The sequence below is a fragment of the Delphinapterus leucas genome, chromosome 20 (genome assembly GCF_059928025.1).
Source record: "Delphinapterus leucas isolate spDelLeu-1000000601 "Yukka" chromosome 20, BTC_Dleu_Yukka2, whole genome shotgun sequence".
Classification (NCBI taxonomy): domain Eukaryota; kingdom Metazoa; phylum Chordata; class Mammalia; order Artiodactyla; family Monodontidae; genus Delphinapterus; species Delphinapterus leucas.
Window position 1 is genome coordinate 16,244,253 of NC_143148.1, and position 128,248 is coordinate 16,372,500.

Sequence of the window (128,248 nt, forward strand, 5' to 3'; positions counted from 1 at the left end):
TACCTTCAACTTTGTTCTTCGTTCTCAAGTTTGGCTATTTGGGGTCTTTGATGGTTTTATACAAATTTTAGGATTATTTGTTCTAGTTCTGTGAAAAATGCCATTGACATTTGATAGAGATTGTATTGAACATGTAGTTTGCTTTGGGTAGTAAGAACATTTTAATGATGTTGATTCTTCCGATCCATGATCATGGTATATCTTTCCTTTTATTTGTGTCATCTTCAATTTCTTTCCTCAGTGTCTTACAGTTTTTAGAATACAGTTATTTTTACCTCCTTGGTTAAATTTATTCCTAGGTATTTTATACTTTCTGATGCCTTTGTAAATAGGATTTTTTTCTTCATTTCTCTTTTTGATAGTTCATTATTAGTATATAGAAATGCAACAGATTTCTGGATCATATAGTAGTTCTATTTTTAGTTTTTTAAGGAACTTCCATGCTGTTCTCCATAGTGGCTGCACTAATTTACATTTCCACCAACAGTGTATGAGGGTTCCCTTTTCTCCATATCCTCTCCAGCATTTGTTATTTGTAGACTTCCTGATGATAGCCATTCATACAGATGTGAGGTGATACCTCACTATGGTTTCGATTTGCATTTCTCTAATAATTAGTGATGCTGAGCGTGTTTTCATGTGCCTGTTAGCCATCTGTATGTCTTCTTTGGAAAAATGTCTATTTAGGTCTTCTGCCTACTCTTTGGTTGGATTGTTTGGGTTTTGTGTTTTTTTGTTTGTTTTTTTGATATTGAGTTGTATGAGCTGTTTGTATATTTTGGATATTAACACCTTGTCAGTTTATCATTTCCAAATATTTTCTCCCATTCCATAGGTTGTCTTTTTGTTTTGTTGATGGTTTCCTTTGCTGTGCAAAAGTTTTTAGGTTTAATTAGGTCCATTTGTTTATTTTTGCTTTTATTTCTTTTGCATTAGGAGATTGATCCAAGAAAATATTGTTATGATTTATGTCAAAGGGTGTTCCACCTATGTTCTCTTCTAGGAGTTTTATGGTTTCAGGTCTTACATTTAGGTCTTTAAACCATTTTGAGTTTATTTTTGTATCTGTTGTGAGGGAATGTTCTAATCTCATTGTTTTACATGTGGCCATCCAGCTTTCCTAGGACTGCTTGTTGAAGAGACTGTCCTTTTTCCATTGTATATTCTATTAATTGACCATAGGTGTGTGGGTTTATTTCTGGGCTCTCTATTCTGTTCCACTGATCTATGTGTCTATTTTTTTATGCCAATACTATGCTGTTTTGATTACTGTAGCTTTGTAATATAGTCTGAAGTCTGGGAGGGTTACACTGCCAGCTCTGTTCTTTTTTCTTGGGATTGCTTTGGCAACTTGGGGTCTTTTGTGGTTGCATATAAAGTTTAAGATTATTTCTGTGAAAGACATCATAGGTTTTTTGATACAGATTGCATTAAATCTGTAGATTGCTTTGGGTAGTATGGCTATTTTAATATTAATTCTTCCAGTCCAAGAGCATGGGATATCTTTCTATTTCTTTGAATCATCTTCAGTTTCATCAGTGTTTTATAGTTTTCAGAGTATGGGTCTTTCACCACCTTGGTTAAGTTTATTCTTAGGTATTTTATTTTATTTTTTGATGTGATTTTAAATGGGATTTTTTTTTTTTTACTTTGAGTCTCTCTTTAACTTTTGCCATTTTAATTATAATATGTCTTGGTGTGGATCTCTTTGGGTTCATCTTGTTTGGGACTATGATTCCTGGACTTGGATGTCTGTTTTCTTCTGCAGGTTAAGATCAATTTTGGCTCTTATTTCTTCAAATTAGTTTTCCATCCCTTTCTCTCTCTCTCATCCTTCTGGGACCCCCATAATGTGAATGTTAATAAGCTTGATATTGTCCCAGAGGTCCTGTAAAACCTCCTCATTAAAACATTTTTTTTTCTTTTTGCTATATGATTGGGTGATTTCCACTATTCTGTCTTCCAGATCACTTATCTGTTCTGTATCATCTGATCTGCTGCTGATTCCCTCTAGTGTATTTTTTATTTCAGTTATTGTATCTTTCAGCTCTGATTGGTTCTTTCTTACATTTTCTAACTCTTGTTGAAGTTCACACTGAGTTCATCCATTCTTCTCCTGAGTTCAGTAAGCATTGTTATGACCATTGCTTTTAAGTCTTTATTGGATAAATTATTTATCTCCATTTAATTAGGTTTATTTCCCCTGGGGTTTTTTTTTTTTTTCCCCTGGGGTTTTATCTTGTTCTTTTTTGGAGAACATATCCCTCTCTCTCCTCATTTTGTTTGACTTTCTATGTTTGTTTCTATGAGTTAGATGAACCAGCTACCTCTCTCAGTCTGGAAGGAATGGCATTGTGAGGGAGCATCCCCCATGTAGACTGCCTGTTCCAGGCGGCTTTGGCAGGCTTGCTGGAGGAGAAGTGGGCATGGGCTGGGGTTAGTCTCAGGGCACTCTGTGCTGGTGTCCTTGGCAGCTAGCTGGAGGCTAGCATGGGTCAGAGGAAACACTGGAGCATGTTGTGCCAGGGCCTCCTTGGTGGACAGCTGGAGCTGGAGCACATGTGGGCTGGGCAGTCTTGGGGTGCGCCATGCTGTAGGAGCCTTGGCAGGACAGCTGGACCTGGAACAGGCACAGGCTGGGGGATCAAACAATGGCACTTGCTGGCACCTTCAATCCTGGAGAGAGTTCCAGCAGTTCCCTACCCATTTGGCAGGTACTCTAAGGTTAGTAGTTGGATTTCTTTCCTGCATAGTCTAAGTGCCCTTTAAACTGCTGGGTTTTTTTTTTTTCCTGTGTCCCAGGATGGGTGAGTCTGCACTCAGGCCCTTCAGTCATATCCCTCCCTACTGCAGGTTACCATGTCGGGGGTGGGGTTCCCATGGGTTCCCAGAGAACCCATGGGGTTCTCTGTCTTTGCTATCCATTTCTATGTGGTCCCTCTATGTGCAGAAGCTAGTCAATTAGCCCTCAGGTCTTCTTTAGGAGGAATTTCTCTATATGTAGGTGTAGATTCGGTGTGTCCAAGGGAGGAGGTGGGTTCAGAGTCTTCCTATGCTGCCATCTTGGACCCCTCCCCTTCGTCCTTAGGTTTTAACTTAGATGTGCCCTCCCATGCTAGCCTACTCTAAGCCCGGCCCCCTGGCTGGTTGGATACCCTCCTCCGGACTGTCACATGTAAGCCTCTTTTTGATGACAAATGTCTGAAAACTCAAAGGAGTAGTGCCCCCAAACAAGAAATATCTTGGTTCACATGATTTTAAAGTGTGTATTGGTTCATACTGATTTAGGTGAGGTGTGATCCAGCAGCTCAAACACTGGAAGGCAGTTATTATAAGCAAAGGCTCTGCAGTGTGACTGACTGGGTTTGAATCCTGACTCCACCACCTACAGACTGGGTGATCTTGGGCAAGTCTCTCAATCTTCCTGGCCTCAGTTTCCTCATTTATGAATTTGGTACAATAATAATACCTACTTTTCAGTGTTGTCATGGGGTTTAAATAAGATAATATGCATAACCTCCCTGAACCGTGATTGACACAGTTGACTGCCCAGTGGATATGATGACGATGATGATCCTGATGTGGAGGATCCAGTTTCCTGCTCCTCCACTTCCTAGTACTTGCTTCTTCCTTGGCTCCTCCTTCATCCTGGCAGCCCCAGGCTCTTTCATGTGGTTGTAGAATGGTTTCCCCTGCCCTTGTGAGGTGAGACAGAAAGATGTAGTTTTAGAGACTAACATGGAAGAGATAGCCTGCTTCCATAAGCTCCGTAAACCATTTATTTAAGTCTTAGTGGCTCAGGCAGGGTCACATGCCCACTGCTGAACCAATCTCTGAGCCAGAATATGATTCCCCAAACTTATAATGGCTGCTACACTGTACCTCCCAGACTTGTTTCTCACCTCCTTCTCCAGCTCAGACAAGGGCAGCTCTGTCCTTCCAGCTCCTGAGGTCCAAAATCCCTCTTTTTCTCTTATGCGCATATTACGCTTCAGTAATTCCTGTTTACTGTACCTTTAAAATTCATCAAGACTTTTCCTTTTCCACTTCCCCTACTCTGGCCTGATATTCCATCACCTTCCATCTGGACTTTCACAGTAGTCTCCCTGCTGTAACTTTTGTCCTACAGTCTGCTCCCCTCCGGAGTCATAGAGAACCAGTAACACCTGAGTCAGCTCATGTCACTCATCTGTTCAAAGTCTGTTCATGTCACTCGGGGCAAAGTAAGCTCTCTTCTGTCTTACTTTCCATTATCTCCCTGATTTCATCTCCAACCATTCCCTGCCTTGCTCACTGCACTTCAGCTACAGTGTCCTTACTATATCTCAGAAATATCAGACATGCTCCTCCCTCCAGGCCTTTGAACTAGCAGTTCTGTCTGCCTGGGACACTCTTCACCTAGATATCTGTGCCTAGTTTCCTCACTTAAGTCCTACAAGACTTAGATCAAAAGTCAGCATTACCTGCCTCCTTATTTAAAACTAAAGCCCCTCACTCATCTCCAATACTTCCAGTCATCCTTACTCTGCTTTATTTCTTCCCACAGGACTCTCAATATTTTACTACTTACTATGTTTATTACCTTTCACACCCCACCAGTATGTGAGATCCATAAGGTTGGATTTTTTGGTTTGCTTTGTTCAGTAATATGTCCCCTGTGCCTGGCACAACAATAGATGCACAATAAAAACTTGCTGAATGAAAGAATAAATAAAAGAACAACTCACAGGCCTGTCTGGTGGTGAGTTGGCCTTTCCCACTGGACTGTGGATTTCCGGAGGGCAGGGATGGGGTCTGTCTTGGTCACTGCTGTGTGTCCAGCATCACCCAACACAGAACCAGGCATGGAGGGGATTGGGAGTTCCTACAGGTGGGCAGCTGTATGTCTGTAAAATATTCCTGTGAGCAGATCTGTGAGAACCAGTGTTGAGTTTCCTCTTCAGGAGAGGTGGAAATGGGGGACATCTTTGAGACTTTCATAAGCACCTACGAGGATTCTTACCAGGAGAAAGAGAGAACCCCACCTATTTTGGAGAGTGGGAGCTGTGTGACATTACTTACTGTCACATTGGCCTCCTTTTTGTTCCTTGAATTGCCAAGGTCATTCCAGCTTATGGACCTTTGCACTTGCTAGTCCCACTCTGTGGGAACTCTGTTCTCACAGTTCTTGGAACAGCTCTCACACTTTGGCTTCTGTGTCTCAGCTCAAGGAAGATCTTAGAAAGGTGTCCATTGGCTGCCCAGTCTAGGACTACATTTCCCAGAGGCCCCTGTGTTCAGTTGAGGCCATAAGATTAGTTCTGTCCAGTGGACTGAGAGCAAACCTGATAGTTGGTAGTTTAGGGCCAAAACTTGATTAAAAAAATTTTTTTTTTACCATGCTTTATTGAGGTACAATTGACAAAAAATTGTAATGTATTTTAAAGTGTACAACGTGGTGATTTGATATATGTATCATTGTGAAGTTATTACCACAGTCAAGTTAAATAACATCACCTCACCTTTGTTTTTGTCTTTGTTTTTGGTGAGAATGCTTAAGATCTACTCTCAGCAAATTTTAAGTGTACAATACAGTATCGTTAATATAGTCACCATGTTATACACTAGATCCTCAGACCTTATTCATCTTATAACTGAAGGTTTTTACCCTTTTACCAGCCTGTCCCTATTTCCCCCACCCCCAGTTCCTGGCAACCACCATTCTACTTTCTGTTCTTATGAGTTTGGCTGTTTTAGATTCTACATATAAGTGATATCATACAGTATTTGTTTTTCTCAGCCTTATTTCACTTAGCATAATGCCATCGAGTTTCATTCATATTGTTGCAAATGGCAGGATTTCATGTTTCTCATGGCTTAATAATATTCCTTTATACATAGATACCAAATCCTCTGTATCCCTTAATCTGTTGATGGGCACTTAGGATGTTTCCATATCTTGGCTGTTATGAATAATGCTGCATTGAATGTGGGAGTCCAGATACCTCTTTTAGACAGTAATTTTATTTCCTTTGGATATACACCCAGAAGTGAGATTGCTGATTCCTGTGGTAGTTCTATTTTTAAATTTTTGAGGAGCTTCCATCCTGTTTTCCATAGTGGCTCTACAAATTTACATTCCACCAACAGTGCACAAGGGTTCGCTTTCTTTTTTTATTTTTTGGGCTGTATTGGGTCTTAGTTGTGGCTCAGGTCTTAGTTGCAGCACACGGGGCCTTCGTTGAGGTGCGCGGGCTTCTCTCTAGTTGTGGTGCATGGGCTCCAGGGCACATGGGCTCTGGAGTTGTGGCACATGGGGTCCAGGGCACGTAGGCTCTGTAGTTTGCGGCACGTGGGCTCTCTCACTGAGGCACGCGAGCTCAGTAGTTGTGGCCTGCAGGTTTAGTTGCCCTGAGGCATGTAGGATATTAGTTCCCCAGCCAGGGATTGAACCTGCGTCCCTTGCACTGGAAGGCAGATTCTTTACCACTGGACAACCAGGGAAGTCCCAAGGGTTCACTTTCAAGTCAAGGCTGTTAAGAAACATGTGGAGGTTTTCCATTCTCATCTTCTGCCTGGACTCAAAGAATTCTGAGTCCTTAAGAGATGGTGGAATCACCACGTGGAAGGAGCCTGGATCCCTTGCCCCTTGGCAGGTTCTATGAGTGAGAAAACTTCTATTTTGTGAACTACTAAATAGTAGGGTTTATTTGTTACAGCCGCTAGCATGACCCTAAACAATATACCTTCTAGACTTTTGCTGTCTAGCCCAGTGCATCTCAAACTATTTGTGGTTGTGTAGTAGGACCTGTTTTTTGATATACCCTGTTCAACAAGACAAGTCTATTTCAAATACTTGAATGTCATAACAATGTCAAACTGCTGTAAGTTTTAAAGCACCTACTGGCAATTTCTGCCTTTATCTTGTTGCAGACTATTGTTAGCGGTAGACCAGTACTGGCACTGCTGTAGCTTATTACCCTGCTTTAGTTTTCTTCATAACATTCATCATTCCCTGTTATTACTTATTTACATAATAGAGGTCTATTTGTTTATGGTTTTCTTCCCCACTAGAATGTGGGGAAGCTTACAAGATGTAAACTCTATGAAAAAGGGATCTTATTTATGTTGCTCTGTTGCGATTCTAGTTCCTAGTACACTGCCTGGTACATCATAAGTGCTCAGAAAATATTTCTTGAATGATGAATAAATCTTGAACTTGGTGGGTAGAGGGGAGAGGAGGCAATCCGTATCTATTATAGAAGCTCTCTACAATCAAAATTCCAAATTCCAACTAGTTCACTGACAGTTGCTGGCTCCCTAGTTTTCTGGTAGACCATAATACCCCAGATTGGGCCTGGCCTCTTACAACCTACCTCCCTAGGTTTCCCCCATTAGAGATCGGACCACTCTATTCTGTCATCGCCTGGTGATATGTCTGTCTTTCACCCTGGTTTATAAGTTTGCAGGGGGTAGGAGTGGTACTTAAGTGGTGACTGCTATGTCCCCTGAGTCAGGCAGCACATTCAAGGCCCTTGGTCAACATAAATAGATTTATGGCATGAATACATGAATGTGGGCAGAGGGGAGGCTGCCCTGGGGAATCATTGCCCTACCCTGTCTCCCATGGTCAACATCTTGACAGGGTCCCAGGGTTGGTCTTGAGCTCTGGTCCATGGCTTTCCTGAGCTACCACTTCCTTCCCCCATCAACCACCTCAGGGTGCTGGCTCGGGCTGGCAACACTTGGCACACCAGACATTGAGGGACAGGTGTCTCATTTGGCCCAAATGGATACTTAGAGCCAAGGTAAGTAACAGTTTTGGATATATTTGGTGTTTTACATGAGCTGGAGAGGAGGTTACCGAGAAAATAAGTCCATCATGCAGAAAAGCAAGAAGATGAGTTTGATGGTGCTTCCCATAACAATCCCCAGGACTGCAATGTAGAAGACTTGGTGGGAGGTCTCGGCTGCCATGGCTCGGTCATTCCATTTGTTGCTGTGTCTTGTCTGATTTGAGGGGAGAGGCAGAACAGGAATAGATGGGCTTAAAAAGGTTATTGTACAGGGTGGGGTGGTGGTGAGCCATAGGACTGTACGAACACAGGGTGGGGACCTAAACCCATAGGCGGGAAACAAGGAAGAATTTGAGTCAGCATTAGGGGCAGGATGGAGAGTGAGGGTAGGTAAGTATTGGCATGACTCAGACCCCCACCTGGATAGAGAAGATCAGTGCTACAATGCCTATGGGAAAACACAGGATGAAGGCCAAAATGGACAGGTACATATGGTCTTTGGGGGCTTGGCACGTAAAATTTCAAACTCCTGGGAGTAGGAAGTGGGTTATGGCTCAGTATGGCTTCTGGATTCTAACATCCCCTCTGACCTCTTCCCTTTCACCTTCCTTGTCTCCTGTAGAATCTTCACTGACACCTTTAAAAGTCTCACAGACTCCCACCACGTTCCCTCTAACCTCTCCCTATTCCCTTTAATACCTCTCTGTCCTCTAGAACTCCCGGCCCCCACTCTGCCACTAGCCCTATAAGCCCTCTCAGTTCTTTGCAACCCTTTCCCCATCTCCTGTAAACTCCTCCCCGTCTTCTATAACTGCCTTTCAGATCCCTAAGCACATCTCACTTGGCCCCTTCCACTGTCCCCACAGAATCGTTTACTGACTCTGATGACTCTCACTTGGCCTCCCTGAAAACTCAGCTGATCCACTATCGCACTTTGTTCCTATAAAACCCTCATCGTCCCCCGAGCAACCTTCTCTTTGTCCCTATTAACCACGCTACTAAGAAGTCCCTCACTCAACACTTTAACACGCTAACTTTTCATGTGTAAAACCTTCATTGTGCCTGTGTAAAATTCTCAACTTATAAAAATTTCTAATGACCTTAGTGGCTCTCTTCTTGTCCCATTTATAATATTCCTCACTTTGTCCCTATGAATCTTTCATGGTTCTGCTATGACCCTTATTGTTCACCCATAAACTCCTCCCCACCCCCATAATCTCTCACTTGTCTCCTCTAAGACCTTCTTTGAGCAACTATGAACTCCAAGTCCTCTCCTTGTCCACTCATAGCCTCTTCTCTGTCCCCTAATAAAGACTCCCCCGTTCCTCCTAACACCTTCTCTCTACCCCTGAAATCAGCTTCATGACCCTGCGAACTCCCTGTACACTTAAGACAGCAGCCTTCCTGTTCTCCTAGACCCGTGCTCCCTTTAAATACTTAACACCCTGTCATCCCCTTATGAAACACTCTTTGTCCCCTCATTCCCCTCAACCCATGCTAGCTCTCTTCCTCCCACCCTGTCCCCTCGTAAATTTCCTCACTGCCCCCTCAAACACCCCCATTAGGGCATCTGGATCTGGCTACATGGAGCCTCTCCTTCACTCCAAACCGCCAGGGATTGCCATGGTGACCACGCAGGCCCCGCCTCTTATCCTGTATCTTCTCCTATTGGCTGATTGGAAGTTGCATGTTGGGGTGGGGAAGCCAATACGAGCCTGGCGGCTGATTGGTCTAATGCAGTGAGGGTCTTTCCTAATCTCTCAGGTGATTGATCAATTCTGGGAGTTATTTTTACTGCAGTTTAGTTTTGAGGGTTATTTTTGTGTATCCGATACAAGCCCTTAGTCAGATATGTAATTTGCAATTGTTATGTTTGGGTCTTTAATTTATCTTTTTATTTTCTGTCATTGGCAGAGCAAAAGTTTTTAATATTGTTAGAGTATTATTTTTTTTTTCTTTTAGGGACGTGCTTTTGGTATTATGTTTAAGAACTCTTTGCCTAACCCGGTGTCAGAAATATTTTCTCCTGTTTTCTTCTAAATGTTTGATAGATTTACATTATATATTTGATTGTTAATTTGTGACATGTCTTATTTTCTAATATAAGCATCTGAGGTGGTATGTTTCCTTCTAAGCAGTGCTTTAGCTGCATCCACATTTTTTTTTTTTTTTTTTTTGCGGTACGCGGGCCTCTCACTGTTGTGGCCTCTCCTGTTGCGGAGCACAGGCTCCGGACGCGCAGGCTCAGCGGCCATGGCTCAGGGGCCTAGCTGCTCCGCGGCATGTGGGATCTTCTCGGACCGGGGCACGAACCTGTGTCCCCTGCATCGGCAGGCAGACTCTCAACCACTGCGCCACGAGGGAAGCCCTGCATCCACATATTTTGATATGTTCTATACTTCATTTTTGATCAGTTAAAATCATTTTCTAATTTCCCTGGTTTCATGAATTATTTTGACTTGCATGATTTATTTACCAAATGTTTGGAGATTTTCCTGTTATCTTTTTGTCATTTATTTCTAGATTACTTTTATTATGGTCAGCACATTAGTTTTCTATTTCTGTGTGACAAATACACATATACTTAGTGGCTTAAAACAACAGCCATATATTGGTTCACAGTTCCGAGGGTGAGAAATCCAGGAACAGTGTGCCCGAGTTCCCTGCACAGGTTCTCACAAGGCTGAAATCAATGTGTTTGCTGAAATGTGTTCTCATCTGGAGCTCTGGATACTCTTCCAAGCTCACGTGGCAGAATTCAATTCCATGTGGTTTGGGGAGTGAGGCCATTCTCCTTTCCTTGCTGGCTAGCTGCCAGGATCTATTCTCAGTTTCTAGAGTACACCCGCATTCCTTGCCCTGTGGTCCTGTGCATCTTCAAAGCCGTGGACAGAGAATCTCCCTCAAAATCACTCCCATACTTTGTGTCTGACTTCCTCTGTCTCTGACCTCTAGACCTTGTTTATTTTTTTTTAATATTTATTTATTTATTTTTGGTTGCACCGGGTCTTAGTTGCAGTACACAGGATCTTTGTTGCAGCATGTAGAATCTTTTAGTTACGGCATGTGAACTCTTAGTTGTGGCATGCATGTGGGATCTAGTTCCCCAACCAGGGATCAAACCCGGGCCCCTGCATTGGGAGCGCAGAGTCTTACCCACTGGACCACCAGGGAAGTCCCTAGACCCACGTTTAAATGCCTCATCATGTGTTTAGTTTAAGCCCACCCAGATAATCTTCCTTTCTTAAGGTCAGCTGCACCATATAATCACAGGAGTGATATCCCATCATATTCATAATCTTAGAGATTATATAGGATTGTACACCAGGGGCAGGATTTTTTTTGTGTTTGGGTGGTGGGCACATTAGAGTTCTGCGTACCAGAGTCAGATAATATGATTCGCTTTATATGATTTAAATTCTTTGAATTTGTTAAAGTTAGTTTTATGATCAAGGTTATGGTCTGTCTTTCTAAAAATTTAAAATAGATTTTAAAACAATTTTAAAGCCTACTTTCCAGTTACAGTTATTACAAAATATTGGGTATATTCCCTGTGTTGTACAATACATCCTTGAGCCTATCTTACACCCAATAGTTTGTACCTGCCCTCATGACCTAAGCACTTCTCAAAGGCTCTACATCTAAGTTCCATTACATCGGGGATTATGCTTCAAACATGTGAATTTTGGAAAGACACAAACATTCAATCCATAGCAAACCATCTCAAATTAATGATGTCAGCTTCCACTTTGAGTATCTGGAAAAAGAAGAGCAAATTACAATAAAACTAAGCAGAAGAGTCTTTTCAACAAATGGTGCTGGGAAAACTGGATATCCACATGCAGAAGAATAAAGTTGGATTCTTATCTTACACCATACACCAGAGTTAACTCAAACTGGATCAAAGCCCTAAAAATAAGATCTAAAACCATAAAATTCTTAGAGGGAAACATCGGGAAAAGCTTCATGGCATTGGATTTGGCAATGATTTTTTGGATATGACAACAAAAACATAGGCAACAAAAGTAAAAATACATAAAATGGACTACATCAAAATTAAAAACTTCTGTGCATCATAGGACATAACAGTGAAAAGGCAACCTATGATGGAATGGGAGAAAATGGTTGCCAATCATATATCTGATAAGGGGCTAATATCCAGAATATATAAAAACTCTACTACTCATAAAAACAAAATAATCTGATTAAAAAATGGGCAAAGGACTAGATATTTCTTCAAAGAAGATATGCAAAAGGCCAATAAGCATATGAAAATGTGCTCAACATCATCATGTCATTCCCTAATGCAAAATCAAAACCACAATGAGATATCACCTCACACCCATCAGGATGACTAGTATCAAAAGCCCCCAGAAAATAACAAGTGAAGACAAGGTAGTGCAGAAATTGGACCCCCTGCGCACTGTTGGTAGGGAATGCAAAATGGTGCAGTTGCTATGGAAAACAGTATGGCAGTTCCTCAAAAATAAAAAGTTGAAAATTGAATTACCATATGATCCAACAGTTTCACTTCTGGTTATATATCCAAAAGAATTGAAAACACCCATGGCTTTTTTTTTGACTCTCATTTTTTATTTTTTTAAAAAAGACAGATTTAGGAATTTGTAAGAAATTACTAAGTTAGGTTTTTTAAAAAAATCTGTCAAGTACTACAGTAATGAAATAAATAAGATTTTTAAAATTATTTTATTTTATTTATTTTTGGCTGCATTGGGTCTTTGTTGCTGCGCGTGGGCTCTTCTCTAGTTGTGGCGACTGGGGGTTACTCTTCGTTGTGGTGCGCGGGCTTATTGCTGTGGCTTCTCTTGTGGAGAACGGGCTCTAGGCACACGGGCTTAAGTAGCTGTGGCATGCAGGCTCAGTAGTTGTGGCTCGCGGGCTCTAGAGCTCAGGCTTAGTAGTTGTGGCCCAGGGGCTTAGTTGCTCTGTGGCATGTGGGATCTTCCCAGACCAGGGCTCGAACCCGTGTCTCCTGCATTGGCAGGCGGATTCTTAACCACTGCGCCATCAGGGAAGCCCCCTCACAGTGGTTTTAACTTGCATTTCCCTAATGTCAAATGAGGTTGAATATCGTTTCCTGTGTTCGTATGCCTTCCTCATATTCTCTTTGGTGAAGTGTGTGTTCAAGTTTTTTTGCCCATTTCCCCCCAGCTTTATTGAGATATAATTGACATATAACACTGTGTAAGTTTAAAGTGTACAACCTGTTGATTTGATCACTTATATTTTGCAAAATGATTACCACTGGAGCATCAGCAAACACCTCCATCATGCTGCATAATTACCATTTCTTTTTTGTGCTGAGAACATTTAGATCTAATTTCAGAGCAATTTTCAGGTATATAACAGATATATATATATATATATATATATATATATATATATAAAACATATTATATTATAATAAAATAATAACATGTAATATAAATATAATATGTAATCTCCAGAGCTCATTCACCCTGTACCTGGAAGTCTATACCCTTTGAAGGCTCAGCTCGTCAGTAAATCTGCTGACGGAGGAGGGAGGAGGTGTGAAGCCTGGTGGTGCTAGCTGCCTCATTAGGTTTCACTGCTGTGGTTGGGGGTGGCAGCACAACTTGCTGCTAGACCCAGTTGACCCTCCTCTGGTTGGAGCACCTCCTGCTTCCACCGGACAGGGATGAAAGATCAGCTCTGCCAACACGACCCTGGTGGGAGGAGAATCAGAGCATTGCCTGGTTCTCCTGGGTTGGGGGTACAATAGCATCTCCCTGCTTGGTCCCACTGATGCGACCCTCCTGGGGGAAAAGATGTGTGTCCTAGTCAGCTCAGGCCACCATAACTAAATACCATAGACTGGGTGGCTTAAATGACAGAAATTTATTTTCTCACAGATCTGGAGACGGGAAGTCTGTCTTCATACTGCCAGCACAGTTGGGTTCTGGTGGGAGCTCTCTTCTTGGCTTGCAGACGGCCGCCTTCTCTCTCTGTCCTCATGTGGTAGAGAGAAAGGGAGCAAGCTCTCACTGTCTCTTCTTATAAGAGCACTAATCCCACCAGGATTACCCCACCCTCATGACCTCATCTAATCCTAATTACCTCCTAAAAGTCCTATCTCCAAATATAATCATACTAGGGGTTAGGGTTTCAACATATCAATTTTGTGGGGACACAATTCAGTCCATAGCAATGCTCAAACTCCCTACTCATCAGACAAATGCAAATTAAAGCAATAAGGAGCTACTGTATAATTTCTCACCCATCAAATTGGCAAAAATTCATAGGATTGATGATATTGCATGCTGACAAGAAGACAAAGAATGATCCTTTCAAACCCTGGGATTGGAAGTGCGACTTGGTGAGGCCTTTGCAGAAGTCATCATGGTATGATGACCACAAAGTCCTAATACTTCAACCCTGCAATCTTACTTCTTGGACTCTATTCTAGAGTAGTACTTGCTTACTTGCACAGAGAAGCACGTTCGTGGATGTTCTTGGCAGCATTGTTTGCGGCAGCCAAAAGATAGAAATCATCTTAATAACCAACTGGAGGGTCCTAGTAGTAAATTTTGTAATCCCTGACATGACCCACGAGGCAGTTATTAAAAAGAGGCAGTGAAAATCAGGGTATAGGTTATCTTTCGTGGAGAAGTAACTGGAAGAGGGCACGGGGGTCTTCTGGTCTGGGCCTTGTTTCAGGTGCAGGTTACAGGAGAATGCTGTTTGTGAAAGTTCATTGGTCTACACATATGATTGGGGCACTCTTAGGCACTTCCATAAAAATATTTTTAAAATAGGAGACTCAGTGTTCTCTTGGTTTAAATGAGACTCAGATTCTCAAACTCTTCGTTTAAATAAGAAATCTAGGTCTATCGTGGGTCCTTAGGGGGTATTTCTTGGGTGGGAGGAGTACTGGTTTTCTCTTTTCAAGAGCCATGCCTACAGTTTCCTTCTGACTCAAAGAAAATTCAAAAGCAGATCTCTTGTCCAGGAAATAAGGATGTCAGTTCAAGTATTGCTAAGTCACTTGAAATAAGTATTATTAAGATACTTGAAATAAGTTCGATGTCTCATCAAAACTGTAGACTGTATGAAGTTAAAAATCTCAATCACAGGACATGGTAATAATGTTGCAGTCTGAGTGTCTTAAAGCTTGCTAAGTTTTCTGGGGTTAGATGTAAATTTGCAAGACCAGTTCATGGTGTGGAACACAATCTGCTTTTCTGCAGCTACTTATTCTTTTGAGATTGTCCCTCTTATCCTGCTAAGAGTTCTTTCACCAGAGGGAAGAAGGGCCCACAGGTTCATGCCAGTCTGGAATCACACCCTCTTTTCCTCTAAAACCACAAGCCAAGGGTAGTATCAGCTAAAACCCAGTGGTATTAGCATCCATTGATGCTAATTACCTGAGCCAGTAATTACTATGGCTGTTAGTTTTCTAATGATGCATAACAAATTCCCACAAACTTAGTTATTAACTCAGAGTTCTGTAGGTCAGAATGGCTGGGCTCTCTGCTCACGATCTCACAAGGTTAAAATCAAGGTGTTGGCCTGCATTCTCATTTGGAGCTAGGACCCTCTTCCAAATGAATATGGTTATGGCAGAATTCAGATCCTTACTGCTGTAGAACTAAAGTCCCCATTTCCCTGCTGGCTTTCAGCTGGGAGCCACTCTCAGCTAGACGCTGCCTGCATTCCTTGCTATGTGGCCCTCTCCTACTTAGAGCCAGCCATGGAGAATCTCCCTTGCCTCTAATCTGCCTCATGCCTGGAATCTTCTTTGCCAGTAAAATCCAGTTCCTTTTAGGAGCTCACCTGATCAGGTTAGACCCTCTGAAGATATTCTCCCTATTTTAACATTAACTGACTGGGGACCTTAACTACATCTGCAAAATCCCTTCATGGCAGCCCACTGATTAGTACTTGAATGAGTAACTGGGAGCAGGTGTATGTACACCAGTGAGCAGGAATCTTGGGGCCATCTTAGATTCTGCCTACCACACTGGGGATTTCTCATTTCCATCATTCCATTGACATTTATTAAATGGCATTCTACTCTAAGAAAGACCTTCCCCATTTTCACTTTGTTTCTCTCTTATTTTTCTTTCTTTCTGTCAGTATGGACTAGAATTCTTTTTTAATTTAATATTTTATAATCTATTACTATTTTTCATTTCCCCTCCCTTTTGTTTGTAGGCCCCCTAGTTTTCTTACTAGTCTTGTCTAACTCCTTGTTCCCATAGCTCTTGGGAGGGGTCCCCGGTACTCGCTCCTGCCCTGTCTGCAGATAGGGGTCTGCAGGAAGGAGGAGGAGCCAGAATCCAACCTCATGGCTTGCAACCAATTCCTATCAGGGTGGACAGAGTCAATGTCCTGATAGAGGGTGGAGCACCCTCTGAGTCCTGGAGGAGCATTGTACAGTGGGACCACGCCCCCTCACACCGGCAACCAATCAGGACTTGCGCTGGTTTCTCCTCTGTGAAGTACTGGACTTCCACGGTTTGGGTCTTGGGATTCCAGATAGAACAAGGGGAGGTGTAGTGGGTTTGGCTCTCTGTTTTCAAGATACTTGGAGTCTTTTGGAGTGGAAAAGTTATGCCTCCGAAACCCGCTGCAGGCGCCCCACCCGCTCCAGGGGCCCCACTGGCTCCAGGTGCCCCACCTGATGAAGCTAAGCCACAAGGGTCTGTCCAGACACCAGAAGAACTGGCATTTCATGCCCCAGATTACTTGTGTATGACCATCATAGGCATACTTCTTTTCCCTCCCCTGGGACTACCAGCAGCCTTCTTCTGTCACAAGGTAACCCAGTGCCTAAACCTTGGCCCATCCTGTCCTCTACCTGCCCCCTTGCATCTGCTCCTGTCCTGGGATGTGGGTAGAGATTTTCCTTCAGTAACCGAAGGTCTCCAGCCATTACCCAAGGGTGTCACAAGGCTGGACTCAGAAACCCAAATCTAAAGCTCCCATTCCTACAGACCAAGGAGGCCAACAAGAACAGCGATTGGGAAGAGGCTTATATCAACTCAGGCCGAACTGGTTGGCTGGATGTATTTGCTATACTCATCGGTTTAGGCATCATTTATTACTATGCCCTATTTGTGTGAAGACCAGGCCCTGTAGCCAATGGGTTCACCCATCCCAACAGAACCCACCCACCAAGACACTAACCAGCCAAATCAGCCACCATGCAAGAAACCAACAGCTGAGACATCCCATAGCCAGGAAACCTACCAGCCAAGGAACTCAACATCCAAGCAACCCACTAGCCCAGGAACACCATATTACTTCATCCTCTTGGCCTCCAAATCTGTCATCATCCACCATGGGGATCCTCACTTTCATGCTCTAGATGCCCTAAGCTCCTTGATACTGGGCTGCTCTTTCAGAAAAGTATTTATTTAAACCAATAAAATTGAAGGGAATGTTCCAGCTTCTCCTGTGTGTGCGTGTGTGTGTTTCTGAGTCAGTGTCTGTGTTTCTCTAGGGCTATGTGTTTCCCAGATCATGTGAAAATCCGAATGACCTAATGGTAAAGCACAGAGACATAGAAATCAGACAGATGTAGGCTTACATCCCACCTCTGACACTTAGAAATTGTATATCCTTGAACAAGATAATTTTCTTGAACCTGCTTCCTTTGTAAAATGGACATAATTGCCAATGTGGAATGATATTTAGAAATTTGAATTAATGTTCTCTAGGTTCATTCAAGCTGGAATTCCAGGCTTCTAGTGTCTCAGAGCAGGGATAGGAAAACAGAAACCTCTTCCAGCTTTTGAGATTAAAAGTCAAACTCTTGGGGCTTCCCTGGTGGCACAGGGGTTGAGAGTCCGCCTGCCGATGCAGGGGACACGGGTTCGTGCCCCGGTCTGGGAAGATCCCACATGCCGCAGAGCGGCTGGGCCCACGAGCCATGGCCGCTGAGCCTGCGCGTCCGGAGCCTGTGCTCCGCAACAGTGAGAGGCCCGCGTACCGCAAAAAAAAAAAAAAAAAAAAAGTCAAACTCTTAAAGAAAGAAGGAAAGACCTCAAGAAATGAATAGTAGATTTGGCAGAAGAGCTGATCAAGACCACCTTTCCCCTAGTCCTGAAAGGGAAATGGCCCCCTATTCATGGAATAGGGGAAGTAGAGGAAGACTAGATGCCAGTATATCCATCAGAAGGCCCCTAATAGCCTGCATCTCAGGAAGGGGCAGGGTGTCAAAGACCCCAGATAACACCTGTATTCCTACTTCACATATAAACCCTAGAGAGGCTTTAAGATCTCAAAGAAAATATGCTGTATGGTGTGGAGGTTTAGGGAGAAATGGCATGACAGCCAAGTAGGATATCTCATGACCCAGCTTGGTGAGAAGGAGGTGAAGGCTATAGGAATGCCAAGTGCCAGAGTGACAAGGACTATCAGAGGGGAACTGGAGATAACACAGGAGCCATCCAGAATGAATGAAAACAGAGACAGGCTGATCCCATAGACAACACTCAGGGGTTCCTTCTGGGGCCCTAGCTTCACGGACAACCCCAACTTCAGCCCCAGAAACCTTAGACTTAGCAGGATTAAGTTTCTACAATCAAGAGGAATGGAAATTGTCAGTAGAAATTAAGTTGAATAGCTGTGGGAAAGACTGCTGACTCTTTCCCAATGTTCATCTCCTTTTCTTCCTGGGAGCACTACTCAGCCACATTTCCTAGGTTCTCCTGTGTGGCCATGAGACTGTCTTTGGCTTCACGGAATGTCATCACAAGCGATGTGTGCCACAAACAACCCTGGCCTTAACCCACCTCCCACAGGCGTTCCCCCATTTTCCTCCTACCCTAGTTGATTGGGCAAGTGATACCCACGGTGATTTGAAAGTCACATGTTGTAGAATGGAAGAGCTCCCATCAGCCTCGGTCCCTGAATCATTCTTAGGAGCAGTCACCCTTTCCCCCACTGCCTCCCACGATTGAGTGGAAAATAAACCATTAGGTTGTACCATGTCATGTATGGCCTGCCTATTTCTACAACTTAATCCACCCTAGCCAGTGCAGACGCAGGAAAATAGAGTTACATTTCTTAGACATCTGGGGTTACAGCTTTAAATTCATACCCAACAAGAGACCCATCTTGGAAGGTTTACAGAAAGTAATGAGTGAAAGGAAAGAACAAAAGTGCTAGTCTATGGTTAACCTTAACCTTAGCTGTTACAAAGCTGTTTCTATTACCTCCATGGCCCTGGGTATCTGCAGAGATTATACTTGTTCGTGGGATAATGCTCCGTGTTATGGGTGTGCCTGGAAAGGGGATTATATCTGCTTGTCTGCTGAGTTAGTGGGTCTGGAGGGTCAGCCAACCCTGTTGCTCCCCAGACCGGCCCAAGCTGGGCCTGTCACATTCGGCTGCAAAGCCATGTCAAGTCAGGATGGCCCACATCAGCATGAACAGCCAAATTCAAAAAAGTCACATTGTGCTCTAAGATTTAGAAAGCCAACCAGTCTTCTCTGCTTCAGCTCCCTGACTTCCCCCAACCTGTATTCCACTCTCAGGCATTCATCTGGTATTTACCACCATGTAAATATGAAACAAACCAAAAACTTATATTCTGATATCTTGAGATGTCATCAGTTGAATTACTATAATGTAACATGCAGATTTAACACCTACCCATTCTTCTCTCTCTCCCCTACTTCCCATAGAATGAGACTACAATTTTTAATTCAGCTTATAGGGCTTACATTTCATTATGCCTGTGTAAGTATGCTCCATTACTGGGCCTGGTGGTTTATGGTGATTACATACTCTGAACTAATTTTTGAGCTCAACAGCCGAGCAACACATCTCCCTGTACTCCTTCCAATTTTTCTCTTCCTTTTTTTCTTCCTCCTCCTTCTCCTCCAGTTTTTGCCCCTCCTCTCCCTCCTCTTCCTGCTTCTCCTCATCTTCCTCCTCCTCCGTCCTCTGTTCTATCTGCTCAGTTATCTATGTTCCCCGTCACAAACTGTTCCCAAACTCTCTCCAGAAGAACTCTGTAACTGCTCTCAACAGAATTCACCATGATCAAATAGGCCAGGTAATTTTTTATTCTCTTTTTACCTTGGACTGTTAAACCTGTTTATTTCCTAGTGGTTTTTTGGTTTTTGTTTTTGTTTTTTGGCTGTGTCACCCGGCAGTGCCTTGACATGCGGGATCTTAGTTCCCTGACCAGGGATGGAACCTGCACCCTCCTCCCCTGCATTGAGAGCACGGAGTGTTAACCTCTGGCCTGCCGAGGAAGTACCATGGGATTTTTTTTTTTATTTGCACAACTTTCACACAAATATATTCTCACAAAAAAATCAAGTAATAAAAAGAGTCTGAAGGAGAAGAGAAGTTCACTTTTATGGCTGGTCCTGGTATTAATTTCCCCCTCTCAAAGGTAATGGCTGATAATACTTCATTGTAACTCTTTCCAGTTACCTTTATATGCATTTCCATGTGCATACATATACAAACACATTGGTGCCACACGTCTTTTCTGCTTACCTCTAGGTCTTGAAAATACTTTCGTGTTAAAACTGAAGATTTTCAACACCAAATGCCCTGTATTCTACTTGTCAGTAATCCTCTTCTGGTCCATAGGATAAAAGGCCAGGTTCTCAGACCTGCCTTTTCTCCCTCAAGGATAGCTCATGGGATTCCAGCACTGGCATGAACCTGTGGGCCCTTCTTCCCTCTGGTGAAAGAACTCTTAGCAGGATAAGAGGGACAATCTCAAAAGAATAAGTAGCTGCAGAAAAGCAGATTGTGTTCCACACCATGAACTGGTCTTGCAAATTTACATCTAACCCCAGAAAACTTAGCAAGCTTTAAGACACTCAGACTGCAACATTATTACCATGTCCTGTGATTGAGATTTTTAACTTCATACAGTCTACAGTTTTGATGAGACATCGAACTTATTTCAAGTATCTTAATAATACTTATTTCAAGTGACTTAGCAATACTTGAACTGACATCCTTATTTCCTGGACAAGAGATCTGCTTTTGAATTTTCTTTGAGTCAGAAGGAAACTGTAGGCATGGCTCCTCTTTTCTCACGGATGTGTGAATTGAAAAGAGAAAACCAGTACTCCTCCCACCCAAGAAATACCCCCTAAGGACCCACGATAGACCTAGATTTCTTATTTAAACGAAGAGTTTGAGAATCTGAGTCTCATTTAAACCAAGAGAACACTGAGTCTCCTATTTTAAAAATATTTTTATGGAAGTGCCTAAGAGTGCCCCAATCATATGTGTAGACCAATGAACTTTCACAAACAGCATTCTCCTGTAACCTGCACCTGAAACAAGGCCCAGACCAGAAGACCCCCGTGCCCTCTTCCAGTTACTTCTCCACGAAAGATAACCTATACCCTGATTTTCACTGCCTCTTTTTAATAACTGCCTCGTGGGTCATGTCAGGGATTACAAAATTTACTACTAGGACCCTCCAGTTGGTTATTAAGATGATTTCTATCTTTTGGCTGCCGCAAACAATGCTGCCAAGAACATCCACGAACGTGCTTCTCTGTGCAAGTAAGCAAGTACTACTCTAGAATAGAGTCCAAGAAGTAAGATTACAAGCCCAGGCACAAGTAGGTAGCAAATAAATTCATATGGGATGAATTGGTAAATCCCACTCTTCACACTCAAGGAACCCACCTGCAGGTCAGACTGGGAAATAGCAGCCAGTTACAAAGGCCCACCCATTTTATATTTTGTGAACAATCTGTGGTCCAATTTGCTAAAAGAAAAGCAAGTATCTGAATTCTTCAAGCCAATCAGGAGATGGGGGAACACCCAGGAAATAGCCTCTGTATTCATTGAGCCAGTCAGAAACCCAGGCTAAAAGAAAAACCTTGAAACTCCTCTCCCCCATATGCTGAAGGGAATCACAATCACAGTGCTGAAAGGAAAGCAGACTCAGAGGCAGAGTGGATGATGGGAGAGGCCATGCCTTGGTGACATCATTCCCCCGTGGGTGGTTGGACCTGAAATGAGTTGGTTGGCTGACCAGGGACTGTGGGGATGTTAAAGGGGGTGAAAGAGGATTCCAGCAGGATAGGATGAGGCTTATGAGGGCACAAAGACAGGCGCTTAGGACCAGGGAGAATTACGGGGCATGAGGAGACAGGTGGGGGATGGCCAGGGGGTTGTGGGGCGACTGGGGTCTTGTTATGTAGACTAGATGGGGGTAAGGGGATGGGAGAAAGTTACCAGGAAAGGGAGGGGGTATGGGAACAGGGAGTTAAGGGCCACAGGGAATGTTAGGATGAGATGAGGAGGAGGTTATGGTGGACAGGGTGGGGATTTGTGGGTCAGAGAGAGGGTGATGTGTGGACAGGGACAGGGTTATGAGGTGGGGATTTGGGGGCCACACGGAGAGGATTATGGGATATGGAAGGGGGTATGTAGTACACAAAGATTATTGGCAGCTGCAAGGGGCCTAGAGGAAGGCAAGTAGGACATTATAGATGATTAGGGAGAGAGTTAAACGGTACAGGAGGGAGGTGATGGGACAGCAAGTGTTTTATGGATCCTGTGGTGCATCATCGCTGGGGCCCATGTGCCCCTTGCTGGTGAGCCAGGGTCAACTTCCCTCCTGACTGGTGGGGTCAGGTCAGCCCTCCCCATTCCTCAGGGTCTCGGCTGTCCCCCCTTGCTGTCTGCAGACCTTATGTGTGCTGGTCTCTCCCTTGCTGGCCTGAAGTGTAAGCTGCAGCTCCTTGAGCTCTGTAGGCCTCAGTAGGCCGTCTGGTGATGTCTGTGGACCATCCTGTGGAGACCTCCTGCCTGCGTCCATCGTGTCCCTCCTCTGCTGTTTCCCTTTCGGGATTCCAGCCCTCATTTTCTCTGTCAGAGTGAGGCAAAACCCCTTATCTCCCATCCCAGGGTTATCCCTCTCTCTCCTAACCCATTTCTCCCCCTTCCCCCTGTTCTCCCCAGAGCCCTACCTTCTCCCCATCCCTCTCCAGCCTCTCAGAGGGACAGCTCCCGATTTGTTCTCCCTTTTCTCCAGGAGCCTACCCTGCCCCTCTCACATTCCACCACTCTGCTTCTTCCCAGAACGCTGTTTTTATTTCACTGTGTCCTTTGTCTCCTTTCCCTCTTCCTGTTCCCCCTTCTCCTTGGGTCCTGTCCTGACTCTCCTCCCTACCCTGGCTCCGGTTTCTTCCTAAGGAAGCCCCCTCTGGCCTCCCTCAGCCCCACCCCAACCAAGAACCCCTCTCTTCCCTGGATCAACTCCCCCTACTACACCCAACTTCTGAGGCCACTCATCAGCCAGCCTCCCCCTCCCCCACAGAGCCAGGATGCCAACAGCTAGAGAGACAGAGTTAGGGCAGAGAGGAATTCTAACATGGGCTTGGCCACGGGCATCATGATTGTCATCCTGGGATGGCTGTTCATGTTCTTCACTTTCTCTACTCACTTTGCCTGGTGACAGATGTCTCCACAATCCAGGAGACCCTGAGGATGCCCTGGTCCCCTCTCCCTCAGTGTGCCAGCGACAGAGGGCCCTCCTTGCTCCTTGAAGACCCTTTGGACTCAGATGTCCATGTCCTAACTCTGTCCCTTGGACAAAGTCTCGAGGATAATAAATCATATAAGGAGATTTCTGCCTTCTGAGTGGTCCTTCTTTTTCTGTGTGTGTGAGTTCCCTCAGGGTTCATTCGATCATTCAGTAAACATCTACCAAGTACCTAGTGTGTGACAGGTACTCCTTTGGGACCAGGAATACTGCATTGAACAAGACAGGAAAGATTCCTGCCTCGCAGAATTGACATTATCCTGCAGAATACAAGGAAATAAACAAGACATAAGTAAATGAGATCATTTCCGGTATTGGTAAGCACTACAAAGGAAACAGAGTGATGTAACAGTAATCAGTGGTACTACTTAAGATCGGGATATGCTAAGATTTGTAGGATGGAAAGAAGCCTCCACATTGAAGATCTAGAGAAAGGAGTCCCAGCTAATGGAACAGCAAGTACAAAGGCTGTGAGGAGTTTAGCAGCAAGAGAGTGTCAGAAGGTGAGTTTGCAGAGAGGGCAGTAACCAGATGTTGCAGCATCTTGTAGACCATAGAAAGGTGTTTGAATTTTAAGTGTGAAGGAAAGGCATTGGAGGATTTAAACAAGGGAGTGACATCCTGTGGTCTGTATTTTTTTAAAGTCCACTCTAGCTGCTGAGTGGAAGGTGGATTGGGGCAGGGGTGCGGAGAGCGCAGAGTTGAAGCAAAGAGACAGCTGAGCAGCTGTCACAATTGTTCAGGGCTGGCTCAAGCCTGGAGTGGCTGTTAGCAGCAGGGAAAGGTTTGGAATAGGTCTTAAGGTTGGAAGTTTAGTAACGACCTCTAGGTCAACATTGCAGATTAAAAGCGTGCTAACTTTTCCTGCCTTCACTGTATCCCCCGGAAATGGAAGCAAATTTAGGTCGATCCTCCATATTACTTGGCTATTGGGTTTGTTTTTTTTTTTTACTGCCTTTTAATCTCCCCCTTTTTTCTCTTTTAATCTGCTGGGAGGGTTCCTCTATCTGACTTTCCAACTCAGCTGTATCCATCCTGCTTTTTATCCCATCTGTTTTGTTCTATATTCCAATTCTATTTTCATAGTTGTGTATTAACACTTGGTTTTCTAAGGATTTCTTATTTTTTTTCATTCTTGACCAAAACTTTAATTTACAACTTAATATACAATATGATGTCTGTAACTTCTTGAAATTCTCACCTGGCTCTTGGAAAGAGTTGAGTCTACACTTTCAGTCTTCATCATCAGGAAGGATACCTAATTCTTCATCCGTCCACTGGGAAGGATCTGGATATGGAAAGTGGCCCAGCGCGGCATCTGAGTCATGCCCAAAGCGCCAGAGAATCCAGAACCACATGGTTGCACTGAAGAACTCTGCCTTGATCACCTGGGATCTGGTCAGCTGGGGAAACTGTCTGTACTGGGGCTCGATATGCACACCTCCACCAGCATGACGGACTCCAGCGCCTCCAGCCGCCCGCGCGCGGCGGCCCCTGAAGAAGTGGCCTCCAACGCGCGCTAAAGGCTCTAGACGCATCAAAGCCGACATGCCAGCCCACGTTCGCTTAGCAATCCCCAGGCCGCACGGCCGCTTCCCGTCACTTCCTTTGGCGCCCCTCCCAGTGACGTCAGTCAGGATTTCTTATTTTTGATTCATGTTGCTAAGATATTCTTTTATCCTCTTAAGTGAACTGGCCAAGATTATTTCAAATTCCTAGTCCACTTTGTTCCAATAATTTGTCTTTGGGGATATATGTGTTAAGTTCTAAACTTTGGGAGTATTAGCTGGGTTTTCTAGTTGTGCCAGTAGAGGTGAATTTTAGGAGCCAGGAGATGGCTGAGCCCCAAGTGAGAGCCCTAGGCATGTTGACTCTTAGTTGCTGTCCCTCCACACAGCAGGCAGTCTCTCTAAATTGTAATTACAGCAAGTCCCCTACGTACGAACCTTCAAGTTGCGAACTTTGAAAGATGTGAACGTGTCCAGAGAAAAGACGAAGAGGGACAAGAGGAAGCAATAACTGAAGAACCGAAGAGATTCACGACTCAGGAAATGGCAAGGGGATTTTCTTTATTTGAGGAGGCACTGTTAGTTTTTGAGGCACAGGACCCAAACGTACAACAGTGCACGAAGGTTGCAGCAGCCGTTCAGAATGCAATCCAGTGCTACCATGTGTCATTTATGATGAGAAAAAAAGAGCTACTATCCAGACATCACTGGACCATTTTTTCAAGAGGATAGATAGAATTGAATCCAGCAAAGAACCAGAACCTCTGCCATCAAAGTCAGGCATGAGTGAAACTGCAGCTTGCCCTCCACCTCCTATAGCTGACGATCCTTCAGCTCTACCATCTCCCACGTCCTCTCCCTCCTCCAGTCAGTCACTCTTCTTGCCTGTTCACTCGATGCCAGCCCCTGCATGCCAGCTGTTGTACTGGACTACTGTACTTTTCAAGGTACTGGACTGGAAGACTAAAACTGTTTTCCTTATTTTTTATGTATTATTTGTGTGAAAAGTATTATAAACCTATTACAATACAGTACTATATAGCTGGTTGTGTTAGTTGGGTACCTAAGCTAACTTTGTTGGACTTACGAACAAATTGGACTTATGAATGCGCTCTCAGAACAGAACTCGTTCGTATGTGAGGGACTTACTCTACTCAGTTCTGGAAGTTTGAAGGCAGTAGAATGGAGGATTGGGTGAATGTCCGAAGGCAACTGCTTACTCCCTAACTCTTTCTTGGACACCAGCATCCTGGGATTGTTCCTGCTGATTTCTGTGGTGAAGGGACAGCCAATGATTTTCTCAAGGCAACTATAGAAAAGTCAAGAGCAGGATCCGAAATGCATTCTTCCAATAACCCAGCCATTCCATCCATAGATCTATACCCACAGAAATGCATACATATATTCACCAAAAGATGTGCTAGAATATTCACAGCGGCTTTATTCGTAAGAGCCCCCAACAGGCAACTACCCAAATGCCCATCAATGGTAGAAGGCCAAAATAAAGTGGGTGTACTCTCCAGCAACGAGGATGATTGCTTCACAACTACACACGGCAACGTGGATGAATTTCACAGACTTCAAGTTGAGCGAAAGGAGCTTCCTACAGACTCATGCTGTAGAAAGTATAAAAGCAGGCTAAATTTGTGTCTAATGGGTACCCTGGGGAGCAGTGACTGGAAGTAGGCGCCAGGGGTAGGAGGTTGAATGCTGGTTACACATATATGTTCAGTTTGAGAAGATCTGAGCTGTACCTTTCTGACATGCGCACTTATCAGTATGCATATTATACTTCAATAAACTCCTTTTAAAAGTCAAATATTACCTTCAGGAAACAAGAATCATACACACACACACACCCCCCACACAGGCACATGTGCTCACCTTTCCTTCAATTTATCAAGTCTTGGCCACTCCAGTCACCTTCTGCCCCGCACCACCTGTAGCCACCTGTGCACCTTATACAGACCCCACGCCAGCTCAAGGCAGCCTTCAGTCACCCCAGGGTGTCACACTCTTTCTTGTCACTGTTAATTCCTAGAATCCATGTTTTTTCTCTCCCTTTTTGTCTTGGGGGAGAAGCAACAGAGAATACACCTCTCTGATTAAAAAAATACTAGTACATCTCACACATCTCTAGTCCCACTATCAACATGAACCCATTTGGCTTTGAATATCTATACACACAAACACACCTTGCTTGCCACTGTTCTCTCTCCCTTCTGTCTTCTATTTTCAGATGTCTCAATTTTTGTTGGGTTAGAATAATTCCAGTACTTTCTATGGATACAATACATCAGTGGTAAACTTCTTAAGTCACAGATGAAATGAAAAGATTTTGTAATCAGAACACATGAACGATCTTACCGGGGATAATATTTTTGTGTCACTCTTTCTCTCAATGGTACGTAGCCGTTTTCCCATGTCCAGGTTCAGTGATGGCAATGAGAAGTCTGGTGCCAGCCTAATTCTCTCTCCTTTTTAAAAATTTTATTTTCTTATTTAAAAAAATTTTTTGGCCACACCACATGGCATGCAGGATCTTAGTTCCCTGACCAGGGATTGAACCCATGGCCCCTGCAGTAGAAGCACAGAGTCCTAACCACTGGACCGCCAGGGAACTTCCTGTCTCTCTTTTAAAGTAACTTGTTCTGTCTAGAACTTTCTGGGATTGTTGTCTTACTCTTAGAATTCAGGAACTTCACCAGAACAAGCCTGGGAGTGTGTGTCTGTGCGTGCACACAGTGCCGCCAGAAACTTTGCAAATTCTTTCCATGGGCAGTATTTTGTCCAGCTTGGGAAAATTATCTCTTATTATTACCTTATTACTTACTCTCTTTTTCTGAAAATTCCTACATATTATATATTAGATCTCCTGGACCCTTTAAATAATTTTTTTCTTGTGTGGTTGTTTTCTTATTGTTTTTCTCTGAAGTTTGAGATACTCCTTCCACTTAATTATCCAGACCAACAAATTGGTTGTTTATTTCAATTACTCTATTTCAAGTCTACATTTGTTGAATATTTAAAAATTACTGATATACATAAATTAAATAATTAAAAAATCATTTAATTTAATAAAATTTGTAGCATAGTGGTATCAGAGATCTCTCTCTTTAATAAAGAATTCTTTTCTCTTCCACAAACTCAATGGAAGCCCCTAATCTAATTAGATGGGCAATTAGAGAACTTCTGAGTTCTCTTGGGAGAGTCACAATGTTCTTTCTTTCTTTCTTTCTCTCTCTCTCTCTTTCTTTCTTTTTGGCTGCATTGGGTCTTCGTTGCTGCATGAGGGCTTTCTCTAGTTGCGGCGAGTGGGGGCTACTTTGTTGCAGTGCGTGGGCTTCTCATTGTGGTGGCTTCTCTTGTTGGGGAGCATGGGCTCTAGGCGCACGGGCTTCAGTAGTTGTAGCACGTGGGCTCAGTAGTTGTGGCTCGTGGGCTCTAGAGCGCAGGCTCAGTAGTTGTGGCACACAGGCTTAGTTGCTCCATGGCATGTGGGATCTTCTCAGACCAGGGCTCGAACCCATGTCCCCTGCATTGGCAGGCGGATTCTTAACCACTGCACCACCATGGAAGTCCCGAGTCACAATGTTCTTTTGCAGGATGCTGGTGGCAGGTTCCCTGCTCAGGCTAGACAGGAGGGTCTTGGGAACAGCAGGCAGTGAAAAGCCCACAAATTTTTGCTCCAGAGGACCTATGATGAAGAGAAAAGCAAATGTTTCCTTCTGTTTTGGACACAGTGCCAGGAGTCTATGGATTTTCTAAGGGCATAGAAAAAGGTTTGAGCCACAAACACACACACATACAAATTGGCTTCACAACTTTTGACTGAATATTTGGAATTAATAAAATTCAAATAAATCTAATAGTAACCTAACCAATTCCATCACTAGGTCAACTGTTAAATTTAGTATCTGTGAAAATGCAGTCTCCATTGAAAAACAACTTGGAGGTCAGACTTCCCCCATTCCGTGAATTCTCTAGCATGCAAAATTGTTGCCAACGAATCTTAATCAATAGTAAATTAAAAGTTATTCATAGTCAAACAGTTTTAATTCTTTTTTTTCTATTAAAAAAGCAGTTGAAGATGGGATCTTGGTGGATTTAATCCGTTGCTCTGCTGGTGAGGGGTGTAGAAAAGCTTCCCTGTCCATGGTTCTCCCTAGGCTCAATCTCAGGGATTGGGAGCCCTGCTTCTTTTGCTTCTTCCCCAGGCAACCTGTTGAAAGAGGTGGCTACCCTAGGGTATCTCAAACTGTGGTCCCAGGACCAGCAGCATGACACCTAGGAGTTCGTTAGATATGCAAATTCATTGGCCCCACCTCAGACCCACTAAATCAATCTCTGGGGATGTAGCTCAGAAAATTGTTTTAAGAAGCCCTCCAGGAGATTCTGATGAAGCTTCTTCAGTTCTACTGCCCGATCAGCTGGCTGTCTGACCTTTTCCTGGCCTCCCTCACCTCCCCTGCCTCTTAGAGCAAAGCCTGGGAGGTTCTTCTAATGGCTAATGGCTGCGCGCTTTTTCCTGAAGCACCACCCCCTTCCTCAAGGACATTGGCTACTCGTCTCTAAGTACCCCTTATACCTCTTCTCCTGCCACTCCCTCTATGATTCCTGCTCCCTCCATTGCTTTCACTTGACCACCCCTCACCCCCTGCTGTGTGATCTAGGCAAAGTGGAGGGGGTGTATTCAAGACCCATCCCCTAGAGTCTACAGCCAATCACCAATAGGAAATATGCTGAGGGAGCCCTGCCAAGAAATATCAACGAGCTGATTAAGAATTAAAATTCAAGAAAAGGGCTGGACGTTGCTCCGCATTTAAAAGAAGAGAATTTGAGAGTTCTCGTGAAGTTCAGTAAATCAAGACTTTCTGAGAGAGTTGTGGAGAGTCCAAACCCTGCATCTCTCTCAAGATTGGTCATCGCCTGAGACCTTGCCCCCCCCCAGTACACCCCAAATCCACACCCCAGATCCCTTTCCTGAAGTCCCCACTCCCTGCATTGTCTTCTGTCCTAATCTTAGGGATTCGGGGGTGGGGTTGTTGTCCCTACTGTGGTCTTCAAGGATCCCAACCACTTCCTACCACCCCTCATTTGACCTCATAAAATCACACATCACTCTCTCATCACCACTGACTGACCAAAAAATAACAGGAAGAATAACTGGGCTAGAACTGAACGTTTTTTCTATCTGAGCCAGTTGGCTGAGAATATATGGAATCTGGAGAGCATGCCTCATCATCACGTATATTTGTTTCATCTTTTTCTGCTGATCTGGCAAAGCCGAGGGGAACATCAGACAGAGACCCTCCAAACAAGAAACTTTATGGACAAGGAACACCTCAGGCAATGGACCCACCAGGCAAAGGACTCTTCAATGAAGAGACCATCCAGGCAAGATTCCCACCAGCCAATAGATTGTTGAGCCGGTCGTATTCACTGCTCACCCAAAGGGGATCACCACAAAATAGTGGGTTTAACTGCTTTTATTCCCTCTAAACTCCTTTCAATGGGGATTTTATTGTGGAGGAAATCTCGAAAACTTTAGAACCAAGAAATCCTAAGAGGGACCTGTTGGTTTGTGGAGTATGTGTGTGTAATAGAGAGAGAAATACATGTGCTTTTCACGTAGGTGAGTTCATGACTGTATTTGGCTTTGATTGTACATTTGCAAGACTGCACGTGGGCTCAGTTTTGATGGCACGTGACATTGTTTGGAAGTGTGAAGGCAAGGAGGCATGAGGTCACTCTGATTCCTGACACTGCCCTACTCAGCCCCCACCTCCAGTGCCCACCGTACCAGGCAACAAGGGTCAATGACTTCCCAGGAGGCACAGGGAGCCCATCAACCTATCACACACGCACACACACACGCACACACACACACACACACACAATTTCATAGTCAAACATGGCTTGTTCTCACCTGACATTCCTGGGGCCTTCTTCCTCTGTTTCAGAACTGTCTCTGACATGCCCAGAGCCCACACAGTCTGGGCTTTGTTTCTTTCTCTTTCCAGGCACAAGGTCTCCAGACTCTGTGCCCATAAGAAGAGCAGGAACCTGCTGCATCTCACTCTCCATTCTGCTCAGGGCAGCCAAAGAAGCTCAGAAATGTTTATCAGATCATAACCTTCCCCAGCTTATAACTTCTGACAGGTTCCCATAGTACTTGGAATAAAATCTTGTTTTTTCAGTCCACAAGCTTGTAAAATTCTATTCTTGTCCTTGGAATAGAGGATTTGGATGACAATATGTCTAGATTTATGTATGCATGTCTATAAGTGATTCCTCATAAGTACTTTTAGTTTGATTTGAAAACTCAATGCCTTTCTTTGGGTTAGGTGAAACTATTATATTATCCTTTCCCACTGTTCATGGACATAAAACCCCATGCAGAGCCCAGCTGAGGAGGCTGTGTACTTCCAGAACCCAAGGAACCTCTTAAAGACAAAGCCCAGAGGTCCAAGTGAAGCTCTCATAGGATCCTTGGCACTTGCACCCTTTCTCATTCATTCCTCTAGTTTGGTGCTTCTCAAACTTTAGTTTGCATCAAAATTACCTGGAGGGCCTATTAAAACACAGATTTCAGGCACCACCAGGGTTTCATACTCAGGGAGTCTGGGGGTGGGTAAGAATTTGCTTTTTAAAGAGATTTCCAAGTGATGTTGACACTGCTGGTCAGAGGACCACACTTTGAAAACTGCTGTTCAGGTCTGATTCTTCCCCTGGAGGTCCCATCTCCTGGTTTTCTCCATCAAGGCTGGTCATTCTCTGAGCCCCTGCCAATCTCCTGTGTCATGCTGTACCAAAAGCCCCCACCCTCTGCATCTCTTCCATCCTATGATGTTATGGGCTGTCACTGGAAGGTTGTTATCTCTCAGCCATGGCTTTGGTCCCATCCCCAGGGATCTCCCAGAGCAAACGTCATGAAGGTACATCTCCCTTCCATCTCCACAGACCAGGAGAGCTAACAAGAACAAGTGGATCACTGATGAGAACTTTCCATATGGGTCACTGTCCTGAGTATGTCTGGAATCATGAGTGTTCTCCCCATCATCTTACATGTTTTCCACCTTTTTCTGATGGCCTGGAAAAGCCAAGGGGAACACTCAACCACAGAATCTACAAGCCAAGGAACCAGCAGCAGAGACATCCTTCGGCCATTCAGTCTAGCTCTCCAAGGGAATGAGCACAGACACCTCATTCACTTGCTTTGGGTCCTCTCCAGTGCCACACACAGGGCTATTAATTCAAAGGAAAAGTTGAAAGCCGTCAAAGTGAAAAATTCTAAGGAGGAATTGCTGGCTTGCTGACTGTGTATGAGTTTGAATATGTGCAACTGTATATACTGTTTATGCATCTTGATCTATCACTGAGTCCCGCTACATGACCCTTGTTTCTGTTCCTATTCTTACCAACCTCCTTCCCACCCCAGGGCCTTTGTACTTGCTGTTCCCCCTGCCTGGAACTCTTTTCTCCAAATCGTCTAGTGACTGGCTCCTCTTGTACTTCAGATCTCAGCCTAGATGTTCCTTCTCAGAGGGGCCTTTCCTGCCCGTTCAACCCCACCCCTCAGTCCCGTGTGGCCCCCGGGGGCCCCTCTCCTTATTCCTCATAGGTGTTGGTCCTCCATTGAATCGTTTCATTTATTTATTTGTGTGTTTTCCCCCCTTCTCTCCCAGCGGTTGTGAATTCCAGGAAAGCCCTGGTCTTGTTTGCCTTAGTTACTACACGGCCCTCAGGGCCCAGCCTAGGCCTAGTGTTCAGCAGGCTCCTCATAGGAATATCAGTCTGCCCACTGCACTCAGATTCAATCTGGAAGTGAGCCCCACACACTATATGTTGAACCAATCAAGATTCAAACTGGGAACAATAACGTAAAGGGCAAATAACTGTAACCCAGTGCCCTTATTCACCGAATCAATTAAGAGAGCAGGAAGAAAGGGGATTGGCTAGGTAACACCCCTTACATACAATGAGCCAATCAGAAGCCAGGTCTGGGCACTCGAGGCACACCTATACGGGAGCAGCCAATCATAATGAAGTGGTGGTCAGTAGGGAAACCACGCCCAGTGACTCAAATCCCCAAGACAGCCTCCGGACTGAGAGGCGAAGGGAAGTCCTAGGGACGTTAAAACTAGGTTTGTGATGGGTTATTAGAAAAGCGTGGGGTTGTTTAAGTGTGTATACATGGAGTGTGTGGGGTGAGTTTAGCGCAGGAAAGCAGTTAGAGGGATACATGGAGGGGATAAGGGGGCAGTGGGGGAAGGGTAGACAGAGGAGTTACTAGAGGATAGAGGAGGGTTGAATTGTGTTATAGGGCCATCATGGCTGTTATATAGGAACATACGTGCTGTGGTGGGTTCTGGCTTGGGGTACTGTCCCCTGGTTTGGAGCAGTGTCTGTTTTCAGTGCCTTTCTAGGTAAAGGGGTTGGTTTGGGGGGGGTCCTCATTTCTTGGGAGCTCATTTCTTGTCCCCTCTCTGGGCCCCATTTTCCCATGTCTGCAGATTCCACCTGCCCAGCATCTCCTCCTCAGGCCAAGGTCCATGGCTACTGGGACTGACCCCAGGGACCTAGAGTCCAAGGTTACTCCAATGCAGCAGGTTATCCCGATGCAGAAGGTCTACCCAATGCAGCCAGTCATCCTGATGTCCTTGAATTCCCCAGAAAATGATGATTTGTTTCTCTCCATCATTTCCTTCTTCTTCTTCATTCTGCTGGCAATATGGGCCCTCGTGTTCTCCCTCAAGGTGGGCACCACCCAGCTATCACCAACTCCCATTTTCCCCAGATCTGCCTCCTCTGTCCCATCCCACCTCCCTGCTCCTCCCTAGTGATCCCTTCTTTTTCCTCTTGGGAGATTTAGTCCCTCCCTCTTCACCATCTCTGTCCTCCTTCCTTTCCAGGAGCCCCCTCTCTGCTCCTCCTCCTCCGGTGTTCTGCCCAGACCTGCACCCTCATCCTGGCTCCCTTCTTTCTTCCTTTTCCACTGAGGGGCTGAAACCTGCCCTTTCCTTCCCCACACCACCATTCCTGGTCTTTCACGCCCCACCTCTCCCCAGGGATGCCCCTCCCTCATCTCCCTCCTCCTTGGAAACACCCCCACCAGCTTGCCTTCATCCCCTCAGACCTGTGAAGCCAACTTCCTTGGGGATCAGAGGAAAGCACTGATCAATTCCAGACTGGCCTTGGGCTTCAGTGTCTCAAGCGTCCTGGTAGGTTCCACTCTGATTATTTGCTCCATTGTAGTCAGAGCCTTGAAGCAGCGAGTATGAGATCATCTTGAAAGCTCACCTCGCTCAGAGCGTCGTGAACTGTACCTCCTGGGTCCTCTTGGAGCCTTTGAAGTACCTGTAACCTACCTGTACTGGGGGCAGTTCCCCTCCATCAAAGTTTTGAGAGCAATGAAGCTTACAAGGAAGTTTCTGCTTTCCATTCATCTCCTGTATGTATGTGTATGTGCACACATGTTCACGTGCCCCTGTGTGTCCACTTCCAAGTTCCACGGGGCTTATTCACATATTAAATGGCACTGTCTTAGGCCTTAGTAACTCAGTGCTGATTCAGAGAGATGAGGCATTTGCCTCCATAAAACTTGCTCTATATTGAGAGGACACAGAAAAAAGAGTAAAATGTAAAGCAACCAGATAGTTCTGGGTCAGCGCTGTCTAATAGAACATTCGGCAATGATAGATATGCTCTGTAATCCGCTCTGTCTAATGTGGTGCCCACTAGTCACATGCGGCTGTCGAGCACTTGAAATGTGGCTGGTGCAACTAAAGAGCTCGATGTTTAACGTAACTTAATTATAATTAATTTAAATTAAATTGGCCACACGTGGTCCTGGGCAGCGCAGTTCTAGGTTGTGTCTAAGCAGAACAGCAAGTGCAAAGTCCCTGAGGCAGGAAGAAGCCTGGCTTGTCCAGGGAAGAAAAAGACTAGTGGGGTTGGTGTGTAGCAATGGGAGTGCTACAAAATAAGTTCAGAGGGTGGGAAGGAGGCAGATCACAGAGAGGCTGGAAGGTGACAGGAAGAAGGTTGGATTTTAGATGTGGAATGAAGCCATCGGAGGTATTAAACAGGGAGAACACAGGCTCTGGTTTCTGTTTTAAAAAGATTGAGTTCCACGTCTAAATCGAATGCAAAAGGTCTCTGAATAGGTTCTGGTGCCAACTCCAATTTTGGAGGGGTGGCCCCCACACCAACAAGCAACTCTTGGACACCAGATGGATGTCCTACAGTTCAACTCAATTGTGACACTGCCTGGTGCTAGCATTAGATTCCACGGGGCAAGGGCTCAGTCCTACAAGACAGCTCCCACCCTCCCCAACCACTCCAGATGCCAGTTGCAAGACTTAGTTGTTACCTGTACTTCTGACCACCCAGCTACAGATTCGAGTTTCCTACAACCTCTTCTTAAACTTCAGACACCAGTCACAAGTCTGGGTTGTTACTTGTACTTCCGACTGACTGGCTGTAAATCAGAGGTTCTCACGACCCTCCCCTCGGGATTGATTGATTTGCTAGAGTGGCTCACAGAATTCAGAGAAACCATTTACTTACTAGGTTACCAGTTTATTATAAAAGGATATAAGTCAGGAACAGCCAGATGAAAGAGAATAGAGCAAGGTCTGGGGAAAGGGCCCAGAGCTTCCGTGTCCTCTTCAGGTGCAACACTCTCTTATCACCCCCACGTGTTCACCAGCCCGGAAGCTTTCTGAACCCATCCTTTTGGGTTTTTATAGAGACTTCTGTCAACTTAAAGAAAAATGCACAATGTAAGAGTTGTGAGCTTAGGTTTTATTCAGAGAACTTACTGAGGACTATAGCCCAGGAAACAGTCTCTCAGTAGATCTGAGGGGACTGTTGTGAAGAAGAAGGGGAAGAAGCTGGTGTGTGTGTGTGTGTATATATATATAGTGTATATATATTTGGCTAGGGCATACCTGCAGTCAAGCATACATCTTGGTAAAAGATTACTGCTAGTCACAGAGAACAGATAACTCAAGTTAATGATTTTAGTGCTTTTCTATGTGTGGGAAGATGCAAGAATCTGGGGTCATGAAAATTCTTCCTAAGATATACATCTAACTATCCAAGGGCCCTATTTTTCCAAAGCACAGGGTGCCTCATCCTGTTTTTCATCCTGAGTTCCTCTCAGGGTGCACTCTCAGTGAGAACTGGGTGATGAGTGATGCTCTTTCTGTTTCTTTGTTTTACACTTCATTACATAGTCATAATTGATTAAATTACTGGCCATTGGCAATTGATTCAACCTCCAGCCCCTCTCTCCTCCCCAGAGTTTGGGGGGAGGGAGAAGATGGGTATAGAAAGTTCCAACCCTCTAATCACTTGGTTGGTTCCCCTGGCAACCATCCTTCATCCTTAGGTTACCCAAGGGCTTTCCGAAAGTCACCATTGATATAACAAAAGACATCTTATTGCTCTTATCACAGGAAATTTCAAGGGTTTGGAGAGTTCTGGGCTAGGACCGGGGATGAAGACCAAATATATATATATTTAGTGCAATTTAGTCACCACAGGGGTGACTTATAAAGATATACTGATAGTAAACAAAAAGGAAAAAAAATTACAGCATTTTATGTTTTTTAAATGGCACCCATTAAAGACTGAAATAGTCAAAATTTGAGACACTTTTACACACTCAGTACTTCAAAAGTTCACAGACAACAATGAATTAAAAATCACTTAAAAAAATCTAGGTTTTCACTTCTGCTTAGGAAAAAACTTCATGGTGGCAGTTTCTAAAACCCATCCTTGTTGCTCAGGAACAATTAGTGTTGGCACCAGAGGATCCTATTTGCAAATAGTGGGTGAAAGAGTCAGTCCACAGAACATAATTTGGCCAGGGCTGACTTGCCCTCTTGCTCTCCAGACTTCTGTGGCTAAATGGCAGTAAGTCAGATAGGAACAGGCTTTGGACCACAAGCTCTGGCTTATCAGGAGGCAGTCTAGATGAGACATCTCATGGTTTGGAATACAGCAGTCCGTTCAGCTTCATATGAAAAGGAAAGTGTCAAAGAGTGGTGTTACCCAGTGAATGGCTTGGTAGCTATCATTTCACTTTACCCCTATAGTTTTTAACAAGAGCATCCTGTGTGTGGATATGGGGAAAGCTGGGCTTGAGGGACATGCTAAAAAGGGAATAGTATCTGTGACTGTTGACAGCAAGCTTACAAGTTTGACACTGGTCAAACCAAGTCAGCCTGCAGAGGTGCTGACCTATTGGCCTTCCTACCTACTCAGGTGCTTCAGGTTCCCATCCCTGCCACCTACCCCACCCCGCCAGTGAGACTTCTGATCGGAAGTCGGTAGACGGGAGAATTCAATGTTGGCACATGGATGAAAGGATGAGGCAAAGGACCTACGGGTTATCTAGTAAACAATAAAAGACTACCTACCCACAACGATTTTCCCAGGCCAACATCACAGGAAAAGAACCAAGTCATCACTAGCTTCTGCTGGCCCAGTATGTGTGGACACTCCCTGAGTGGCTGGAAAGGTGGGGAGCCACCAGTATGAGGACCAGGCAGGTGCCCAGCTCCTTATCACCTTGGTCCACCTATCTGCACACCCCGTGCTTCTACCTCCCAGAGCCCTTGAAATAAGACCCAGGGAAGGATCCTTGGGCTTCGCATTAAAACCACCTTGCTGCCAGTGGAGGTTTGATGGGATCCAGTAGTTGTTACTAAGAAAAAAGTGCTTTTGCAAAAGGGGCAGGTTAGATGCGGGAGGTGATAGGAATACTCTTTAGAAAAAACTCAAGTCCCTCTGCTTGTCAATACCCAAAAGGCTGAGGCCACGTAGGGCACAACCTGCAGTTTGGTCCACGGGAATACTGAGTGGAGGAGGCGCCCTCACTGCCTGACTCATGGAGCAATTAGCCATCCTTTTTGGCTGGGGGAGCATCAAAGAGCCGGATGCCTTCTTGCACAGCAGAGAGAACCCGTAGATCTGGGGAGCGATGAGGAAGGCATCGGCCACACTGCAGTAGAAAGGAATGTGGACGGCACTTGGAGCAGGCTCAGTCCCTGCTGCTGCCGTAGGACCAGTACATGAAGGGGAAAAGGAGGATCCGACATAAGAAGAAGTGGTCAGCGTGCGGATTCCGTTCACCTTGTACAGCAGCGTGTGCTGCTGCTTTGGCTCAATCAGAACTCTGCCCAGCGACACAAACGGAGTACTCAGTTCTGCCGTGAAGATGCAGCCAGCAGAGAAGTCCCCAAGCTCTCCCCTAAGCCTCTGTGCAACCGGCACAAGGACAAACAGAATAACTGCATGGTGTGTGATCATGAGGCGGTTTTTACTGAGGAAGTTTCGAAAAATGGTGAGGGAATGTCTGCTGCTCTGGTCCCCGGTTCGGTACCATTCACAGAGGTACATGGCGTAGGAGTCATAGATCATGTATGGAATCAAAACCCAGACATATTCTCAGGCAAGCCAGTGCCTGCCGGTGATCACGTGGCTCCAGGAGCGAAAGATGATGATCCCAGACCCGGTGGCCAACCCAGCCTGCACTGAAGGAGCCAGCCTGGTGCTGATCATCACGCAGTCGTTGTGGGTCCAGGCGGGCCGCGCGCGCCGCAGCCCCCAGGTGCAGAGCCCGAAGAGCCCCGAGAAGAAGAGCGAGCCCCAGGCCAGCGGCAGCAGCTTGGGTGCTCGGGATCGGCCGCCTCGCTCGGCGCCCTCGGCGTGGCTCGGTCGGCTCCGCGCGCGCGGCTGCGGCACTGGCGCGGCCCGCCCGCCCCTATTTCTACCTTCCGCCCTCCGCCCTCCGCCCTCCGCCCTCCGCCCTCCGCCCTCCGCCCTCCGCCCTCCGCCCTCCGCCCCCGCCCCCGGCCCCGGCCAGCCGCGACTCCGGCCGCCGGCGGGCGCTGCTGTATTTATTTTTATAAATTGCAATATCACAGTCCCCCTCCATAACAGCTAGGGGAAAAAAGGGAGAAACTAAGAAATTTATATTTTTTAAACATGGCGAAGGGCTTTGGATGCAAATAAGTCTAAAAGAATTAAATTCCAGAGAATAAGGAGCCCTTCCTGCTTAAGTGGACATTGGTGGTCACTCCCTGGGGCACTTGTTGAGTCTGGGCAAGGGGACGTGGAAGAGTGGGCTTACCACGAGCTGACGGACTCTGTTTGGTAAAGAAAAACCAGTGGAGCTTTAATGGCTATTTAGGGAGACATGAGAGATTAGAAACTAAAGGAGCTGAATGTGTGCAATTGGGTTTTCCTGCCTGCCAGTCTTCCCCATAAGATTTTTCTGAATTCTTGCCAAAATGAGTAGCTGGGGTTGGATTAGAAAGTTTGCTCATTGGAAGGAGAAGCAATAAACATGATGAGCATGTTTATAGAACATGACAATTTGATTCTAAAGCGGATGGCAGGGGTAGGGATAAGTTGGAAGATTGGGATTGACATATACACACTACTATATATAAAACAGATAACTAATAAGGACCTACTGTATAGCACAGGGAACTCTACTCAATATTCTGTAATGGCCTATATGGGAAAAGAGTCTAAAAAAGAGTGGATATACATATAACTAACTCACTTTACTGTACACCTGAAACTAACAACATTGTAAATCAACTATACTCCAATAAAAATAAAAAATAAAATAAAATGTATGGGGAAAATCAAAGCCTCTAGAAGAGCTACAACAATCTTGAAGAAGAACATGGTTGGGGATTTACACTATATAACTTTCAATGCTTACTGTAAGACCTACAGTATGACGGTGTGATATTGGTATAAATATAGACAAAGAGACCAGTGAAGCAAAACAACGAGTGCAGACATAGACTAACATGTACACAGGCACTTGTTTTAAGACAAAGGTGCCAGTTCAATACAATGGGGTCAGGAAAGTCTTGTCAATTAATGCTAATGAAACTGTGTATCAATATAGTGAGAAAATGAATCTTGAATCCTTCCTTACTTCATACCACATCATTTTTTGCATAATGTCAACCTACAACTGTGCTGTCCAGGGTGCTAGCTATGAAATTAATTCAGGATGGATCACAGACCTAGATATGAAAGCTAAAACTATAAAACTTCTATGAGAAAACACAGGAGAGTATTTTTTATAACCTTTGGATAGGTAGACAAAGATTTACTAAAGAAGACTCAAAAAAACCTAAGCATAATATTTAAAATAATTGGACTTTATTAAAATTTAACACTTCTTGTGAAGACACCACTAAGAATGTGAAAAGTCGTCACAAATTGAAAGAAAATATTTGCAAAAAGAAAAAAGCAAGCAGTTCAACATTTTTAATGAACAAAAACATGAACATGCATTTCACAAAATATAATTTCTACATGGCCACAGCATGTGCAGGGTGATTAACATCCTTCGTCATTAGGGAAATTCAAATTAAAACCAAAATTAAAAGGACTGTTTTCAACAAATTTTAGCAAGAATGTAGGAATCCATGTGTATTCATTGGTTGCAAGAAGAAAACCAATTCTTTTACAGAACAAGAAGCACAGAGTAGCACTGAGCTGAAAGAAATAGACTGCCAGATATTTCTCCAGCAAAGATAGGTTTATTTGGGATCAGCAGAGAATTGCAGTTGGGGTCTGCCACCATGGTGAGCCATGTGCAAGTCCCCGAAATGCAAGGGAAGGGGGACACTTTTAAGTGGGTAAAAGGAAGTTGGGAAGGCTATAGTAAACAAAGAGCTGAGGGCTTTTCATTGACTGAATCCTTGTCAGGAAAGAAGAGGCATCTTTCTTCTTCCTGTTGGGCTCTGCTATTGATTCAGGGCACAGGAGCGCCCCCTTCTGGTCTTCTAGCTCTACTCGATTAAGATTTATTTTTACTAATTTTTACAGTAGGCAGGCTCCAGGCACAAGTACCTAGCTCTGTTTTCAGCTTTTCTCCTAGTCCTGCCCTTATACCTGGTTTTGTGGACAAAGCACACTCTAGATTGTGTAATCTAAGGGAACTTCAGAAGTTGGGTGAGTCCCTGGGGGGAGCATGAGGCGGCACAGCCCTTGAAGTTCACTCTTGCTTGCTGACACGCCACCAAGCAATGGCTCTGGGCAGTGCTGCACAGTAAACCCTTAGTGGTTAGAGGGAGCGATGGGTCTCCCTGGGATGTAGCCCACTGGCCAAGAGACACATGACCACCAGCCATGGGATCCACCAGGCAAGAAATACACCAGCCAAGGAACTCTCAGCCATGGAAGGGGGTTCTCATTCTTATTGGCCTGTGTTGGTGATTTCTCTGGTATGAGATAAGGAGCACCGTAGGGCAGTATGATTTCTGCCTACACGACCCCTACACCTTCCAGCTTCCATGATTGCAGAGACTGAGGAGGTTGACTGCCTAAGATGTGAAGGGCATCGCTGAGTCCATCATCTTAGGAGATCGACACACACATGCACAGACAGATACAGACACACTCAGGTCCCATGTGGCTTGTTCCTGGCTGAGGTTTCCTGGCGCCTTCTCTCTGCCGAATGCTCTCCCTTTCCATATCCAAATCCCACCATGTCCAAGAGACCCAGGGGTCAGGGCACTGCCTCATTCTCTGTAAGAATGAAACTGCCAGGCTCTGTCCTCAGGCAAAACAGAAACCTTCTGCCTTCCACTCTCCATTCTGCTCAGGGCAGCCGGAGCAACCCCACAACTTAAATCAGATTCTCTCCCTCCTTGGCTTAAACCCTCCATGTTCCCATGGCTCTTGGGATCAAACCCAAATCCCTCACCCAGGTGTTCAGGCTCTGCCTTGGTCTGTTCCTCTCCTCTTGCTTCCACACTCTAACCACACTGCCTTTGTTTCTGTTTCTGGATCACACAACTCTCTTTCCCACCTCAGGACCTTTGCACTTGCCATTCCCCCTGCCTGGAACTCTTTCACCCTGATCTTCTCATGGCTAGCCCCTCATCCAGGCTTGGATGTCCTCTCCCCAGACAGGTCTTCCTTGACCTCCTCACTCCCCATTTCACCTCGTGTCACCCTCCTGGGTCCCTATCCCTTATGTCTTAGTTATTCCCCATAGCCCTTGGTCCTCTCTGAAATCATTTAGTTTATTTATTCAGGTTTTTCCTGTACATCTCCCCATCTACCCCATGGACTGCGAACTCTGGGAGGGCTGTGGCTTTGTCTCTCTTGGTTGCCACTTGGCCTTCAAGAGCAGAGCACTGCCTGGTGCACTGTAGGCTTCCAATACTTCCATGTTAAAAAAAATTACATCCTGCCCTTTGCCTATCAAAGAATCAACCCAGAATGTACTAGCCAGTACTTGAGGTCCACCCACTTCATTCACTGAGTCAATCAGGAGTTCAAATTGGGAACAACAACAAAAGCAAATAGTTGAGGACTTTCCTGGTGGCGCAGTGGTTAAAAATCTATCTGCCAATGCAGGGAACATGGGTTCGAGCCCTGGTCCGGGAGGATCCCACGTGCCACGGAGTAACTAAACCCATGCGCTTCAACTACTGAGCCTGCACTCTAGAGCCCGCGAGTCGCAACTACTGAAGCCCCCGCGCCTAGAGCCCGTGCTCCGCAACAAGAGAAGCCACCGCGATAAGTCCGCCACTGCAACGAAGAGTTGCCCCCCGCTCTCTGCAACTAGAGAAAGCCCACGCGCAGCAACAAAGACCCAACACAGCTAAAAATAAGTAACTAAATTAATTTTTTAAAAAAGGCAAATAGTTGAAACCCCACATCTTTGTTCATTGAATCAATCAAGAGGACAGGCAGAGAACAGGGGTGGGGGGCGTGCCTAAGTAATGCTTCCTTAGTACACTGAACCAACCAGAATCTGGGTCTAAATGCTTGAGGCACCGCCCTCCCAGCATCCTCTGTATCAGGGCAGCCAATCACAATAAAGTGGTAACCAAAAGAGGCCGCGCCGCTGTGACTCAACTCGCCAGGGCAGCCCCAGGACGAGGATGAGTGAGCGGACAGCCGCGGCATTAACTGTGGATGCTGATCGGGAAATAGTGGGGAGTTTAAGGGAACAGGGAGGGAGTCAGGAGAGGACAGCCAGAGCTAATATGGGATAGACAGGGGGATGATGGGTGTCTGAGTGTCCAGGAGGGAACTGTAGGGTCACAGGAAAGTTTTTTGGGAAAAGGAAGGGATTTGTGTGGGAAGGAGGCTGGAGGTTAGAAAAGAATGGGAAAAGGTTATGGGAGACAAAGAGAAGATTATAGGGGTCCAGGAGAGGGTTACATGGGATAAGGAGGTTCTTGTGGGACAGGGAGAGGGTTAGGAAAGGACCAAGGGGAGGTTATGGAGTCTCAAGAAGGGGTTCTGGGGGAGACAGGAAGGGATTTATATGAAAAAATGGAAGGGTGTATAGAGGCAGGGGAGTGTAGGACAGTGAAGTCACAGGAGGGGGTTATGGGGAACAGGGAATTATGGGGGACAGGGAGGTTCTGGGAGAATGCATGGGTTATGGGAGGTGTTATGACGGACAGGAAGAGAGTTATAGGATCAGGGAGAGGAGTGAAGCAGGACTAGGGCAGAGTTACAGGATGGGGAATATGAGCTATGTTGCCAAATCTTGGCCCCCTATACACTGATGCCGAATAAAAATACGGAGACAGAGATTTGGAAGATAAGAAGTAGAGAGGCTTTTTATTTTCTTTGCCAGGCAAAGGGAAGACACAGTAGACTAGCACCTCAAGAACTGTCCCGCCCATCCTGGGGAATTACAGAGGGTCTTACAGGTGGAACTCGCAGTCCAGGGTAAGCGATAAGAATCAAAGTGGTGAAGGTCTTGCATTCTTCTTCTCCTTGCAATATTTTAAAACAGTCACTGCTGGCATCAGGCAGCCTGGTAATTGGGTCCGTTCATCCCTGGGTTACTGGCCTGTGACCTCCTTTCTGAAATGTAAACAGGTACAAGGGGTGATTTGCTACAAGAGAATGCAGCGAGAGTAAATGCTGGGTGCAGGGCACAATTCTTATGGAATCAGAGAGTAATTAGCTTTGTTTAGCTTTGTGAAGGCCAAGTCTAGCTACAAGTGTGTGTTAGTAGTAACAGCTAAAGAATAACCAAGATGACTTAACTCTTTCAGGCCTGTTTATGCTGTTTCCCCAGCCTGTTCATTGTTGCTTATTTTCCTTGTTTATCAGAAAAGTCTCATTTCTGCTGCAACAGGTACAGACAAAGGATTACAGAAGTGACGAGAGGGTTAGAGGGGTGCAGAGAGTAAGTAATCATCTAAAGCAGTGGTTCTCAAAGCCTGGTCCCTAGCCTGCAGTAGCAGCCTCACCTGGGAACTTGTTAGAAATGCACATTCTTGAACCCTGCCCCAGAGCTAAGGAATCAGCAACTCTGGGGATGGGGCTCAGCTTTCTGTTTCAATAAGTCCTCCAGGTGACTCAGTTGTATGCTCAAGTTTTAGCATCCCTGGGCTAAAGTGACCATTTAATTTAACCTCCAAACTGAGCACTTTTTAGACTAAAAGGGGAGCGCTCAATAATTTGGTAGGACCAGGCTTAACTAACTGGACAGCACCCTCAAACCAGGATGGAGCACGTTATTGGAGAGCAGGAATGGGTTTAGGCAGACAGAAGAAACATTCAGGGTTTCTAAGTTACTTGGAGGGTGTTATAGGGCCAGTGGGAGTATTATATAGAGTCATTGTGGTGTCACAGGGTCTGTTTTCCCATAGTGGTGGCCAGGGTCATTGTGGGGCAAGTATTTCCAGCACCCTCCTGTTGGTGGGATTGATCCTGCGAGTCCCCGTTACTCAGCATCTTCTGACCTTTCTTGGTCCCTCTGTACACCCCACCCCCTCTGCTGGAGTCCATGGCTGCTGTGGCTGACGTCCGGGCCACAGAGTTCAAGGTCACTGTGATGCAGCCGGTCTACAAGACAGCCTTCAACATTCCTGTGAAGGACTACACGCTGCTGTCCATTTTTTCAGTTTTCTACTTCTTCCCACTGGGGATACCTGCCAGGGTTCTCCTGCTTGGTGGGTGGGGATGAGCCATAGTTCTGCCTCTGCAGAACACCCCCAAGCCTGCCCCCTTTCCCCTTCCACGGGTGCCACAGGAGCTGGCCCCTGCCCAGCTCCCCCTCCTGTCTAGTACTAGCCCCAGCCCCTTCTCCATCCCACCCTCCCTGCTACCCTGGGATTTGTCCCGACCCTGTTCACCATCCTGCTGACCCTGCTTCTTCCCTCAGATCCCCGTGTGCCCCTTCCTGCCTGGTCCTGCCCAGGCCCCCTGCACCGTCTCACTCCATTGCTTCCTCCTCTCCTCCGCCTCATCCTTCCTCCCCTGATCCTGATCATGGGCTCCAGGTTCTCTCCAGGGGACCCTTCCTTTATTTTGCCCCTTTTTAGAAAAACATCAGGCTGTCTTCACCTCCACAGACATGGAAAGCAAACAGTTTGGAAAACAAAGTCAGAGCAAAGAAAAATTCGAAGTTGGCCTTGGGCTTCAGCAACGTGGCCGTCATTCTAGGCCAAGTTAGTGCTCCTGTTCATCTTTATGCCACAAGACAACTCAGAACACCTAGCGGAACCATGAGCCGGGAGACCTTTTTGGCATATGCCCCGTGCCCCTCATAGTACCAGGCCTTCTTGCTCCCCTGGGAACTTCTGGACTTGGATTTGGACAGTAGTACCCTGTCCCTGCCCCATGGAGGAAGTCTTCCCTCTGCCACCTCTTCTGGCAGCAGTCCACGTGATGCCTTCTGCGTGATTGTGTATGTGTATTTGTGTGGTTGGTATATGCCTTTACACGACCCCATGTACTAACAGCTCCTATTAGTATCCTGGAGGCTTCATCCTTCATTCATTCAACAGGTTATTGCACACTTCCTGTGTGCTAGGCATAGGGCTAGGGCCACAGGAGTCAGTGCTGAACAGGACAGATAGGCCATGGCTTCAGAAAATATATGTTATCTTGAGGGAAGTTAGAACACAAATAAGGAAACGCAACTTAACGAGGTTACTTTGGACCATCATAAATATAAAGGAGGCTGGAGGATGGGAGGGAGACACATATGATAACGCGTTCAGGAAAACCTCTCTTTTGGCGGGGGGTTGTGAAAGTTTATTGAAGTATAGTTGATTCACAATGTTGTGTTAGTTTCTGGTGTACAGCAAGGTGACTCAGTTATACAGATATATACATATATATGTATAAGTATATATACTTTTCATATTCTTTTCCATTATGGTTTATCACAGGATATTGACTATATTTCCCTGTGCTCTCCAGTAGGACCTTGTCATTTATCCATATAATAGTTCACATCTGCCATTCCTAAACTCCCACTCCGTAACTCCCCAACCCCTTGCCAATCACAAGTCTGTTCTCTATGTCTGTGAGTCTGTTTCTGTTTCATAGATAAGTTCATTTGTGCCATATTTTCGATTCCACATATAAGTGATAGCATACGGTATTTGTCTTTCTCTTTCTGATTTACTTCACTTAGTATGATAATCTCTAGGTCCATCCATGTAGCTGCAATGGCATTATTTCATGACTTTTTATGGCTGAATAGTATTCCATTGTGTGTGTGTGTGTGTATATATATATATATATATATATATATATATATATATACCACATCTTTTTTATCCATTCGTCTGTGGATGGACATTTAGGTTGTTTCCATGTCTTGGCTATTGTAAATAGTTCTGCTATGAACACAGGGGTGCATGTATCTAGGAAAAGCCTCTCTTAAGAGGTGACACTTGAGCTGCAGCCTGCCTGAAGCATGAGAAGGAGAGGGCTATAGAATTACCAGGAGAAGAGAGAATCAAGCAGACAGAACATCAAGTGTAATCTTCCCGAGGTAAGAAAGAGTAGGAAAAGGGGAAAAGCCAGCAAGCCTGGAGGATAGCCACGGGAATATGTTAAGAAGTCAGTGTGGAATGGTGAGCAGGGAACATATCACCCAGAGCCATGATGTCATGGTAGCCATGTTCATGGTGTGGAGTTTGGATCTGAAGTGTGAAGGGAAGCCATTGGAGATATTAACCAGGAAAGCAGAAGATCTGACTCCTCTCTTAAAATGTCCAAATTCCATGCCTGGAGGATGTAGAAGGTCACGGCAGAACGTTTTCCTCCCTAACAATTATGAATAAAAGAATAACTAAAAATTCATATTTTAAAGTCATCGAAGAACTATGGAATGTCAAGGGTAAAATCTCAAGAAGCTAAATTCCAGTGAATGAAGGATCCATCTTAAGTAAACAGAAATCAGACAGTTTTTCTCCTTTCTGGGGATTTTTGCCAAATGTTGGCATAGGTGGATAAAGGGTTGGGCCTGTGACAGAGGGACTGTTCTGGGGAAAGAGAAATGAGAAAAGCTTTTTAAAGTCAAACGGGCTGGTGTGGCAGGTTGAAGGCTGGAGTGCACAGCCAAATGCACAGCTGAAAAATACAGTATCGGAAATTAAGTATTATTTTGCTGGGCTTAACAACATCCTGGATGCAGTAGAAAAGATCAATATATTCAAACCAATTTAATAGAAATTATCCAAACTGAAGCACAGAGAGGAAAAGGAAGCAAAAGGATCACACTGTCTGAGTGCTATCAGACACTATCTAGTTGTCTTAATATAGTTGTAATTGGAGTCCTATATGTAGCGGAGCTCTGGTACAGAACAGATTCAATATGTGAAAAGAAAACGGCTGAAAATTTTCTCTAAATCGTGGGAAAATGTTAATCCAGAGATTCCAGAAGCTCAGAAAGGTCCGGAGAGAAAATCTTTAAAGCAGCTGTATCCATCAGGATTCTCCAGAGAACAGAATAGAGATGAGATAGAAAGATAGAGAGATAGAGAGAGAGAGAGAGGGAGGGTGAGGGCGAGAATGAGATTTATTTTAAGAAATTGGCTTATGTGATTGTGCGGGCTGGCAAATCTGAAATTTTAGAGTATACTGGCAGCCCGGAAATTCAAATAAGAGTTGACGTTGTCATCTTTACTCCGAAATGCATAGGGCAGGCCAGCAGCGTGGAAACTCAGGCAGGACTTCTGTGTTACAGTCTTGAGGCAGAATTCCAGGAAACCTCAGTTGTCCCTCTTAGGGCTTTAACAGATTGGAAGAGCCCCACCCACATTATGAATGGTAATCTGTTTTACTTAACGTCAACTGATTGTAAATGTTAACCACAGATATGAACTACTGTCACAGTAACATCAAACAACTGGGCACCATAGCCTAGCCAAGCTGATACATAAAATTAACTAACCATCACAGCGGCCACAGAGAAAGGACACCCTGAACTTCAAGGGAACAAAAAAACCCCCTAAAACTATCTTCTTTATTTTTCTGGTTTTATTGAGGTATAATTGACAAAAGTGTAAGGTATTTAAAGCGTACAACGTGATGATTTGATATACATATGCATTGTGAAAGGATTCCCCCATCCATCACCTCACATATTTATTTACCTTTGTGTGTGTGTGAGAGGACATTTATATTTGACCCTCTTACCAAATTTCAGTTATACAATATAGTGTTATCAACTAAGGATTATCTTCTAATCAGAAATAATTGAAACCAGGAGACATTAGAATGACATTTTCAAAGTACTGAAAGAAAAAAACAAAGCTGTTCCTCCGCTCTCATTCCTGATTGGCTGGAAAGACAAGAAGGAATACATAGCCTAGGAATTCATATCAGCCAGCTGCTCGTCCAGCCCTATCATCACTTTGTCCTCCTTTCATGATTGGCTGACATGCACAGGGGGTGTGTCCTGGACAGATCCGCTGTCCTGATTATGCTGGCCCTGCCCACCCCTCTGTTCTTTTTTACCAACTGGCTGACAGTTGGTATGGACTGGCTTACTTTCCTGATTAGGCTGATCCAGTCTCTCCTTTTTTTTTTTAAAGATTTATTATTTATTTATTTATTTACGGCTGCCTGGTGTCTTAGTTGCGGCACATGGGATCTTTGTGCGCTAGTTGTGGCATCTGAGTTTTCTCTCCGTAGTTGTGGTGAGGTTCCAGGGTGCGTGGGCTCTGTAGTTTGCGGCAAGCAGGCTCTCCAGTTGAGGCGCTGGAGCTCAGTAGTTGTGGCACGCGTGTTTAGTTGCCCCGAGGCATGTGGGATCTTAGTTTCCTGACCAGGGATCGAACCCGCATCCCCTGCATTGGAAGGCGAATTCTTTACCACTGGACCGCCAGGGAAGTCCCCAGTCCCACTTGTTGATTCTCCTCTTCTGATTGACTGGAAGTTGGAGGAAGCCTTATCAAAGATGTTGCATCTCCTTACCACCCCCTTCCGGAATTTTAGCTCCCAGTTTAGACAGTTAGATCAAGAGACCTGTATCCCTCATTTTGGCTTCTGAACCCCATTCTGAACTTTGCATACTTCTCTATCCAAGAATACCTTTTCTAACTCTATTTTCTCAACTTCCCTGTCAGGCATGGGGAGTGGGGAGTCGGCCTGCCCTAATCATAAAATGCAGCCTTGAGTTCTCACGGTTTCTATCAAACATCTGTGAGTTTTGCCTTTGACTCCTCCAGCCATGCCTTCATTCAGCAAATAGTGAACCACCTGCTGTGTGCCAGGTTCTGTGTTGGGTCCTGGGGGCTCTCAAAAACGCAAGACATTGCTGAACCCACCCTCCTTCATGAGGCTCCCTTATCCTTTGTCTCCTGAGCACCTACCCTCGCCCCTTTCCTGGTTCTCACAGCTCTCAGACTGTGCTTTCATCTTCTTTAATAGTGTGCTTCCCAGAGCTGTGTCCTGGCCCTGCCCTCCCCTCCTTGCCCCCCAACGGCCCCCCACCCCAGAATACAAGGACCACGGGCAGGCAGGACCGTGACTGTTTTGTTCACTGCAAATCTCAGTGCTCAACAAAAAGTTTGGCATGTAGTAAGGTGCTCGGTAAACATTCCATAAATCATTGAATGGAGGTTGGTTTTCATGTGAGGCCTTTTTATCAAATGGTGTCTGGTGTGATTCTGTGTATCCGCAAGTCTGTGAGGACTCTCCAGCCAGGCTACCTGTGTTCAAATCCTGGCTCTGCCACTTACTAGCTGTGTGACCCTGGCCAAGTCATTTAACTTCTCTGTACCTCAGTTTCTTCATAGTGAAATAGGAATGAAAACAGTACTTTCCTGATGAGGTTATTGTGAGGATGAAACGAGCTCACACGTATAGTCACTGAAGACAGGGCTGAGTGCGATACGTTCTCAGTGAGTGTCAGCTGTTATCCTGGGTTTCCGGACACTGTGTCTGTGTGTGTCTGTCCCGCTGTTTTACGTTGGGGACGTGTGTCTTTGATGGACAAGGAACATTATCCCAAGGCAGGACCACGTGTCCATGTCAGTATTTGTGACTATGATGGCTGCTGCATACTGCTGAGTGTCCCAGGGACCCGAGATTTATTCATTCAACCAAAGTTTGTTGTGTGCCCACTATTTGCTATTCTAGGCACTAGGGATACATTAGTCAAAAAAACCAACCAAACAAACAAACAAACAAAAATAGGCATGAGGTGAGCCTGCCCTCATGGAGCTCACATTCTATCAGGAGGATTCAAAAAATACAGAAGAACCCAGACAAATAAGAAAAATTACATAGGTTAGAAGGTGATAAATGCTATTGGTGGGGGACAGTGGAGAAGGTGATGGAGATGGAGAGGGCAGGAGGGAGACCACGGGTTACAATTTTAATTAGGTTAGTCAAGGAGTCTCACTGGGAAGACAACAGTTGTGTAAAGACCCGATGGAGGGAGAGAGGGGGCTGTGCAGAATCTGGGGGAAGAGCATTCCAGGAAGAGGAAACAGCAAATACAAAGGCCAGGAGGCAGGATGCTGTTCACTGTGTCTGAGGCACAGCAGGGAGGCCAGTGTGGCTGGTGTGGACCTGGGGGTGGGGGAGGGTGGGAGGAGGTGAGGTCAGGGAGGAAACAGGGCAGCTCACCAGGACCTCGGGTCCCAATGTGAGGACTTGGCTTTCAGCTGGAGTGAGGTGGAGCCCCAGGAGGGCTCTGAGCCAGGAGGGCCCTGGTCTGACTCAGGGGTTCACAGGCTCCTTCTGGCCTCATGTGGGGAGCAGACTGTAGGGGCGGGATGGGAGCAGGGAGACCAGGGAGGAGGCTGCTGTGAGAGCCCAGGCAGGAAGGGATGGAATTTGAACCAGAGTGGGAGCAGAGAAGGGAGAGATGGTTGGATTCAGGATGTGATTTTAAGATCCCAGATAAGGAAGCCTGGCAACTTCCTGAGGACAGTTGACCTTTGCACTTCTGGACAAAGGTGGGAAAGGAGCAGAACACAGGAGACCTGGCTGCCAGCTTAGCCAGGCTGGGGTGACCTTGCCCCTCACTCCTTGACCCACTGCCTGCTCCCCTGCCAGCTGGAAGAAGAAGGGGAAGCAAGGTGCCTGCCTACTGGACCCCTAGCATCAATCTTCCCAGGGTCTGGAGTGGGGGTGCAGGTGGGGGAAGGGTGACCTGCCCAGGAGGCGAAGGGCATTGCTGAGCCCACTATCTTATCAGAGACCAAACACAGACAGAAAATCAAGGTCACAATGAGTTCTTTCACTCAGCAAAGGCCAGCCTGGGCCGACTCTGGGCTGGGTGGTGCAGCCACAGAGTGGTGACTGAGGCATCCTGGATCCCATCCTCCAAGTCCAGCGGGGAGGTGAAATGTCACCAAATAGCGACAGCCCAGACTGGTCAGGCTTGTGAAGGAGGAATTAAGGGTCAGAGTGGTCAGGGCTGGGAAAGGGAAGCCTAGGGGTCTGTGGGAGCCCACGGTGGGTACCTGACCCAGCCTGGCGGGTTGTCCCAGATTTCCTGGAGGAAGGGACATCTGTGCTGGAGCAGGAAAGACAAGAGGTAGTTGAACGTGGGGGGGACACAGGGCGAGTGTTTCAGTCAGAGGAAACTGCACGTGCCAAAGTCTTGAAATTATTACTATTATTTTTTGGCCTCGCTGCGCGGCTTGTGGGATCTTAGTTCCCTGAGAAGGGATCGAACCCGCGCCCTCGGCAATGAGAGCGAGGAGTCCTAACCACTGGACCGCCAGGGAGTTCCCTTGAAATGATCGTTTTGACAAGCGGACATCCTAAACCATGGAGGGGAAGTGGCACAGGGGAAGAAGGAGGGACAGCCAGGGGTCTGATTCCAGCAGGCCTTGTAGGACGCTGAGCCCCTAAGAGTGTTTGTGGTCACGATTCTAGGAAACTCTTGTTCAAATTCCCCTGAAAACCGACCCAAATGTTTGCCATCCATTTAATAGTCTGTCCTCTAACAGTCAGGAAAATTTTTTTCAATTCTGACCATTAATTGTTCTCAAAAAATTCTCCATGATCCGTGTGCCCCAGGCTCAGAGAAATCTTGCTCTGCCGTGCTGAATGGATCGTGTCACGCTTGCGAGATTCTCGTGAGAAGTCTTTGCCCCCGAATGGTGCCGGGAGTTGCCCGTCCCCTCTCCACATGGCACAGTCCGCCCCGGCGCCGCTTCAAGTGCCAACGTTGGCGCACCTCCTGCTTTATCCAGATCCTGCCTGTGGGCAACCGCCTGTGTCCACTCCTGAGACAGGGTTAGGGTTGCTTGGACACGCAATGAAGGAATAAATGCACAAGCAAAGATCCTCCAAAGACACAGAACTTGAAAGCTGTGTGCCATCTGAAGGCTGTGTAATCAGGGGGGCTGAAAAATAAAAATTTAACTGGGCACTGACCAGTCAGAATGGATGAGGCCCTGAGGCTAGAGCAGGGTCAGGCTGGGCCGGGTGTGGAAGGTCTGGGGGCTCAGGCAGAGGCTGTGTTTCCACTGTTTGAATCACCAGTCCAGCTGAGTGCCATCTGTGACTGTGTCAGTGTTTTTTGTTTTTTTTTTTTGCGGTACACGGGCCTCTCACTGTTGTGTCCTCTCCCGTTGCAGAGCACAGGCTCCGGACGCGCAGGCTCAGCAGCCATGGCTCACGGGCCCAGCCGCTCCGCGGCATGTGGGATCTTCCCGGACCGGGACACGAACCCGTGTCCCCTGCATCGGCAGGCAGACTCCCAACCACTGCACCACCAGGGAAGCCCTGTGTCAGTGTTTTGAATAGAAAATAAAGAGATCATAGAACAGCCCTCTGGTCATGACCTAAGCCTCTTGATATCCCCCAAATGTCCACCCCGTTCCAAACTGCTTGAAGGCTCAAAAATAAAGCCCTCCCTGACATGATGCAGGACACACATCTCGGCTGTGCTTCTGCCAATCATGAGGAACCATAGGCAAACCAAACCGAGGGATATTATACAAAATAACGGAGATAGCTTCCAAAATGTCAAGGTCATGAAAGGCAAGGAAAGACTGGGGAAATGTCACAGGTTGGAGGAGACTAAGGAGCCAGGACGACTAAATGCAAAATGTGGTCCTGGATTGGATCCTGGACCAAGAAAATGACAGGAGAGGAAAAAATGGGGAAATTCAAATAAATTCTCTAAGTTAGTTCATAATGTCATATCCATGTTAATTTCTTGAATTTGATCATTGGACTGTGGTTATGTAAGAGAGTGTCCTTATTCATAGAAGACACATGCCTAAGTATTTATGGATAAACAAGCATCCTGTCTCTAACTTACTCTCAAATGATTCATTCAAAATCTATCTATCTATCTATCTATCTATCATCTATATAGTACAGATGTGGTCAAGTTGTTAAATTTAGGTGAAGGGTAGGCAGGAGTTTATTTTACCATCCCTGTAACTTGTAGGTCTAAAATATTTAATATAAAGCATTGAAAATTAACATAACAAAACTAAGAAATGAGAAAAACAAATGAGACAGGGACCAGAGAAGGAGAGTCTCTGAGTTTTGACAGAGGTCTGCACAGTATCACAGGTCAGCCCTCTGCCTCCAGTTATGTTGCCTCGGTCTCTCCATCTGTGACTTAGGTTGTGGGCTTCCCTAGTCTGTGCAGGCATGACTGCATATCTGCCCCAGTCCCTGGACACAGCGAGGGGCACCAGATGAGTTCCCAATGACTGAGACTTCCTGAGGGCCTGGCCGGTGCTCCAAGTTTGCTAGTGAATGTTCCCAACCACTCAAAGAGATAAATCCTGTTTCAATCCAACAGTGACTATTGAGCATCTATTGTGTGTCTGAGAGCACTGTTCTGGGTGCTGTGTATACAGCAGCAAACACAACCAAGTCCTGGTCTTCCCGCTCATGGGACAAGACTGACACCAAACAAATGAGATACAATGTCAGGTTGGGATAAAGGGTGTGTGTAAACAGAGTGAGGGGATGGAGCCTGATGGGGATGCAGTATTATAACTGAGGACTCTCTGAAGAGGTGACATATGACCTGAGACTTGGAGGTGAGAAAAAGCCATGCCGACATCTAAGGAAGACGGTACCAGGCAGAAGGAACTGCAGGTGCAAAGGCCCTGGGGCAGGAATGACCTTGGCCTGTACAAAGCACAGCAAGGCCAGTGCCAATGGCTTGGCAGTAGAGACAGCTGGGGCAGGTGAGCTGGGGCCAGAGCTTGCAGGAATGATTTTGGAGTTTATTCTGAGTGAGAAGGGAAGCCCTTGGAGGGTTGTAAGCAGAGAAGTAACACAAGCTGTTTTACACATGTGACTCAGAGAGAGAAGCCCCCAGTGAACGAGCAGACTCATTGGAAGGGCAGTGAGTGTGACTTCAGCCCTGCCTCCTCTCTTGGGGTTTCCTGCAGCTGGGTGGCGGTGGGGAGAGGCTCCGGCTGCTCCCAGGTGACCTGCGCCAGAAGAGAAGGACATTGCCAAAGCAATGATCTTATCAGATCTACCCACACTTGCCCCTGGAGACACGTCCACCCTGTGAGGCCCAAGCATGAGAATATCAAGGACCTGCCATTCCACCAGGCCAGCCCCTCACGTCTGCCCATGGAGATCCCTGACTGGAGGGGTTTCGAGGGGGTTCCCAGACCTCAAACCTGGCACTAAGCACCAAGTTCAAAAAGTCCTTTCCCTACTTTGCACCGTGGCTTCCCCACCTGGGCAGGTTGGGGTGGGGACAGGGGAATGATTGAGGGCTGTGATGGCTGTAGCCAGAGTGTGGCATGCCTCTGGGGTCCTCTGAGCCTCAGTTTCCCCCTCTGCACAATGGGAATAATAGTGCTGCCTTCACAGGGGTTTCTTGCAAGGACCCATGAGAACACATATGTGTAGTACCTGGCACGTTTGGCAGTGCTGCTGTGAGGTGTGAGTGTTTTCACTGATGGTACCATATGAGAGCCAGGCTCCGGGGTCAAACCTGGGCTGGAATCCTGCCCCTGATACTTAGTCATCGCAACCTTAGGCAAAGTCCTTGACCTCTCTGTGCCTCAGTTTCCCCATCTGTACAATGGGGGCTAATAAGAGAACGTAACTTTGCAGGGCTGCTGTGAGGAGCTAAGGAAGCATTCAAGCAAAGCACACAGGGCAGACCCAGCACTGAGCAAGTGCTCCCTGAACTGACAGCTATTACAGCGTCTGCTGTGAGCACCCTCCCCCCCACCCCTCCTCCAGGTGTCTGGCGCCTGCTATTCGGCTTAGAAGAGGACACTCTGCAGCCAATCTGCTTGGTTCTGAGTCCTGCCTCCCACGTCCTAGCTTGGGGACATGGGCAAGTGACTTCACCCCCCCGTGCCTCAGTCTCCCCATCTGTAAGGGGAGTGGGTAAGAAGGCACTCACCTCAAAGGGTAGTTGTGAGGTTAAATAAATTAATATGTGAAAGCCCTTAGCACAGTGCCAGGCACATAATGAGCACCGTATGTTTGCTAGTCCTCTTGTTAGTACAGCTATTCGCAGTGGCTCCCTGATCTCAGTGACAGGTTGCGATGGGGTCCGGGCAGGTAGAGCAGCCCAGTAGAGAATGCCCAAGCTGCCCGGGCCTGGAGGTCACCCCAAGGAGCCCCGTGATCAGCTGTAATCAGGTCCGCCCTGCTCCACCTCCTCTCTCCCCGGCTATATCAGGGCTGGTCCAGGTCCCAGGTTCCGTCTCCGGCAAAGGAGGGCGGCTGCACCGGGCACCATGGGGAAGGCAGTGAGTAGGGTCAGGGGTCGGGGGGTGGAGGTTGGAGGCAGGGGTTCCAGAGGGACCTGATGCCTTCCCCGTCTCCCAACCCCCAGGACAATTACGAGCTGTACCAGGTAGAGCTGGGTCCTGGTCCCAGTGGGGACGTGGCAGCCAAGATGAGCAAGAAGAAGGCGGGCAGTGGAGGGGGCAAGAGGAAGGAGAAGCTGGAGAACATGAAGAAGGAGATGGAGATTGTGAGCAGAGGCCCCAGGGGGCCTGGTGGGGTGGGGGGCTGGGCGGGGCTGGGCAAGGGCAGGGGTGGGGACCCTCGAGACAGTGAGTGTTGTGCCTCCTCCATGCAGAATGACCACCAGCTGTCAGTGCCCGAGCTGGAACAGAAATACCGGACCAGTGCGACCAAGGTGAGCTGGGGCAGAGGGAGGGGTGGGTATAGGGAAGAGGAGCCGGGGGTGGGGGGCGCGGGGGTGGGGGGGAGAGAGGGAGGGAGGGGGGGAGAGAGAGAGAGAGAGAGAGGGAGGGAGAGAGGGAGGGGGAGAGAGACAGGGAGGGGGAGAGAGAGAGTGGGGGGAGTGGGGGGAGAGAGAGAGAGAGAGGGAGGGAGGGAGGGAGAGAGAGAGAGGGAGAGAGAGAGGGAGGGAGGGAGGGAGGGAGAGAGAGAGAGACAGAGAGAGACAGAGAGAGAGAGAAACACATTAGAAAGGGCCAAACAGACCAAACAGAGAGAGAAGGTAAGAGAAGCAGATAAAAAGAGACAGAAGAGAGACAGAAACAGCAGGAAGAAAGACACTGAGAGAAAGGTGGGAGAGAAGAGAGAGACACAAAGAAGGGATGGGGAGAGGGGCGGCAACAAAGACGGAGAAAGAAAGGAAGAGGCGCAAGGCAAGGGGTGGCAGGGAGAGGGAGGCAGGGAAGGAGAGCTCTCACTGATGAGAAGAGAGTCCTTAGTGACCACCAAGACCCCACTCCTCCCGCCCCCAGGGCCTGTCTGCCAGCCTGGCCGCCGAGCTGCTGCTGCGGGACGGGCCCAACGCCCTGAGGCCGCCGCGGGGCACCCCCGAGTATGTCAAGTTCGCCCGGCAGCTGGCGGGCGGTCTGCAGTGCCTCATGTGGGTGGCCGCTGCCATCTGCCTCATTGCCTTTGCCATCCAGGCCAGCGAGGGCGACCTTACCACAGATGACAATGTGAGTGGCGGGTGCTGGGGCCAGACATGGGACACAGGGACCTGGGGGACAGAGGACATTGAGCATGGGACTCAGAACACGAATGACATATGTTGGGGATATAGAGAGATGGAAAACATCTCTAAGACATGGGTCATGGGGGCCAAAGGACATTGGGATATGATACAGACCCAAGGACATAGGTCACAGGGGTCGCAGGGGAGACTGTGTCACAGAGATAGAGGACATAGGCAGGGATACAAAGACATAGACATGCAACACTTAAGATGTGGGACTTGGGAAACAGAGGGCATGGGACAGGCCAAGGACAGAGGGCACAGGGGACACTGGGACTCACACATGGGGACACAAGGGCATGGGGACACAAGAGACACTAGACTCAGGACACAGTGCATGGAGAGACATAAGATATTAGACATGGGAGCACAGAGAAATAGAGAATAGTGAGATGTAGGACAAGAGGACATTGGATATATGACCGGGGTCAGGACAAGGGACATGGGGATGTAGGGACATGTGACATTGGACAGAGGCTTGAAAAGTCTTAGGACATGTGACACAGAATGGGGACTCAAGAGTACATAGACATGGGGAGACATCAGACATAGGCGCCTGGAATTTGAGACATGGGACGCTGGTCACGGAAGACACAGAAAACGAAGCATGAGATCTGCAGCACACGTGGAAATGGGGATGTGAGGGCACAGGAACTGCTGGGATAGGGGACACAGAGGATGGCACACAGATGATGAAAACATAGCATATGAACCTGGAACACAGGGAATTTAGGAATCGGGAACATGGGGCAGAGGACTGTGGGGAACGCAAGACTTGGGGGGCACAGGAAAATGGAACACATACCACCGAGGTGCATGGTGACATGGGGCACAAGTCACAGGGTATGGGGCCACAGAACCAGAGGAAATGGGATGTATGGACACAGGGACATAAGACACAGAGAATACAGGGCAGTTGAATGTGGGATATGAAGAACATGGGGACAGGGACACAGGTCACAGGAAATAGTGCCTGAGGCTTCCTAGTAGAGTGGGGGAAAACCACAGAGGTGACCTTGGAGGAAAACTACCAGGGCACCAGAGAGCAGGCAGGTGGCCTCAGGCAGGGAGTTTCCAGCCCCGAGTCATAACCCAGCCCCTCTCCACCTCCGCCAGCTGTACCTGGCCCTGGCCCTCATTGCTGTGGTTGTGGTCACTGGCTGCTTCGGCTACTATCAGGAGTTTAAGAGCACCAACATCATCGCCAGCTTCAAGAACCTCGTGCCCCAGGTGGGTCTCCAGCCCCCGGCCAATTGAGGTTCCCAGTCTCCACAGGGGCACTGGCAGTCTCCTGGCATCTCTCTGTGGCCCCTCCCATCAGGCCCAGCCCGCCCTTCATCCCTGGCCTCCATCTCTCCCCACAGGTCCTCACCTCTCCCCACTTTTCACCTCCCCGCCTCCCCACCGCATGCAGCAACTTCTACCCCCATTCCCTACCCCGCTCAACTCTGGTGCTCTTGTCCCACAGCAAGCAACGGTGATCCGAGACGGGGACAAGTTCCAGATCAACGCAGATCAGCTGGTGGTGGGCGACCTGGTGGAGATGAAAGGCGGGGATCGAGTGCCAGCCGACATCCGCATCCTGCAGGCCCAGGGCTGCAAGGTGGACAACTCCTCGCTGACTGGAGAGTCTGAGCCGCAGACCCGCTCGCCCGAGTGCACGCACGAGAGCCCCCTGGAGACCCGCAACATCGCCTTCTTCTCCACCATGTGCCTTGAGGGTGCGTGAGGTCCCCACCCACCCGCCCAGCTGACCACACTGCCTCCACTGCCCCCTTCTGCTTCCTTCTGAGACACACTGCCTCTCTATGTCGCGTGACTGCCAACTCTTCGGGTCACACCGCCTCTCTAGCTCCCACTATTGCCACCGCTTCCCAGGTCACGCTGCCCCCGCTGCCTTCCATGACTGCCCCTCCTTTGGTTCACGCCGCTGTGCGCGCCCCCAGTGCTGCCCACCCGGCGCTGAGTCACCCTCTTGGCCCCACTGCAGGCACCGCGCAGGGCCTGGTGGTGAGCACCGGCGACCGCACCATCATCGGGCGCATCGCATCACTGGCCTCGGGAGTAGAAAATGAGAAGACACCCATCGCTATCGAAATTGAACATTTTGTGGACATCATCGCAGGCCTGGCCATCCTCTTCGGTGCCACATTTTTCATAGTGGCCATGTGCATTGGCTACACCTTCCTGCGGGCCATGGTCTTCTTCATGGCCATTGTGGTAGCCTATGTGCCTGAGGGGCTGCTGGCCACTGTCACGGTGAGTTGGGGAAGCAGAAGAGCGGTGCAGTGAGCTGAGAGGCCTGTCCATCTGTCTGTTCGTTCATCCGGGCTTCCCTCCATCCTCTCCCTATCTGTCCATCTATCCATTTTGCTCCCATCCACCCACCCACCTTCCCGTCATCCATCCTCCCCCCAATCCATCCCCCCCATCCCCATCTCTCCACTTATCCCATCCATTCAGGAAATACCCACCGGGGCTACTCTGGGCCATGTCCTGTGCCACATGCTGAGGACTCAGAGATGAACGGGCAGGGGCTTTGACAGGAGGAGGCTGAGGTCCAGTGTTGAAGGCTGTGGGTAGCCTTCAAGAGTCAGCACTCAGTCCAGGGCCAGCCCAAGGGGAGGCTCAGGAAATGTTAGTTTTCTCATTTTGATTGTGCTGTAAGAGAAATTATAGAATCTCAGCTAGGGCAGCTTAGAGCAGGGCCTGGCTACGTATATCTGGTGGACAGATTGGGGAGGCATCCCAAGTGGAAAGCACAGGCTGGACGAAAGCTTGGAGGCAAGAAAAAGCCTACTTTTTGCAGGGGGATGCTGCATAGGCAGTACTGTGGCTAGGGTAAAGGATCCCCGGTGCCGGGAGAGGAGGGAAGTGGCACTGGGAGCAAGGCCTGGTCCCCAAGCCTGCATTTCTCACCCTTCCCCCAGGTCTGCCTGTCCCTGACAGCCAAGCGGCTGGCCAGCAAGAACTGTGTAGTCAAGAACTTGGAAGCAGTGGAGACACTGGGCTCCACGTCAGTGATCTGCTCTGACAAGACGGGGACCCTCACTCAGAACCGCATGACTGTGTCTCATCTGTGGTTCGACAACCACATCCACTCGGCTGACACTACAGAAGACCAGTCAGGTGTGGCGGTGGGAGGAGACAGCAGCTGGGCAGGATCTGGTAGATGGTGGAGACCTAGGGGGGAGCTCTGCGGTTACTGAAGGGAGCCTGGGGAGGGCTTTGCATTAATGGATCTGATCAGGCGAAGGGCTGTGTCCTGGGTCTAGGGAGGGGGCTAAGCTGCAAGTCTGTGAAGGGTCTTGGTACTTATTGGGTCTCATGGGAGACGATACTGAGTCTGGAGAGAAAGCTCCGTCCTGGGGTATGAGGAGTTGTTTGGGTCCCACCCAGGTCTGGGGCGGGGATCCAGTCCTGATTCCGGGGGGCGGGGCTCGGTTCTGGTATGGGAGAGCTCCTTCGTGGCCCCAGCCTGGATGCCTGACCTCCAGGGCAGACGTTTGACCAGTCCTCGGAGACGTGGCGGGCGTTGTGCCGCGTGCTCACCCTGTGTAATCGTGCTGCCTTCAAGTCGGGCCAGGACGCAGTGCCCGTGCCCAAGGTGAGAGACGGGGCGCTCGGGGGAGGGGATCCCGGGAGCCTCCTGGTGCAGCCGGGAGCGCTCCTGACACCGGCCTGCGTTCCCAGCGCATCGTGATCGGGGACGCGTCGGAGACTGCGCTGCTCAAGTTCTCGGAGCTGACGCTGGGCAATGCCATGGGCTACCGCGAGCGCTTCCCCAAAGTCTGCGAGATCCCCTTCAACTCCACCAACAAGTTCCAGGTGTGCACCAGCCGCGGCCGGCCCCGCCCACGGTCCAGTCCCGCCCACAACAAGCCCTGCCCACTGCAGGCCCCACCCACATTCACGACTGGCCTGCGGCTGGACTTCACTCTCAGTCCCCTCCCTCTCCACAGGCAAACCCCACCCACATCTCCCGTCCCGCCCACAGCCAAACCCCACCGAGGTCCCGGGCGCTCCGCCCGCTCTCAGCTGTCAGGCCCTCGGTGGGGAGAAGCTCCTAATCCAAATCCCGCTCCAGTCCAACTCCGACCCAAATTCTGCGCGTTCCCCACGCCCAGTCCCCTAACTAGGCCCCTAGGTCCGCCCCAACCCTCAGCCTCTACCAAGGACCTGCCCACCAAGCAAGCCCCTCACCCTCGGTCCCAGGCTGACCTTCCCAGGGCTATTCTGGCAGCGCTTGGGCTCCGTCAGCCCCGCCGTTCCCCAAGCCCCGCCCCTCCCTCTTGACCTCGCCCACAACACCGCCTCCTCCTCCGCCCACAGTTGTCCATCCACACCCTGGAGGACCCGCGCGACCCGAGGCACGTGCTTGTAATGAAGGGGGCCCCAGAGCGCGTGCTGGAGCGCTGTAGCTCCATCCTCATCAAGGGCCAGGAGCTGCCGCTGGACGAGCAATGGCGCGAGGCCTTCCAGACTGCCTACCTCAGCCTGGGAGGCCTGGGCGAACGCGTCCTGGGTGAGACTCCCAAGCCAGGGTAGAGGTTAAACCCGCGTGTGAGGAGGCGCTAGCACGGAGCCTGCCCGACCTTCCCGGCCCAGCCCTGACGCTGACCTTTCCCATCATTGCTTGACAGTTGACCTGCCCCAGTCTACACGCTCAAATTTGACTTTCCCTATCTCAGTCCTGAACCCTGTCCTCAATGCCTACCTTGACCCAACCTCTCCCAACCTGTTCTCATGTATCCTGACCCAACCTGTGATCCCTTGATTTTCCCCAGCTCTTGCCCCAGCTGATGACCTGCCCTTGCTTTCTTTCACCTCTGCCTTTCAGCGTCCTCCTCTTGACCCTTTGACCTCCCCCCCCCGACCCCCGCCAATTTTTGTCTCGACTCCTTAAACTTCCCTAACCCTTGCCTCAACTCCGGAAGACACAAAGCTGTGGTCCACTTTCTGGATCTTCCACTTTACTTGGTGTGTGACCTCTGGCAAGAAACGTCCCTTCTCTAAACCTGTTTCATCATTCGCAAGATGAGGGTGCTAGCAGCCTCACAGAGCGGTTGTGGGGATGGGTTCAGATACAGTTGTCCCTCAGTATCTATGGGGATTCGTTCCAGGACACCCACCACACTCCCCCACACGCTTACCCGACAGATACCAAAATCTGTAGATGTGCAAATCCCTTATGTAAAATGGTGGAGTATTTGCATATAACCTATGCACTTCCTTCCATATACTTAAAATCGTCTCTAGATCACTTATAATGGCTAATACAATGTAAATGCTATGTAAGTAGCTGTCAGTGTGTGGCAAATTCAAGTTTTACTTTTTGGAATATTCTGGAATTTTTTCCAGAATATTTTTGATCCACAGTTGGTTAAGTCTGCGGATGTGGAACCTGTGGATACAGAGGGTTAACTGTAATGTGAATGAAGGATTCAGCACAGGGTCAGGCATCCATAGGTGCTTGGTGCAAGGCACCTGGTGATTTTACTCATCACCTGGCCTTGCTATGAAAGGGTTCACCCAGGACTCCTCTCTGACTTCCCTGTTTTCTGGTCAGGCTTCTGCCAGCTCTACCTGAGTGAGAAGGACTACCCGCATGGCTATGCCTTCGACGTGGAGGACATGAACTTTCCAACCAGTGGCCTGTGCTTTGCGGGACTCGTATCCATGATAGACCCACCCCGGGCCACCGTTCCTGATGCTGTGCTCAAGTGCCGCACAGCAGGCATCCGGGTATGCCCCTGGGGAGAGGACCAGGCAGGGGTGAGAACAGAGGATGGCAGTATTTGGGGATGAGGGGCCCTGTGACAGAAACCCACCCGAAAATGGCTTGAACCACAAAGGAATATATTGGTTCAAGAACTGAAAAGTTCTGGGGAATGAAGCTTCAGGTGTAGCTGGATCCAGGAATTCAATGTCTTTAGGAACTTGCCTTTCTCCACGTCTCAGCTCTGCTTTTCTCTCTGCTGGCTTTATTCTCAAGCAGTTCTCCATTGTGGTGGACAGAGATGACCACCCTCCAGCAGCTCCAACTAACGTCCCACCTGTCTAGCCACCCCATCGAAAAAAGAATGCCTCTCTGACAGTTGCACCAGATTGGGTCACATGTTCATCTCTGAACCAATCACTATGGCTGGGGCTGGGGGATGTCCACTGGGGAGGACAGGGAGAGTGAGTTAATCTGAAGGGGTCAAGGGTCTGCTGGTTCCCCTTACAGGTGATCATGGTGACAGGTGACCACCCCATCACAGCCAAGGCCATTGCAGCTAGTGTGGGCATCATCTCAGAAGGCAGTGAGACAGTGGAGGACATCGCTTCCCGCCTCCGTGTGCCCGTGGAGCAGGTTAACCGGAAGTAAGCCCCCTTCAGCCTTCCTTGTGGTTCTTCCCACACCCCACACAGACTGAGGCCCCAGCGACGCCCTCCCACTTCCCTCTCTAGGGATGCCCGCGCCTGTGTGATCAATGGCATGCAGCTGAAGGACATGGACCCATCAGAGCTGGTCGAGGCACTGCGTACCCACCCTGAGATGGTGTTTGCTCGTACCAGCCCCCAGCAGAAGCTGGTGATTGTGGAGAGCTGCCAGCGACTGGTGCGACCCTGCTGATGAAGGCAGGCAGGTGGGCTTGGCTGGCCCTGGGCTGCCCTCTCACTGACCAACCTCCCACCTGTACCCACTGCCTGCAGGGTGCAATCGTGGCTGTGACGGGGGATGGTGTGAATGACTCCCCAGCCCTGAAGAAGGCAGACATTGGCGTGGCCATGGGCATTGCCGGCTCGGATGCTGCTAAAAATGCAGCCGACATGATCCTGCTGGATGACAACTTTGCCTCCATTGTGACAGGCGTGGAGCAGGGTCCGGGCTGGGTCAGAGATGGGGGCAGGCGGTGTGGGCACAGGAGGAAATGGGCTCTGAGGAGACTGAGGCGCCTGCTGTACTCCCACAGGCCGACTGATCTTTGACAACCTGAAAAAGTCCATCGCCTACACACTGACCAAGAACATCCCTGAACTGACGCCGTACCTTATTTACATCACCGTCAGCGTGCCCCTGCCCCTCGGGTGCATCACCATCCTCTTCATAGAACTCTGTACCGACATCGTGAGTCTACATGATGCCCCAGTGCCCCCCACCCACACAGTGCCCAGAGACATATGCCCACAGACAGGTGTGAGGGACAAGAGACCACCACGGAAAGTCTTGAACTCAGAGTGATACAGATGTGTGTATACCAGACAGCCAGATGTGGACACACAGGCAGGCAGGAAGGTAGCCACGGACAGAATTACAGACGGGGACACATAGGTGGACACTCAGATAGGCATGGACAGATTCATGGACACACATGGACTCGGATATGGACACTCAGACAAACAGAGATTTTACAGACACGGATATCTGGCCAAACTTGGATCACAGACAGACATCCCTCAACAGACATGGACAGATAAACAGCATCAGATAGACTCCAAGGCAGAGAGACAGAAAAGATCCTCAGGTCCAGCCACAAATGCAGCCAGGTGCATGGCCATGTCACGTCTTTATTCAACAGCACTTACATAATGTCTGCTCTGGGCCAGGCACACATTAATTACTTAATTTTGTCCTCATAGCTACTCTATGAGATGAGCTTTATTTCTTTATCATACCCATTTTACTGATGAGCTAACTGAGGCTTAGACAGCTTGAGCGGCTTGCCCCAGGTCACACAGCTAATAAGTGGCACAGCAGGGATTCAAGCCCAGGTATTCAGGTACCCCAGGACCTCTGCCCTCAGTCAGTGCACTGTGCTACCACTCTGTGTCCACGAACAGGTGGGGTGGGGGACAGGGAGGAGGACACATGTACACCGAGAGACAGAAGAGATTCAGAGCTAGAGAGACAAAGAGAGATATGGAGACAGGAACACAGAGACAAAAAAGCAGAGGCACAGTCACAGAGAAAGAGACTGGAGATGGGGACAAAGAAATGAAGAAAGTAAGGGACAGAAAGAGAGAAAGAGCGCGCAACAGGGAAACAGGCCAAGACCAGAGGACCCCAGAGAAGAAACAGACAGAGAGGAGGACGGAGAGGAGGGGGGCCAAGAAAGGCAGAGACAGAGAACACCCAATAGCAGAGGTAATGCAGATGCTTCGATGGAAACGGACACCAAGGCAGACGGGCACACACATGTGGACTGGATATGCTGACATTCCTGACAAGGGCCAGCTGGACCCAGGCTGTCCAGGCAGGTGTGGCTGTGTGGTCACCGTGGGTCCTGCCTCCTAACCTCACTTCTGTCCCTGCCCACTGCAGCGGGGAGGGAGGCTCCAGAGAGTCAGGGACAGGGGCCCAGGCGAGCCATCAACCCCAGTTCCTTCCACTCCTGGCCAGTTCCCCTCTGTGTCCCTGGCGTACGAGAAGGCCGAGAGTGACATCATGCACCTGCGTCCACGGAACCCGAAGCGTGACCGATTGGTCAACGAGCCCCTGGCTGCCTACTCCTACTTCCAGATCGGTGTGTGCCCCGGGGTGGGGCGCGGGCTCCTCTGCAGGGCTGCTCGCCTGCCGTGGAGTCTCTAACGGGGGCTCTGCCTTGTTCTGGATCTTGGTGTCTGCATTTGACCCTGGGTCTCTGTCATTCTCTGAGTCTGTGTCTGCACACAATGGTCTCTATGGTCCCCAGTGTCCCTTCTCTGTCCCAGGCCTCATTCTCCATGACCCTGTCTCTGGGTCACTGCCTCCTGTCTCTTTTGGGTTCTCTGGGTGTGTCTCTGTTCCTGCCTCTCTCTGTGTCCTGTCTCTTGTGTCCCTGTCAATCTCTCTTGGAGTCCTTGTCTCTGTGTCTGTCTCTCCATGTCTGTCACTGTGTTCTTGTCTGTCTCCAGGCCACTGTTTCTGTGTTCCTGTCTCTGTGTGTGTGTCCCTGACCCTGTCTCTCTGTGTCTCCATCTGTGTCTCCCTGTGCCTCCTTGCCTCTCTCCCAGGTGCCATCCAGTCATTTGCTGGCTTCACTGACTACTTCACGGCCATGGCCCAGGAGGGCTGGTTCCCTTTGCTGTGTGTGGGGCTCCGGCCATACTGGGAGAACCACCACCTACAAGATCTGCAGGACAGCTATGGCCAGGAGTGGGTGAGCCCCTGCCCCATCCCATGAGTCCCGTGACTCATGGGATGCCACCTACCTTGAGTGTGGCCCACACTCATTCCTCCACGTGAGACTGAGCTCAGCCAGAGCCTCCCAGACACCCAGGCTCTCTGCCAGTTCTGGGGTGAGTGGCCTTTCCCACCACTGTCCTGAGCTCCGAACTCCTGCTTCTGATGACCCCAGCTGCAGATGGGTCCTCTCTGCCCTGACAGCAACACATCATCTCAGGTGTGGAGCCAGTACCACCCCCCCACCCCACCCCCAACCCCCATTCTGTTATTGTCCCCGCAGCATCACTTACACAGAGCATTTGCATGTGTGGCTGACTTGAGTGAAAGTCTGGAGCAGAGAGGCTAGATCTGGCTAGCGGGTGTGTTTAGTTTGCTCTACAGAGCGACAGATCAGGATATTCCCCTTAAACATTTACTGCCGTGGTTAAGAATATAGATCTTAGAGCCAAACTGCTTGGATTCATTGTCTGCCACCGCTCCTCACAGCTGTGTGACCCTGGGCAAGGTATTTTGCCTCTCTGTGCCTCAGTTTGCCCACCTCTAAAGTGGAGAGCATACTAATATACTGATATTATCTCAGTGATTTTCACCGCGGTGATTTTCACAGTGTGGTCCCCAGACCAGCAGCATCACCTGGGAACTTGTTTGAAATGTAGATCCTCAGTTTCCCCCTCAGACCTCTGGGATCAGAGACTCTGGGGGTGGGGCTTGCGTTTTAACCAGTTCTTCTGGGGATGCTGATGTATGCTGAAGTTTGAATACCACCAAGCCACCTCTTAGGATTATTAGGAGGATTAAATGAGATAATACATGGGAAACACTTGGGACCTGGAGCATAGTAAGTGTTCCTTACACAATTAACTGATATATATAAAAATAGTTATACTGAAGAAGTGGACTGAATAGTGGCTACCCCCTTTGAAAGGGCATGTGTCGTGTTCCTCAGAGGCCCATCTGGCCCACTTTGGTCATTTTTGCCATCTGCCCGGGTCCTGGAGTCACTGGACTTTGAAAATCCTGCCTCAGGATTCGAACTCCCTTTTCCCAGGTGCCTCCTTTCGGGTGCCCGGGACATTCTACATCACTCTTTTCATTATGAAAGCAACTGGCCTGGCCTACCACTTGCCCAGGCAGTGACGGCCAAGCTGCACTAGGCCAGGTTTCTAGGCCCCGCACTCTGGGGCCCTGCAAACGTGGCAGATCCTGCATCTCTCCTCTGCCCCCACCTCAGCCTCTGACGCAAGGGAAGGAGCATTTAGGGGTTCGTGGCCCTAGGCCCCGCATGCCCGGCTGCCTGCAGAGGCTCTCCGCCTGGGTTCAGGCTGCTCGTGTTCTCTCCTGGCCCACAGACGTTCGGGCAGCGCCTGTACCAGCAGTACACCTGTTACACCGTGTTCTTCATCAGCATCGAGATGTGCCAGATCGCCGACGTCCTCATCCGCAAGACACGCCGCCTCTCTGCCTTCCAGCAGGGCTTCTTCAGGTGTCCCCAGCTGGCCCCAGCCCCGCCCCCACCCTGCCCTCCGAGCCCTGGTTGCAACTCCCTGCAGGTCCTGACCAGGGCTTACCGCAGCCAGCAAACCCCAGCACTGGATGTGCTGATGTGCCGGTGCAGGTGCTGACGTTCCTTATCAATAGCTGGCCAATAGCTCCCACCTCATGCCTCTCACCTGGCCCGTCTATGTTTCATCAGCTAACGGGGTGATGCTGACAGAGTTGGTGTCCACTGCTGGAGAGGTGCGGGCCATGCCAGTGTTCGATGTTTAGAACATCTCCCTGCTGCCGCTATCTGACCTCCTCTGACCCAGTACCCTGATTCCCATCCGGTCTCCAACTCCTCATGGCCTATCTTTGTCCTGTGTCTGCCAGTCTGAGCCTCTCCCATCCTTCCCCACCTGCAGGAACAGGATCCTGGTGATCGCCATCGTGTTCCAGGTCTGCATCGGCTGCTTCCTGTGCTACTGCCCCGGAATGCCCAACATCTTCAACTTCATGCCCATTCGGTGAGGGGGTTGTGAGCTGCATCGGGGTGGGCCTGCAGGACACAGACCTGGGGATAGCCTTGACCTTGCCATCTCGCCTGTGCCTCAGGTTCCAGTGGTGGCTGGTCCCCATGCCCTTTGGCCTCCTCATCTTCGTCTATGATGAGATCCGGAAACTTGGAGTTCGCTGCTGCCCAGGGAGTGAGTGTGGAGACTGGGGACCTGGGGATGGAGGGCTGAAACTTTCTCAGAGCAGCGGCCCTGACCTTTGATTTCCAGTACTTGACCTCCAAGCCCTTGACCCTCCATATCAAACCACCACTGAGCTATAACCTCTGAGCCCCTGGCTCCCCCCAACCCCAGCCCTGCTCCAAATCCCCCCAGCACTGAGTCTCCTTTCTCTCTCTCTCCCAGGCTGGTGGGACCAGGAACTCTACTATTAAAGGACTGCTGTCTTCAAGCCATCCTCGAATCCACCACAGTAGGGGTGGGGGTGGGGGACACATGGGACCCTCCGGACAGCCACCAAAACATCTGAGCAGTCAAGAGTCCCAGCCCCACCTGTGTCTGCTCTTGTGGCCCACGGCAACTCAACCCTGGGGAGACCCTCCCCACTCCCCTTCCCCATCCACCCTCCCGGAGGAGCAGTCACTAGGCCCAGTCCTCTGAGCTGGCCTCAGGGAAGCCCCCTCCTGAATGGTGGGGGGACTTTGAAGGGGAGTGGGAACGAGCAGCTCCCGTGACGTGGCTCTGTCCTTAGGACTCCAGGCCAGCAAGAGGGCTGCTTGGGGGGTCTTCTTTAAAAACACACTCATGTCTGCATGATAGCAATAAACCAGCTCACGTCCACTGTGTTTTTATTCAGTGCTGGGCATCGTCTTATTAAGTGTTTTTTCATGAGCCCCTTTGACCTCCCACAGCCCTACAACTTAGGGGCTATTTGTTCCTGGCTGTATCTCCAGTTTCTAGAACACAGCCTGGCACATAGTAGGTACTCAGTAAATGCTGCTTGGGGGAGTGAATTCCCATCTCTTTGCCTAGGTTACAGCATTTCTAGGTGAGCTGGATGTGGCCACGGGCCCTCTCCAGAGAGGTGCCTTTAACCGCTCCACTAGCTGAACACCACCTCTGGGCTCTCCTTTCTCAGCACCCACTCTCCCTCTCTGGTCAGAATCCTTTCCACCTCAAGCATCCCCTCCCCCCTTCACAGGAGTTTCCTCTCTGATTCCACTTATGCCTTTGCAGCTGCAATGGGCGCCCTATCACTGGTTAGTCCCAACCAACTCCTGGAGGCCACGTCACAGGTCCCCTCCTCACACCCCTCACCTGAAGTTAGCCCTCCAACTCCCCTGTTGGAGACTCCCCTGTCCACAGCACCCCACCCACCCACCTTTGCCACTGCTTTTCCCAGTCCCCTTTCTTGCCTCTCTTCCCCTTTCTTTGACGAGTCTCTCTGGCTGGACCCCAGGCTTCTCCTTCCTCATCGGCACAGTACCCCCTCCCCCACTGGCCTCAGTTCTGTCTGCAGTGGTGCCCACATCTGTCTCCAGCCTGCCCCCAGCGTGTTCAAGGGGACCCACACTGGCCTCTGCATCATCCTCCAGACCTGACCCCACCCACTGTCCCATCATTGCAGCTCCTTCTCCCTGGGAAATGTAATGAGCCCTCGGGGAGCTTACAAACCCCAAACTTGGGTTACCCTGGGCTCCTTCACTCTTTCCTTTCTCACTGGTCATCTCCCTACTCCCCCCCCCCACACCTGGCCAAATAAGCTGGTCACCACCTGTCTACTCTGCTTCTAGCCACTCTCCTCCTACCCCTGCCGGCCCTGCCCTGGTCCAGGCCGGCCTTCTGCCTTGAGTCTCCCCACCCACCCAGCAGCCATGAGCTCTTCCTAAAGCCCAAACTGACTGTCCTTCGCCTGCCTAGAACTCTCCGTGGCTCCCCACTGCCCAGGCTCAGAGCCTTCTGTCATCTGGCCCCTGCTGACTTCTGCAGTCTCACAAGCCCCCGCCCCCCGAACTCATTCCAATCAGCTCTTGCTTCACTGGAAAGGCCAGGCCCTCTCTCTGACTTCAAGGCCTTTACACGGGCCTTGATACCTGCTTTCTTCTCTTTGCTCCACTAACATCCTCTTGGTCTCAGCTCACACATCCTCTCCTCCAGGACAGACATAGCCCTCTTTTCCCATCACAGCCCTGATCACTCTAGTCTAGCTAATCAGGCCCACCAGTCCCACCAGGCTTCACCCATCACAGCCCTGATCCCTCTGGCCTGTGCTCCCTTATTGTCCCTGAGCCCCATGACAGCTGGGACTGTTTCACAGACAGGTGGCCACCAGTAAGGGGCCGGGAGCAGAGTGCCTGCTCAGCAAATAGTTGTTTAACAGTCATTTCTGCAACCTTCACTGTCCCAATATGTGCAAAAGGCTACGTGGGGCATAGGATGGCGGTACGGGAGAAAGCAATGCCACTGCATATCCACCCACGTGGGCTGGGGGAGTGCCCCATCTACTCCCTTTTCATATCAAACTCAGGGTGACCTCTCACCTCCCCACCCAAGACCCCTGTGGACCCTGTCTTGACTAGGAGCGATGAGGAGGAGGTGGGGCTAGATGGTGGTTGCCCCACCTTAGGGTAAATGCTCCCTCTGAAAACACCAAGACTCACAACAGAGCTGTGCTTGGTGCCTTCCTAGGCCCAGGGTCAAATAACATTATCGCAGAACCTGGACAGCCTCGTGGAGGGAGGGAGGGGGCACTTGCCCTATCCCATGCCCTGGGGGATCCCACTGGGAACACCAGGACTGGGGAGCACCTTCCCAGGTGGGCAGGACTTGCATCCAGGTGCAGCTTAAGCATGACATTCAAAGCCCTGCTTCTAATCCATCCCCCTCAGGGATGGGGAGAGAAAGGGGCAGGAAGCTGGCCCTACTAGACCAGGGAAGGGCTGGGATGAGAAGGGTGGCATTCAGGACAACATGCAAATTGGTGGGCTCAACAGCTCTACCACTGGGCTGCAGCTGTCTCTGTACTCCACCCTAAGAAGACTCAGGCCGGGATTTAATCTGAGGATCTCAGAATCACAAAATAGGCCCTCAAGGGCAAAACCAACAGTCGAGTCACTGGACCGTTCCTGCGCAAGGAGGAGCCCCAGATGGCTGTAAGCGGGGAGGGCGAGCTAGTAAGACTGAGGTTTCAGAGAGATCCCCTTGGCTGCCACATAAAAGGAGGATGGGGGGAATTTCCTGGCGGCGGTCCAGTGGTTAGGACTCCACACTCCCATTGCCGAGGGCCTGGGTTCAATCCCTGGTCAGGGAACCAAAATCCCACAAGCTGCGTGGTGTGCCAAAAAAAAAAAAAAAAAAAAAGAAAGTGGATGATGGTTTGGTTTGGGGGCTGGGAACCTAGGAGGTGACCAGCCGGGGAAGGGCCATGTGGGAGAGGGCCAGGTTAAGGCTGTGAGGAGCAGCCCCCAAGAACCATCTCTTGGATTCTAGCTCCCCTCTATCACCTGTTCCCTGAGGGCCCTGGTCTCTGCCACTGCTTAAAGACTGTCTGCTTCAAGCCCTCAGTCAACTTGTGGAAAACAGGAAGCAAAGGAACTGGTCCAGGAACACAGGACAGATGAGTGCTGGCTAGTCTCCCAGCTTGTCTACCTGGCTCCAAAACAAGGGCCTCTGGGACCCAGGAGAGCACACTGTTGGTAGATAGTTCCAGACAGAGAGACAGAGGCAGAAACAACTTTCCAAATACTGTTTACTTCACTGAAACCTGGAGACAGGGAAAAGGTATGTGAAAGTCTGGGCCACCAAGCCTAGGAGTGCACGTTGACAACAGCGACATACAGGGCCAGGGTGCTGAGGGCCAGCAGCCCCGTCACCACCGCTCGGGCCAGAAGTGCCGTCCAGCTGCCCAGGGAACACAGGTGGACGAAGGTCCTGTGGGGAAACATCGCAATGAAGAAGGGAGAAGAGATAATCCAAACCATTTGGGCCCATCCTCGAGCCCCACCCAGCTCACTCCATGACGAAGGCCTTGTAGACGCTAAGGAACATCAGTAGGAGGACTGCTGGCCGGAAAGTGTGGTACAGGTCGTAGCGTGTTATCATCCACACCTGGGCAGATGCGACGATGTAATGGACCTGGAGGGAAGCGGGAGGTCAGGGCCAGGCCTCAGGAGGAGTAGAGTCACCAGCAAAAAGGCGCGTGTGTGGGAAAGCAGGACTGCGTACCAGACTGATGTTGGAGTCAATGCTCATCTGGATGTATTTCCAGTCAAACTCAATGCCCCGAGCTCCAACCCAGAGAGGGATGCAGCTGAAGAAGGCAAAGGGAAGGGTTCTCCAGTACCCAGACACCCTCAGCACCCAGAATCTGAGCCCCCACCCTCCGGCACCCTCCTGGAACCCAGGTGTCCTTTCTCAGGAATCTGGGCTCCAGGCTGCTGCACACACCGGGACATAATGAGCTCGGCGGTGGCCCAGCCCAGGGCAGCAACCATGATCTTGTATTCCCCCTTGCCGGCATTCCGGGACATGACAAGGTTTAGGCCTATCAGGTCTGCCACATCCACGCTGGCCTTCATGAACTCCTGTGGGTCAGGTTGAGGCTTGAGTAAGCACAGGTGCCAGGGGGCCCCACTCCTGCAATCCCTCCCCCTCCCTTGCCCCACTCACCCCAATGAAGTCATAGATGCCGCCTTCCCAGGTGGGAAAGAAAGTGGCCAGGAACAGCATCTGAGACCAGAAAACAGAGAGGTCACCTCAAGGTGAGGGAGACCAACCACGTGGGTTTGGTGGGAAGTTAGTGTGTTATGTGGAGGGCAGTACACTGGGGTTCTGGGGGCCCATGAGGAGAGGGACCACCAGATGGAGTCAAGAAGGCAGGAGCAGGGGAGATTGTGGGCAGGGGCTTGGAAGTCTGGGTTCTGTGGTGATCACAAGGGATTGGGGTCAGGCCTGAAGGTGCTGGAGCTGGTTACCCACCAGGGCGGTGGTAGCAGTGCCGGTGGGACCTTGGGGGTTAGTTAGAGGCTCTTAGGAGTATCCAAACCCCTCTTAGTCATACAATTGAATGTTCTCAATGTTACTAAAAGTGCTATACAGAAGTTGCTTGTGGACCTCTCCTCGGGCTCCAGCCCATCCATGCCCGGCTCCTCCCCGGGAGGTCTGGGCGGGGTGGGCGGGGTGGGCGGGGGGGAGGGGGCGAAGCCCTCGCGCGGCACAGCTGGCGCCCTCACCTTGCACAGCTGCACGAAGAGGTAGGTGACCCCGGCCTGGACGCACTTCCAGAAGGCGTTGTACTCGGACCTGCGGGAGCGGGCGGTGAGGGGTCGGCCCGGCCCGCGCCCCCCTGCCCCGCAGCCGCCCCGCAGCTGCCCCGCACTCACAGGCCGCTGCACTTGTAGGTGATGAAGTAGGGGAAGTAGGCCAGGGCGAAGCAGTTCCCGAAGTGGAACAGCGTCATGGCGCCTGCCGCCCGGCTCGCCGGAGCGCGCCTCTCTGCCTCGGCTGCCTGGCGCCCGAGCCCGGGCCTGGCGCCCACCGGCCTCTGCCGCGGCGCGCGCGGCCTTCTGGGAGCCGGAGTCCGCGGCGCGGTGCGCTAACGTCACCAGGCTCCGCCGCGGTGCCCGGGCGACACGCGGGAGGCCGAGCCGGTGCCTGCGCGATCCCGACCCCGCGGGAGCCGCTCTCGGGGTCAGGGCGCGGGGCCTACCGAGCGCGTGCAGGGTGGGCCTGGAGCCCGGACCCGACCCCGCTGTGACCGGCGCGGAGACACGGGGCGCAGCTGTAAGTCCTCAGGGTTTTTATTTCACCGTTGGCCCAGCGGCGCTGGCCCCTCGCGCGGGACGCCCTCTTTCTCCCGGGGGGCCGAGGGCGGAGACGGGAGAGACGGGTACCGGCCGGGAGCACTGGGAAACTGAGGCGGGCCAACCTGCTTCACTTGTCTCGGCTGAACATGTAGCGGAGGAGGTCCACCACTCGGCGACTGTAGCCATATTCGTTGTCGTACCTGGGAAGGGAGGGATGGAGGGGATTCAGGGGATCCCTCCCGACCACCCCCAGCCTCCCTTCACGTTCTCTGACCCCTTTCTTCCCCCTTACCAGGAAATGAGCTTCACGAAGTTGTCGTTGAGCGCGATGCCAGCCTTAGCATCAAAGATAGACAAATGGGTATCGCCAACAAAGTCCGTGGACACGACCCGGCCATCAGAATTTCAAAGATAAGCGTGGATCGTAGAGCAGGGACCTCCAGGAGCTCAGGCTTGTGGACACACTGTCCATTCATTCATCTACAGTATTTGATGGAGCCCCCTTCTGTCCAGCTTCTGGGGACAGCGTATGAGGAAGACAAATGGGGGCTTTTCAGGTAGGGGACTGGCCAAAGGATACAGACTGCAAAGAGCCTCTGATGCTGCACCAACAGACATCTCTTCCTGGGAAAAATGCACGTGGAATGTGTCAGCGAGAGGCCCTCCCTGAGGGGAGGCAGTGAGTCTGGCTCTGGATGATTAGGAGGATCTGGTCAACTCCAGCCCTCAGCAGGGTCTCAGGTGGAAGGAACTGCAGCACAAAGGCCCTGGGGGTTTGGTCCTAGCATGGTGGAAGGCCACAGGAAGGTTTTCAGCCCTGGGGGTGATGTGATCTGATTTCTTTAAGAGATCCTGGCAGCTGTGTGAGGGTGGACCTTCAGGAGCTAAAGCAGGGAGACAGCACCAAGGTGGACGGACAGAACTGGCAGTACTGGGAGCAAAGGGATGTGATACCCATTCCTCACAGGGAAGGCATCTGGCTGTGGCCGGCCCCGAGCAAGTGTTGAGAAATGGGAGCCCTTGTCTTGTTCACTAAGCATATATCGAGCACCTGCTATGTGCCAGGCCCTGGGAAGATGGCTGGAGCTATGGAAGTGAAAAACAAGGCCCAAAGTTTCTGCTGCCTTGGAGTGTACATGCTAGCAGGGCCAACAGTGACTATGAAATGACATTTCAGCTAAGGAAAAGGGCCACAAAAAGAACATCTCTCTGAGATGAGAGGTTGAAGTAGCGACTTGGAGAAGGTGAGGACAGACTATGTGGCCACCTGAGGGAAAAGCTTTCCAGACCGAAGGGGCAGCAAGTGCAAAGACTCTGAGGTAGGGGAGAGCTGACCTTCCCAGCCCTGCAGTTCCTATCTTGATATGCTGCAAAAAGCTCCTTGGCAAGTGGAAAATCACGTTCCCTTCCCAGAGGGCTCTTCCCAGGGTCCCTTCTGCTCAGCCCCTACCTCATCCTCAGTGTAGGCAAGGATGCCGGCCATGGGCCCCTTGGCTGCTGCTCTTATGGCCTCCTTGATGCCTGAGTACGGGGTAGGCTGGGCCAGGCGGCAGGTCAGGTCCACAGCAGACACGACTGGGGTTGGCACTCGGAACGCCATTCCAGTCAGCTTCCTGGAGAATCCCACATCAGGGGCGGGAGTCAGAACCCAGGGACTTCTCCATCATTTCCCCCTTGTCTCTGCTTTCCGCTCAGTAGACACCTCAAGAATTGGGGGCTAGTCCAGTCCTCCTGGGTTGCACCCCCCACCCTTGTTGCAGCTTCATGCCCTCATACCCTTGGAGGTCTTGGATGACTTTGCCCACAGCCTTGGCAGCCCCTGTGGGGGCCGGGATGATGTTCTGGTGGGCACCCCGTCCGTCTCGCCAGGCCTTCTTCGATGGCCCGTCCACTGTCTTCTGGGTGGCAGTGTAGGAATGGACTGTGGTCTTGGGGAAGAAGAGGGCCGAGGTGAGGCCTTCTTGCTCCCAAGCTCCCACGCCTCTTTTTCCCAGGCCCAGGGTGGTGACCCAGGGGTGGAGGCTGGCGGGGCCTCCACCACCGTCACAGGAGGGGCACATGCAGGCAGGGTCCAGAGTTTAAAAGGCTTCACCACTGGTGGGCTTCTCGTCCCCAAGCCCGCCTCTCCCTGTTAACCCCACATACTAAGCGAGTATGGGAGGAAGAGGTACAGTTTCCCAGCCGTGCCTCCTGCCCCAGCCCCTCTCCCCAGCTCACCATCAGCCCTTCCACAATCCCAAATCGCTCATGGATGACCTTGGCGAGGGGGGCCAGGCAGTTGGTGGTGCACGATGTGTTGCTGAAATGGCCCGGGTGTGCAAGGCACTGTGAGGTGAGTCGCAGAGCCACCCTTCCACCCTTACCTCCTTTCAGGGTTTGCACCCAGGCTTGGTTTTGTGAAAAGTCAGGCTGGGGATGAGGGAGCATCAGGGATGCCGTCAGACCGAATGAGGCACCAGAGGTGCAGCTGGGGGAAGCTCCCCAAGCATGTTCTCCAGAAGTCGTGCGGTTCTAACAGATGGTTTTAGAGTAACATTAACAAGATGGCTGTTAAGACTTTGGGGAGGAGAAGTGGATTGATGTGAAAAGAGCACCAGGGGCCGAGTGGGAGTGGGGGTGGGGAGGGTGAGTCGGATTCCTCCCCACCGCAGGCTGGCTTGTCCTCCAGGCACACACTTCAGAATGTTGCTGCCCATTGCCTGACAGTTTTCATGGAGCCGGGGTTATAGTCCTTCTCGTTCACCCCCATGACAAACGTGGGTGCCTCTGGAGAATGCGCGCAGATGACCGCACGCAGGGCACCTGCCTCAATGTGGGCCTAGGGAAGGCTCACAGGTGTCATGAGGTGCTTCAAGTGCCACACCCCCTGGGCGGCCCTGGGCACCTGTCCCCGACTTACTGTAGTTTCCTCTAAGCACAGGTGCACCCCTGTGGCCTCCACCACAAAGGGGCTCCCGACAGACTTCCAGGGGATTCCTTTGGGCTGCTTGCTGTGGAGGGGCGGTAGCACCGTGAGTCAGTCTCTCGCCTTCACCGTCCGTGGCCTTCACCATTTGAAAGGCTGACCAGACACCTTCCTGCCTGGCCGTCTGTTCCCCTCACCCCACACACCCCTAGCTGCCCCAGATGGGTCCGACCCTGCTGGCCTTGCCTCTCATCGCTAACCCCCCTAGTGGGCCACTTTTCTTGACTGTACCTGCTGTGTCTGGGTACAAGCCGCCACCTCCCCAACTCAGGCCGCAAGCCCCGCCTGGGGGACCATCTAGACTACTCCCAGCCAGGTCAGGCCCTTAGTACATATGCTGCCCAGGATGTAGACCCCAGGAGGGTGAGGCCTGCCCTACTTCTTCTGGCTTCAGCCCTGGCAACTTCATCACAGCCCTCCTAGCCCTTCTTCTCTTGACTACTCAGCTCCTGCAACAGGGATCCTGCTGCCAGAGGCCAGGCAAGTCCCTGAAAACACACAGCACATCCAGAGAGCAGCTCCCAGGGGTCTGAAGCCTTGAGGCGGCCCTGGGGCTAGCGGTGGTTTATATTGGAAAGGTAAAGGAGATTTTCTGTTTCTTGTTTTATCAGTATACATTTTCCACTCGACATCAAACGTTTGTGTCTGAAATATATTAAACATCTACTATTGCTGTTTTCTACTTGGCTTTAGCAAACGAACAATACGTGGGTAAACTCTATACTAATCTTTTCCCTCAGCTTTTATCACAACTGCAGGATTTGCTTTTGTGATTGTTAGTGTCTGTCTCATCTTCTAGAGCACTCCATGGCAGCAAGGCTGGGTCTGCTCCCTCCAGAGGGGTTCAGTCAATGTTTGTGTGTGGTTTTTCTTTATTAGCCATTCTACACATGTTTACTGAACACCTGCCATGTGCCTGTGTGCTGAGTGCTTTACCTGTATTGAACTCCTTTAACCCTGATGACCTGAGGTAAGTACTGTTATTACTGGCATTTTTCAGAAGAGCCAGGACAGAATTGAAAAGAGTAGAGGCAGAGCTGCCTGGGAGCACAGGCAGGCTGGCCCTAGGGATGAATGAATGAGCAGCTTCCTCTCTTCTCCCTGGGCCACCACACACGGTTCTTCATGCTCCCTGGTCAAATGTCAGGTCACACTTCATCATCTGGCCCAAGTAGCTCTTCTCTGATGCCCCCCTCATTTCCTGCCTTCCAAGTTGGGGGAAGGGCACTTCAACAGATTCCTTTGTAGCAGTTGTTGAGCGGGCATGGGGCAGAGACTCGGTGCCCCTGGAGACCCCAGCCCCTTCCCCTATGCTGTCATGGGCCCTGCCCTCCTGCCCAGGGGCTTCTTTTGAGGATTCTGTTCATTCTTCAAGGAAGTACTGAGTCTGCCCCGGGCCAGGGCCTGCGCCTGTGGGTGCCAGAGCAGCAGGGGTGCCACAGGCTGACAGGGCCCTCCTTGCCAGGAGGCTGCGTGAGCCCTTCCCGGTGCTCCCCACACGCCTCTGGCCGTGCTCCCTGCTGTGGCTGTGGTGGGTATGCTGAGGAAAGAGGCTTGGGGAAGTTCATTGCCTTGCCCAGGGTCACCCAAGTGGAAAGGGTGGAGCGGGGCAAAGTGCACACACAAGCAACGCAGCTCGTGCTGACGGCCTGGAGGATATCCGAGGATATCCGCAGTGGCGCGATGGAGAGCAGTGGGGAAGGGGAAAGACGCGTTGCAGTCACCAGGGAAGGTGGCACCTGAGCGGGGCACACACTGAGGGGGCGGCTGTGTGGGGACGGGGCAGCGCTGGGAAAATACCCCAGGTGGCAGCAACGATGGCGCCCAGGCTGAGGAAGGAAAGGACACAGTGTGTCTGAGTAATGACTGCTCTGCTGGAATTTGGAATTGTTTTTGCTGTCATGATCTCAAATTTGGGTCAAGCAGCTTCTCCCATTCTCACTGACTCTCCAGTCCCCACCTCCACCCACCCCTGACCACCTGACCACAAATAAACAGCGGGGCTGAGAGTGGGCCTGCTGGGAGGAGTGCTGGGAAGGCTGCAGATCTTGCCTGGGGCTGGAGAGAGCTCACGAGTGTGCGTGTGCAAGCGTGTGTAAAATTGGAAATTGGAGGCAGCCACAGGGCCGGCAGTGGCTGATAATTTACATTGGAAAGATAAAGTAGGTTTACTGTTTCCCATTTTTATTTTTTTTGGTATTTTGAAAATGTATTTGAAGCTTATTAAACATCCAGTGTTATTGCTTTTGACTTACAGATTCTAAACGTATCTTTCAGTGAAGGAGTATTTGTATCAGTGAGAGCTATGTGAAGTGGGTTTTAAGAAGAGCTGCTGGTGCAGGGTCCCAGGAGGTTGGTGGCCAGTGTCGCTGAGGTGACAAGGGAAGGCTGGGGAGCAGGGCATATAGTTGGTGGGAGGCCCCATCAGCAGCTGGGATTTTATTTGTGGGGTGATGGGAAGCCACTGGAGGGTTTAAGTGGGGGAGTAGTCAGGTCCAGTTGATGTTTTGAAAAGGTCTCTGTGGCTCCTATGTAGGAACTGAGTGGGAGCAGTTGGCTAGATGGTGATGCCATTTCCTGGGCAGGGAGATGAATAGATCTGAGGGTTGAAGGATAATCAAGAGTTGCGTTTTAGACAGGTTGGGCGGATATGCCTGAGAGAAAACACGCACATGTGTGTTAAATAAAAAAGTATTTTGAGTACAGTGGGCCCCCTCTCCAAACCAGTACCCAGAGGCGTGTGCACACACAATTTGGGGGGTTATGAGCCCCATGTGAGAATCTGGAATCCCCTTCTAGTCACCTCTACATCCCCTGCATTAGTATATTGCAGGCTTGCATAAGACAGCCGCCCTTACCGCTGGAAGACGCTGATCTCATTGTTACCGATGGCCAGCCGTCCATTCCTGTATTCCACGCTCCCCTTGTATCGGCCGTGGGTGGCGTCATACTTAAACATGTACACCTGCAGGAGACAGAATGGCTCCTACTCTTGGGCTGGACGGGGAGCGAGCATTGCCAGGGAGTCCCCACTTCAGTGACGGTTCCACATGGCAGCTGAGCGCCTTCCACAGAGCTCCCCTGAACCCCTTCCCCACCCTGGTCCCACTCTCCCCGGTCCTGCCCTTTGTCTGCTGCTCATCATGTATTCTGGGTCGGTGAACGGATCGTTCACTGCTACCACCTTAACACCCTTCTCCATGCAGGCACGCAGCACCAGGCGACCAATGCGTCCAAATCTGTCCAGGAACGAAAGCTGAGGGGATTGTCCTCAGAATCCTCAACCAGCACGCAGAGGAGGGGATGAGGGGGAAGGGGGTGACAGAGGAGAGTCCCACTCAAGGGGACTGGGTGGGGAAGAAGGCAGCCGTCCCTGTGTGGGCCAGTGTCTTGCCCAGATGACCTCACCAGCCTGTTCACTGCTTTCTGTGCTTCCTCTGACCATCTGTCCTATACCCCTATTCCCAACCTTGTAGCTGGGTGCATCTTGTAGAACTTCAGGTCAGATTATATCTCTTGACCTGAAAACCTCCACCACTCTCTAACAGTAAAGCCAGGTCCAGACTCCTTACCACGGTCCGCCAGGCCCCTGCCAGCTTTCCGCTGCCCTCCCTCTTCTCCCTTGCTTGTGCCACACCAGCCATGCTGAAATCCTGCCCGTCCTTATTACACTGAGCTGTCACCTACGCCCCACAGCCATTGCTTGCTGCACAGTTGTCACTCAGGCCTTACTCCAGTGTCACCTCCCAGAGGCCTTCCCTGAGTTCCCCGGCCTAACACTGCCCTCTTCTGTCTTAACTGTACTTCCCACCGGAATGTGAGCTCTCTGAAGGTGGAGCCCTGTTTACCTTATCCCTGTGTTTTTCCAGGATGGGCAGAATGAAAGCATTGCTGAGACATGAAGAAATGCTCCAGTTAGTAACCGAGGAGAGGCCGGGCCCTAAAGCTTCAGGAATGGCTCAAGGGCCGGGGCGACTCACCCATTGATGCCAACAGTCAGCTCCTGAACCACAGAAACCTTCTTAGGTGCAGGAGGTGGAGGTGGTGGGACTTGCTCTTTGATTGGCTGGGGCTCCGGAGGGGGTGGTGCTCTGGTCACTGTTGGGAGTGGGGGAGGGGCAGTGAGCCGCACCATCACTGCGACAGAATGAGCCATCTTTGCCACCCAGAACCTGCTGCGCTGGCTCCTGGCCCTGAGTGGCCAGCCATATAGCCCAGTGTTTCCTAAACCGACCTGATCAACAGAATGAGCAGGGGGTGGGCTTGTTTTAAAATATCCATGCCAGGGCCTCTTCCCTGGAGATTCTAACTCAGTGGGTATATATTTTTAACAATTGCTTGGGGGTGATAGTCTCTGTGCCTCAGTTTCCTCCTCTGTAAAATGGAGATGATAATAGTACTTCTCTCAGAGGGCCACTGTGAGGATTAAATGAGTGATACATGTAGTGCTTATGTTAGAGTCTAGGAAACATTCCACGTACGTTAATATTTCAAAGATCATTTCCAAACTTGCCTGATAATTGATCTAGTCCAGTGGTCCCCAAACTGTTCTGGTAAGAATCACCGGGAGGCTGATTCCTAGGGAAATCTGACTCTGGGTTTGCACTGAGGCCCAGGAATCCTGTTTCCAACAGGGTGATTCTTACCCTCAGAGAAGTTTAGGAAACACTTCTCATAATATATGAAACAAATGGAAACCCATATCAGCTTCTGCCTCTCCAGACACACAGATCTAGACCCATGCTGCATTGGGAGCACCTGTGCTTGAAGCTGTGCCACCTGAGCTACAGATGAGGGCTTCAGGTAGGGAGGAGAAGCGTGGTGGAGACAGCAGTCAGGGGCCTAGCTGGTAGAGGATTTCAAGCCGGGGGTCAGGCCTTGATGTCAGCTCTGGCTCAGCCACCTGCCAGCTGAGTTGTTTTGAGCAAGTTAATGAAACTCTGGCCTGTTTCTTGATGTCACATCTGACCCTCCACCTGGGGGCTACTGTAAGGAGTCAGTGAGATCTCAAGGCCCAGTTGGTGCTGATTTTAATAGAGGGGAGAAAGTCTGACATGAAGTGTATTCGTGAGGAAAGGGAGAGGGAAGGGATTGGAGAGGGCCTGGAGGATGAAGGTAGGAGTTGCGCTTGGCACCAGAATCAAAGGCACCTTGGAGGGGGTGGGGTTAGGAGCTGGGGGTCAGCCGACCTGTCTCTCTCCCTGGTCTCTCCAGGCTGCCACAGGCTTTGTGGCTGGGCTGTGCGTGTTTCCAGTAGCACTACAAGTTCATAAAGGTATTAGTCAGTGTTTACTGGTGGTTATTGGTGACCTTAAGAATGTTGGTTCTGTTTCTGCTCTCATGAAAAGGGGAGATTTGTCCATATGGGTGAAGAGTGGGGATCTGAGCCCACTGAGTGACCTTTCAAAAGAAAACCCAGGTGGCCCTTCTCTCACAACTTCCCCCAGCCTTCCCTTCTCCCTTTGCTCCAGGGTGGGGTACATGGGCTGGAGGAGAGCTGCTGTGCTGGGAAGGAAGAGCCCGGAGGAGCTTCAGTGATGAAGCATCACCCCGTAGGTGAAACACTGGATCGGGTGTGCTCTCTACCAATTACAACGTCGCTCCCATTTCCCGGGCGCCACCAAGGGCTAGGTGCGGTGCTGAGCTCTTCACATGCATCAGCTCACTGAATCCTGTGAGGTATGTGCTATATACCCACTTTACAGTGGGGAAACCGAGGCCCGAGATCACTGAGCGAGTGATAAGCAGGCAGGGTTTTCAAGGCCCACAGCTGTTAACCTGCCTGCTGCTGCGTCTAGCAGGGTCTCCAGGACCCTGGAGCCCCGCCCAAACCCCGCCCCACGTCGGCCACGCCCACCCCTGCGGTGCTGAGGCCGCCGACTGCCTCGCCTGAGGCCAGGCAGGAGGCCGGGAGCGAATGGGGTGGCCCTCCGGAAGGCCTGGATTCGTCTGGCTGGAGCGTGTGCGCGCACCTCTGGCCGGGGGAGGTAGGGCGAGCAGGGACTCCGAGTCCCAACTCCACTATTCCCGTGCTGAGACCCAGAAACGTGCTTTGTGTCCTCTTGCATCTGGTGGCCGCTCTGTAAAATGGGGACACTAAACACTGAACTCAAAGGTGGTTGTGAGGCTTCACTGAGCGCGCACACCTGTAAAGTGCTCGGCATCTGGCGGGCTCAAGTGTCCTCGCTTTGTGCGATCCAGGGAGGACAAAGTCCACCGATCCCCAAGCGGCTCTTTCGCAGCAGCGTCAATTTTATGTGAAACCTCGCTCGCCCAGGTACTTCAACAACCAGCGGCTGTCCTCAGAGGTGTCCCCTCGTAAACCCGGCTCCGGCCTCCCTCCTGGCCCCTGTTTCTACCCTTCCACCGCGCTATTGGTGCAAAACCCAACCTGGGGGCGGGAGTCTTCGTCCCCTCCACCACCGCCGTAGAAACCACTTTGCCGGCAAGCCCGGTAGTGAGGAGGGTGGGGCTGGAGGGAGCAGGGGCAGCGGCTCCGGATGGAAGAGCCCCGGCAGGCAAGGCCACCCCGCACCTCCTGCCCGGCTCCCGGTGGACACTATTGGTGCGCCGCTCGCCGTCAGGTACTCAGACCCGGCTACAGGAGCTCCCCGACCGCCCTTTCCTCCCCTCCCCGGGGTCACTCCGCCGCCTCCCTCACCTGGGCAAGGCTGTCGCAGGAGCTGGACAACGGTGACATTGGTGAGGGTGACGTCGCGTTTCGACATGGCCTCCTAAGGTTTCATGGCCCAGCCAGCTGCCCCGGCACCCGCCGCGATGTTACTGCGAGACGGGGGCTCGGGGGCTGGAGGAGCTGGAGGAGCTGGAGCGTCTTTCCGTGACGTCACAGTCCAGTGACGTCACAAGAGGAGGCGGCGCGAAGGCCCCCTCCCAGTCGAGGCCTGTGGCCGTGTACCACCGTTCCAAGCCCACCCCTGGCGTCTAGAATGGAATCCAACATTTTACACTGGTCTTCAAAGCCCTTTCTCTGCTGTCTTCTTTCTTCTTTCTTCTCCTTGGGCACACCGGCTCCATGCCGGTCTGGACCCTCTTCTGGAATTACCCTAGCTATTTCTTTGTGCCTGGAAGCCCTACCCAGGCCTTCCCTTGGCTGCCTCTTGGTTTCCCTCAGGTGCCGCCCTTTGAGAGGCCCTCCTAACTCCGCATCTAAAGTTCTCTCCTTTCTCAGTCACTATCACCATCACCCCCACTCCCTCCATCTGCCCGTTGTCCGGGAAGCCTTGTCTGACTTCCCATCCTGGGTTAAATATTGCAATGTGCATAACTGCTCTAGGGTTACACTCTTTATTTTCCACGCAGCACATGTCTCTCTAAAACTCATCCTGTTTATTCGTTAGCTTGCCAATTGTCTCTGCCCACTAGAGAGTGCTTGTCTGCCTTCCTCACTATTTTTTTTTTTTAGAAAATCAGTTTTTGTTTTTTAATTAATTGTTTAAATTTATTCATTTTATTTATTTTTGGCTGCATTGGGTCTTTGTTGCTGCGCATGGGCTTTCTCTAGTTGCACCGAGCGGGGGCTACTCATTCTGGTGGCTTGTTGCAGAGCACAGGCTCTAAGCACGCGGGCTTCAGTAGTTGTGGTGCATGGGCTTAGTTGCTCCGTGGCACGTGGGATCTTCCTGGACCAGGGCTTGAACCCATGTACCCTGCATTGTCAGGCAGATTCTTAACCACTGCACCACCAGGGAAGCCCATGCCTTCCTCACTTTTATACCTGTTGACTAGAAGAATGTTTGGCACTTGAAAGGTACTCCCTCAATAACTAGTACCAGAATGAATGAATAAATGTCACCTCCTGAGGTTTCTTCTGGTCTCCAGTCTTAGAGCACCCCCCGAGTCCTATCCTCTCACAGCACTCTGTTCTTTTCCTTATGGTTTTTCATGTAGTTTTCCATGATCAAGTTACTGACTTACTTGTTCATTGTCTCCCTGTTGGGCCCACTCTTTTCTGTTTTGTTCACCACTGGTCCTCCAGCTCCTAGAACTGTGCCTGACACAAAGCAGGCTTTCAGTAAACATTAGCGGAAGAACAAATAGACAGATGGCTCCTGTCCCCCAAAGCATGGGAGGTGGGGGCTTGCTTGCATATCTGTGACACACAGGCAGGCACCTTCACCTGCTGTGGGCCAGTTGGCACACAGCTGTGACCAAGATTTAGGGGCTGTGGGGTTTAGGCCAGGAAGGAGTCATCATTCCAGAGAGAGGTGTGGAAGCAAGAAGGGGCAGAATGACATAACCTCTTCTTTCCCCAGACCTCCATGAGAACTGAGTTTGCTAAGCACCTGCCATGGCACAGAGTAAGGGTGAAGCCTCCTGCTTGGATGGCCCGGGAAAGGTGGAACTGAAAATGAATTGAGTGTAAAGCTGGGGAGATTTCAATGAACCAAGACCAAAAAAACAGAACAAAGGGGGACAAATTTAACATGTATAATCAAGATGGGGGGAAAGCGTACACAAATAAAACCAGGACTGAAAAGGGACCAATTTGGTACGGCTTTACAAGAATAGATATGAAAAGCTAGATGCAATTAAAATTTTCTTAGAAAATATGAGGGATCAAAACTAGTACAAAAAGAAATGGCAAATCTGAGTATGCCAATAACAAGAGAAGAACCAAGGAGTTAAGATGTATCTTCCCAAAGGCTGATTCAGATCCCGATGATTTTATGGGCAAGATTTGCTGAAGCATGGGGAACAAATATTTGCCATTCTACAGGACCTGCTGCAGAGCCGAAGCAGAGCTGGGAAGCCAAGTAGCAGCTCCTGTGCTGAGAGGCTGTGGGTAGGGCACGTGCTCTGAGGCCCTGTGGAGCGGCAAGCGCACCGTGTATGAGCACATCGCATATTGCATGCTTTGTGGGTGCTGTGGTAGCTCAGCTACTGAAACCTCCTCTGTTCACTCTAGGAAACAGCACAGCCACGTTACTAAAACCAGCAGAGAAAGGACAACTCCAGGCTAATCTCATGTACGGAGATAGATGCCAAAGTCCTGAATCAAATAGTGGCAAATGGCAATGGAGCACTGAGGAGAGGGACGGAGGCTGACAGAAGATGGTAGGGTTGGGCAGAGAGAGAGGTGGAAAAGAGACATGGAGTACATTTCGAAGGAGAAATCCCACCTCTGAATCTCGGGGCGGATTAGAATTCTGAAGCTCACCCTTCCCTACCCAGCAATCTCCTGGCATGGGAAACTCCCTCATTCAGGTGCTGGACAAGGGCAGGAAAGTCACACCTAAGGTTGCCCAGAGATTTGACTTTGTCCCTGGACCGTGAAACTGGGAAACAGATTTGGTGAGCTCAAGCTTGGAGAGGTGGCACAGTTAGTCACCCTCTGTAGACAGAACCTAGAGATGGCAGAAGCTTCTGGGTCTCTGGGTCTGGGAGGTGGTTCTGGGTGGAGCCAAGTGTCCAGGATGTAGGATGGAACCTTGGGTCCTCCAAGGGGAGTGGGCCTTGTCACCCTTGTTTGAGCAAAGTCTGAAAGCATGTGCAGCTTCTCGTCACACCTGGGCACCCACGCATATAACTCTGCTGACCCCACTTGCTCACACCCTACACATTCCTTTGTGCCTGGCCTTTCCACCAGCGAGCCCACCACCACCCCCTCTCCCAGGCTCTCCTCTTGGCACCCAAACCCAAATATCTTTTACCCCTGCACCCAACTGTACCCACCCACTGGCCCCTATCCTTCTGGTCTCAGGCTCCCTCTGAACTAGCTCTACAGACCTACCAACGACAGACCTACCAACCACCCCCTGCCCTTCCCTCTGATGTCCCTCTCCACACCTAGGCCACACTCTCAGCTGTTTCCCTCTCCAACCCTTGCCAATATGTCAACACTTGAGGCTTCAGTTGGGACTTAGGAGGCCTCAGGGGGAGGAGGGCAGGAGGGATGAGCTCCTGGCCCTCAGCCCAGCTTCTGGCTGACAGTCTTTTGCTGCCCTGGGTCTTCAGCCCCTCCCCACGACTGCCTCAACTGGCTTTTCAGGAGACACTGCGTCCTGCCCCTGCTCATGGCAGTCAGCCCCCTGCCCTTGCCCAAGGGCTGGGAGGTAGGACAAGAATGTGATCCTGGCTCCAAAATCTGCAACCCTCAACAAGGGACCTTGTGCTGCTCTGGGGATACAGGCAACCTTCCCTCCAGCACCCTCTGAGACTCAGGCTCAGGCCTGGACTTTCTTCCCCTGGCATCTTCTAATCCATCCATTTGTTCAAATGTTTACTGAACCCCAGGCAATGTTCTTGAAGCTGGGGACGTGACAATGATCAATACAGACAACAGCCCTCTGGAAGTTTACTATCTGATAGGTGAGACAGACAATAAAATAAGATAATTTCAGATTGTGGTAGGAGCTATAAAAACTAAAGGATGATATTACAGAGTGTAGCTGTGGGACGGCCAGGGAAGGGTCTTTTTGGGAAGGTGACATTTGAGCCAAGAAGACAGGAAGAAACCACCTTGTGAAGATCTGACTTCTGCATTCCAGGCAGAGACCACAGCAAGTGCAAAGGCCATGAGGCAGGAATGAGCTTGGTGTGTTTGAGGACCAGGGAGAAGACCCGTGGGGCCGGAGCATAAGAGGTGTGGGCGTTGGGGGTCAACAAGAACAACAAACAACAAGAACAAGGTCTGATGATTCCCTCAACTCCCCGGGGTTGCTCCCCACCCCCTGACTGTGCCTCCCACCTTTCCAAAATCTTGCTGCTGGGGAAACTGGATCCTTAGGTCCCCCGAGAGGAGTGAAGATGCTGAAGAACCAGGCCTGGGTCCCAGGGATGGAGGGTGCCTGAAGGTGCAGTTGGGAGAAAGGAGGCCTGGATAGTGGGTGAGGAATAGAAAGGGGAAGTGATTGGAAGGGCAGACATCTGGGCTCTGGGGTGGAGGGCCTGAGCTGGGCAAGGAGCAAAGATGCCATGTGAGTCTTCTCCATTCATGACTCACCCACTCTTCCTCCTCCTCTTCATTGCTCAACCCCAAATCTCCCTGGGAATTACCTCACTGACTGGAGATCAAGCCAGTGCCTCACAGGGTAATTGAGTCATGAGGGGTGGAGCAGAGGAAAGGAAGCAGAGGATAAATAGTAGCTTTGCCTCCCTGGCCCCTCTCTGCATCCTCCCCACTTCCCCAACAATATGCATCTTGCCAGTTTGCTCAGCTCCTGCTTCCTCTTGCTGCTGTTGGGGCCTTTGCCTGGATGGGCGGCCGGTGCTGACCCCGTTAAGAAGGTCACTGAAGGGATCAGCAAAGGGCTGAGCAATACAGAGAGAGAGGTGGGCAAGGCCCTGGAAGGCATCAATAATGGAATCCCTCAAGCTGGAAGGGAGAAAGATTTTAGTGGGCTCAACAGTGTGGGGAGCCAGGCCGGTAAGGAGCTGGACAAGGGCGTCCAGGGGCTCAACCACAACTTGGACAAGGTAACCCATGGAATCAACAATGTCGCCGGACAAGCAGGAAAGGGAGCAGAGAAGTTTGTCCATGGGGTCAACAGTGCTACTAGACAGGTTGAGAAGGAGGCAAACAAAGTGATTCAGGGGGTCCACGATGGGGTCAACCAGGCAGGAAGTGAGGCAAGTAGGTTTGGCCAGGGGGTCCACCATGCCGGGAAAGAGGGAGAAAAAATAGTCCAGGGGGTCCATCATGGAGTTAATCAGGCTGGAAAGGAGGTGGGAAAGTTTGGTCAGGAGGTCAGCCACGCTGCAGGGCAGGCCGGGAAAGAGGGAGAAAAAATAGTCCAAGGGGGGCATCATGGAGTTAATCAGGCTGGAAAGGAGGCAGAGAAATTTGGCCACGGGGTCAGCCACGCTGCTGGTCAGGCTGGAAAGGAAGTGGAGAAACTTGGCCAAGGTGTCCACCACGCTGCTGGCGAGGCCGGGAAGGAGGAGGACGGGTTGCATCAGACTGTTCATGATGGGACCAACCAAGCCGGCAAGGAAGCCAACCAGCTGCTGAATGTAGGTGAACAGGGGTGGGGAAATGGGGAGAAGGGTGTTGGGGGAAGGAGAGGTTAAACCCTTGGGACATTTGGGGCGCCCAGGTCCCTATCATTTGGTGAAAGAAGCTTGGGCAGCTCTGTAACCGTGTCCTCCTTCTCCCTTACAAAGGAGCTGGTGGTCAGCTGGTCAGAAGGATTAAGCCATCTTATCTGCAAAGCCCTGTATCAGAGAATGGGAATGGGACCCAGCCCCACCTTCAGGGGGCTGCCTCCTAGTTAAGGAGATCTAAAGGGAGGAACATGAAGCCTCTCCTGGGGAACAGGAAGCAGTTACTAAGGCCAAGATCTATTACGGTGCGAAGAGAATGAGTGTTGAGAAAACCCAGAGCATCAGCTTGAGCTTGAGGAATAGTTTTGGGAGAAAAGCCCTATTCTGTTTAATGTTCATAACAAGCTTCTGAGGTAGTCGGGGTGAGGACTCCCTGATTCTCAGGTAAGGAAACGGAGGCTCAGCGAGGTTTAAGGGATTTGCCAAGGTCATGTGGCTAGCACACAGCTCTGGAGAATCACAAGTCGGAGTTCCTTCTCTTCCTCCACACCACCCCACCAGAGGAGGCCTTCTGGAGGATATCTGATCCCCACTTACATAGGGGGAATAGATACTGGAGCCCAGGAGAGGCAAGCAGAAGCACGCACAGCATAACAGGCTCCCAGGAGGAACAGGAGAAGGCTGACTCCCACCTGCCCCAGGTCCCCACTCCCCAGTCTCCACGAGGACTCTTTGGGACACCATCTTGAGGACCGGCCCAGGCCTCAAAGCCCATAGCTACAGGGGCTACCAGCCACGGAACCAGAGATGCGTGGGGTGGGGAGGAAGAAACTATGTAGAAAGTGTGCAGGGTGAAGGAGGGGCTCTGAGTTAGATGCCAGGATTCACCAAATAGAGACCAAGAGAGGGCTGTTTGTTTGGGGATTTGAGGCTGGCAGCAGCAGCACAGCAGGGGAGACACTGCTGAGTGGGGAGAGGATTAAGGACAGGGATCCCCGAGTTAGGGATCAGGTTAGCGTGTGTGTAGAAGGGGGAGCTTTGAAGTCAGGGCTGGGGTTATACTATGGTCCTGGTATTTGCGTGGCTTCTCTGGGTTCCCTTTCCAGTTGGGCCCCTTCTCAGTGACTGAGAACATCTCATTAACTGAAAGAAAAGGGAATTGAGGGAAGACTAACCAGTAGGGGCAGACGTTCTTCCTGGCTTCTCCTCCCATCTCTCACAGAATTCCCACAGCAACATGGGTTTCCTTTGTGGATAGTGAGGGGCAGGGGGTTAGCCTATGCCTTCTGCCCCAGCCCCGGTCGCCCTAGGGGAAGCTGGCCACTGGGGAAAAGGAACTTGGGAGACCCTTAGGGTCTGGGGTGGGGGGTGTAATGACAGCCTGGGCTTCATCCACAGGGCAATCCTCAAGGCAGATTCACTCACCCGAACGGAGGGGCTGCAATCACAACCTTAACATCTGGAGTAAGTCTCGCGAGCACAGGGTGGGTGGGTGGCGGTGGCGTGGAGGCTCTCCTAGGAGGGCTGGTGCGACAGATGCTGGGGACTAACCTTCTTGTCCTTGAATTTCAGGCTTCGGTCAACAAGCCCTTCATTGACCTTTCAGTTCTGTGGAAGGTGAGTGCCCATGTGGTTTCTACTTCCTACTTGGGACATGCTCTTACATCCTCTTCCCGTTGCCTGTTCACTGACAATTGCACTGTGGACAGACACTCAGCCTCTGCAGACACCATCCAACCCATTTTCCAGCTCTGGTTTTCCTTTCCTCACTGCTCTTTGCCCTTCACATCCTGCTTTCATCTTTCGGGCCCTTTCCGTTCCCACTGAGGCACAAAAGTCCTCCAGGGGCCTGTGTACATCTCAGAGCCAGGAAGGGAGGGGCTGCTGAAACCCTCCCCTCTGTGTGCCTGTCCCCTCTCCGCGGCATCTCCCGTCAGACTCCGTCCCTGTTCTGTGCATCCCTCCGCTGCTCTGTCCCTGCTGCCTTGTGGCAACATGCTGGGTGGCGGGAACCTGTAGCTCTGTCCTCTCCCTGGTTGACAGCAACCTACCTGCCCCGCCGGCCCAGGAGAAGGGTTCCTGTGGGATGCTGGTCCTCCCTCTGGGCCCAAAGGAAAGTCCTAGCTCTTCTCTTTGCATTTAGTACATTCAGATGCCTGAGCCTGGGGCAAAAGGGTGAGGGTGTGTAACAGCCCTAAGACTGTGCCAGGAACCCAAAGGCACACCCTTGTTTGTTCCCGGGCTGTGGAGGTGGCAGGGGATCCTCTCAGGCAAAACACACAAGGCTTCTCTGTCCCTACAGAGGCCCCTGGCACCTCTGCCTGGGAGGACTATCTCCCTATTCTTCCTGAATCTAGGTGCCGCCTTCCATATGTTCTTCCCCAGAACGTAAGCAATTCTGGAGCTAGAGTAGTCAGTCTCCCTCCCATCTGTCTAGGGTGCATGAGGGTAGAGCTCTTGCGACTGTGTGCCCTGCATCCACCCCCTCTCTCCTTCTCTCTTCCAGAGCCTCACCAACATCATTCCCTAAACTGATGAACTGGCCTTGTTGAACAGACTGACATTCCTGTTGTCATATCAGCTGAAGTGGCCTGAAGGAGCCGGGGGGAAGTAGGAGGATAGATTTCTGGAGTCCCTTAGGGGGCTGTACTGAGATTTGTGGATAAATACAACACACCGTACTCTCATCATGGTTCACTGTGCTCCCTCAGGAGGGATTCGTGGAGGGGAGGCTTGTCTTTTCTCCTCTTGCTTCTTCACCGGAGAAGCTGGGGGGTCCGATGTACAGGATGGGTTGAGCTGGAGATTTCAGGCTGATCCGATGGAAGAGGGCCATTACAGGGACGAGCCATGCTTCACTAGTGCAAAATTCATGCTCAGCACTGGGAGGAAATTCGTGCAGGGAAAGCCCCTCCAGGCCAGTAGCGGGGGCAGAAGCACCAGGGAAAAAGTGGCAGGAACCTTGGTGAAGCCCGAGGGGGTAGCATCCTCATTCAGGAGTGTGGCACCAAAGGGATATCAATAGTAACTTGCGTGTATTGCGCAATCAAGGCATGCGAGGCTCCCTGCGCTTTACCTGCATGACCTCACTGAATCCTCCCAACCATCCAGTTAGGTAAGAGGTACTGCTATTGCCCCATGTTATAGAAAATCACATGGAGGCTCACGCAAGTTAAGAAACATGACTAAGGACACACAATAAGTGGAGGGAGAAACAGCCTAAGAGCTACCGAGGATATTCTGAAAACGAAGAGGTCTCTCTCCTGTTTAGTATCAGTAAGGAGGAGACTCAGTGAATAGGAGAGAGGAAAGAGGTACATGTGGGAGATCCTCTCTTGGGGACGAGGGCCGAAGGCTCAGGGGGGAAGCCACTCTGATGACAGGAGGCCTCTTTACAAGGACAGGAATAGTGACATAGAAAAGTAATGATAGCAACTACTACATACTGAGCACTTCGTAGCTTCCAGGTACTGTGTGAAGGGCTGTTCATACTCTGTAACCATTTAAGCCTCCCACAACCCAAAGGCAGAAGTTCCCTTATGATCCCCATTGTATGGATGAGGAAACTAAGGCTCAGAGGGGCCAGGGCACTTGCCGGGGGCAACCCAGGAGAAAGCAGCAGGCCTGTCTATTGCCAGAACCTGACCTTGCACAGTCGCCTATAACGTCTCTAGAACACTTGCCAAGCACGGGCCTGAGCGCTGAGACACCTACATTCCAGTCAGAACCGTGTGCCTGTAGGCCGCATCCTGCCCCTCCAGGGGCCACCATTTCCTCCCATATAAAGGGGGGTCGGTGTCTGCAGGAGAGGACTGCAAACATGGCTTCCAGCTCCAAAATTCCATCAACCGTGGGACCAGAAATAAGAGACAGCGTTCTTGCCCTTTGGGGAATTTACAGGCTTCGTGGGGAGATGAGGTATATAAACAGAACATGAAAACAAACACAAAGCGATGCATCAATAAGGACTAAATGACACACCAGGGAGGGGAGGGGCCTGACGTGCACAGTAAAGGTGATGCTCCTGGCACTTTATATTCTCCTTGTTTTTTCCTTATCTGTAGAATACCACCATTTTTTTTTAAGTTTTATTTTTGTTTTTTAATTTATTTTTTACTTTTTTTTTTTTTTCCTTTTTGGCTGCACTGTGTGGCTTGCGGGGTCTTAGTTCCCTGACCAGGGATTGAACCCGTGCCCCCTGCAGTGGAAGCGCTGAGTCCTAACCACTGGACCGCCAGGGAAGTCCCCAGAATGCCACCATTTTAATCACATATGTTGCTTCTCTCCCCTGGCAATATTTTACTGCAAAGATGAAAGAATTTTATAGTGGATACCTGCATACCCGCCACTTAGATTCCACCACTAGCACGTGACTACACTTGCTTTATCGCACTTCCACTCATCACACACCTAGCCATCTAGCCACGTACCGATACATTTTTGATGTATTTCCTAGTAAATCGCAGACCTTTGTTTCATGCATTCCAAAAAACAGAAGTGTTCATTCCTACCACACATTTCCTGAGGGTCTACTCTGTGCCGGACATCTTTTCACCTGGACTGGAGGAATCCCTTCTGAGAAGGGAATTCTGCTTTCAGAAAGTAAAAGCTTTCATTGATTTTATTGTATGCCCATTTTCTTGCTTGGTTGGGGGTCCTGGAAGTGCCAAAGAGATATAGGATAATCAGTATGTGCTGGGGGTCAATCCTGGGAGGCTTCTGGAAGAGAAGAGCTGAGCCAGAACTTAAAGGTGAAAGCGGCATGGCTCAGTCCTGCCTTGAGGCCTGGTGGGCTGCTTCCTCTGCTAAGAGCATCCTCCCTGCCTCTATGCCTCTGTGTGCCCCACCTCCCCGAACCTCACCCAACCTGAACCTAGGGACGCCTCTGTTACTCTCTCATGGCATGCTGATACCGGTCTTCACAGTGCTGTGACAAGCTGTAATTATATACTTACCTGTTTCATGTCCATTCTCCCCCTAGACTAAGAGGTTCCAGAGGAGGGGTCGAGGCCGGGTACACTTGTCTGGCAACTAGTAGAGGGGAGCCTATTGGCCTGAGCGGACTTGGGAAAGGCCTTGGAATGAGGGTGAGCAAGGACCTGGCACTTGGGCCAGACAGGGAGAGCCAGGCGAGGGCATGAGAGAGAGAGGGCAGCTTCTGCAGTTGTGCAAGAACAGGGAGAGGAGTCTGGGTGGGACCCTCACAGCCATCTTTTATTGGGTGTTCACTCTGGGCTAAGCGCTTACGGACATGATTCATTCACCCTCACGACCTCCCTCGAGGTAGGTCCCACGATTACTCCCTCAGACATGGTGAAGCTGAGGCCCAGAGAAGGGAGAGAGTTGAGGGAGACCACCCAGCTAGTAAGCACTGATGGCCAGCTCCTCGTCCAGAGCAACTACCTGCTGGGGACCTCTGCTGGAGGGGCGGCAGGCTTCCCCGTGACCCTGGGGTGGGGGAGGGGCTACTTCAAAATAAGTCCCCTTTACCAAGTTCAATCTGACCCCTTTGCCTGGGTCAGATTCTGACAGCTCCATTTTTTTTTAAACCATTTTTATTTATTTATTTATTTGTTTGTTTTTGGCTGGGTTGGGTCTTTGTTGCTGCGCGCGGGCTTTCTCTAGTTGCGGTGAGCAGGGGCTACTCTTCGCTGCGGTGCGCGGGCTTCTCATTACGGTGGCTTCTCTTGCTGCGGAGCACGGGCTCCAGGCGCGTGGGCTTCAGTAGTTGTGGCACGTGGGCTCAGTAGTTGTGGCTCGCGGGCTCTAGAGCGCAGGCTCAGTAGTTGTGGCGCACGGGCTTAGTTGCTCCACGGCGTGTGGGATCTTCCTGGATCACAGCTCAAACCCATGTCCCCTGCAATGGCAGGCGGATTCTTAACCACTGTGCCACCAGGGAAGCCCTGACAGCTCCATTTTACCATGATCTTGTATATGATTTTGTATGTTTGTTTAACAGCTCTAGGCCTCAGTTACCTTATCTGTAACATGGGAATAATATTTATCTCTCGAGGTTTTAGTGAGGACTACATGAGATCATGCATGTGAAAGCACCTAGTCTTCTGTTTGGTTCACAACAGGTATTTAATAAATATGCCTTAAGACTGATTTGAGGTGACCCCTCAGGTCCAGGGATGTCTGAGGGTAGTTTTTCCCAGAAGGTAGAACATGGGACTGCTGGTGGCATGGGAGAATTTAGGTGGTTCGTGACTATGGCTTTGAATAAGTCTGAATCACACAGTGAGAAATTTACTCTTTTCTTAATTCTCTTTGAAGCTTTCTGATTAGGTAAAGAGGAAGACTCCATTTCTGTGCTGGTGTGCCTGGAACACCTCTCTCATACTTGCTAATCTCCCTTTTTAACAAAGAGGGTACAGGAGCTGCCGCCAGCTATAATGTAATACGATTGTTTGCTTCTCACTTTGTTTTTCTGGTTCTTTCTATTTATGGGCCAGTGAGCCTGGCTTTCCACTTAAGAGTGGTGATATAAAGTATTCTCTTAAAATATACTTAAGAAAGTAAGCTGGCTTAAAGAAAAATATTAGTAACAGAGAAGGGAGAGGGCAGCTCTACACCATGGTAAGGGTGTCCCGCGAAGGAAGTGTGGGAAGGAGTCCTGGAGTCAGTGAGCATGCACACCACCTCCTGCCCTGTGGTCCTGCCCCGCGGGAACGGGAAGCAGCAGGCTCAGGGGGCTGGGATGTCCATCACCAACCCCGGAGGCCTCAGATTTCCTCCTGCTCTCTGCCCCTTACATGGCCCCGGAGCAAAATCCAAACTAATTCTATCCAGAGAAGAATGAGGGCTTCGAAAAGCAGGGGAAGGTCTGAGACACGGAGATGACAGAATACGCTGGAAGCCAGGCTCAGGAATGAGACAGGCTGGGCTTAGCTTTGCCTCTACCGCATACTCACCATGTCCCCTCTGAGCCCCAAGTTCTCTGTCCCTAAATGTGGTGCCTGCTTCTCCACTCCCGGGAACCCCAGGTCCTCCCACTTGGCACTGCCTTGGGTCACTGGGACTCATCACCGAGTCATCCCGTGGAGAGGCAACAGGCTCTGGAGGCAGGGAGGCCGTGGGCCCCGGGGTGGGGGATGCTCTCGCCCGTGGGGTTGAGGAAGCGGCCCACGCTCTTGGAAACGCTGGGAGAGAGGCTGGCAGACAGGCTGAGAATAGGACGGTTCTCCCGGGGCCGTCTGAGCCTTAAGGGGCTTCTTAGTCCAGAGCTGGGCACATAGAAAGCCCTGGGTACGCTGCAGCTACTACTCCCACCACTATGATCATCATTAAAGAGTCGGCGATGGAATAATAAGGAGCTAGGAAGGAGCAGCGGAGGGCAGACAGGGATTGTGTTTACATGGTGAGAGGTGATGGGTGTTACGAGTTGGGGTGGAGAGAGAGACTGACGGAGAGACGCTGAGAAAGGCGTATAGAAACCGGCCCCTCCTAACTCGGCGATGAGTCCCAGCGATACAAGGCAGTGCCAAGTGGGAGGACCTGGGGTTCCTGGGAGTGGAGAAGCAGCCTCGCTCGCTGAGCAGCGATGAGACCTCGGGAGGCTGCCCGAGTTCTGCATCCTGAGCTGGGCCCAGGGGAGAGGGCCACTGGCTGACCCGGGGCTCCTGCCCCTGTGCTGACCCCTCCTCCCTTGCCAGTGCCACTCTGGCCCCTCTGGGAGGGGCTGGGGGCAGCAGTGGGGTGCGCTGGTGTAGTCCCAGCCCTCGCGGCAGGCCTTGAGCTCACACACGTGCCCCCACCAGGCCTGGTAAACAGGATGGGTGCCTGGGTCAGCAGCTCCCTCCCTAGGTCTTCCCCGCCCCCTCATTCCTTGGGGGTGGCCCGCCTGCCCAGCTCCCCAGCTCCACACCCAGCTTTCTCAGCTCAGAGCAGCCGGGATGCTAACTGAGACGCCCCGATGACCCCTCTCAGGGTCGCAGCCACTTCCTTCCCCGACAGATGCCTGGCGTCCCCACTGAGGGCGGTCCTCCGGGTCCCAGGCTCTCTGTGGCTGGAAGGTGTGGAAGTGTGAGGCAGTCACCTTTAGGTGGCAGTATGGGAGGGGACAGAGATGGGAGAGACAAAGGCCGATGGAAACGGAGAGGAAGGCTGAGGAAGGGCACCTGCAGCGGCAGGTGGCGTCCTGCCATTCTGGCGTCCCCGACCCAGGCTGGCTTACACCTAGGGTGGGTCCTATCCCGCTGGGTTCCCTACCCTGGCCCCCCTGATGAGGTCCTGCCTGATTCCTCTCTCCTAAGTCCCCCCCACCCCACCGCCTCTAGGAGATACTACCAGCCTATCACCTCAGATGCGACCCCCTACCCTGCGCCCCAGACTCCTGGGGTTGGGAAATGGGAACACTTTGGCACCGGTCTCATCCCATTTCCCCCTCCCTCCCTGATGCACGGGCTCCCTCTCTGTTTCGACACAGGCTCTCAGACTCACAATTACAGCTCACCTATGGGTGGCTGGGCCTGAGTCACTGGGGGGAGGGACTCTGGGCTGCCCAGCCCTGCCACCTTCTTCCAAGCTACAGTATAAGGAGTAGCGGCGGGGACAAGGGCTCTGGGAAAACAGGGACATCTGGGAAAGGAGAGAGAAGGCTGCAGACCTAGAGGAAGGGAGAACGAGAAGTCAGAAGGAAGGAGAGAAGGGAGGAGGGCACGCAGACGCAGGGAAAGAGAAAGGGCAAGCGAGTAAACTTGGGTGGGAAGAAGACACTCAGGAGAGAAGGACCGAGGCAGAGATGAAGCTACAGGGGTGTCTGGCCTGCCTCCTGCTGGTCCTGTGCCTGGGCAGTGGGGAGGCTGGCCTACTGCTGAGTGGAGGGAGCTCTGGAGCAGGGGCCGTGGAGACCACTGGACACGGGGTGGGAAAGGCCATTGGACAAGAAATGGGAGAGGCCATCAAGCACGGGGTCGGGGAGGCCACTGGCGGAGGGGATGGAGAGGCAGCGGATTCTGGAGTCAAGGAGACCATGGGCCCCGGTGTGGGGGATGCTCTCGCCCGTGGGGTTGAGGAAGCGGCCCACGCTCTTGGAAACACTGGGAGTGAGGCTGGCAGACAGGCTGAGAATGTCATTCAGCACGGAGTGGATGCTGCCCACAGCTCCTGGCAGGGGATGCCTGGCGGCAACGGTGCTTTGGTGAGTGGCTGGAAGCCAGGTGTGGAAATGGGAGGCTGTGGGCAGCTGGGTTGAGAGTCCTGGGAAGCAGTTAATAGGAGGAAGGGCTCCCTTATTGGTGGCTGTCTGGGCCAGTTTCCTTCTATGTTAGGCATCCCTCCCCCACCACCCTGAGGTCTCTCTCCACCTGCTTCTCCCTGTGGCTCCTCTATCTGAGTTGCTCTGCCTGTCCTACCCCATCCCAGAGTGAGATGGCCACACACACTCAGTGTGGCCATGTTGTCCTTGCAGGGAACCAATGGGCAGCCTCCATCTGGAGGCCATGGCACCTCTGGCTCTCCAGGCAATCCTGGAGGTCCAGGGATTCCCTGGGACCATGTGTATTCTGGAGACTCAGGTGGCAGCTTTGGGACCAACTCTCAGGGAGGCTCCTGGGGCCACGAAGGCTATGGAGGGGCATTCAACCTAGGGACCAACACTCAGGTACATCAGGACATCAGGACATCACCCTGGCCCTGATGCCTGCCACCTCCCTCCCTTCAAGCCCACACTTTTGGCGTTTCCCCCGTGTCCTTCCCGATCCCATGCTCAGTCTCACCCTCCCTGCAGGCAGCTGTGGTCCAACCTACTTATGGCTCAAGGAGAAGCAGCGACAACCCAAATGCAGAGGTAAGAGGAAGAGTCTGGAGAAGAAGAGGTGTCTGGATGCGTGTGATAGAAAGTGGGAGAGACGAAGAGGAAAGAAAGATGGGCAGGGGAGGGGTTGAGGGAAGAGGCAGATCGGACAGGGGAGAGATAGGTGTGGGGAGGAGGCTTGGAAGAGTGAGATGGGCATGGAAGAGAGATGCGATGGGAAGGAAAGCCAAGCCAAGAAAGCAGGAGAGCCTGGCCTGTGGGGATGGCTTTGACTGAAGTCTCAAACCTCACCCGTCCCCTTCCCTCTGCAATGCACCAACCGCCCACCATCTGGCTCAGGTAGAAGCTCTAGCAACTCTGGGGTAAGAGGACAGGACAACCTGCGGCATTCTGCAGAAATTCTGCTCCCCTCAGGCTGGGCGGGAAATATTCCTGAGCAAGGGAGGCCGGGGAGGGAGGAAAGCAATCTTGCTGTCCTCATCTTTAGACCTCACTCTGGTCTCTTCCTGACCCTCAGGGAAGCAGCAGTAATGGCAGGAACAGCGGTGGCAGCATCAGTGGTGGCAGAAGCGGCAGCAGCAACAGCAGCAGCGGTGGCAGTTCTGGGCTCCACTGGGTAAGTTCTCCTTTGTTGAAGGCAGAGGTGGGGCCCCTGGTGGTCCCTGCTGAGGAGACCCACTCCGAGGTCTTCCTGAATGCTGCCAGCCCCAGGGTAGGTGGCGTCACCGGAGTTGTCATCCTGGGCTCCCTCAGCTTCTGTTCCCCACCTTCCCAGCCTCACCAGGAAGTGTGGCTTACATGTGCCCTCTAATTCCCAGAAGAGGTGCCCTGCCTACTGTGCTCGCTCTAGCCCCTCGTCATCCACTCCCTGGTGCCGGGGATGCCCTGTCTCCTGTCTGACCTCTAGTTCTGCAGGCGTGTCCACTTGGCGAATTGGACTAGAGCTGGGGTAGTGGATGGAGCAAGAGAGGTGGGCACAGGGAAACATGACACTTGTTTGGGAAGCTCCCAGGAGGATTGGGGCAGAACCGCACGTGGAAACTTAAGGACATTTACAGAGCTGAGGTGTGGATGCTAACAAATACAGTGTCCCTACGTGAGGGGTGAGAGGGCCAGGAGGGGACCACTACCTGGCAGCCGGATTGGGGCAGAACTCCCATCAGGGGTCCTGCTGAGAGGGGGCACAGCTGGCTTCCTTGGGGGTCTGGGAAAGGTCTCAGGCAAGAACAAGCCAAGTGTTAATTTACTGCTCCCTGTAACTACCTGCTTTCCCCCCGCACCTACAACTGACCCTTCGAAAACTCTAGAAATTTTGATCAAGGCGGTTACTCCCAGGTAAGGATTCTAGGGGTCCCTTCCCCTTTCTAGGTTCCAGGAGAGGGTGAGGGGTGAGGAGAGGCAGGAGGAGGGCTGAAGGAGCCCCAGGGTGCCGGGGTCACGGCTCTTATGAAGTTGGCCTCCAGTGGCTTTTCCACCCCTGGCATGAAGTGGAGGTTGGACGGCAGCAGCTCAGAATCCCCCAATTACCCCACATTTCCAAATACACGTGGCCACACCTACCCTTCTCCGTGCCCCGAATAACTTCCCTCCATGACTGACCAGCTGAAGATGGGACAGTGTGGAGCTTGGGCAGGGCGTTAAAATATCATAGCGCCTCTTATGGGATGACTTCCTATTTTGGGAACGATTTGGGCCCTTCCAAGCCCTTTGGAGACCCCACATGGACTCTCGCTTTCCCTTGCTGGGATACAATACCAGCTCCTCCTTGGGTAGCAGGGGTGGAAGTGGTGGGAACAAACCCGAGGTGAGCGCCTGGAGAGGGCTTGTCTGTGCAGATCTGCCCCGAACCGTGGGAAGGAAAACAAGAGGCGTTGAGGGATGGGCGGGGAACGGGCTGACTGCCGCCGGGTCGGCGGACCCGGGCCAGCCACGGAGTTAAAATGCTGCAGTCTGGGGACTGGACTAGGTGTCTTCGTGGGAAATGAGAGTTTCTCTTTCTCTCTCCCACCGTGCGATAATCCACGCAGTGAAGTCCACGTGTCCGGGGAATCTGGGGGTCAGGTGAGAGGCGAACTTGCAGTGACGGCAGCTCATCACGGCAGCTGTGTGCCCTCCTCAATGCAACTCCGCTCCGGTGTCCCCTCCTAAGGCTAGCTCTGGTCCCAAACCCCTCTCTGGGGAATTTACAATCTAGAGGGAAGAAACCAAACACATGCTCCTAAAAAGACTAACCAGCTCCGAAGTAACAATTAATTGCGGATCCTTACATGATATACCTCACTTTATACCACAGATGGGGCTGTGAAAAATCGTATGAAAACCAATCCTTCTAGAAACATGATTGTTTCAAACGTCCTATACCCTGCGGGTAAACAGTATTCAGGTGACTTCTCTGAAGGACTTTGGAAACAGTGTTTCGAGAGCGTACATGGAAACAGTGTTTCGAGAGCGTACATGGAAACAGTGTTTCGAGAGCGTACAATTTCCCTCCTAGTTATTCTCGAAATCTGCCTCTCCTTCAGCAACTGCTATGCTGACAGAGGAAGTGTTGGCTAAGGCTCACAGGAATCACCTAGAGGTCTTGTGAAAATACAGATTCGGATTCAGCAGGGCTGGGCTGGGGCTGAGATTCTGGTTTCTAACAGGCATCCTGGAGAGGCTGCCAGCCCGTGCCCCGGGGGGTTGAGTGGGGCCCACAGGGCGAGGAGCACGCCTAACGGGGAGGAGGAGGCGAGGGGTGGTGGTGCCACCCTGGAAGGCTCTTGGGAGAGCTCCTTGCATATCAGGGATACTAACCTTTCATGGGTAGACAGGTTTTAAGAAACCCTCTCCCAGTTTGTAATTCTATTTCTAGTTTTATACTACCAAAGTCTTCAATATATAGTGAGGTGGAAAAACAGACAAAAATGACAGAATAATCAAGGGGATATTTTTTTAAACCATATTTAAGAAGGCAGGGTTGACAAGTGGAAAGGCAGTGAGCTTTGATTCAGAAGATGGGGGTTCAAACGCCAGCTGTGTTACCTGTCATCTGTGTGTCATCAGGCAAGTCGATTAACCTCTCTGAGCCCAGGCTCCCTCTTGGGTAAAATGGGGACAGCAAAGCCTAACTTGTTCACCCCCCTTGGTTACTGCAGCGCTTTTGCATCATAATCACGTCAAGGTGGCTCAGAGTCCCGACACTGGAGTCTGACACGGAGACAGATGCTGAGAAAAGCTGTTGGACAGCTCTACGTTTCAGTTTCTCCATCTGTAAAGTGGAGGCATCTCCACATGGGAAAGTGGCGGGTGGAGGCGCAGCGCCCCGCGCACAGTGGGACTACATATTGGCTACTAGCAGTGTTTGGGGGGGGGGCAGGGCATGGGGGGGGACACGAATATGGATATGATTCAAGGGACTGGGTGGGGTTATCCTGCTGAGCAAGTAGCGAGTCAGTCCAGGAAGGCTTTCTGGAGGTGGGGCTCTTAGGTGCTGTGTTGAGAAGAGGAGAAGGTGGCTCGACCAGAGGCGGAGAAGGGTGGGCCAGGAGTGGGGTGATAGGTGGCATGCACGACAGGATGTAGAGCCTTGACCATCAGTTCCCTTTTCCCCACCCAGGGGCAAGGGTCTAGCGGGGGAGGGGAAGCTGTCAATAGAAACAACATCTTGGTGAATGAGGAGGTCACTCCTCCTTGGGCTGGGACCGTGGTGTCAAGCAACCCCTGCCTCCGCCCGACACCCATATCTCCTGCCCCTGCCTCGTGCTCACAGCATGGGTTCTTACTCTCATCCCGTTTCTCATCGGTCCCTTAGAACTCTCAGACGTTTCCTGGGCTCTTCAGCTTGGACACTTTCTGGAAGGTGAGTTTGACAAGAGTGCTCTGCTCGCTCTCCTTTGCAAAATCAAACCTCTGTCCCTTGGTCCCACAGGCTGAAGTCTTCTTTCTATAATGACTGTCAGCAGTGGCCCTTGACCTCTCTTGTCCTGGGGCCCTGAGCCAATTACCTTATGACCCAATTTGGTCATTCTCCTTCTTTTTCTCTGCAGAATTTAAAATCCAAGCTGGGTTTCGTGAACTGGGACACCATCAACAAGGTAAGGGCTGGAAGGCCATTCATTCTGATCTTTGTGGGAGAAGGGATATAGAGAAGAAAGCTAAACCCTTGCTTGGTGAGCCAGGGAGCAATGATGATGGTCACGAAGACAGCATTCCAGCCAGTGCTTTAAAAAGAAAAGATGAAAACAAGGAGGAAGGACAGCAGAGACCTGAAAAGAGAGGGGGAACTTGCAAGCAGCTGGGAGTGGGGGGACGAGGAGGGAATGGGCCTCTTTCATGTCTCAACATGCAGACCTGAAGTGGCCTGAACCTCAGTTTCCCCTTTGACACCAGAAGGTTAAGGGGAGAGTCAGTAGGCCTAATCCTCAGGAACCAGAGGCAGAGGTAGGGGACGGACCGAATCATCAGGCAAAGCTAAAAGACCACCTGAGGACTGATGCCCAGAGAGATGGGAAAAGCAAGCGAACATGCCGAGAGCCTGGCGGTGCCATCAGTCCGGGCCCTGCACATATGTAATGTTAGGAGTCGCTTGGGGCCCAGAACCTGCTTCTCCTTCCTCCCCACCCACCCCTTCCTCTTGCAGCGGAAGCCCTGGCCAGGCTGATTTGACACCAGAATAGCAGATGTACCTCCAGAGCAGAGGATGTGGACTGAGAGAGGAGGTGAAGGACAAATAAACAATCCAGATACCAAAGGCAGAAGCTGCAATCTGCGGCCCACCGGCTGTTTGACTCATTTGTAAAGAACAGTACGGCAACACCGGGCCCCTCTTTCGAGAGGTAGCTGCTTCTTGCCGTGGGCACTCGCTCCCCCGTGGTCAGACTCCCACCGCCCACCACAGTTCTTCTAGCCACCCGCCTGGCTCCTGTGGGCAGTGTAGTTTCTGACCCTTCACGTAAAAGAAGGCAGACTAGGACCCCTGCCCTCCAGAACTTGTGAGGGAGGGGGTTGGTGGCAGGCGGGGAGGCAAAGGGACAGCCCTCAGGAACGTCACTTTCTGGCGGTAAGGTGGGGAGTGAAAGACAGGAGATGCAGAAGCTCCCAGCTACAGCGGAGTCCTGTTTTGGATGAACAAAATAGACTGTTTTGTTCTGTTTCGTAAAGAACTGTCTCTGGTAGGGGTGAGACTCCCTACCATGGACCACGGGGAGACCAGGCCCCTGAGCGTGGGGCACTTAGGGTCTGATGGGAGAACCAGGGCACACACAGATACTTCCCAGAGGGCCAGAGGACTGACAGCCAAACGTTTTTGCACATCCAGGGGGGCAGTAAGGGGAGTGCTTGCAGTCAGGTGGCATTCATTTGGGGTGGCTCCCCCGAGGATCGGATCTCCTAGGGAAGGGGCAGCACAGAGGTGGGCAGAGAAGAGGATGGAGCGTCCCCAGCTCCTTCACAGCGGAGGGAGGTGCGACGAGGCAGCCGAGGACTTCAGCCAGGGTGAGGAGCAAGGACGGGGGACCAAACGTTCCTGGCAAGTATGGGGGTGGGGTGGGTTTCAAGCCCAAGCTGGACTCTCTGGATTTGCCCCGATGAAAGCCGTGGGCCAAAAGGTCCCTGCGGATTTCCGGAGCAGGTGTCCAATCTACCCTTGGCTTGGTCCACTAGTCCCTGAATTCCTAGTCATTGACTTCCCCCTTAGAACTTATTTCTTTGCTCAGGACCAGAGGAGTTTTCGCACCCCGTGACCTCCAGATGGATGGGGGCCCCAACCCATTCTCTTTTTTTAAAAAATTTTTATTTACTTCTTATTTTTATTTTTGGCTGCGTTGAGTCTTCGTTGCTGTGCCCGGGCTTTTCTCTAGTTGCGGAGAGCGGGGGCTACTCTTCGTTGCGGTGCGCAGGCTTCTCATTGCGGTAGCTTCTCTTGTTGCAGAGCACGGGCTCTAGTTGCACGGGCTTCAGTAGTTGTGGCACGCGGGCTCAGTAGTTGTGGCTCGTGGGCTCTAGAGCACAGGCTCAGTAGTTGTGGCACACAGGCTTAGTTGCTCCACGGCATGTGGGATCTTCCCGGACCAGGGCTCGAACCCATGTCCCCTGCATTGGCAGGCGGATTCTTAACCACTGCGCCACCAGGGAAGCCCCCCTGACCAGGGAAGCAACTGTCTCCCCACTAATCTCAACCCTTGTCCTTGAAATAAATATCAGCTCTCCCACACTCCTGGTGTCTCCTCCTTTCTTACATCTCCACTGTTGTTCCAGGAGGGGTTAGGAAGGGGAGACTTCAGCCCTACAGCTTTGGGAGATGGGCTGGAGGTGGCATGGCAGGTGAAAAAGTGGGAATGTCAGGGGCAGGTTCTGGTCCTGAGGTTTTGCCACAGCTGTGTTCTGCCTGAGGCTGGGGGGGAAACGGGGCTAGAGAAGAATGGTGTCGTGTGCTGTGTATGTGGCGGAGGGGTGGTTAGTGGCTCCAGAGACCTAGCTTCTCTCTCCTTGTTTCCAGAAACAGTTTTCTGGTGTCCCTAAAGACACCCAGCTCCCCCTGGACCTTAGTCACAGTGAATCCTGTAGGCTGAGGAATGGTGGTCGCAGGAGCAGAGGGGCTTAGGTGAGCAGGGGTCAGACTCCCTGCTCACCTGTTCCCCACTTTTATCCACAGAACCAAGTCCCAAGTCTCAGGACTCGCATCCTCCTCTACTTCAGTCGACTCTGGGAGGTAGGAGAATTCTCCGTCTTTGAAGAACTGAGGATCCTGGTCATCCTGTCCCTTTCCCCTCCCTCCCTCAAGGCAGCTACCCCTCCCTCCAGCCTACCTGTCACAAAATTCCCCCTCTTCTCACTTTTGAGATAGGTAATCTCACCCAAGTCTTATCACCAATGCCATCAGAAATGCTGACACCCTCAGTCTCCTGTAGGCTTATCTTTATCTAACCCCAAACTACACCCAGCGCCAAACTTTCCCAACCAGCTGCCCCCCTCCACCCTTGGAATTCTCTTTCCTCACGGCCCACTCATCTCTCCTTCTCCCTCCAGAAGTTCAAACACAACACTCCTTTCTTGAACTGGAAAGCAATTACTGAGGTAAGGGCAGTGGGACCCCTCATTTCAGGGTCGGGAAGCTCAGCTCTGAGGACGCGGGGTTCTGGGCCCTGGGCAGTGGCTTGCAGGTTCTGTTCCGGTTCCTCCCCATCCCTGCTGAGGGGGGGGGTGCCTCCCTCCCTTCCCACTTTCCTCCCTTTGTGCAACGCCTCACCAGTGGAGGTGGGATGGGAGAGGGAAGCTGTGAGTCACTGAAGAAGGAGCAGAGTGGGAGGTCCTCCCTGGGATAAAAGCCGAGGTCCAGGGTTAGGGCCTCCATAGGCACAAGATCATGAAGCCAGCCACTGTCTCCGCCTGCTGCTGTTCCGGCTGGGCGTGGCCTGGCTTGGGGGAAGCCACAGCTGCTGTGAGCAGGTGGAGGGGACCATGGGGTGGGGAAGAGGGAGGGACCTGGGACTGGGGCCAACTCTCAGGGCTGGAAAGGGGTCACTAGGGAGGAAAGTTGAAGGGCGGCGGGAGGGCAGTGTGCATGGGGGGAGGACGGAGGGTCAAGGTCGAGTGCAGGCAGCTGCAGGGGGTCTGATTATCTGGGTTCTGGGAAGGATGGGCAGGGCCTCTGGGTCCTGTCAAAGGCCACACGTCCATTCTGCATGGCCAGTGGCCTTCGGGAATCAGGACGCTTGGGCACTGAGGCAAGGGCTGCCCACTCACTTGTCCATGTGGGCACGTGAGGCTGGACAGATGGGGCCACATTGTCTGATTTTTCAAGAAAAGCTAGAAATCTGGTTTTCAACTAATTTAATTTAAACATGTGGACCAAGCAAAAAATGTCTGGAGGCCTGCGGTCTACCAGTTTGTGCCCACCGTGTAAGGCCTAACAGTGCGGTTAGAAGTCAGGTATGGATAAGGTAGAGAGTTAAGCCAGGCTTGGGAAGAACATTCTGACCCTGAGAGAGAGAGAGAGAGAGAGAGAGAGAGAGTGTGTGAGTGTGTGTGTGTGTGTGTGTGTGTGTTTCTAGTAGAGAAGTGACAATGGCAGGAACTAAACTTCCCTCCTACTGAGGAGATTTTCCTCTTGCCTCGATCGGGGCAGGGGAGGTGGCCAGCGCATCTGCAGTGCTTCTTAAGGGGGCTCCATCTGCTTTCTTGTATTTCTCCCCTTCCTTTCTCTCCTTTGACCCAGAGCTAACCTAACGTACTCCACTTCGCCTCTATGAATAACAGACCATCCTTCCAAGGACCATATAGAGAACAGCATTTGGGAACAGGGATTAAAAGGCCTATGAGGGGAGCAGGGTTTGCTGCAGGCAGAAGGCGGGCTGGGGCTGAGGTGCCCAGCTCTGCCCCGGGAGCTTGTGCGGGTACCGCTCATTTGTTATTCTAGCTCCGGCTCCAGGTGCCTGGGTGGCGGAGGTGTTGCCAACCCGTTCTCTACCCTGGCTGCCCAATGCTGAGTGTAGAAATCTGTCCTGTGTCTATCTGGGCCATCAGTTTCCTCCAGGCCTTCTCTGTAGGCAGCACTTATCACAGACTACTGAGAGGGGTGGGGTGGGCCAGGCGGGATGCTGGGGCTCTAAAGGGAGGGCAGAGCCTGGGTGGTGGGATGCTGGAGCCTCGAGAGTCCAGCAAGGCCTGAAGCACCACGGAGCCACCCTCACCGTGGTGCCCTCTCCCTTCGCATCCGTGCGTCATCGGACCAGAGGAGGGTAGACGGTGCTGGTCAGGTGAGCCCCTCCCTCAGGAGGCCCTAGAAGGTCCCTGGTTCCTCTCAGCCTTGCTCCCGGGTGTGGCCAATCTGCAGTTCTCTCTCCTCATGCCCCCCGTTCTGTAATTTTCTCAGCCTGGTACAGTATGCCAAGATGCGGCAGCTGTAACTTCTAAGGTAACTGCCACCCGACCACCTGATTCAGACTTCACTTCTTTCCTTGGTCTCCTCGCCTCACCTCCCCAGGGACACTTGAGGAGCTGGGAAAGTTGGAGGGGGACGAGGGAGGCAGGGCCATCTGGGCTGGGACCATAAAGCGAGGTGAGGGTGTGGGCTCTGGCTCAAGGAGATTCTGTAGAAGAAAACACATGACACAAGGAGGGGAGGAGGCAGGGGCTTTGAGAAAGGTCCAGCCAGGGCCGGGATGTGGGAGCAAAATGCCTTCATCCCTTCTCTCCCGCCCCCTGCTTCCTTCCGCAGAACTACGATTATAACCAGCAGACACACTCTACTGCCAGTGGGGGGCAGTACTCAGCCAAGATCCCCCCTAAGGTAAGGCTTGCAACCTTCCTGACTCCCACTGCAGGGGGTCTGCCTGGGGGTGACGGGGGAGGCCTTCACTGCCAAGGTCCTCTGGGTAGGCTAGCTGAGGCCGAATCCTGTTCACTTTGATAGTCATGTCACCCCACCCCTGTGCAGGGGGACTCCAGCTCCCTGAGAGCAGTTTGGAAGAGAAGGGTAGAAGGTTCACACCCACTCACTCAGAAAAGGTTCTAGGGGAGCCGTGGGTACATCACCTGCCATGGAGAAAACTGGGACCCAAGATCCTCTCAGTGAAGAATATAAGGCTCCAAAAAAAAAAAAAAAAATCACACGGCACACGGCAAAACAGACAGACAGCTTTCCTTTGTCTGCTGACCTTTCTTGGGGAGAGGAGGCCAGCCCAGAAACTCTTGGTTGGTGGGAAAATAAATGCTTCCTTTCACAAAGGAGATAACAGGAAAAACAATTTGACGATTTTGTTTTATCCCGGTGCAAAGAAAACAATCTGATAAATTCAGTAAATGAATGTGCTACGTACTAATTAGGCTGCTTAGAAACGAACAAACAAACAGGCAGTGTTATCCCTCCATCTCTCAGAGTAATAAAGCCCCTGCCCTTGGGGAGAGGACTTCTACTGAGAGATCAGAATCTAGCTGCTGACTGAAAGGAGGTGAAGATGCAGTTAACACTACCTGTGGGTACCCACTTCTGCCCATTGCTCGTGGCCAATTTCTATCCCCTAGCAGGCAGAGGGAGACCTACCTTTCCTCTTTTCACTCCCCTTGGTCAGTGTGTGCTCAGGGACCATGTTCAATATCATCTTGGGTAAAATGCACTCAGGGTGAGATATCTGCTGTGGCTGAAGGGCCACAATCAGACCAAAGGACCTTTGGGGTGATCCTGATCTGAGCCTGTCCCCGCCATGGGCCCTTCCTGAGCCCTAAGGACATGGTCGAGTACAGAGAGGGCACTGAGGTCCTCACCTCACCTCCTCTGATCTTCTCTTTACAGGGGGGAGTCACGATTTCTTCCTCGGTAAGTACTAGGGCAGAGAAAATCCGGCTGGTGAGAGAAGGGGTCTGAGGCCAGAGGGTGTGCCGGGGACGGTGCTCTGTCCACTCAGACATTCTCCTCGTCCTGCAGGCTTCCCGGGCGCGACCTGACCTGCTGCAGTGGGTGAAGTTTTGGTAGGTGAGTGCCAGTGAGCTGTGCAAGGCTGCAGCCAGGAGCTGAGGCGCACCGCCCCGGGGGTGGGCGGGGGGAGGGAGGGCTGGGGGCTTGGCACTCCCTTTGCTCTGGGTGGACACACTAAAGGTATTAAGGAGGAGACCCCAGCATGGGGTGTGGAGAAAGACTCATGAGAAGATGACCTAGAACGCTCGGAACACCCTCTGAGTGCTGGGTGGTGGCCTGACAGAGGCAGGGCCAGAGAACAGCAGCGGGAACAGGATAGGCATTGTGGGGGGGGCGGGGGGGACTGTAGTGAGGTGAGCCTTTCGGGTTTAAAGGCTCAGAGGCAGAAAGACGCGAGTCGCCGGTGGGGAAGAGGTAATGTTTGTTTTAGGGAGGAGTGAAAGTGAGGGGACCGCAGGTGACATAGGCAGGACACGAGGGAACTGTGGGTGCAGAAGCTGGGTGAGAGGATGCCTGATTTCAGCAGCTCTAGGAGTGGCCGTGTTCTACCATTTTCTCTTTTCTTGTCTTCTAGAAAATCACCTCCAACTGCGACTGAAGCCCTGAAAACCATCAGTCATCAAGGGACCTGACTGTGCCCCTCCCCCAGCTCTTGGTATGGGTGCTAACACCTGCTTTTTCTAGGTTGGGTGCCTATCTGTCTGTCCCTTGTTTCCTCCCACCCACTGTGGTGTCTCCTTGACCGTCAGTCTCAGTGGATACACCAGCCATTGCTTCACCTGCTCCATTTTGTGACCTGAAGTTACCATGACAGAAATTCAGGAGGCGCGTCCTACTTTAGAGTTTCTCTGTGGAAATAAAACATGAGTCTTGTTTCCCTAAGGCTTTGGCAAATTTTTTTTTTTTTTTTTTTGTGGTACGCGGGCCTCTCACTTTTGTGGCCTCTCCCCTTGCGGAGCACAAGCTCCGGACGCGCAGGTTCAGCGGCCATGGCTCACGGGCCCAGCCGCTCTGCGGCATGTGGGATCTTCCCGGACCGGGGCACGAACCCGTGTCCCCTGCATCGGCAGGCGGACTCTCAACCACTGCACCACCAGGGAAGCCCAACTTTGGCAAATTTTATTCTTTAATACTACACTGATGGCCTGGATCAGGGAGGAGGGAAGAGGGAGGTTCAGGGGCAGGTAACTCGCCTTCCTCCTGAGAGGGGTATACAGGATGGGCCGAGAGAGAGAAGACTGGGACGTCCTGATGAGAAGTAGCGGATCTCACCGGGCCTGGGTTTCTCCATCTGTGAAAAATCATCTTTGCCCAATTTACATGTGACTAGCAGGCTTACTGCACTTGGAGCAGTCACGGATGTTCCGCTGGCCTGAAAAAGCCACAGGGGAGCTACTGAAATCAGGAGGTGGGAGTTAAGGGACTCTTCCAAGAGAGGAGACCCATCCTGGAGGGTCAGGGCGGGGCAGAAGGAAGAGCGAAGGAAGAGCGCGGGACCGGCAGAGAATACGCCTCAGACTCAGCCTCGTGCACACACCAAGGTGTGGACAAGGGTGAGTCTGGGTTGACATGTTTAGGAAGCTGGGGGGAGTGGCGAGTACCCAGTCCCTTGTCACGTGCCGTAGAGGCTCTCCAGGAGACAGAGGTGTGGTGAAAAACTTCTACTCCATTCATGCACCAAGGAAACAGCCAGAAGCCGGGGCGCAGGCTGAGCCCGGGCTGATCACCAGCCGAGGAGCCCTGGGCACGGGGCGGGGAGTCTGTGCTTAGAGTCTCTGAGCAAAGTCCCGCCAAGCTCACACAGTGAGCCTAAACTAAGGGGCCCCACCGCTCTCTGACACCTCGGAGGTCCTTGACCACCTCTCGTGGACCCAGGAAATGAAAGGAGGACAGGAAGCACCCTGCCAGCTTCAGTGACGCCCTCAGAGATTGCAAGTTCCCCGAGGGCACGACTGCTGCCTGCCTTGATCATTGTTGCGTTCCCAGGGCTTAGCCCAGGGGCTGGCACAGGGTGGGCCTCAGTTGATGAATAAATGAAAGAAGTCGGGCCCCAAAAGGACTTGGGGGAACCAACTTGATGTGCATCCTCTTCTCACTTCTGTCCTTAAACTGCGGCTCCTGCCTTCTATTCATCTTGGGTTTCACCTGGGAAGGGAGGGCCTTGCACTACCTCCTCGCAGCCACAGGGAAGAGAGCACGGTCCTTCCCGGGGGCTGAGGCTCAGTCCTTCCCGCTGACTGACAGCGGGCTTCCTGGGGTGTGGGGTGAGGGCTACAGACTGCTGGACCTCGGGTCGCCACGTGCCAGTCCCTGAGGGACTGAGGGAGAAGCTGAAGTGGTCAGCATTGTTTCTGGACTTGGGGCGTTCCTGGTCCAAAAGGCTGAAAGCCACCCTCTGAAGTTTAAAGCACAGGCTAAGGCCCTCAGGTGTAAAGGACTCTCATAAAACGGCAGGCCTCCCCTTTGTCCTGCCGGAGCCTCTGAAGCAGCTTCATGGCAGAGCCTCCGACTTTCGATTTTCCCCTAACGTCCATTGTCCCACGGCAGCCAGGGAGTTTCCCCTGCTCAGAATCCCCCACAAGCTCCATTAGTTGTAGAATAACATCCCCTCGGCATGGCTCAGCACCGTTTGCCTCTGGTTCCCTGTCCAATGTCAACCTGGACCTGCTGGGAAAGGCTCCCGAGGAACACCGCTGCTACCCGTCCCTGGAACCCGAGATCTTCAGAAGGTTGAAACTTTAACGACTTTTGGTCTAAATTCAAAACCCCAAGCCAGCTTAACCGACGACAACTACCCAATCGCTATCACGTCACCTTGTTTTATTTTCTTCACAGACCTTGTCATGTTCTCGAAATGATCTTGTTTCCTAATTTTTTGTTAGGTTGTAATCTGTCTCTCTTTAACTGGAACGCAAGCTTCACAGGACACGTACCCTGTCCATCTCGAATCCTCAGCACCAGGAGTCAAAATGGCTGTTTAATAAATATTTGGGTTAGAGGATGGAAGGAGAGATCAGAATTAAGTGGGCTCAATCCAAGAGGTCTTCCTGGGAGAAGTTTAAGCAAAGCGTGCACAGGGCAGAGGGTGGGCGGTGAAGGAAGAAACCAGACCTGCTGGGCAGCGTGATTGCTTTCTTGGGTGTGACCCTAACCCTGGCAGAGGGAGGACAGGACGGGACAGGGATGCCCTGGGCTCTGCCCCCCAGTAGCCCACACCCCAGCCCCCTTTCTCTCCAATGATTCTAGGCTTTTCACCTAGATATTCACCAAGACCCTGAGGCCCCAGTGTGCATCCCTTCAAATCCCCCATTCCCTCCCTGAACCCAGGAGGCTGGCTCCCAGCCCCTAGGTGTGTCTGTAATGTAGCAATCAAGGCTGGGCCTGGCCTCCTACCCACACTCAAGTTCTGGCAGATTTGGGGTGGGGTGGGCGAAGGCCTGTGGGAAAACAGGGGTTTATTGGTATTCTCGGAGTGGGAACTAGATCGAGCAGACTTGGAGCTGGGGTGATGCAGAGCCAGGCTCTGTGCCTCTGTCCGACTCCACTAACCCTCTGTGATGCAGCCGACGCTGAATCCCAGGTAGATTCTCCTGCCACCCATTACTCCAACCGCTGGGACCCTCTGCCAGTGAGCATCCCCCTACCCTCTCTTCCCCAGCCTGCCCAACCATTGGACACTGCGCACTCGGGGAACACAAACTCACTGAGGCAGTTTAGGTGGGGGAAGGGGAGGGAACTGGGAGAGAGACACCAGACTCTAGATTAGCATTTACAGCATAAATCATGTAAAGCCAAAATTACCCTTGAAAATGCCAAATGGAGATCGATCATAAGTCTAGCACAGCCAGTTTTTTTCCTCCAGAAAAAGAACAGAATTCCTTTGGTTGTGCACATGAAGTAGTAGGCTTGTATTTAGAGGCATTATATAAAAGAACCCATCTTTAAACACTAAAACTTCAAACACTAGAGCTAGAAGACTGTCTTTTAAACACACACTTGCTGTGACAAGATGCTCATACTATAAGAGGCATCTGGAATCTGAGGCAATCACAGGTTCACCCTGAGACGTATGCTCATTGAGTACCATCAATCTCTCAGTTCTCGGTTTTCATTTGGCAAGAGCATAGTTTAACCCACTGAAACTAATGCATGTCTGCTCAGAGCTGCCACCTATGGCTGTGCAGGCTGCACACCACAAAATGACATCCGGTCGAGAGGACAAAAGGGGGCTACCTGCAGCCTTGCCCCCCGACTCTCAGGGCATGGTCTAATTCATACAGGGCGTTAGGTGGGCTGGCCGAGGCCCTTGGTAGGACACAGTACAGCAAAGGGGCAAGACAGGGGCAGCCTCTGGAACTCTGGGGTTCTAACACTGGCCTTGCCACAACCTGGCTGTGTGACCTAGGGTGAGTTATTTAACCTCTATGTGCTGTGGTTCCCCTGCCTGCAGAATGTGGATAACTGTTAATACCTGTCTCACAGAAGCACTGTGATATTTCAGTGAGATCATGCATTTAGAATACCTAGCACAAGGCCTGCCCCAGAGTACGACATCAATAAATTGGCTAACATTATTATTAGCAGCATTAGCGTGAGGAGGAAAAAGGGAAACAGGGAAATGAATTTGTTGGAAAAGAAAGCTGAAGCCCAGCGGATGACGGTGTTGGGCTCCTCTGTTGCTCTGGAGTTACCCAGGCTGAAGTGCTCCTCCACTAGCAGGTCTGACTGGACTTCATCACTGAATATCAGCTCTCCTTTGTTGACCCTTCATTCTGCTCATTCTTCATTCAACTTCGTTCACAGTTGACGCTATGATGACAGAGGCAGTTAACGGCGGTTAATGAGTTCTTTCAGTCCCTGTTAATGAATTGGTGAGAATTCATTACACATAAAAACTTGTGTCCTCCAGAAAAACCTTTTGGGGAGGCGCTCCACCCATCTGTCATTTTCTCACTCGTCCCCTCTAGGAACACCAGCCTTGCATGACATGGTCATCTGTGCTTAGCGAGTTTTCCTCAAGCACCGCCTCCTCAGGTAGCTCTGCGAAAGGGGAGGTGCCATTAGAAAAACGGAGGAGGCTTCCGGAGGCTCAAGAGGGGTGGGATGTCGGGGACTGGAGAGTAGGGGCAGGAGGAGAATCGAACTGAAGTGCCAGGTTCTGGGGTTCATGAAGACTGTTGGTGGATAAGATCCAGCCCGCTACACCTCCAGGCCTGTTATCTCTGTGTATTGCATCAGGACGGGGTAAAGAGCCCACGCTGAAATGAGGTGTTGCTTTGTCCTGGCAGCACCCGTCTATGTTCCAGCACCTCCCTATTACACCAGGAACCGGTTGGGCCACCTGAGCCTCAGTTGTGGAGAACGCTACTCGATTAGGATGTTCTGTCACTTTGAGGTGATACAACTGTCAAGCTGGGGGAGTCAGGTGGGGAGCAGAATAAGCTCAACGAAATGGTGTGGGTGCTCAAAGTTCAGGACCTAGAGCCCAACTGGGTAGCTCTAAGACCTATTTTTGCTTTTTTGTGTTTCTCTATTCTTTTTTTTTCTTTTTTTAAATTTTTGGCTGCGTTGGGTCTTCATTGATGCATAGGCTTTCTCTAGTTGCGGCACGTGGGCTCAGCAGTTGTGGTTTGGGGGCTCTAGAGCTCAGGCTCAGTAGTTGCGAGGCACGGGCTTAGTTGCTCTGCGGCATGTGGGATCTTCCCTGACCAGGGATCGAACCCGTGTCCCTTGCGTTGGCAGGCGGATTCTTAACCACTGCACCACCAGGGAAGTCCCCGTGTTTCTCTATTCTTTGTCTTCTTAGCTCAAGACAGTTACCTCTCTGAAGACCCAAGAGTATAAGATGGGCAGCTGGATAATGGGTCCGGCCCCAAAGGAAGAAAACGCACAACTTGGTGGAAGGATGCTTGAATTCTAAGATATCCAACCTAGCGTATGTTGAATCCACCTCCACTGCGTAAGGGCATGGTGCTAGGGCATGGTGATGCATAGGTGATTAAGACATAGTTCCTGACCTCAAGAACTTGCTATTCTAAGAGGGAAGAACGCAAGTTACTCTAGGTACAATGCCAGAGAGATACAAATGAATCGCTACGGCAATTACGAGAAGGGAGAAGTTTGGGAAGGGGGATGACAGATGATAGGAGACATCCGGGAAGCTTAATCCAGGATGGATGTTGGGTTCTGAGAACAAGAGATGAGAGAAGGGCATTTTAGGCATGAGGGGTAGCATGGGCAGCTGCTTGGAGGAGGAAAAAGAAGGATATCTTTGGTAAGGAGTCCAGTTTGGCCAGAATGTGAAGTATGTGCAAAGGGAATGAAAGAAGGAAAAGTTAGAAGGGTGGGTTGAGGTCAGAGTATGGAAGGCCTTCAATGCCAGTATAGGGAGTTTAGACAGAACTGGATAGGGTGGGGAAAAGCCTGAATTATAAGAGAGGAACGAAGAGATATAAGGCAAAGTGACAAAGACAAAAGGAGAGGTTGCTTGGGTGCCATGGCCAGTCTCTGGGAGGGACAGGTCCAACCTGTCTCCATCTCAGCTCCATTTGCCTGAAGAACCCCATTGCCAGCCTACCTTCCAAGTGCCCAGGGCAGAATGTGAATTGAGAAATCCAAGGTAAGTGGGAAACAGTCCACACCTCCCCTTCCCAGAGCCCCAGGGGTGGGCGACAGGATCTGGGGGTGAGTCAGTAGGGTGGGGACCCCAGTTCTGTTCAGATCTGCCTCCCTGGGAATATAAAGGGCAAGCCTTGCCTTGCCTCAGAACACCCCAAACTTGACACCATGAAGATCCCAGTTCTTGCTGCTGTGGTTCTTCTCTCTCTCCTGGCGTTCCACTCTGCTCAGGGGGCTGCCCTGGGCAGCTCTGAGGTGAGCACGTCACCTGGGTTCTCCTTCTCTTATACCTGTTAGCTGACTCAATCGGTCACTGGATAAGTGGCTCTTATCTTTGGCTATTACCAGGGGCTGAATGAGAAGCTGGGGCTCTGAGGAAGGGAAGAAAGGAGGAAGGAAGGAGACAAAGCTTTCCTGGGAAGGGGCAGAGAGGCTTATATTTCTGGAAAGGATGGTAAAGTGTGGGGTAGAGGCTGGACATCCTGAGAGGAGACAGGGGCTGAAGTTGGTCGTCTGGGTTCAGCCCCACATCTGTTTTGTTTGTATCCCTGGGAATGGCTCTCAGGTGGCTAGAAGCGCCCTGCTACCTCTGGAGCTTAGGCCATACCAAGAATCCTTAGGAGCCAGTCTCCAGCCAGGAAAAATCCTGAGGTCCCTCTCTCCCCACCTTATCGCACTGTGAGGGGGATGGGGGAATGCGCATGTTGGATTTGCAAGTCTACGATAGGGGTCACAGACTCCACTGCTTAGGATCCCAGCAAGTGGTGTCGGTGCGCAAGAGGGCTGGTGGGGCCTCAGGGGAGGTGGAATGAATTTGCCCAACCTGGAAGGGGATAGTCTCTATGCCATCTGACTGCTGCTAAGTGGGAAAATGTACCCAGTGTGGCCAGAGTTTAAAAATTTTCAAGAGAACCTGGAAATCGGATTTATGAATTCTTACTAATTAAAAACCTTTAATTCAAATTAAAAAACAAACAAACCAAATTGTGATGAGATCTAAACATTTGGGTCTAGGCTGTAGGCTACCTGTTTGTGACCTCTGTTGTGGGAAGGAAGAAATGAGGGGTAATGAGGCTGGGCAGCTAAGGTCGGGATGGCAACAGATTGGAGGCACTGAAGTCCGGGGGTGGGAGGTGGGCTTCCCAGCTGGAGCAGGGAGACGGAGACTCAGCCTTTGGTGGCAATTCAAGTCACAAAGCAAACCAACCTCCAGAAGTAAAGGCAGACAGGGCACCTCAGAAACTTGGCCCCCACCTGCCTTCCAATCTCCCACACCCAGCTCCGTGGGCTGAGCGTGGGTGTCTCGGGAACACCCTGAGTCCACAGCAGAACCGCACTAGCTCGTTTTTCTTGGGAGGAATCCTCTTTCTCCGCCCTCTCTTCCTGCTGCCGACGGTGGATGCGGGCCTGGGCTCCGACTTCTCTGTGTCCCCCGTGCCACTCTCCCATCCCTTCTCGACATGTGCACATCTGTCAGTCATCCGCCACACTGGGACAGAGTGGGTTAACGGAGGCCCCGTGGTGGAGAATGGGACTGGCCTGTGGAGGGAAGCAGAGCTGGCAGAGAGGGTTTGGGGAAGGGGATTTGCCATCGTGTGATCGATCATTTGTCTCCTTTCTCCCCTTCGCTTTCCAGGAAGGAAGCCCCGTTGGTAATAATGTGGCAGGAATCAAGGAGGTAAACCACCTGTTTTCCCACCATCTGACTACGAGTTCGTCCCCCATCTGTTCATGTTCCTAAATAACTTTCTGAACACCCTGCATCTTTGCCTAGACCGCTTATGCCCAGTTTCCAAACATTGAAAAGTCGCGACCTGTAAGTTTAATTCTTTAATTCGGCCCCCATAAATATCCAAATCCTAAAGGAGATTGATGCCTGGGTAGAGAGCTTGCAGAGCTGTCATGGTCCTTCACCTTTCCCAGAGGGCTAGGGGCTAAGCTCTGTCCTTCCCTGGAACTGATTCTCTTCTGGTCTCTTTCTCTCTCTGCAAAGGTTCTTAAGGCTAATGAATTCCTGAACTGGAAGGCCCTCTTCGAGGTAAGCAATTGGGCGCCCTTTTTCTCCTGACGGTTGGTCCGGGTAGAGGCAACGCATTCTAGTCTAGCCCTTTTGGTTCTTTCCTGGGCTCTAGGAGGGAGTAACTGTCCCACTTAGATGCTGCCCAACTGAAGAAAACTTCCTGGGGAGGCTGTCGTGGCCAGACCTTATTTTCCTAACGTGGCCCACAAAGACAATCTCTGAAAAGGAAGAACCTAATCAGTCAAGAGTTTACTCGAATTCCCTCATCCTCCAGGAAGACACTGAGGTTCTAAGTTGGGTGACTTACCCAAGCTTAGAAGGCTAAGTCAGTGGTAGCGCTGGAAATAGAGCCTGTAGTGCGTGACCCGCACATACTCGCTACATGCCCTCTTGCAAATGTCTTAACTTCTCTGAGCCATGGTTTCCTCATCTGTGATGTGGAGACAATGACAGTACCAACATCAAAAGACTGCTGTGGGGCTTCCCTGGTGGCGCAGTGGTTGGGAGTCCGCCTGCCGATGCAGGGGACACGGATTTGCGCCCCGGTCTGGGAAGATCCCACATGCCGCGGAGCGGCTGGGTCCGTGAGCCATGGCCGCTGAGCCTGCGCGTCCGGAGCCTGTGCTCCGCAACAGGAGAGGCCACAACAGTGAGAGGCCCGCGTACCGCAAAAAAAAAAAAAAAAAAAAGACTGCTGTGAAGACCAAATGAAATCATGCCCGTAAAGCAGTCAGTATAAGGCAGGCACAGAAGAAGTGCTCAGGAAATATTAATGCTTACTGTAATTATAAAACAATGACACCGTCACCGCTAGAGAGAGCTCTTCAGCAAGCGCTTACTGATCCATGCTCACCTGACCTGTAACACATCACTCTCATTCTCTTTTTCTCTTTTAGTCTGTCAAAAGGAGACTTCCTTTCTTCAACTGGGATGCTTTTCCTAAGGTAAGAGGCAGTGGGCATTAGGAGAGAAAGGAGGCTGGGGGTGAGGGAAAAAGCAGAGGATCTCAGTGGGAGAGTGGGGAAAGTGAAAGGAGGATAAACCTTCTTCTGATCAAAGCTAAGTAAATCACACAGAGAAAGACAAATATCATATGGTATCACTTACATGTGGGATCTAAAAAGAGGCTACAAGTGAACTTACCTACAAAACAGAAATAGAGTCACAGATGTAGAAAATAAACTTATGGTTACCTGGGGCGGGGGTAAAGGTGCGGAGGGATAAATTGGGAGATTGGGATTGACATATACATACACACTACTATATATAAAATAGATAACTAATACAGACCTACTGTACAGCACAGGGAACTCTACTCGATACTCTGTAATGGCCTATATGGGAAAAGAACCTAAAAAAGAGTGGGTATATGTATATGTATAACAGATTCACTTTGCTGTACACCTGAAACTAACAACATTGTAAATCAACTATACTCCAATAAAGATTAAGAAAAACAAAGCTAAGGGAAATCGCAACTACTATAACTCAGAGGAGAACAGGAACTTAGACTGGGGCAGAGATTCCTTTCCACCAGGGCCCCACCCTATCCTGGGCTTTCTTAGGACTCCGGCTCCCCGGCCCCAAGGGTCTCCAAACTGACCGTACCCTCTCTCCCCACAGCTGAGAGGACTGACGGGTGCAGCTGCCGATGCCCAATGACCAGCCCCTTCGAGACTCAGCACTGCCGATACCACTGAAAGAGGGGGCCAGTGTGGGATCTGATCACCATCCTATCTATGATCACTCTTTCCTGCCTCAGTAACTCCAATAAAATGTTTTCCAAACAAACGGCTCCTGTATCTGCGTCTCTGTCCTTATCCTACTGGGCTCTAGAAAGGAATTAAGATGGAGTGGGCTCCAAGGCTGATAGGCAGAAATCTTGACTTCTGAGAGGGTAGTAAGTAGTGAGACAGGAGAAAGTGGGAAGGGCAGGTATATCAAGCCGGCAAGAGACCCCTTGTGTCTTAGCACCTTAGTACTAGTTGATATCCTTGAGAAGCATGAAGCTGTGAGTGGTTTGGTAACATCCCCAAGGAAGCAATCCTGCCCCCCCACCCCGAACTCCTGGCACCCTCCTGACCTGCCTTCTGGGAACCTGACTCCTTTGATGGTGGCAATTTGGCATAACAGAGCTATCTGGAATCCAAGGCTCAGGACCCAGCTTAAATCATAAGAGCTCATCTGAAATCCTGTTTTTACAATTAAGTAGGTTATAAATAAAGAAAACTGGTGGTGTGACCCTGGGCCTTTCTAAGCCTCCTTTCTTTATCTGTGAAATGAGTGTGGAAATAAACAAGAATGATAATAACTACCTTGAAGTTTTGTTATGAAAGTCAAATGAGATAAGCTATATAAAGCCCTTTGCACAGGGCCAGGCATAGAGCAGGTACTCAACAATTGCTTGTTTTCTCCACTAACCGCTCCCCTCCCCCAGAGCTACCACTCATTATTCACTCACTCACTCACTCACCAATCCATCCATCCATCCATCCATCCATCCATCCATCCATCCATCCATTTACTGAAAAGGTCTAGAAATGTGGAATGGATTCAGTTTCAGTTCCTGCAGGCGTACTCTGTATGGAATCTGTGTGCCTGCTCTGTGTACTTAAAATGTTGAATTAGTTGGGATTATTTCTGGTTTCTCTTGAAAACTGGGAAAATGAGAAAACAAGGGACCCGCGATTGGCTTAAATCCAAGTATAGCTGCCCTCTTTACATAGGACGTGGTCTCCAGATCAGCAAAGTTCCACTTGTCAAGTTTCATTTATTTAATTGTCTTTTGGCTCTTACAAGCAACTGAATTTGCAAATTATGGCCTGTAGCTTACTTGAAGAGGTAGACTACACAGGGAAATTAAACTTGTGTAGGGGGAGGAAAAACTTCCTTCTACCCTCTTAAATTCTGCAGCTGGCCTAATAATTAAACTGACATGAGACAGATTAACAGGAGAAAAGCATACAAATTTAATTTTTTTCTTTTTTTTTACATATACACAGGTGTCTTCACAGAAGGAAAATGAAGACCCAAAGAAGTTGTTAGGCCCAAAAGCCTGTAAGGTACATACCTTTTTACAAAAAGAATGATAAATTGTGGGGATGTGACAAAGCAAAGGTCCTTGGACTAGGGGCAGTAAATCGTGGCTCAGTGACTAGGAAGTATGTGAGGGAAACTAATGAAAGATAAGGGTTATTTTAGTAAGTTTGCTTATACAGACCGGAGTCAACTCCCAGTCTCTGATGATAAGAATGTCCTTCTCTTCCTGGTACAGGGAGGGCACCTTTCTCAAGGAAAAATTTACATCCTGCTCTTAGATAGAAAGGGGGAGAGCCCTTCCTGTATCTGCTGTTTCACAAGTGTCTTCAGCTCAAAATGATCAGTAATCAATAATTAAAGAAGAATATTTTGGGGTGGCATGTTCTGAATCCCTTCACTTGGTTCCAGCTTTCAAGGAGCTTAAAGTTTAGATGAATGCCATGTAAATGTTGTTTATACCCGTCCTTCTAGTTAACTTACAACAAGAGACACACGTACACTAATGAGAAGTAACTTATAAATGAGCTCATTAACAGAAAAGAAAAAAATGGAAAGTGGTCAAATGTCACAATCAATTAAACTATTTTGCAAAGACTGAGTGCTCATAAACTGGGTGATAGGAAATGGAGTAGAGGAAGAAGGAGGGGAAGTCCTTAAGCTACATTTATTGAGTGGCTAGGTTTTAGGGGAGGACACAAGTCATCACAGAGAAGGCAAGAGTACCTTTGAGATAAAGCAGTTCTCAAAGTGTAGTCCTGGCATCAGCAGCAACAGAACCACTGGAGAATTTCCGAGAAGCACAAATTCTTGGGCCCTACCCCAGATCTACTAAATCAGAAACTGGGCACGGGACCCAGCAATCCATGTCTTAACAAGCTCTCTAGGTGAGGCTAACGGCTTGAGAACCACCAAGAAAGGAAAGCAAGAGAATGATTAATGCAAAATTCAGGATAGTGGTTACCTCGTAGGTGGAGAGACCATCATGTGACAGGGAAGGGGCACAGGGAGGTGGATGGAAGTGACAGAAGGCTTCTATTATTAATGTTTTAATTTTTTCCTTAAACATATCAGAGGGGAGGAAAAAATATCTTTTCCTTCTACCCTTCGAGGTTCTTGGCTGGGTCTCTGTGACGAAAGACAGGTTAACAGGAGAAAAGCATACAAATTTATCTAGTATAATTTTTACGTGACATGGGAGCAATCGTAAGTAAGTGAAGACCCGAAGAAGCAGTCAAACCTGTATGTTTTTGTGCTAGTTTTTTTTTTTTTTTTCCGGTACTCGGGCCTCTCACCGCTGTGGCCTCTCCCGTTGCGGAGCACAGGCTCCGGACGCGTGGGCCCAGCCGCTCCGCGGCACGCGGGATCCCCCCCGGACCGGGACACAAACCCACGCCCTCTGAATCGGCAGGCGGACTCCCAACCACTGCGCCACCAGGGAAGCCCTTGTGCTAGGTTTGATGGAGAGTGGGAAGTCATGGGAAAACGTGATAGGACAAAAGGGATATGAGCTCAGTGTAGGAAACTGGGGAAACTTAGCAAGGTGTGTTCACTAAGATTCCTCTTGGGGGATCCCTCTATCTTCGAGACAAGGATGATCCTTTCCCCTGGGTAGAGGGAGGGCACTTCTCACATGAGGGTCTTATGACTTGCTTCTAGGGAACGTCAGTGAGTCCTTCCTGCACCTATTTTCTCGAATTCCTTCAGCTTGAAATATCCAATATGCTAAGGCACCCTATTTTGGGGTAGGGTGTCCTGAACCCCGCCAATACACGTTTTATAATACTTATGTATGCAGCATTCCACACCAATATATGACCAAAACAAGAAAATGTCTTTGAGTAATTTGTGAGTGCTGAGGGGATGCAGAGTAAAGAAACAAGTGGGGTCTAGGAAGACTGGAATCTGGAGGAAAAGAACTTGCAGACATGCTTGTGTAAGTGGGTAATGGATGTACTCTAGATCAAATGAAACTGACAAAATTGTACCAACATGGGTGAGATAACTCAGAGGATTCAAAGAACAGAAGACAAGATACCTGTTCTCTCTGGGGAATGTGTAGGATGAGAAAGAAGCCAAGAAGTAGCCATACTTTACTCTACACTTTGTAAAAACAACCAATGCATTCTGTGTGGACATTATGCCACTCATTAAATAGGATGTAGAGATATATGTTGAAATGTGGAACAATCTCGAAGATATAGTAGAATAAAAAAAAAGGGGCAGAGCTGTGTGAATAGTATATTAGAAAAAAAGATGGTACAAATATATGCTCTCATATGCATAAAGTATCTCTAGAATAAAACTCAGGAAGTAACAGTGATCACCTCTGGGGACTGATGTCCTCGCACTCTGTGCCCTTTTGGATTTTATGAAAAAAATTCTTTTTACCATGTGTACATATTCAAAAGGATAAAGTAAAAAAACAAAACCTTAATAAAACAAACACACCAAAAAACCTTCTACATTTTAAGGTGTCAGGGCCTAGCCCGTGAACTGGTCTTGCGTAGGCACTTCTTACTGAGTGAATGATATGGATTTCCCATACATTTACCACACCCTTCTGCTACTCAGAGTGTGGTCCTTGGACCAGAAGCATTAGCACCACTTGGGCTTGTGAGAAAGCAGAATCTCAGCCCACCCCAGAGCCAATGAATCAGAATATGCATTTTTATTTTTATTTATTTATTTAAAAATTTTTTTTTTGCGGTATGCGGGGCTCTCACTGTTGTGACCTCTCCCATTGTGGAGCACAGGCTCCGGATGCGCAGGCTCGGTGGCCATGGCTCACGGGCCCAACCGCTCCACGGCATGTGGGATCTTCCCGCACCGGGGCACGAACCCGTGTCCCCTGCATCGGCAGGCGGACTCTCAACCACTGCGCCACCAGGGAAGCCCCAGAATATGCATTTTTAACAAGACCCCCCCGCCTGCCCACCCCCATAGGATTCAAATGCACAGTGAAGTTTGAGAAATACTGACTGCCTGAGGCATTATGTTAAATGCTGTGCAGAATGCCTTCAAGGAGCTTCTGATCCAGCTGCAGTTAAAGGAAGTGCATAGGTAGAAAGCGCGGGATACAACTAGAAAAGATGCATTTAGATTCAGCAGAAGGGAGAAATTCTTTTGGAGTCAGGGTAAAAAAAACTAGGGGAGGGACTTCTCTGGCGGTCCAGTGGTGAAGACTCTGCACTTCCACTGCAGGGGGCGTGGGTTCATCCCTGGTCAGGGAACTAAGATCCCACATGCTGTGCTGTGTGGCCAAAAACAAACAAAACCCCTCCAAAAACTAGGAGAAGTAACTTTTGAGCTGGGCATTGAAGAATATTTGAAAAATATTTTTTTTAAAAGTGTGCTTTTGTTCTTTTGGAGCAAGGGGGAGGATGGTGGAGGGTCCCCCCAGCAGGCAGAGCATAAATGCAGAACTGGTAGTGCAGCATACTGAATTGGGGACATTGTAATTCAGCCTGGCTACGGGGTAGGGGCTGAAGGCTGGAAATGCAGGTTGGGTCTGATGATGGAGGGCCATGGATACAAGGCTGAGAAATGTCCACCCCATCCCGCGGTCAGTGAAGAGATTCCTGCGGGTGGTAACAATCACAGCAACAATAGCCACTCTTATTTGGTTCTTATCACAAGCCAGGCTTCATGCCAAGTGCTTTGCATGTATTATCTCAGTTGATCCACATAACAGTGCTATTAGGTTGGCATCAATATCCCCATCTCACAAGTGAAGAAGCTGAATCTCAGAGAGATGAAGTACTTTGTTTAGGCTCACACAGCCTAAACAGAGCCAGAACTAAGCCCGCATGGACCTAGGACATTACCCCCACTTTAACTGGAGTTGTACAACATTCATTTGCTTTATAAACTGGGGTTCTATATAAGATTTTGCTGGACAAAATGCTTCCATTTCATAAAAAAGTTTGGACATCACTGCTGAGAATGCTGGGCAGCTGCTGAAGGCATCTAAGGCATTATAGCCTGGTGGTTAGAACACAAGTTTTCAAATCAGTCGGATCTGGTTTCAAATCCTGTTCCTACCACTTCACTAGCTACGTGACCTCTGGGTGACCACTCTGTTGGGGCCTCAGTTTCATCATCTGTAAAGTGGGAATAATATCAATACTTTATAGGAGTTAAGAAACACTCAATAAATGTTAACCTAACATTCATATTAACAAGGCGTAGCTGTTATTAGTACTCTCTGTAACTCCAGTCAGAGCATGGCCCAGATAGATTCACACTGAGAGAGCTAGTATTCACAACTGCATGCATCTGCTCTCTCCTAACAGATGAGGAAACTGAAGCTCAGACAGGTGAAGTGACTTTCCCAAGGGCATCCGGAGAGGAAGCAGCTGAGCCAGGTTTCGAACCCAGGTTCTGTTAGACTCCAAAGCCTTAGAGCTTTTAATAATTCTAATTTCCTGTCCATAACACACAAAAAGAGCGCCTACCATGTGTAAGATATTGTGTTAGTACTTTACATTTGTGATCTTATTTAATTCTTACAACTTTATGAAGTCAGTACTGTAATCATGTCTGTCTCATACAAAGGAAAATGAAACTCAAAGGGGCAAATCATGGCTCGGTTTAACTTTCTGTCAATGAAGTTTCTCGTCAAATTTCTGAATGATAAAACCAGGACTGAAGTACAGAGCTGTGCATACGTGCACCCCAGCAACTGCCATCCAAGGGATACACTAGAAACTTGCAAAATATGCAAAGAGGCAGGTACCCGGATTCCCACAGCAGCAATGCTTGCAATAGCTCAATGGTGGAAACCACCTGTATGTCCATCAACAAGAGAATGGATAAATAAAATGTGGTATGTCCATCTGGTGGAATGGTAGGTATCCAGCAGTGAAAATGAGATAGAGTTACATGTATCAACCAGGTTGAGGTTAAAAAATGTTAATTGAAAAATGCAAGTTGCAAAATGGTACCTGCAGTGTGAAACCATTAATACGAAGCCTAAAAACATGCAAAGCAATACTATGTGTTTATGGGTACATCTACCTGCCGTAAAAGTGTAAATACCAGTGGGAAGGATTTTCACTAACTTGAGGATTGTGTTCCCTCTGGGAATGGAAAAAAATAGGTTCAAGAAAGGTACAATCAGGCTTCAGCTCTATCTATAACATTTTAGTTCTTAAAACAAGTCTGAAGCAAATAGGTCAAAATGTTAAGATGGATAAAGCTGAGGGATATGTACGCCAGGCTTTGTGAATATGGTTTCCCCTATTTTTATGTATGTTTGAAATATTTCACGTTAAAATATTTTAAAGCAACAACAATAAAGACACCTTAATTTAAACCTGCCCAAAGCCCTTCAGCCATGAAGGGGTTCTGTGGCTGACACCGCACTCCTCACGCCACCTCCTAAGTACAGCGGGTCCTGAGAGCCTGGTTTGCTTCGTTACAAACGCCCACGATACTGGCACTGTGGAGGCAGGCCAAGAACTTCGACAGATGAAATGTCCTCAGATGCTCCTGAGAAGCGAACACAATGTGGCACCCTTGACAACTATCATGCTTAATAGACCTCCCACTGCATTTCCCAACACCCAACAGATAAACCTACAGCAGAATTCCCTAAAGCCAATGACAACCCAAACAAACAAAAAGCCCCCAGTCCTCTCCCACTAACAGGCCCCTCCCATTCCTCATATGAACCTGAGTCTCCCAGACCGGGGACTGGAGTACTGGTCCTCAGTGCCTCCTACTGCAGCTGACCTCTTTCACAACTGCCGTCCCACCAGACCCTCCATCGCCCGTGGATACACAGTCACCTCCCAGGAGCCCTGAAAGCTCCTTCTTCTCCGTTAAATCAGATCTAGCCGTCTTTCCACTCTTGACTCTCCGATGATTTCCCGTTACTTTCAGAATAACCCCTACCAACTTTACGATGGGCCTCTTCTCCTATCTCCCCGACTTCCCTGCTCACTCTGGTCCAGGCACCCAGCCTCTCTGGGGCTCCTCCAACAAGCCCAGCTTGCCCCCTCCCTACATGACTCATTCCCCACTGCCCTTGCTGCCTCCCTTCATTCAGTTCTCTTGAGATGACAGCTCCTCTGAGACCTTTGCAATCTGACCACACTACCTAAAGAATCACCTGCCCTTGTGATCTTCTAATTCTGCTTGATTTCCTGTTATAGCATTTATCACTACCAGAAACATCTCTACTAACTTGTTATCTTTAGGGTCCTCAAGAGCTGTACCCTCCAGTGCAGCTATCCACTGTCCACATGTGGCTATGGAGCAGTTGAAATGGGACTCGTCCTAATTGAGATATGGGGCAACTGTAAAACATGTACGCCGGATTTTAAAGACATTACAAAAAAGAGTATACATATCTCACTAGTATTTTTATATTATATGCTGGAATAACATTTTGGATATATTGGGTTACAGAAAATATATTAAAATTTACGTCACTGGTCTTTTCTTACTTTTTCAAAATCTGGCCATTGGAAACTTTTAAATTACATATACGGCTCACATTCTATATTTTAGATAGAGCTAATCTAGAAGAAGATCAGTGCTATGAAGATAGGAACTCTTTTGCTACCCACTGTATCCCTAGCACACAGTGCCTGGCACACAGTAGGCACTCAATAAACACTTGTGAATTGAATGAAGGACCAATCCCCTCGTCCATGCCTAAGCTTACATGCACAATCAAATACCGTTCTTTCACTCCCTCTCCTACAGGCGAGGAGCCCTACCTTAAAATCCCCCAGCGCCTCTCGTGTGATTCCCTGCATTCCTGATACAATGTGTCCTCACAGGGTCACTGTGATCATCTCAACCAGAAACCCTCCCCCACCACGACAAACCTCACTCCCTACATACAGCACCCTCATCACTCATTCTCAGCGTAACATCAGGAATCAACGTCCATCTAGCATTGGTGACCTGATGCAAAGATCCCTCAAGACTTCTGATGATCACAGATCCCCCTTAAGGCTTATGGCCACGATAGCCCTCCTCACTAATTCCCAACAGAACCTCTGGGGCTCCTCCCCTAAGGAAGCAGGAACCAGAAAACTAACTTTTGACTCCCTAAATTATCTCCAAATCAGATTATTCAGAGTTACAGAGGCAGGCTGACTGGATTGAGAAACCAAGGTCTCATTCACCATACAACTTAAAAATTGTGTCCTGGCAATTCCCTGGCAGTCCAGTGGTTTGGACTCCGCGTTCTCATTGCTGAGGGCCGGGTCGGGGAACTAATATAATCCCACACGCCATGTGGTGTGGCCAAAAAAAAAAAAAAAAATTGTATCCCATTACCAGGCCACCGTGTTATTCTTATAAATCAAACCATCTGCACCATGATATTGCCCTGGATATATTTTTGTATAATTCATTCAGCGTAAACCTTTGCGACATGGCACGATATTTGTAACACGTTTTACCTTGGCTTTGATTCATTTCTCAATACACCTCAGAGAAACCTCCCAAGGTCTCTCCTGAC

General features: G+C 50.3%; 7 protein-coding genes and 1 pseudogene across 26 annotated transcripts; 4 read left to right on the top strand and 4 right to left on the bottom strand.

Moving 5' to 3' along the window:
* Window positions 1-13,165: 13,165 nt before the first annotated feature.
* PMIS2 (PMIS2 transmembrane protein) lies at window positions 13,166-17,781 on the top strand. Of its 2 annotated transcripts, none has more exons than XM_089902370.1 (2): window positions 13,166-16,585; window positions 16,723-17,781. In XM_089902370.1, the coding sequence occupies exons 1-2, from the start codon at window positions 16,371-16,373 to the stop codon at window positions 16,880-16,882; spliced, it is 375 nt and encodes a 124-aa protein (XP_089758496.1). In that variant the 5' UTR covers window positions 13,166-16,370; the 3' UTR covers window positions 16,883-17,781. The 2 variants fall into 2 exon arrangements, with proteins under 2 accessions (XP_089758496.1, XP_089758495.1); XM_089902369.1 differs by having other exon boundaries at window positions 13,166-16,577; window positions 16,754-17,781.
* Window positions 17,782-24,416: 6,635 nt separating this feature from the next.
* Window positions 24,417-24,947, bottom strand: LOC111181221 (NADH dehydrogenase [ubiquinone] 1 beta subcomplex subunit 2, mitochondrial-like). Its single transcript, XM_022586471.3, has one exon. It carries the CDS (start codon window positions 24,849-24,851, stop codon window positions 24,534-24,536), a length of 318 nt encoding a protein of 105 aa, XP_022442179.1. The 5' UTR covers window positions 24,852-24,947; the 3' UTR covers window positions 24,417-24,533.
* Window positions 24,948-37,610: 12,663 nt separating this feature from the next.
* LOC111180550 (TLC domain-containing protein 3A pseudogene) lies at window positions 37,611-44,108 on the bottom strand (annotated as a pseudogene).
* An 11,333-nt stretch (window positions 44,109-55,441) lies between these two features.
* ATP4A (ATPase H+/K+ transporting subunit alpha) lies at window positions 55,442-68,508 on the top strand. Its single transcript, XM_089902366.1, has 20 exons — window positions 55,442-56,022; window positions 56,131-56,190; window positions 56,768-56,971; window positions 58,144-58,257; window positions 58,496-58,748; window positions 59,018-59,286; window positions 59,958-60,156; window positions 60,525-60,634; window positions 60,721-60,855; window positions 61,360-61,552; window positions 62,597-62,772; window positions 63,257-63,393; window positions 63,481-63,631; window positions 63,727-63,895; window positions 63,987-64,141; window positions 65,414-65,537; window positions 66,007-66,152; window positions 67,528-67,661; window positions 68,080-68,181; window positions 68,270-68,508. Exons 1-20 carry the CDS (start codon window positions 55,855-55,857, stop codon window positions 68,430-68,432), a joined length of 3,162 nt encoding a protein of 1,053 aa, XP_089758492.1. The 5' UTR covers window positions 55,442-55,854; the 3' UTR covers window positions 68,433-68,508.
* A 3,391-nt stretch (window positions 68,509-71,899) lies between these two features.
* Window positions 71,900-73,725, bottom strand: TMEM147 (transmembrane protein 147). 2 transcript variants are annotated; one of them, XM_022586431.2, is made up of 7 exons: window positions 73,551-73,725; window positions 73,401-73,470; window positions 72,838-72,897; window positions 72,616-72,752; window positions 72,394-72,478; window positions 72,182-72,303; window positions 71,900-72,099 (listed from the first exon to the last, which is right to left on the bottom strand). In XM_022586431.2, the coding sequence occupies exons 1-7, from the start codon at window positions 73,625-73,627 to the stop codon at window positions 71,976-71,978; spliced, it is 675 nt and encodes a 224-aa protein (XP_022442139.1). In that variant the 5' UTR covers window positions 73,628-73,725; the 3' UTR covers window positions 71,900-71,975. The 2 variants fall into 2 exon arrangements, with proteins under 2 accessions (XP_022442139.1, XP_089758484.1); XM_089902358.1 differs by lacking the exons at window positions 72,394-72,478; window positions 72,616-72,752.
* Window positions 73,726-73,863: 138 nt separating this feature from the next.
* GAPDHS (glyceraldehyde-3-phosphate dehydrogenase, spermatogenic) lies at window positions 73,864-88,044 on the bottom strand. Of its 13 annotated transcripts, XM_089902318.1 has the most exons (10): window positions 82,796-83,592; window positions 80,919-81,036; window positions 80,787-80,829; window positions 80,131-80,177; window positions 79,797-79,903; window positions 78,663-78,767; window positions 75,750-75,901; window positions 75,424-75,586; window positions 74,266-74,489; window positions 73,864-74,173 (listed from the first exon to the last, which is right to left on the bottom strand). In XM_089902318.1, exons 1-8 carry the CDS (start codon window positions 83,100-83,102, stop codon window positions 75,431-75,433), a joined length of 1,035 nt encoding a protein of 344 aa, XP_089758444.1. In that variant the 5' UTR covers window positions 83,103-83,592; the 3' UTR covers window positions 73,864-74,173; window positions 74,266-74,489; window positions 75,424-75,430. The 13 variants fall into 13 exon arrangements, with proteins under 13 accessions (XP_089758444.1, XP_089758446.1, XP_089758447.1 ...); XM_089902320.1 differs by lacking the exon at window positions 78,663-78,767; XM_089902321.1 differs by lacking the exon at window positions 75,424-75,586.
* On the top strand, window positions 88,039-109,976 carry DMKN (dermokine). Of its 6 annotated transcripts, none has more exons than XM_089902297.1 (14): window positions 88,039-88,911; window positions 90,340-90,405; window positions 90,514-90,558; window positions 98,672-98,731; window positions 99,216-99,314; window positions 102,492-102,539; window positions 102,727-102,774; window positions 105,333-105,389; window positions 105,707-105,754; window positions 107,553-107,594; window positions 107,898-107,969; window positions 108,972-108,995; window positions 109,104-109,151; window positions 109,669-109,976. In XM_089902297.1, the coding sequence occupies exons 1-13, from the start codon at window positions 88,093-88,095 to the stop codon at window positions 109,149-109,151; spliced, it is 1,476 nt and encodes a 491-aa protein (XP_089758423.1). In that variant the 5' UTR covers window positions 88,039-88,092; the 3' UTR covers window positions 109,669-109,976. The 6 variants fall into 6 exon arrangements, with proteins under 6 accessions (XP_089758423.1, XP_089758424.1, XP_089758425.1 ...); XM_089902298.1 differs by having other exon boundaries at window positions 109,104-109,147; XM_089902299.1 differs by lacking the exon at window positions 107,553-107,594.
* Window positions 109,977-115,848: 5,872 nt separating this feature from the next.
* KRTDAP (keratinocyte differentiation associated protein) lies at window positions 115,849-119,523 on the top strand. Its single transcript, XM_030761393.2, has 5 exons — window positions 115,849-115,967; window positions 117,349-117,390; window positions 117,706-117,750; window positions 118,629-118,676; window positions 119,356-119,523. The coding sequence occupies exons 1-5, from the start codon at window positions 115,881-115,883 to the stop codon at window positions 119,392-119,394; spliced, it is 261 nt and encodes an 86-aa protein (XP_030617253.1). The 5' UTR covers window positions 115,849-115,880; the 3' UTR covers window positions 119,395-119,523.
* The last annotated feature ends 8,725 nt before the right edge of the window (window positions 119,524-128,248 follow it).

Coding starts and splice junctions, on each gene's coding strand:
- PMIS2 (XM_089902370.1), top strand. CDS start 16,371: ATGCCTCCGAAACCCGCTGCAGGCGCCCCACCCGCTCCAGGGGCCCCA. Junction 16,586..16,722: donor TTCTGTCACAAGGTAACCCA/GTGCCTAAACCT, acceptor GGCTGGACTCAG/AAACCCAAATCTAAAGCTCC.
- LOC111181221 (XM_022586471.3), bottom strand. CDS start 24,851: ATGTCGGCTTTGATGCGTCTAGAGCCTTTAGCGCGCGTTGGAGGCCAC.
- ATP4A (XM_089902366.1), top strand. CDS start 55,855: ATGCCTTCCCCGTCTCCCAACCCCCAGGACAATTACGAGCTGTACCAG. Junction 64,142..65,413: donor TAGAACTCTGTACCGACATC/GTGAGTCTACAT, acceptor ACTCCTGGCCAG/TTCCCCTCTGTGTCCCTGGC. Junction 65,538..66,006: donor CTACTCCTACTTCCAGATCG/GTGTGTGCCCCG, acceptor CCTCTCTCCCAG/GTGCCATCCAGTCATTTGCT.
- TMEM147 (XM_022586431.2), bottom strand. CDS start 73,627: ATGACGCTGTTCCACTTCGGGAACTGCTTCGCCCTGGCCTACTTCCCC. Junction 72,898..73,400: donor TCTTCGTGCAGCTGTGCAAG/GTGAGGGCGCCA, acceptor TTCTGGTCTCAG/ATGCTGTTCCTGGCCACTTT. Junction 72,479..72,615: donor GCCGAGCTCATTATGTCCCG/GTGTGTGCAGCA, acceptor TGCCTTCTTCAG/CTGCATCCCTCTCTGGGTTG.
- GAPDHS (XM_089902317.1), bottom strand. CDS start 83,102: ATGCCGAGCACTTTACAGGTGTGCGCGCTCAGTGAAGCCTCACAACCA. Junction 80,830..80,918: donor CTGACTGTTGGCATCAATGG/GTGAGTCGCCCC, acceptor TTCATGTCTCAG/CAATGCTTTCATTCTGCCCA. Junction 78,768..79,796: donor GAGATCAGCGTCTTCCAGCG/GTAAGGGCGGCT, acceptor TTCCTTCCTCAG/CCTGGGCGCCATCGTTGCTG.
- DMKN (XM_089902297.1), top strand. CDS start 88,093: ATGCATCTTGCCAGTTTGCTCAGCTCCTGCTTCCTCTTGCTGCTGTTG. Junction 90,559..98,671: donor ACCTTTCAGTTCTGTGGAAG/GTGAGTGCCCAT, acceptor CCCTCCCTGCAG/GCAGCTGTGGTCCAACCTAC. Junction 107,970..108,971: donor CAGCCAAGATCCCCCCTAAG/GTAAGGCTTGCA, acceptor TTCTCTTTACAG/GGGGGAGTCACGATTTCTTC.
- KRTDAP (XM_030761393.2), top strand. CDS start 115,881: ATGAAGATCCCAGTTCTTGCTGCTGTGGTTCTTCTCTCTCTCCTGGCG. Junction 117,391..117,705: donor ATGTGGCAGGAATCAAGGAG/GTAAACCACCTG, acceptor CTCTCTGCAAAG/GTTCTTAAGGCTAATGAATT. Junction 117,751..118,628: donor ACTGGAAGGCCCTCTTCGAG/GTAAGCAATTGG, acceptor TTTCTCTTTTAG/TCTGTCAAAAGGAGACTTCC.